Raw genomic sequence first — 144179 nt, 5'->3', positions numbered from 1 at the left:
TACTCTGAGAGAACCTTCTTCATTGTCCACAATACCTCCAATTTTGGTGTCACCTCAAACTTACTAACTATACGGCCTCTGTTCACATCCAAATCATTTAAATGAATGACGAAACAAATCCAGAAGAAAAAAAACATTTCTCTGGGTTTGAATGTGCGCTGTGTAAATCCTGCCCTATAACTCTTTTTACCAGGGAAGGCTGTACATACACCCCTCTGAACTTTGCCCCCTACAAAGATGGCGGCCGCGCACGTGTCCAGTGAATCATTGCCCCGAATAAAGATGGCGGCGCTTACTCGGGCCGATTATTCAACGAGGCATATTCCCGTTTGCTGCAAAAACGGGACTGTAAGTTTCAAATTTGTATTTCCCGATGTGCACCAAATGTTTGTAAAACCTCTCAGACCATATCAACACCATTTACCTCCAGCTTCCTGCTGTTTATTTCTTTCCTTACCAACAGTCCTCCGCACATACATCCCCAACACCCACGCCCACCGCGAGGTTGATCACGTGGTATAGTCTAGTCCCGCCCTCATTCACTGATTGGTCGGAGGACCAACTGCCCCGCCAGGTCCTCCCCTGCCTTTCCATTGGTCCGCCGCTGACATCAATCACTTCTTCGGTCCAACCTGTCTCTGCCATCCAGATATCCTAACCTAATCTATCTAAATTAAATCCTATCTGCCTGTCCTCAGCCCATTGGCCCATCTGATCAATATCCCATTGTATTCTGAGATAACCTTCTTCATTGTCCACAATACCAACTGTTGGCTGGAGCATGCGCACTGCTTCGTGGCTTTTGTTGCTGTTTCTCAGTTACAAGAGTGAAGGACAAAGTTAAATATCACACAACCACCTGATGGAGGACCAGCAAAGTTGTGCTTCAAAATAAACCTGTTGGACTATAACTTGGTGTTCTGTGGATTATAATTTTGGCCATCCTAATCCAACATCAGCACCTCCAAGTCACGAGTGATGGAGGCATGCACAACATAAGAACAAAAGAACTAGGAACAGGAGAAGGCCGTCCTGCCCTTCGAGCCGGCTCTACCAATCAATAAAATCATGGCTGATCATTTTGTGGATGCAGAACCATTTACCCACGTTCTCACTGTATTCCTTAATTATTTCTTTCTTTTTTAAAAAAGTAACTTAGCTTTAAAAATGTTCATTGAACTAGCATCAACTAATTCCCTGGGCAATGCACTCCATCGAGGTCAAGACATTCCTTCTCAATTCACTCCTAAATTTGCTGCCTGTAATCATGTGGTGATGCCCTCTTGTCCTAGATTCACCTGCCAGTGGAAACATCCTCTCTACTTCTATTTTATCCATTCCATTCATTATTTTATATCTTTCCATTCTTCTGAATTCCAATGAATATAATCCCAATCTACTCAGTCTCTTAAACCAAACCCCTCACCTCCGGAATCAACATAGTTCACCTCCTCTGCACCCCCCTCTCGTGCCAGTACATTCTTGAGCAAGTAAGGAGATAAAAACTACATGCAGTACTCCAGGTGTGGCCTCACCAGCACCCACTATAGCTGGAACATAACTTCTGCTTTTAAACACAATCCCTTCAGCAATGAAGGACAAAATTCCATTTGCCTTCTGAATTGATTGTTGTACCTGGTGACCAACCCTCCTGCAGAAGGATGTTCAGGTGCCTTGGCATAGCAAATAATGCAACTTTTTAAAATTCAAGTAATAATATTTTTATTAATGTTACTCCAACCAAAGAGTATGACTTTACATTTATGATCATAATATTCCACTTGCCAAACCATTGCCCACTCACTCAATGTATCTAGGTTCCACTGCAAAGTTTCCCAGTCCTCCACACACTTTGTTCTGCTACTCATCTTAGTGTCATATGCAAACTTTGACACCCTACATGTGGTCCCCAACTCCAAATCATCTGTATCAATTCTAAATAATTGCAGTCCCAACACTGATCCTAGAGGCACACTACTAGTTACTGATTGCCAGCCAGAATAAGGCTTATTTATCCCCACTCTTTGCTTCCTGTTAGTCAACCAATCTTCTATCCATGCTGATACTCTATCCCATGCACCCTTATATAATGCAACAGCCTCTGGCTCAGCACCTTGTTGAAGGCCTTTTGGAAATCCAGGTACACCGCATCCACTGGGTCCCCGTTGTCCACCTTGCTCGAAATGTCTTCATAGAATTCCAAACGATTTGTCAAGCATGATCTACCCTTCATGAATCCATGCTGTCTGCCCAATGGGACAATTTCTATCGAGATTCCCTGCTATTTCTTCCTTGATAATAGACCCAAGCATCTTTCCAACCACAGAGAATAAACTAACTTGTGTAGAATTCCCTATCTTTTGTCCACCGCCTTTTCTTACAGTCCTTCCTTTTCACTGGAATATACCTTTGCTGAGCACTTCCTAAAATGTCTTTGAAAATCTTTCATCAACTGTCCCACCATAAACCTTTGTTTCCAGTATACTTTATCCAGGTTCTCCCTCATTCTATTTTAGTTGCCCGTGTTCAAGCACAGGACCAAGGTATTAGATTTTATCTTCACACTCTCCATATGAATTCTAACTTCAACCAGACAGTGATCATTTCTTCCAAGAGGATCCCTAACTGTGAGGTTATTAATTATTCCTGTGTCATTGCACAGGGGCCAGATCTTGGATAGATTGCTCCTTGTCGGTGCCATTTCATACTGTTCAAAAAAACTATCATGGATACACTTAATGAACTCCTCAAGGCTACCCTGACAGAGCTGGTTTGAAAAATCTACATGTAGATTAAAATCACCCATGATAATAACCGTACCATTTTTTACAGGCATTAGTTATTCATTCGTTTATTGCCCATCCCAATGTGATGTTATTATTTGGCCTATACACTGCGCCTATCAGTGACTATCTTGTTAGAATTTTGAATGCATCATTCCTGTTTCTCCTAATGTACAGCAATAACAACAACTACTTGCATTGTATGGAAACTTTCACAATGGCAAATCTCCTAAGGTGCTTCATGGATGATCAAAACATTGATTAAAGAGAATGATTTTAAAATACATCTAAAAGGAGGATAGAGAAGGTTAGGAACAGTATTCCACAGACTTCTGCCCTTGACAGCTCCAATTGTGGAGTGATGCAGGTGGGGTGGGTTGGAAAGGGAACATGCAAAGGGGAAATGGAGAAGTGTAGGCAGTGCATAAGGTCTTAAGGACAGAGGAGGTTCCAGACTGAGTCTGTCTGTCATAGACAGTATGGCTGCCTCATGGAGTTTGAAGCACCGCAATGGGCCCATGCATGTCATGTTAGTCAAGGATAGTATAACGGTGGCTGAGAGATGAGGACTTGTCTACTGAAGTAGTGTGGGCTGAGGTTAGAAACAGGAGAGGAGAGGTCACACTGCTTGGATTTTTTATAGGCGCCGCAGAGTTCCAGGGAGGGGGAAGAGAGGATTAGCAAAATTACTCTGGGTAGGAGTGAAAGTAACATGGTGGTCATTATGGGGGACTTTAACTTCCCCAACATTGATTCGAAATGCTATAACTCTAGTACATCGGATGGATCAGTTTTTTGTCCAATGTGTACAGGAGGGTTTCCTGACACAGTATGTTGAAGGGCCGACAAGAGGGGAGGCCACACTGGATCTGGTGCTTGGTCATGAATCGGACTAGGTATTTGATTTAGTTGTAGGTGAGCACTTTGGAGAGAGTGATCATAATTCAGTTATGTTTAGTTTAGCGGTGGAAAGGGATAGGTACATGCCACAGGTGAAGACTTATCGATGGGGCAGTGGCAATTACAATGCGATTCGGCAAGAATTAGGGTGCATAGAATGGGGTGTCAAAATGCAGTGGATGCAGACAATGGAAATGTGGAGCTGGTTTAAGAAACAGATATTGCGTGTCCTTGATAGGTATGTCCCTGTCAGGCAGGGAGGAAGTGATAAGGTAAGGGAACCGTGGTTTACCACAGAAATTGCATCTCTTGTTAAGAAGAAGTCAGAGGCTTATGTGTTGATGAGGCAAATGGTACAGATGAGGCGATGGAGACTTACAGATCAGCTAGGAAGGATTAAAAGAGAGTTAAGAAGAGCAAAGAGAGTCTTTAGTGAAAAGAATAAAGGAGAACCCTAAAGCTTTCTATAGGTATGTGAAGAATAAAGGAGAGGGTAGGAATAGGGCCAATCAAAGATAGAAGTGGGAAGTTGAGTGTGGATACTGTGGAAATCGGAGAGGTGCTAAATGAACATTTCTCATTGGTTTTCACTCAGGAAAATGAGAATATTGCAGACAATAATGAGGTAGAAGATGTTAGACTAGAAAGGATCGAGGTTACAAACAGGTGTTATCAATTCTAGAAGGATTGAAAGTAGATAAGTCCCCTGGGCTAGATGGGATTTATCTGTAGATTGTCTGGGAAGCTAGGGAGAAGATAGCAAATACGTCAGCTTTGATATTCAGTCGTCCTTGCCTACAGGTTCAGTACCAGAGGACTGGATGATTGCAAATGTTATGCCCTTGATCAAGAAGGGCAGTAGAGATGACCCAAGTAATTATATACCAGTGAGCCTTACTTCTGTTGTAGGAAAGGTTTTGGAAAGAATTATGAGAGACAATATCTGTAATCGTTTGGCAAACAACAATATGATTTCAGATCATCAATATGGTTTTGTGTCTCAGAAAGCTCATTGCGTTTTTTGAGATGGTGACCAAGCATATAGATGAGGGTAGGGCAGTTGACATATACATGGACTTCAGTAAAGGCTTTGATAAGTTTCCACATGGTAGGCTGTGAGTGAAAATGCAGCAACATGGAATTGAGTGTGATTTAGCAGGTTGGATTAGAAACTGACTTTCTGAAAGAAGGCAGCGAGTGGTGGATGATGGAAAATAATCAGCCTCCAGTGCGGTTATTAGTGGTATGCCACAAGGATCTGTTTTGGGACCACTGCTGTTTGTCATTTCTATAAAAGTCTTAGACGCAGGCATAGGTGGATGGATTAGTAAATTTGCAGATGACACGAAAGTCAGTGGAGTAGTGGACAGTGTGGAAGAGTGTTACAGGTTACAGGGGGACTTGGATAAACTGCACAATTGGGTTGAAGGGTTGCAAATGGAGTTCGATGCAGCTAAATGTGAGGTGATGCACGTTGTGAAGAATAACAGGAAGGCAGATTACTGGGTCAATGGAAGGATTATTGGTAGTGCAGATGTGCAGAGGGATGTTGGAGTCCATGTACATAGATGCCTGAAAGTTGCCACCCTGGTGTACAGTACTGTTAAGGCAGCATACAGTGTGTTAGGTTTCAGTCGTAGATAGATTGAAGTCTGGAGCCACAATATCGTGCTGCAACTATACAAAACACTGGTGCGGCCATATTTGGAATATTGTGTGCAGTTCGGGTGCCCATATTTCGGGAAGGATGTGGAAGCATTGGAAAAGGTGCAGAGGAGATTTACCAGAATGTTGTGTGGTCTGGAGGGAAGGTCTTATGAGGAAATGTTGAGAGACTTGAACGTGTTCTCATTGGCAAGAAGAAGGCTAAGAGAGATTTTGATAGAGACATACAAGATGATCAGAGGCTTAGATAGGGTAGACAGTGAAAGTCTTTTTCCTTGGATGATGACATCAGTGTGTATGAGGGGGCATAACTACAAATTGAGGAGTGATAGATTTAAGACAGATGTGAGAGGCAAGTTCTTTACTCAGAGAGTGTTTAGGGCATGGAGTCCACTATCTACTAATCTAGTTAACTCAGCCACATTAATGAGATTTAAACAATCCTTTAGATAAGCATATGTGTGATTTTGGGATAGTGTAGGGGGACGAGCTGAGAATAGTTCACAGGTCGGTGCAACATCAAGGACCGAAGGGCCTGTTCTGCGCTGTATTGTTCTCTGACTATTGTGCTACAAGAGATTTTTACTGTCTTAAACAAAGTGATGGATCTTGTATTGTGGGCTTACGAAGTGTCACTGATCTCTACCAAACGTGTACGTGGTAGAGAATGCTGCCTGACCTGCTGCGCTTTTCCAGCAACACATTTTTCAGCTCTGATCTCCAGCATCTGCAGTCCTAACTTTCTCCCTGTATGAGGTAGAGTCAGGGCAATAGTAAGATGCTGCAACAGGAGGGGGACAAGTAGCTCCATATAAAACCCGACTCCTTCTCAACTGTTTTCAACACAAAAACCGAGCGCCTTCCAGAAAAGCACCTCTATATCCCACCACAACACTGTGCCCCACAATCGTGGTATCTGGCTGTGCACTTAGAGGAGTGCAACGGTCTGTACTGGGACCCTGAAACGCTTGGTAAGAGTCAAATCATCTGAGCATTGAGAGCCCCACCACATTGCATGCATTTTCTCTTGTTTTCACTCTGTTCCTGACTCCCCTTGGTTTTCCTAATGAACCTGCTAAAAGTTGTTATTACACACACCTGCACAAGCTGTGAATTGAACCCAGGCCTCTCGCTCCAAGTTTAAGGATATTTTCACCGCGTCACAAACATCGACTCGAACTTCCTTTGTTCCTTGCCTGCTAAGTCACGCCTGAATCAACTCTGCAACTGGGAGGAAGAGGCGGAACAGGAGGACCGAGTAGCGGCCAGAGTGCGAGAGGAGAGGGGACAAAGCATTCTCGGGAGTGAACGCTTCAAGATTGGTCAGAGAGCAAACTATTTTGCAGGATTGATCATTCTCACTCCATAGTGGAGCATTAAACCTCTCTCATAAATCAATATGAGATTTTAAGAAATACTGTAGTTGAAATGTAAATCTGATAACGTACATATTTCAAATCGATTTGCACAACTCGAATAAGAAACTTTTTTTAAAACTCCCGGAATGATTGGTAATGTATATACCTGGCCGGTATGGTTGATTTGGATCGGACAATCTATTTGCATACTAGACATCGCTATGTCTGTAACTCGACAGAGCAATTGTTAATGACTAATAGTTTACCCATCAGTCTGTGCAGATATGAATATTCTCTATGAACGAACTGATAACCTCAGACGCACGCGCAGTTTGGTTTCTATGGAGAGCATGCGCAGTGTCACATTGATCACGACGGAGAGAGCGACATGGAGCTGCTTTCTCCGGCAGCGGCTGCGATCGGCTTCAGAGAGCGGCGCTCAGAGCCAGTGTGTGGGAGCCTCGCTGGGAAAAAGGAGCGGAGAGAATTCACAAATCCCGGATAAAGGTTAAAACAAACTCAAAAAAGACCCTCCAGGCCCGTGTAAGGAGGCGGCGGTCCCTGATCAGGGAAGTGGCCCAGGGTCACGGCCGCCATTTGTTTGAGGGAAGAGGGAGAGCGGGCCTGAGGGACGCCATCTTGAGAAGGTCAAGGTGCAGGAGGGCGGGGCTCTCGGGGTCTGTAGAACAATCAGAGGAAAGGGAAGACCCATTGTTACTGATTAATCCCACGGACACAGCGTCACTGGGCGGTCCCGCAGGAATATCCTCTCTCAGTCCTGCTGGGATGTTTCACCCAGTCAGAACCAGCAGCTCTCCTCCTCTCTCAGCTCCCCTTCTGTCCTTCCTGCAGCATCTGTCCCCTGGGACATTGAGCTGCCTGTCCTGTCCCTCCCTCAGCTGTTGTTTCTGTAATACCTGTGATATCCTAGTCCCACTTTAGATTACTTCACTAAAGACAGGAATGCACCCGATGGATTTTTCTTAACATCAGCAATTGTTTAATACTCATTTACATCGTTTTTGAAGCATTTACTTCACATTCAATCATTTGCAATGGTGGGATTTGGACCTGTGTCCAGAGAAGACTTGCTGAGTTTCTGGATAAATTGTCACACAATAATGCCACTAGGCCATCACTTTGCCTGCTCACAGTTTGTATATCCCAGTGCAACATGAATCAAAACTCTTTCTTCCTGCACAATTGTTTGACCCGGCACTCTGGTGATGTGACTCAGTACCTCTCCACTGTGTGGGTCTAATTGCTGCCTCTGTCAGCGACTCTCACTCTTGAAGCTACTCTAGATCATGAGCCAACAGAATTCTCCACTCCAGAGAGATGAGGCAGCACAGGTCAGGAATGTAGAGTGGGATTTTCCAGATCTCTGTGGGCTCAGTGCCATTCTATATGTGTAATCCTCAAAGCATTAGTCTAATTTCCCATTCTGCCTATTTCTGTGTCTTCTACAGGTACTCATGGAGTTCCTGACTCAATAGACTTGCCAGCTGCTGGTTGGGACGATGGTTGGTCAGCCAGAAAGACAAAGTCAGGGAGGTCGGGAGTCTTCAATAAATCCTGTTGCCAGGTAAGGTCATTCCAGTGCACAGAGTAGAAAGTAATAAGGGGGATCCAAACATCAGCTAACAAGACATGACATAGAGAAAGTGCTGGAGGGGGAACACAGTACAAACACACCCAAGGCTCAATCACCACGCCTGCTGCAAGTTTTATTGTAATGAGACAGCATCGGGAGTTCCCAGTTATCAGTTCAGGCCTGTGCTTTCTTAGGGAGCATCAGAACAACTGAGGGGAATGCAGGCCTACCACGAGAGGGTGGTAATGCTGCCTGGGATCTTTCTGTTCCCTATTCCCTCTCCAACACTGTATCAATGGCTTGTATTGAGGACCAGTGTCTTCAATCATTCTAACTCCTATAACAGTTCCTATCTCTGTCATCTCCTCCCCTCTCATCAATTATTTCACATATTTGAAACCTCCAGTCCAGATGACCATCCATATCGCTGTAACTTGCTTCAGTCTCTACAACATGCCTTGTCACGATAGTCTCCTCCTCCAATAACTAGAGACATCGAGTCTGTTTCTGTGCGGCATGATTCTTTGGCCAAGGTTTCCTAAATGGAATGAGTCACGTTTGCCTGTGTTTGGCTCATATCCCTTCAAACCTTCTCCTTTCCATGTACCTGCCCGAGTGACTCATCCATGTTGTAATTGTACTTGTTTTTACCATTTCCTCTGACAGCCCGTTCCGTCTATGCACCATTCTCTGTGGATAATGTTGCCCCTCAGCTCCCTCTTTAAATCCTTGCTCTCTCACCTCACGTTTATGCCTCTAGCTTTGGACTCACCTACCCTTGGCAATTCACCTTACTTAGACCCTAATTGTTTTCATAAACCTTTATAAGGTCACCCTGTGGCCTCTTCTGCCCAGGAGAAATATTGACGACAGTGTTACCAATATCTCCAACTCATGTACTCAATGCTCTGACCAATGAAGACAAGTGTGCCAATTACTGTTTTCAACACCCTGTCGCCCTGCGATGCCAATCCAAGAAACAATGTAACTGCACCCCTTGGTCTCTTTCTGTTCGACAACACTGTCCAGGGCCCAACCATTACCTGTGTTAGTCCTCCCTGGTTTGTCTGAATTAAATCCAACACCTGAATTAACCTCCATCTTTCATTCCTTCGCCCAGTTGATTAACATCCCCTTCGATAACTATATTCCCTGCCCACTCTTCCACTAATCTTGGTATCCATAAATATACTAACAGGGACTCCTATATTTTCACTCAAATTGTTAATGTAAATGGTGCACAACCGTGGTCCCAGCACCAATCCTTACAGCACGCTGCTGATCAGAGGCCTCCAGTCTGAACAAAACCCTCTCCCACCACCCTCTGTCTCCCACTGTCATCCCATTTTGTATCCAGTTGGCTAGCTCTCCCTGATCCCTTGTGATTACTAACCAATGTATCATGCTACATCCTGAACAAGGGTTTGCGGAAGCCAGAAACAACGTCTGTTGCTCTGCCTTCGTCTATCTTTTTGGTCACATCTTGAGCAAACTCCAGTCAAGTTTGTGAGACGTGTTTTCCCATGTACAAAGCCATGCTGGCTGTCCGTAATCAGGCCTTATCTTTCCAAATGCATGTAAGGCCTACCTCTCAGAATGACCTCCAACAACTGACCCACCCTGATGTCTCGCTCATCAGTCTGTAGTTCCCTGGCTTTCTCTTGCAGCCTTTCTTAATTAATGACGCAACATTATAATCATAGTCAAGGGTCATACCACACTGTTTGGTTAACGCAAACCATACTCTAAAACGGATCTCATCCCACCTGCCTGTCCCTGGATCATATCCCTTCAAACCTTTCCTATTCATGTACTAATCCAAATGTCTTTTGAACATTGTAATTGTCCCCATGTTCACCCCTTCCTTGGGAAGTTCATTTCACACACAACCCACCCTCTGTGTAACAATGTGCCTCTCATGTGTTTTATTTTATATGTCTCTCCTCTAACTTAAAAATGTAGTGCCTTGTCTTGAAACTCCCCTGTCCATGGGAAAAGACAACTCCCATTAACTCTATCTATCCTCCTCATGATTTTATAAACTTCTATGAGGTCATCTGTCAACATTCAGGTTTCAGTGAAAAATACCAACCTATTCAGCCTTTCTTTATACTGAAGCCTTTCGTACCCAGCCACATCCCAGTAAATCTCCTCCCAACCCTTTCCAGCTTAATAATAATCTTCCTATAACTGGGCGACCAGAACTGGACACAGTATTCCAGAAGAGGACTCACCAATGGCCTGTATAATCTCAATATGACTTCCCAACTCCTATATCCAAAGGACTGAGCAATGAAAGCAAGTGAGGCAAGCACCTTTTTTTAAACTATCCTGTCTCTCCATGTTGCAAACTTCAAAGAATTATGTAACTGAACCCTGAGGTCCCTCTGTTCTACAACACTACCGAAGGTCTTGCCATTAATTGTATAAGCTCTGCCCGTGTTTGTTTACCAAATGCATTACCTCGTATTTATTCAGATTGAACTCCATCGACAGTTTTTCAGCCATTCACACATTTCATCAGGATCCCTTTGTAATCTCAGAAAACCTTCTTCACTGTCCACAATGCCACCCTCCAGTCTAACAGCCTATCACATGCAGCTCTCTATGGTACAAATATCTCTGCTAGGGGCCCTACAATTTCTTCACCAGCTTCCCACAATGTCTTGAGATACATTTGATCAGGTCCTGGGGATTTATCTACCTTTGTGTTTTAAAACCTCCAGCACCTCCTTTTCTATCTTGTGGACTCATTTCAAGACGTTGAGTCATAGAGATGTACAGCATGGAAACAGGCCCTTCGGACCAACTCCTGCATGGCATTTCTGGTCGCATTTGCCACAATTTTGCCAATATTCCTCTAAACCTTTGCTATTCATACACCCATCCAGATGCCTTTTAAATGTATTTCTATCAGCCTCCACTATTTGCTCTGGCAGCTTATTCCATCCACTCTGCGGGAGCCAGTTGTCCTTTAGACCCCTTTGAAAAGTTTCCCTCGTCTGGGGAAATGACCTTGTCAATTGACCCTGTCGATGACCATCATGATTTTAAACACCTTTTATCGGTTAACTCCTCAGCTTCCCATGTTCAACTGAAAACAGCCCCAGCCTATTCAGGCTTTTTCCTGAAGCGCAAACCCTCCAACCCTGGCAACATCTTTGGTCATTTCCTCTGAACCCTTTCATGTTCCACGACATCCTTCCGATGGCATTGAGACCAGAATTACACACAGTATTCCAATAGTGGTCAGGCCAAACACTGTTTAGTTCCCTGAGCGCCCCAGTCTTTATCCACAGTAAGTTCCAAAGTGAAATATTTGTTTCGGATCCTGTAGTTTCACACATCGTTTGCTTCATTGATCACTAAGGATACCGGGTTTGTCCCGAGCTCTTCTTTTGCTCTTAATACACTTGTAGAACCTCTTTGGATTCTCCTTAACTTTCTCTGCCAAATCTATCTTATGTCCCCTTTTTACATTCCTGATTTCCATCCAAAGTGTATTTCTACTGCCCCGATGCTCCTGAAGGGATTCCCTTGAGTCAGCCAGTTATATCTGACATGTGACCCCTTTTTTTGTTGACCAGAGCCTCGAGACTCAACCAGTGTTTCCCAATTCTGTTAGCATTGAGCTGCACACTAACAGGAGCACGCTGGCGCTGAACGCTCCTTTTATCTCGGTTTTAAAATATTCCTACTTGCTAAACATCCCTTTACCTGCAAATAGCCTCCCCAGATCTACTTTAAAAATTCATGTCTAATACTATCTTGGTCCATTGAATAACTTTAACTTGTGGACCAGGCCTGTCCTTTTCCATCACTACTTTCAAACTAATACAATTGTGGTAACTTTCCAAAGTGTTCCCCCACTAACACCTCAGTGCCGTTCCCTATCTTGTTTCCCAAGGGGAGGTCAGGTTTAGCCCCATTCTCCAGTTGGGCCACTTACATAATGACTGGGAGTTTTCAGAACACACTTAACAAATTCCTTCCATCCAAATGCTTAACTTAGTAGCAATCCCAGTCCAGGTTTGGAAAGGTTAAGATCCCCTATCATTACAACCCTATTATTCTAAGAGATATCTGAAATCTCCTGACATATTTGCTCCTTCATCTCCCATTGCCAATCGCTGTAGTCTGACCGTAGAAAACTAATGGCCAATTTTTATTTCTCAGTTGCACTAATATCGCTTAACTGGGCGATCCTACATGAATCCTCCCTCTGGGTACTGCTGGGATGTTTCCCCCAATCAAAACCACCAGCTCTCCTCCTGTTTAGCCTCCTGTTCTATCCTTCCTGGAGCATCTGTGTCTGGAACATTGAGCTGCTGGTCCTGTTGCTTCCTCAGCTGTGTCTCTGTAATACCTATGGTATCCCAATCCCATGTTCCCATCCACGCTCTGGGTTCATCTGCCTTAGCTGTCTGGCCCTTTGCATTGAAATAACTGCAGTTTAATCCACCAGTTTTCCCTCACTGTCTGCTATGTTCTTGCCTGCCTTGTCTACTTATATTGTTCTCTTGAACATTTGTACCAGCCTCAACTTTCTTTCTGGCCTTACGACTCTTTGGGGTCACACAGCCCTGCCAGACGAGTTTAAACCCTCTCGAGCAGCTCCAGCAACGCTCCCCACCAGGATGTGGGTCCCCCTCCTGCTCCCAGTTCAGGTGTATTCCCCACCCTGTCTATCTGTGCTGACACCTTCAGACATACAGGGACTTGCCCACCAAGGTCCCTTATTCCTCAGTACTCCTGGAGGACCTACCATTCATGATGTATATCGTTCGTTTATTCAACTTCCCACAGTGCATTACCTCACAGTGATCAGAAGTAAACTCCATCTGCCATTACTCTGCTCAGTTTATCATCTGATCGATATCAGACTGCAGCCTGAGTCCATCCCCCTCACTGTGGACAACACCCTCATGTTATCTGCAAACCTACTAATGTTACCTTCTGCTTACACATCCGAGTGATTAATGTCCATAATGAACAGCAATGGTTCCTGCACAGATCCCTGTGGTACACCCGCTGGGCAAAGGCTTTCAATCACAAAACCAACCCTCCACCAATTGTGGAGCCAATTTGCCAACGTACCTTGGATACCATGGGATCTTCCCTTTTGGACCAGCCTTCCGTGTGGGACCTTGTCAAAGACCTTAATGAACTCCATATAAACCACATCATCTGTACGGCCCTCATCAATATCAGAGGACAGTCGTCTAGTAAATCCATACAGACAATCCCTAATGAAATTGCGGGGTATCCGTTTTTGGCGAATACATTGTATAGGTGTTCTTCTTCCTCTTTTTGCAGTTCTGGTGTACTGCAGTGTGTTGTGGCCCTTTTGAACAGTGTCTTGATGCAACTTCTTTTGTGTGTGTTGGGGTGGTTGCTTTCGTAGTTTAAGACTTGGTCTGTGTGTGTAGCTTTCATGTATATCTTTGTGGTGAATTCTCCGTTCGGTGTTCTCTGTACCATCACGGCTAGGAATGGGAGTTGGTTGTCCTTTTCTTCCTCTCTAGTGAATCGGATTCCTGTGAGTGTGGCGTTGATGATTACAAAGGTGTCATCCACATATCTGACCCAGAGTTTGGGTTGAATGTGCGGTAAGACTGTTTGTTCTAATCTTTGCATTACCGCTTCTGCTATGAGTCCAGTGATGGATGAGCCCATGGGTGTGCCGTTGATTTGTTCATATATTTGGTTGTTGAATGTGAAGTGTGTTGTGAGGCACAGGTCCAGTAGTTTGAGTATGCCGTCTTTGTTGATAGATTCACCATCCTGTTGTCTGTTCTGTATGTCCAGCAGGTTGGCTATTGTTTCTCTGGCTAGGGTTTTGTTGATAGAGGTGAACAGTGCCGTGACATCGAATGAGACCATAGTTTCTTCCTTGTCTATGTGTGTATTTCTGATGATGTCTAAGAATTCCTGTGTTGACTGTATAGAGTGTCTGGATCCGCTAATCAGGTGTTTCAGTTTCTGCTGTAGTTCTTTAGCCAGTTTGTGTGGTGGTGTCCCTGGTAGTGATACTGTGGGTCTGAGTGGGATGTCTGGTTTGTGCACTTTAGGTAGTTCGTAGAATCTGAGGGTGCTGTTGCTTTCAGTTTTGATTCTCTGTAGGTCAAACCTGGTTATCTGTCCGTTTTTGTTGTAGGTTTCTCAGTGTGTTATCCTATTGGTGAGCTGTGGGGTGGGGTCAAACTCCACGCAATTTCATCCACAGATGCCTCAGGGAAAGACAACGGAACGAAGACATGACACGACCCAAAGGACTAGCCACACTACCATACATGAAAAACATTTCCGAACTGACAGCCAGACTACTGCGACCACTAGGACTCATAACAGCACACAAACCAACAGCCACTCTCAGACAACAACTCACCAGGACGAAGGACCCGATACCCAGCATGAGCAAAACCAACGTAGTGTACAAAATCCCAGGCAAGGACTGCACAAAACACTATATAGGACAAACAGGAAGACAGCTAACGGTCCGCATCAATGAACACCAACTAGACATGAAAGGACACGACCAGCTATCCTTAGTAGCCACACACGCAGATGACAAGTAACGTGAGTTCGACTGGGACAACACTACTATTATAGGACAAACCAAACAGAGAACAGCCAGGGAATTCCTAGAGGCATGGCACTCATCCACAGTTTCAGTCAATAAGCACATCGACCTGGATCGAATATACCGGCCACTGCAGCGGACAGCTGGAACTGACAACCGGAAGGGGCAGATGCAAATCACTATAAATGCCGGAGGAAACATCACAGAAGCACTTCACAGGAGGCTCCCAAGCACTGAGGATGTCACCTAGACAGGGGACAAAACGTCTGCAACACAAATTCCCAACTCGGCGAACAGAACCACAACAACGAGCACCCGAGCTACAAATCTTCTCCCAAACTTTGAAGCCCTTTAGACTCTACAAAGCTCTGTCATGAACAAGCCACTATTTCCTTTGCCTTCTTCAGTGTCTGCAACTCTCGCTCTAGTAACGTTCTTTAGTCACTGCAGGTCTGCCTAGCTCCCCAGACAACCTGTTTCATCCCCTACAGCTCCCTCAATCACTGTAACAGCCTCTGCTCTGTCTAATCCTCCTCTTTCCCACTGCCTTCCAGGCACAACGGCGATCCTGTAAGAGAGCAGTGCGGAATGGGATGTTATAAATCGCAGCTGAGGCTTGATGCCAACCATTACCTGGGAGTCACAAGGGGAGAGAACCTGAGCGAGTGCAGCACAAAGCGGGAGAATATACATCAGCAGCGAGGGTCAAGGCCGGCTGGGACTTGGATTTGGATAAAAAGCAGAGCAGGAGGCTCGAAATCAGCACCGAGTCACAGAGGGAGTGACCGTGTGAGGGAGCAACTTGGAGCAGGAGCATGAGGCTGACTCAGCTGGGAGAATATAAATCAGCACTGAGGATCGAGGCCTAGTTGTACCTGGGAGTCACAGAGACGGTGACCATGTGAGGGAGCAGACTGGAGTGAGAGCTGGACGATTACACGTCTGAGGAGACACATCACTGTGTGTGCACCTGTCCCTCCATTGTTCTCTGTTTGTGTGTGTTTGTATGCCTGTGTGTCCCCTTCCCTCGCTGTGTGTGTGTAACGCTCCTCACTGTGTGTGTGTCCCTCCCTCACTGTGTGTGTTTGTACCTCCCTCGCTGTGTGTGAGCATGTCCCTCCCTCACTGTGTGTGTGAGCGTGTCCCTCCCTCACTGTGTGTGTGAGCGTGTCCCTCCCTCACTGTGTGTGTGTGCGTGTCCCTCCCTCACTGTGTGTGTGTTTGTGTGCGTATGTCTGCGTGTCACCCTCCCTCACGTGTGTGTGTGTGTGTGTCCCCTCGTTGTGTGTGTGTGTGTCCCCTCTCGCTTTTTGAGCACATGTACCACCCTCGCTGTGTCTGCGTGTCCCACCCTCGCTGTGTGTGCGTGTGTGTTAATATGTGTGCGCCCCTCTTGCTGTGAGTGTGTGTGCACCTCTTGCAGTGTGTGAGGGTGTCCTCCCCTCGCTCTGTATGTGTGTGTATGCATATCACTCACTCACTGTGTGTCTGTGTGTCCCTCCCTTGCTGTGTGTGTGTGTGTGTGTCCCTCCCTTGCTGTGTGTGTGTGTGTCCCTCCCTTGCTGTGTGTGTGTGTGTCCCTCCTTGCTGTGCGTGTGTGTGTCCCTCCTTGCTGTGCGTGTGTGTGTCCCTCCCTTGCTGTGCGTGTGTGTGTCCCTCCCTTGCTGTGCGTGTGTGTGTCCCTCCCTTGCTGTGCGTGTGTGTGTCCCTCCCTTGCTGTGCGTGTGTGTGTCCCTCCCTTGCTGTGCGTGTGTGTGTCCCTCCCTTGCTGTGCGTGTGTGTGTCCCTCCCTTGCTGTGTGTGTGTGTGTGTCCCTCCCTTGCTGTGTGTGTGTGTGTGTCCCTCCCTTGCTGTGTGTGTGTGTGTGTCCCTCCCTCGCTGTGTGTGTGTGTGTTCCTCCCTCGCTGTGTGTGTGTGTCCCTCCCTCGCTGTGTGTGTGTGTGTCCCTCCCTCGCTGTGTGTGTGTGTGTCCCTCCCTCGCTGTGTGTGTGTCCCTCCCTCGCTGTGTGTGTGTGTCCCTCCCTCGCTGTGTGTGTGTGTCCCTCCCTCGCTGTGTGTGTGTGTGTCCCTCCCTCGCTGTGTGTGTTTGTGTGTCCCTCCCTCGCTGTGTGTGTGTGTGTCCCTCCCTCGCTGTGTGTGTGTGTGTCCCTCCCTCGCTGTGTGTGTGTGTGTCCCTCCCTCGCTGTGTGTGTGTGTGTCCCTCCCTCGCTGTGTGTGTGCGTGTCCCTCCCTCGCTGTGTGTGTGCGTGTCCCTCCCTCGCTGTGTGTGTGCGTGTCCCTCCCTCGCTGTGTGTGTGCGTGTCCCTCCCTCGCTGTGTGTGTGCGTGTCCCTCCCTCGCTGTGTGTGTGTGTGTGTGTGTGTCCCTCCCTCGCTGTGTGTGTGTGTGTGTGTGTGTGTGTCCCTCCCTCGCTGTGTGTGTGTGTGTGTGTCCCTCCCTCGCTGTGTGTGTGTGTGTGTGTGTGTCCCTCCCTCGCTGTGTGTGTGTGTGTGTGTGTGTCCCTCCCTCGCTGTGTGTGTGTGTCCCTCCCTCGCTGTGTGTGTGTGTGTGTCCCTCCCTCGCTGTGTGTGTGTGTGTCCCTCCCTCGCTGTGTGTGTGTGTGTGTCCCTCCCTCACTGTGTGTGTGTGCGTGTCCCTCCCTCACTGTGTGTGTGTTTGTGTGCGTATGTCTGCGTGTCACCCTCCCTCACGTGTGTGTGTGTGTGTGTCCCCTCGTTGTGTGTGTGTGTGTCCCCTCTCGCTTTTTGAGCACATGTCCCACCCTCGCTGTGTCTGCGTGTCCCACCCTCGCTGTGTGTGCGTGTGTGTTAATATGTGTGCGCCCCTCTTGCTGTGAGTGTGTGTGCACCTCTTGCAGTGTGTGAGGGTGTCCTCCCCTCGCTCTGTATGTGTGTGTATGCATATCACTCACTCACTGTGTGTCTGTGTGTCCCTCCCTTGCTGTGTGTGTGTGTGTGTGTCCCTCCCTTGCTGTGTGTGTGTGTGTCCCTCCCTTGCTGTGTGTGTGTGTGTCCCTCCTTGCTGTGCGTGTGTGTGTCCCTCCTTGCTGTGCGTGTGTGTGTCCCTCCCTTGCTGTGCGTGTGTGTGTCCCTCCCTTGCTGTGCGTGTGTGTGTCCCTCCCTTGCTGTGCGTGTGTGTGTCCCTCCCTTGCTGTGCGTGTGTGTGTCCCTCCCTTGCTGTGCGTGTGTGTGTCCCTCCCTTGCTGTGCGTGTGTGTGTCCCTCCCTTGCTGTGTGTGTGTGTGTGTCCCTCCCTTGCTGTGTGTGTGTGTGTGTCCCTCCCTTGCTGTGTGTGTGTGTGTGTCCCTCCCTCGCTGTGTGTGTGTGTGTTCCTCCCTCGCTGTGTGTGTGTGTCCCTCCCTCGCTGTGTGTGTGTGTGTCCCTCCCTCGCTGTGTGTGTGTGTGTCCCTCCCTCGCTGTGTGTGTGTCCCTCCCTCGCTGTGTGTGTGTGTCCCTCCCTCGCTGTGTGTGTGTGTCCCTCCCTCGCTGTGTGTGTGTGTGTCCCTCCCTCGCTGTGTGTGTTTGTGTGTCCCTCCCTCGCTGTGTGTGTGTGTGTCCCTCCCTCGCTGTGTGTGTGTGTGTCCCTCCCTCGCTGTGTGTGTGTGTGTCCCTCCCTCGCTGTGTGTGTGTGTGTCCCTCCCTCGCTGTGTGTGTGCGTGTCCCTCCCTCGCTGTGTGTGTGCGTGTCCCTCCCTCGCTGTGTGTGTGCGTGTCCCTCCCTCGCTGTGTGTGTGCGTGTCCCTCCCTCGCTGTGTGTGTGCGTGTCCCTCCCTCGCTGTGTGTGTGTGTGTGTGTGTGTCCCTCCCTCGCTGTGTGTGTGTGTGTGTGTGTGTGTGTCCCTCCCTCGCTGTGTGTGTGTGTGTGTGTCCCTCCCTCGCTGTGTGTGTGTGTGTGTGTGTGTCCCTCCCTCGCTGTGTGTGTGTGTGTGTGTGTGTCCCTCCCTCGCTGTGTGTGTGTGTCCCTCCCTCGCTGTGTGTGTGTGTGTGTCCCTCCCTCGCTGTGTGTGTGTGTGTCCCTCCCTCGCTGTGTGTGTGTGTGTGTCCCTCCCTCGCTGTGTGTGTGTGTGTGTCCCTCCCTCGCTGTGTGTGTGTGTGTGTCCCTCCCTTGCTGTGTGTGTGTGTGTGTCCCTCCCTCGCTGTGTGTGTGTGTCCCTCCCTCGCTGTGTGTGTGTGTGTCCCTCCCTCGCTGTGTGTGTGTGTGTGTCCCTCCCTCGCTGTGTGTGTGTGTGTGTGTGTCCCTCCCTCGCTGTGTGTGTGTGTCCCTCCCTCGCTGTGTGTGTGTGTGTGTCCCTCCCTCGCTGTGTGTGTGTGTGTGTCCCTCCCTCGCTGTGTGTGTGTGTGTGTCCCTCCCTCGCTGTGTGTGTGTGTGTGTGTGCCTCCCTCGCTGTGTGTGTGTGTGTGTGTGTGTGTGTCCCTCCCTCGTGTGTGTGTGTGTGTGTCCCTCCCTCGTGTGTATGCGTGTGTGTGTGTGTGTGTGTGTCCCTCCTTCGCTGTGTGTGTGTGTCTCTCCCTCGCTGTGTGTGTGTGTGTGTGTGTGTGTGTGTGTGTGTCCCTCCCTCGTGTGTGTGTGTCCCTCCCTCGTGTGTGTGCGTGTGTGTCCCTCCTTCGCTGTGTGTGTGTGTCTCTCCCTCGCTGTGTGTGTGTGTCTCTCCCTCGCTGTGTGTGTGTGTCTCTCCCTCGCTGTGTGTGTGTGTCTCTCCCTCGCTGTGTGTGTGTCCCTCCCTCGCTGTGTGTGTGTCCCTCCCTCGCTGTGTGTGTGTGTGTGTCCCTCCCTCGCTGTGTGTGTGTGTCCCTCCCTCGCTGTGTGTGTGTGTGTGTCCCTCCCTCGCTGTGTGTGTGTGTGTGTCCCTCCCTCGCTGTGTGTGTGTGTGTGTCCCTCCCTCCCTCGCTGTGTGTGTGTGTGTGTGTGTGTGTGTGTGTGTCCCTCCCTCGCTGTGTGTGTGTGTGTGTGTCCCTCCCTCGCTGTGTGTGTGTGTCCCTCCCTCGCTGTGTGTGTGTGTGTGTGTGTGTCCCTCCCTCGCTGTGTGTGTGTGTGTGTGTGTCCCTCCCTCGCTGTGTGTGTGTGTGTGTCCCTCCCTCGCTGTGTGTGTGTGTGTGTGTGTCCCTCCCTCGCTGTGTGTGTGTGTGTGTGTCCCTCCCTCGCTGTGTGTGTGTGTGTCCCTCCCTCGCTGTGTGTGTGTGTGTCCCTCCCTCGCTGTGTGTGTGTGTGTCCCTCCCTCGCTGTGTGTGTGTGTGTGTCCCTCCTTCGCTGTGTGTGTGTGTGTGTGTGTCCCTCCCTCGGTGTGTGTGTGTGTGTGTCCCCCTCCCTCGCTGTGTGTGTGTGTGTGTGTCCCTCCCTCGCTGTGTGTGTGTGTGTGTGTGTGTGTCCCTCCCTCGGTGTGTGTGTGTGTGTGTCCCCCTCCCTCGCTGTGTGTGTGTGTGTGTCCCCCTCCCTCGCTGTGTGTGTGTGTGTGTCCCCCTCCCTCGCTGTGTGTGTGTGTCCCCCTCCCTCGCTGTGTGTGTGTGTCCCCCTCCCTCGCTGTGTGTGTGTGTCCCCCTCCCTCGCTGTGTGTGTGTGTCCCCCTCCCTCGCTGTGTGTGTGTGTGTGTGTGTCCCTCCCTCGCTGTGTGTGTGTGTGTGTGTCCCTCCCTCGCTGTGTGTGTGTGTGTCCCCCTCCCTCGTGTGTGTGTGTCCCCCTCCCTCGTGTGTGTGTGTGTCCCCCTACCTCGTGTGTGTCCCCCTCCCTCGTGTGTGTGTCCCTCCCTCGTGTTTGTGTGTGTGTGGACGTGTCCCTCCCTTGCTGTGTGTGGACGTGTCCCTCCCTTGCTGTGTGCGGACGTGTCCCTCCCTCGCTGTGTGCGGGCGTGTGTCTCCCCCTCATTGGGTGTGCGCATGTCCCTCTCTTGCTCTGTCTTTGTGTTTGTGTGTGTCCCTTCCTGGCTGTGTGTTCATGTCCCTCTTTCGCTGTTTATGTCTGTAATTTTGTGCTTGCGCATGCGCGTATCCCTCCCTCGCTGTGTGCGTGTCCCCCTCTTGCTGTGAGTATGTGTGTCCCTGTTGCAGTGTATGTGAGTGTCCTTCCCTGGCTGTGTGTGTATGTGTGTCCCTCCCTTGCTGAGTGTCTGCGTGTATCCCCCTCACTGTCTGTATTTGCGTGTCCCTCCATCGCTGTGTGTGTGTATATGTGTGTGTGTATATTTGTGCATTTCCCTCCCTTGCTTTGCATGTGTGTGCCCCCTCTCAATTTCTGTGCACATGCCCTCCCCCTCGCGGTGTGTGTGCTTGTCCCTCCTCTGTGTGTCCCTCCCTCGCTGTGTGTGTGTCCCTCCCTCGCTTTGCGTTTGTGTGTCCGTCCCTTGTGTGTGCGTGTGTGCATGTGCCTCCCTTGCTCTGTGTTTCTGTGTGTGTATGTACGTGTGCGTGATCCTTCCTCGCTTTGTGTGTCCGTCCCTTGTGTGTGTGAGTGCGTGACCCCCTTGCTGTGTGTGCGTGTCCCACCCTTGCCGTGTCTGTGTGTGTCCTCTCTCGCTGTGTGTGCGTGCCCCCCCTCAATTTCTGTGCACATGCCCTCCCCCTCGACATGTGTGTGTACCTTCCTTCGCTGTATGTGTGTGTATCCCTCCCTTGCTGTGTGTCTGCAGGTAACCCCCTCACTGTGTGTGTTTGTATGTCGCTCGCTCGCTCGCTGTGTGTGCATGTGTCCGTCCCTCGCTTTGTGTGTGTGTGTGTATGTATGTGTGCATGTCCCTCCCTCGCTTTGCATATGTGTTCGTCCTTTGTGTGCGTGTGTGCATGTCTCTCCCTTGCTCTGTGTTTGTGTGTGTATGTATGTGTGCGTGTCATTCCCTCGCTTTGCGTGTATGTGTCCGTCCCGTGTGTGTGTGTGTGTGACCAGCTTGCTGTGTGCGCGTGTCCCACCCTTGCTGTGTCTGTGTGTGTCCTCTCTCGCTGTTTGTGTGCCCCTCTCAATTTCTGTGCACATGCTCTCCCCCTCGACATGTGTGTGCTTGTCCCTCCTTCGTGGTGTGTGCGTGTCCCTCCCTTGCAGTGTATGTGTGTGTCCCTCCCTCGCTGTGTGTCTGCGTGTATTCCCCTCACCATAAGTGTGTGTGTTTGTCCCTTCCTCACTGGGTGTGCGCGTCTCTCCCTTGCTCTGTGTTTATGTGTGTGTGTGTGTGTGTATTTGTGCGTGTCCCTCCCTCGCTTTGCGTGTGGGTACCCCCTCTCAATTTGTATGCACATGCCCTCCCCCTCACGGTGTGTGTGCTTGTCCCTCCTTCGCTGTGTGTTCCTCCCTCGCTATGTGTGTGCCTGTCGCTCCCTTGCTGTGTGTGTGCGTGTCCCTCCCACGCTGGGTTTGTCCATGCTCCCTCCCTCGCTGGGTGTCTCAGCGTGTCCCTCCCTCGCTCTCTGTGTATGTGCGCGTGCATGTCCTTCCCTCACTGTGTCTGTGTGTGTCCCTTCGCTGCATGTTCCTTCCTCGCTGTGTGTGTGTCCCATCCTCGCTGTGTGTGTGTGTGCGTGTCCCTCCCTTGCTGTGTGTGTGTGTCCCCCTCCTCATTGTGTGTGTGGGGGTGTGTCCCTCCCTCGCTGTGTATGTGCATGTCCCTCCCTCGCTGTGTATGTGCGTGTCCCTCCCTCGCTGTGTATGTGTGAGTTTCCCCCCTTGCTCTGTGTGTGTGTGTGTGTCTCTTGGTATGTGTGCTTGACCCTCCCTCGTTGTGTGAGCATGTGTCTCCCCCTCGCAGTGTGTGCGCGTGTCCCTCTCTCACTCTCTGTGTTTGTGTGTGTCCCTCCCTGGCTGTGTGTGTGCGTGTCCCCCTCTCGCTGTATATGTCTGTGTTTGTGTGCTTCCTCATGCGCATGTCGCTCCTCCACTATATGTGCATGTCCTTCCCTCGCTGTCTGTGTGTGTGTGTGTGCGTGTCCCTCCCTCGCTGTGTGTGCATGTCCCTCTCTTCCTGTGTGTGTCTGTGTTTGTGTGCTTCCTCATGCACGTGTCGCTTCCTCGCTGTCTCTGTGTGTGTGTCCATCCCTCGCTCTGTGTGCGTGTGTGTGTCCCTCCCTCGCTCTGTGTGTGTGTGTGTGTGTGTGTGTGTGTGTGTCTTGCTGTGCATGTGTGTCCATGTCCCTCACTGGCTGTGTGTGTGCGTGCCCCTCTCTCGCTGTGTGTCTGTGTTTGTGAGCTTGGGCATGTGCGTGTTCTTCCCTCGCTGTGTGAACGTGTCCCTCTCTTGTGAGTATGTGTCCCTCTTGCAGTGTATTTGAGTGTCCTTCCCTAACGCTGTGTGTATGTGTGTGTGTGTATGCATGTGTGTCCCTCCCTCACTGTTTATGTGTCAGTTTCCTGCCCTGTGTGTTTTACTCTCGCTGTGTGTGTGTGTACGTGGCCCTCCCTCGCTGTGTGTGCGTGTGTCTCTCCCTCGCTGTTTGTGTGCGTGTCCCTCTCTTGCTCTGAGTGTATGTGTGTGTGTGTTTGTGTGTGTCCATGTCCCTCACTGGCTGTGTGTGTGCGTGCACCTCTCTCGCTGTGTGTCTGTGTTTGTGTGCTTGAGCATGCGCGTGTCCATGGTGTGCGTGTCCCCTCTTGCTGTGAGTATGTGTGACCCTTTTACAATGTATGTGAGTGTCCTTCCCTCACTGTGTGTGTGTCCCTCTTGGTATGAGTGCTTGGCCTTCCCTCGTTGTATGCATGTCACTCCCACACTGTGTGTCTGTGTGTATGTGTGCGTGTGCCTCCCTTGCTTTATGCATGTGTGTGTGCGCCTCTTGCTGTGTGTGCGTGTGTTACTCCCTCGCTCTGAGTGTGTGTCAGTCCCTTGTGTGTGTGTTTGTCCCTCCCTCACTGTATGTGCGTGTCCCTCCTCCGCTTTGCGTGTGTGTCCCCATCCCTCGCAGTGTGTCCCTCCCTCGCCATGTGTCTGCGTGTAGCCCCCTCACTGTGTGTATTTGCATGTCCCTCCATCGCTGTGTGTGTGTATATTTGTGCGTGTCCCTCCCTCGCTTTGCATGTGTGTGCCCCCTCTCAATTTGTGTGCACAAGCCCTCCCCCTCGCGGTGTGTGTGCTTGTCCCTCCTTCGCTATGTGTCGCTCCCTTGCTGTGTGTGTCCATGCTCCCTTCCTCGCTGTGTGTCTCAGCGTGTCCCTCCCTCGCTCTGTGTGTGGGTGTGTGTGTGTGTGTGTGTGTGTGTGTCCCCTTGCTGTGTGTGTCCGTGTCCCTCCCTCGCTCTGTGTGTCCCTCTCTCGTTGTGTGTGTGTGTCCCTCCCTCACTGTGTGTGTGTGTGTGTGTGTGTGTCTCGCTGTGCATGTGTGGGTGTGTGGCCCTCCCACGCTGTGTGTGCATGTGTCTCCTCCTCACCGTGTGTACGCGTGTCCCTCTTGCTGTGTGTGTGTGTTTGTGTGTGTCCATGTCCCTCCCTGGCTATGTGTGTGCATGCCCCTCTCTCGCTGTGTGTCTGTGTTTGTGTGCTTGAGCATGAGCGTGTCCATCCCTCGCTGTGTGTGCGTGTCCCCTCTTGCTGTGAGTATGTGTGACCCTTTTACAGTGTATGTGTGTGTCCTTCGCGTGTGTGTGTGTGTGAGTGCATGTGTCCCTCCCTCGTCTTGTCAGCGTGTGCCCCCTCTCACTTTCTGTGCACATTTCCTCTCCTTCGCCGTGTGTGTGCTTGTCCCTCTTTCCCTGTGTGTGTGTGTGTGTGTGTCTGTGTCTGTCTCCCTCGCTGTGTGTTTGTGTATGACCCTCCATCGCTGTGTGTGTGTGTGTCCCTCACTTGCTCTGTGTGTGTGCGCATGTCCTTCCCTCCCTCGCTCTGTGTGTGTGTGTGTGTGTGTGTGTGTGTGTGTGTGTGTGTGTGTATACATTTCACTCCCTCGCTGTTTGTGTGTCCCTCACTGTGTGTGTGTGTGTGTGTCCTACTCTCGCTGTGTGTCTGCGTGTATCCCCTTAACTGTATGTATGTGTGCGTGTCCCTCCCTCACTTTGTGTGTCCATGCCCCCTCCCTCGCTGCGTGTCTCAGCGTGTCCCTCCCTCGCTCTGTGTGTGTGTGTGCATGTCATTCCCTCACTGTGTGTGTTTGTGTGTGTCCCTCCCTCAGTATGTGTGTACGTTTCACTCCCTCGCTGTTTGTGTGTCCCTCACTGGCTCTGTGTGTGTCTGTGTGTCTCTCTCTCACTGTGTGTGCATGTCCCTCAATCTCTGTGTGCGTGTCCATCCCTCGCTGTGTGTTTGTGTATGACCCACCATCGCTGTGTGTGTGCATGTCCTTCCCTCCCTCGCTGTGTGTGTGTGTGTGTGTGTGTGTGTGTGTCTCACCCTCGCTGTGTGTCTGCGTGTATCCCCTTAACTGTGTGTATGTGTGTGTGTCCGTCTTGCTGTGTGTGCGTGTCACTCCCTCGCTGTGTGTGTGTGTGTGTGTGTGTGTGTGTGTGTGTCCCTCCCTTGCTCTTTGTGTATGTCCCCATTGCTGTGTGTGCGTGTGTCCCTCCCTTGCTGTGTCAGTGCGTGCCCCCTCTCACTTTCTGTGCACATTTCCTCCCCTTCACCATGTGTGTGCTTGTCCCTCCTTCCCTGTGTGTGTGTGTGTGTGTCCCTCCCTCGCTGTGTGTGTGTGTGTCCCTCCCTCGCTGTGTGTGTGTGTGTGTCCCTCCCTCGCTGTGTGTGTGTGTGTGTGTGTCCCTCCCTCGCTGTGTGTGTGTGTCCCTCCCTCGCTGTGTGTGTGTGTGTGTCCCTCCCTCGCTGTGTGTGTGTGTGTGTCCCTCCCTCGCTGTGTGTGTGTGTGTGTCCCTCCCTCGCTGTGTGTGTGTGTGTGTGTGCCTCCCTCGCTGTGTGTGTGTGTGTGTGTGTGTGTGTCCCTCCCTCGTGTGTGTGTGTGTGTGTCCCTCCCTCGTGTGTATGCGTGTGTGTGTGTGTGTGTGTGTCCCTCCTTCGCTGTGTGTGTGTGTCTCTCCCTCGCTGTGTGTGTGTGTGTGTGTGTGTGTGTGTGTGTGTCCCTCCCTCGTGTGTGTGTGTCCCTCCCTCGTGTGTGTGCGTGTGTGTCCCTCCTTCGCTGTGTGTGTGTGTCTCTCCCTCGCTGTGTGTGTGTGTCTCTCCCTCGCTGTGTGTGTGTGTCTCTCCCTCGCTGTGTGTGTGTGTCTCTCCCTCGCTGTGTGTGTGTCCCTCCCTCGCTGTGTGTGTGTCCCTCCCTCGCTGTGTGTGTGTGTGTGTCCCTCCCTCGCTGTGTGTGTGTGTCCCTCCCTCGCTGTGTGTGTGTGTGTGTCCCTCCCTCGCTGTGTGTGTGTGTGTGTCCCTCCCTCGCTGTGTGTGTGTGTGTGTCCCTCCCTCCCTCGCTGTGTGTGTGTGTGTGTGTGTGTGTGTGTGTGTCCCTCCCTCGCTGTGTGTGTGTGTGTGTGTCCCTCCCTCGCTGTGTGTGTGTGTCCCTCCCTCGCTGTGTGTGTGTGTGTGTGTGTGTCCCTCCCTCGCTGTGTGTGTGTGTGTGTGTGTCCCTCCCTCGCTGTGTGTGTGTGTGTGTCCCTCCCTCGCTGTGTGTGTGTGTGTGTGTGTCCCTCCCTCGCTGTGTGTGTGTGTGTGTGTCCCTCCCTCGCTGTGTGTGTGTGTGTCCCTCCCTCGCTGTGTGTGTGTGTGTCCCTCCCTCGCTGTGTGTGTGTGTGTCCCTCCCTCGCTGTGTGTGCGTGTGTGTCCCTCCTTCGCTGTGTGTGTGTGTGTGTGTGTCCCTCCCTCGGTGTGTGTGTGTGTGTGTCCCCCTCCCTCGCTGTGTGTGTGTGTGTGTGTCCCTCCCTCGCTGTGTGTGTGTGTGTGTGTGTGTGTCCCTCCCTCGGTGTGTGTGTGTGTGTGTCCCCCTCCCTCGCTGTGTGTGTGTGTGTGTCCCCCTCCCTCGCTGTGTGTGTGTGTGTGTCCCCCTCCCTCGCTGTGTGTGTGTGTCCCCCTCCCTCGCTGTGTGTGTGTGTCCCCCTCCCTCGCTGTGTGTGTGTGTCCCCCTCCCTCGCTGTGTGTGTGTGTCCCCCTCCCTCGCTGTGTGTGTGTGTGTGTGTGTCCCTCCCTCGCTGTGTGTGTGTGTGTGTGTCCCTCCCTCGCTGTGTGTGTGTGTGTCCCCCTCCCTCGTGTGTGTGTGTCCCCCTCCCTCGTGTGTGTGTGTGTCCCCCTACCTCGTGTGTGTCCCCCTCCCTCGTGTGTGTGTCCCTCCCTCGTGTTTGTGTGTGTGTGGACGTGTCCCTCCCTTGCTGTGTGTGGACGTGTCCCTCCCTTGCTGTGTGCGGACGTGTCCCTCCCTCGCTGTGTGCGGGCGTGTGTCTCCCCCTCATTGGGTGTGCGCATGTCCCTCTCTTGCTCTGTCTTTGTGTTTGTGTGTGTCCCTTCCTGGCTGTGTGTTCATGTCCCTCTTTCGCTGTTTATGTCTGTAATTTTGTGCTTGCGCATGCGCGTATCCCTCCCTCGCTGTGTGCGTGTCCCCCTCTTGCTGTGAGTATGTGTGTCCCTGTTGCAGTGTATGTGAGTGTCCTTCCCTGGCTGTGTGTGTATGTGTGTCCCTCCCTTGCTGAGTGTCTGCGTGTATCCCCCTCACTGTCTGTATTTGCGTGTCCCTCCATCGCTGTGTGTGTGTATATGTGTGTGTGTATATTTGTGCATTTCCCTCCCTTGCTTTGCATGTGTGTGCCCCCTCTCAATTTCTGTGCACATGCCCTCCCCCTCGCGGTGTGTGTGCTTGTCCCTCCTCTGTGTGTCCCTCCCTCGCTGTGTGTGTGTCCCTCCCTCGCTTTGCGTTTGTGTGTCCGTCCCTTGTGTGTGCGTGTGTGCATGTGCCTCCCTTGCTCTGTGTTTCTGTGTGTGTATGTACGTGTGCGTGATCCTTCCTCGCTTTGTGTGTCCGTCCCTTGTGTGTGTGAGTGCGTGACCCCCTTGCTGTGTGTGCGTGTCCCACCCTTGCCGTGTCTGTGTGTGTCCTCTCTCGCTGTGTGTGCGTGCCCCCCCTCAATTTCTGTGCACATGCCCTCCCCCTCGACATGTGTGTGTACCTTCCTTCGCTGTATGTGTGTGTATCCCTCCCTTGCTGTGTGTCTGCAGGTAACCCCCTCACTGTGTGTGTTTGTATGTCGCTCGCTCGCTCGCTGTGTGTGCATGTGTCCGTCCCTCGCTTTGTGTGTGTGTGTGTATGTATGTGTGCATGTCCCTCCCTCGCTTTGCATATGTGTTCGTCCTTTGTGTGCGTGTGTGCATGTCTCTCCCTTGCTCTGTGTTTGTGTGTGTATGTATGTGTGCGTGTCATTCCCTCGCTTTGCGTGTATGTGTCCGTCCCGTGTGTGTGTGTGTGTGACCAGCTTGCTGTGTGCGCGTGTCCCACCCTTGCTGTGTCTGTGTGTGTCCTCTCTCGCTGTTTGTGTGCCCCTCTCAATTTCTGTGCACATGCTCTCCCCCTCGACATGTGTGTGCTTGTCCCTCCTTCGTGGTGTGTGCGTGTCCCTCCCTTGCAGTGTATGTGTGTGTCCCTCCCTCGCTGTGTGTCTGCGTGTATTCCCCTCACCATAAGTGTGTGTGTTTGTCCCTTCCTCACTGGGTGTGCGCGTCTCTCCCTTGCTCTGTGTTTATGTGTGTGTGTGTGTGTGTATTTGTGCGTGTCCCTCCCTCGCTTTGCGTGTGGGTACCCCCTCTCAATTTGTATGCACATGCCCTCCCCCTCACGGTGTGTGTGCTTGTCCCTCCTTCGCTGTGTGTTCCTCCCTCGCTATGTGTGTGCCTGTCGCTCCCTTGCTGTGTGTGTGCGTGTCCCTCCCACGCTGGGTTTGTCCATGCTCCCTCCCTCGCTGGGTGTCTCAGCGTGTCCCTCCCTCGCTCTCTGTGTATGTGCGCGTGCATGTCCTTCCCTCACTGTGTCTGTGTGTGTCCCTTCGCTGCATGTTCCTTCCTCGCTGTGTGTGTGTCCCATCCTCGCTGTGTGTGTGTGTGCGTGTCCCTCCCTTGCTGTGTGTGTGTGTCCCCCTCCTCATTGTGTGTGTGGGGGTGTGTCCCTCCCTCGCTGTGTATGTGCATGTCCCTCCCTCGCTGTGTATGTGCGTGTCCCTCCCTCGCTGTGTATGTGTGAGTTTCCCCCCTTGCTCTGTGTGTGTGTGTGTGTCTCTTGGTATGTGTGCTTGACCCTCCCTCGTTGTGTGAGCATGTGTCTCCCCCTCGCAGTGTGTGCGCGTGTCCCTCTCTCACTCTCTGTGTTTGTGTGTGTCCCTCCCTGGCTGTGTGTGTGCGTGTCCCCCTCTCGCTGTATATGTCTGTGTTTGTGTGCTTCCTCATGCGCATGTCGCTCCTCCACTATATGTGCATGTCCTTCCCTCGCTGTCTGTGTGTGTGTGTGTGCGTGTCCCTCCCTCGCTGTGTGTGCATGTCCCTCTCTTCCTGTGTGTGTCTGTGTTTGTGTGCTTCCTCATGCACGTGTCGCTTCCTCGCTGTCTCTGTGTGTGTGTCCATCCCTCGCTCTGTGTGCGTGTGTGTGTCCCTCCCTCGCTCTGTGTGTGTGTGTGTGTGTGTGTGTGTGTGTGTCTTGCTGTGCATGTGTGTCCATGTCCCTCACTGGCTGTGTGTGTGCGTGCCCCTCTCTCGCTGTGTGTCTGTGTTTGTGAGCTTGGGCATGTGCGTGTTCTTCCCTCGCTGTGTGAACGTGTCCCTCTCTTGTGAGTATGTGTCCCTCTTGCAGTGTATTTGAGTGTCCTTCCCTAACGCTGTGTGTATGTGTGTGTGTGTATGCATGTGTGTCCCTCCCTCACTGTTTATGTGTCAGTTTCCTGCCCTGTGTGTTTTACTCTCGCTGTGTGTGTGTGTACGTGGCCCTCCCTCGCTGTGTGTGCGTGTGTCTCTCCCTCGCTGTTTGTGTGCGTGTCCCTCTCTTGCTCTGAGTGTATGTGTGTGTGTGTTTGTGTGTGTCCATGTCCCTCACTGGCTGTGTGTGTGCGTGCACCTCTCTCGCTGTGTGTCTGTGTTTGTGTGCTTGAGCATGCGCGTGTCCATGGTGTGCGTGTCCCCTCTTGCTGTGAGTATGTGTGACCCTTTTACAATGTATGTGAGTGTCCTTCCCTCACTGTGTGTGTGTCCCTCTTGGTATGAGTGCTTGGCCTTCCCTCGTTGTATGCATGTCACTCCCACACTGTGTGTCTGTGTGTATGTGTGCGTGTGCCTCCCTTGCTTTATGCATGTGTGTGTGCGCCTCTTGCTGTGTGTGCGTGTGTTACTCCCTCGCTCTGAGTGTGTGTCAGTCCCTTGTGTGTGTGTTTGTCCCTCCCTCACTGTATGTGCGTGTCCCTCCTCCGCTTTGCGTGTGTGTCCCCATCCCTCGCAGTGTGTCCCTCCCTCGCCATGTGTCTGCGTGTAGCCCCCTCACTGTGTGTATTTGCATGTCCCTCCATCGCTGTGTGTGTGTATATTTGTGCGTGTCCCTCCCTCGCTTTGCATGTGTGTGCCCCCTCTCAATTTGTGTGCACAAGCCCTCCCCCTCGCGGTGTGTGTGCTTGTCCCTCCTTCGCTATGTGTCGCTCCCTTGCTGTGTGTGTCCATGCTCCCTTCCTCGCTGTGTGTCTCAGCGTGTCCCTCCCTCGCTCTGTGTGTGGGTGTGTGTGTGTGTGTGTGTGTGTGTGTCCCCTTGCTGTGTGTGTCCGTGTCCCTCCCTCGCTCTGTGTGTCCCTCTCTCGTTGTGTGTGTGTGTCCCTCCCTCACTGTGTGTGTGTGTGTGTGTGTGTGTCTCGCTGTGCATGTGTGGGTGTGTGGCCCTCCCACGCTGTGTGTGCATGTGTCTCCTCCTCACCGTGTGTACGCGTGTCCCTCTTGCTGTGTGTGTGTGTTTGTGTGTGTCCATGTCCCTCCCTGGCTATGTGTGTGCATGCCCCTCTCTCGCTGTGTGTCTGTGTTTGTGTGCTTGAGCATGAGCGTGTCCATCCCTCGCTGTGTGTGCGTGTCCCCTCTTGCTGTGAGTATGTGTGACCCTTTTACAGTGTATGTGTGTGTCCTTCGCGTGTGTGTGTGTGTGAGTGCATGTGTCCCTCCCTCGTCTTGTCAGCGTGTGCCCCCTCTCACTTTCTGTGCACATTTCCTCTCCTTCGCCGTGTGTGTGCTTGTCCCTCTTTCCCTGTGTGTGTGTGTGTGTGTGTCTGTGTCTGTCTCCCTCGCTGTGTGTTTGTGTATGACCCTCCATCGCTGTGTGTGTGTGTGTCCCTCACTTGCTCTGTGTGTGTGCGCATGTCCTTCCCTCCCTCGCTCTGTGTGTGTGTGTGTGTGTGTGTGTGTGTGTGTGTGTGTGTGTGTGTGTATACATTTCACTCCCTCGCTGTTTGTGTGTCCCTCACTGTGTGTGTGTGTGTGTGTCCTACTCTCGCTGTGTGTCTGCGTGTATCCCCTTAACTGTATGTATGTGTGCGTGTCCCTCCCTCACTTTGTGTGTCCATGCCCCCTCCCTCGCTGCGTGTCTCAGCGTGTCCCTCCCTCGCTCTGTGTGTGTGTGTGCATGTCATTCCCTCACTGTGTGTGTTTGTGTGTGTCCCTCCCTCAGTATGTGTGTACGTTTCACTCCCTCGCTGTTTGTGTGTCCCTCACTGGCTCTGTGTGTGTCTGTGTGTCTCTCTCTCACTGTGTGTGCATGTCCCTCAATCTCTGTGTGCGTGTCCATCCCTCGCTGTGTGTTTGTGTATGACCCACCATCGCTGTGTGTGTGCATGTCCTTCCCTCCCTCGCTGTGTGTGTGTGTGTGTGTGTGTGTGTGTCTCACCCTCGCTGTGTGTCTGCGTGTATCCCCTTAACTGTGTGTATGTGTGTGTGTCCGTCTTGCTGTGTGTGCGTGTCACTCCCTCGCTGTGTGTGTGTGTGTGTGTGTGTGTGTGTGTGTGTCCCTCCCTTGCTCTTTGTGTATGTCCCCATTGCTGTGTGTGCGTGTGTCCCTCCCTTGCTGTGTCAGTGCGTGCCCCCTCTCACTTTCTGTGCACATTTCCTCCCCTTCACCATGTGTGTGCTTGTCCCTCCTTCCCTGTGTGTGTGTGTGTGTGTCCCTCCCTCGCTGTGTGTGTGTGTGTCTCCCTCACTGTGTGTGTGTGCACGTTTCACTCCCTCGCTCGCTGTGTGTGTGTGTGTTCCACCCTCGCTGTGTATGTGTGTGTGTGTGTCCCTCACTCACTGTGTGTGCTTGTCCATCCCTCGCTGTGTGTGTACGTGTGTGTGCGCGCGCGCGTCCTTCACTTGCTGTGTATGTGCATGTCCATCCCTCGCTGTGTGTGTGTGTCCCTCCCTCGCAGTGCCTGTGCATGTCCCCCTTGCTTTTGTGTGTGCGTGCACCCTCTCAGTTTCTGTGCACATGCCCTTCCCCTCGCCGTGTGTCTGCTTATCCCTCCTTCCCTGTGTGTGTGTCCCTTCCTCGCTGTTTGTGTGTACGTGTCACACCGTCACAGTATGTGTTTGTGTGTCCCCCCTTCACTGCGTGTCCCTCACTCGCTGTTTGTGTGTGTGTCACTCCATCGTGATGTGTGTATGTGTCTCTCTCTCTCACTGTGTGTGTGCGCGTGTCCCTCCCTCGCTCTGTGTGTGTGTGTGTGTATATACGTGCGTGTCCCTCCCTCGCTGTGTGTGTGTATATGTATGCGTGTCAATTCCTCACTGTGCTTGTGTGTCCCTCCGATGCTATGTGAGTGTGTGTGCGTGTCCCTCCCTCGCTTTGTATGTGTGTGTGTCCCTCTTGCTGTGTGTGTGTCCCTCACTCACCGTGTCAGTGTGTGTCCCCTCTCACTCTGTGTGCGTGCCCCCTCTCACTTTCTGTGCACATGCCCTCCCCCTCGCTGTGTGTGTTTGTGTATGACCCATCACTGTGTTTGTGCATGTCCTTCCCTTGCTGTGTGTGTGTCCCTCACTTGCTCTGTGTGTGCGCATGTCCTTCCCTCCTTTGCTGGGTGTGTGTGTTCCTCCCTCACTGTGTGTGTGTACGTTTCACTCCCTCGCTGTTTGTGTGTCCCTCGCTGTGTGTGTGTGTCCCACTCTCGCTGTGTGTGTGTGTCCCTCCCTTGCTTTGTGTGTCCATGCCCCCTCCCTCGCTGCGTGTCTCAGCGTGTCATTCCCTCACTGTGTGTGTGTGTGTGTGTCCCTCCCTCACTGTGTGTGTGTACGTTTCACTCCCTCGCTGTTTGTGTCCCTCGCTGGCTGTGTGTGTGTGTGTCCCACCCTCGCTGTGTGTGTGTGTGTGTGTCCCTCTCACTGTGTGTGTGTCCCTCACTCTGTGTGCGTGTCGATCCCTCGCTGTGTGTTTGTGTATGACCCACCATCGCTGTGTGTGTGCATGTCCTTTCCTCCCTCGCTGTGTGTGTGTGTGTGTGTGTGTGTGTGTGTGTGTGAGAGACTCTCTCACTGTGTGTGTGTGTACGTTTCACTCCCTCGCTGTTTGTGTGTCCCTTGCTCACTGTGTGTGTGTGTGTGTGTGCCCCCCTCCCTTGCTCTTTGTGTATATCCCCCTCGCTGTGTGAGTGCATGTCCCCCATTGCTGTGTGTGCGTGTGTCCCCCCCTCGCTGTGTCAGTGCATGTCCCCTCTCACTGTGTGTGCACATTTCCTCCTCCTCGCCGTGTGTGTGCTTGTCCCTCCTTCCCTGTGTGTGTGTGTCCCTCCCTCGCTGTGTGTGTGTCCCTCCCTCGCTGTGTGTGTGTGTCCCTCCCTCACTGTGTCTACATTTCACTCCCTCGCTGTTTGTGTATCCCTCCCTCGCTGTGTGTGTGTACATTTCACTCCCTCGCTGTTTGTGTGTCCCTCGCTCGCTGTATGTGTGTGTGTCCCTCACTCACTGTGTGTGCTTGTCCATCCCTCGCTGTGTGTGTGTGTGTGTGTGTGTGTGTGTGTGTGCGCGCGCACGCGCGCATGTCCTTCACTTGCTGTGTATGTGCATGTCCATCCCTCGCTGTGTGTGCATGTCCCTCCCTGTATGTGTGTGCGTGTGTCTCTCCATTGCTGTCTGTGTGTGTGTGTCCATCCCTTGTATGTGTGTGTCCCTCCCTTGCTCTTTGTGTATATCCCCCTCACTGTATGTGCGCCTCTCCCCTCGGTGTGAGTGCATGTCCCCCCTTGCTGTGTGTGCGTGTGTCCCTCCCTCGCAGTGCCTGTGTGTGTCCGCCTTGCTGTTATGTGTGCGTGCACCCTCTCAGTTTCTGTGCACATGTTCTTCCCCTCGCCGTGTGTCTGCTTGTCCCTCCTTCCCTGTGTGTGCGCGTGTCCCTTCCTCGCTGTTTGTGTGTACGTGTCACACCGTCACAGTATGTGTTTGTGTGTCCCCCCTTCACTGCGTGTCCCTCCCTCACTGTGTGTGTGTGTGTCCGTTCCTCTCTCACTGTGTGCGTGTCCATCCCTCGCTGTGTGTTTGTGTATGACCCACCATTGCTGTGTGTGTGCATGTCCTTCCCTCCCTCGCTGTGTGTGTGTGTGTGTGTGTGTGTGTGTGTGTGTCACTCACTGTGTGTGTGTGTACGTTTCACTCCCTCGCTGTTTGTGTGTCCCACCCTCGCTCTGTGTGTGTGTGTGTCCCACCCTCGCTGTGTATGTGTGTGTGTGTCCCGCCCTCGCTGTGTATCTGCGTGTATCCCCTTAACTGTGTGTATGTGTGTGTGTCCCTCTTGCTGTGTGTGCATGTCACTCCCTCGCTGTGTGTGTGTGTCCCTCACTCACTGTGTGTGCTTGTCCATCCCTCAGTGTGTGTGTGTGTGTGTGTGTGTGTATGCGCGTGTCCCTCCCTCACTGTGTGTCCCCCTCTTGCTGTGAGTGTGTGTATCCCTCTTGCAGTGTATGTGAGTGTCCATCCCTCGCTGTGTGTGTGTATATGTATGCGTGTCAATTCCTCACTGTGCTTGTGTGTCCCTCCCACGCTGTGTGTGTGTGCGTGTCCCTCCCTCGCTTTGTATGTGTGTGTGTCCCTCTTGCTGTGTGTATGTCCCTCCCTCACCGTGTCAGTGTGTGTCCCCTCTCACTCTGTGTGCGTGCCCCCTCTCACTTTCTGTGCACATTTCCTCCCCCTCGCCGTGTGTGTGCTTGTCCCTCCTTCCCTGTGTGTGTGTGTGTCCCTCCCTCGCTGTGTGTGTTTGTGTATGACCCATCACTGTGTGTGCGCATGTCCTTCCCTCCCTTGCTGTGTGTGTGTGTCCCTCCCTCACTGTGTGTTTGTACGTTTCACTTCCTCAATATTTGTGTGTCCCTCCCTCGCTGTGTGCGTGTCCCTCTCTCGATGGGTGTGTTTGTGTATGACCCTCCATCGCTGTGTGTGTGTGTCCCTCACTTGCTCTGTGTGTGTGCATGTCCTTCCCTCCCTCACTGTGTGTGTGTGTGTGTGTGTGTGTGTGTGTGTGTCACTCTCTCACTGTGTGTGTACGTTTCACTCCTTCGCTGTTTGTGTGTCCCTCCCTTGCTGTGTGTATGTGTGTGTCCCTCCCTCACTTTGTATGTGTGTCCCTGTTGCTGTGTGTGCATGTCACTCCCTCGCTGTGTGTGTGTGTGTGTGTCCCTGCCTTGCTCTTTGTGTATATCCCCCTCGCAGTGTGAGGGCATGTCCCCCATTGCTGTGAGTGCATGTGTCCCTCCCTTGCTGTGTGTGTGTGTGACCAGCTTGCTGTGTGCGCGTTCCCACCCTTGCCATGTCTGTGTGTGTCCCCTCTCGCTGTTTGTGTGCCCCTCTCAATTTCTGTGCACATGCCCTCCCCTTCGACATGTGTGTGCTTGTCCCTCCTTCGCGGTGTGTGCGTGTCCCTCCCTTGCAGTGTAAGTGTGTGTCCCTCCCTCGCTGTGTGTCTGCGTGTATTCTCCTCACCATAAGTGTGTGTGTTTGTCCCTTCCTCACTGGGTGTGCGCGTCTCTCCCTTGCTCTGTGTTTGTGTGTGTTTGTCCCTCCTTCGCTTTACGTGTGTGTGTCCCCGTCCCTCGCTGTGTGTATGTGCGCGTCCCTCCCTCGCTTCGTGTGTGTGTGTCCCTCGCTCGCTTCATGTGTGCGTATCCCTCTCTCGCTGCGTGTGTGCGTATCCCTCCCTCGCTTCGTGTGTGCGTGTCCCTCGCTCGCTGCGTGTGTGCGTGTCCCTCGCTCGCTGCGTGTGTGCGTGTCCCTCGCTCGCTGCGTGTGTGCGTGTCCCTCGCTCGCTGCGTGTGTGCGTGTCCCTCGCTCGCTGCGTGTGTGCGTGTCCCTCGCTCGCTGCGTGTGTGCGTGTCCCTCGCTCGCTGCGTGTGTGCGTGTCCCTCGCTCGCTGCGTGTGTGCGTGTCCCTCGCTCGCTGCGTGTGTGCGTGTCCCTCGCTCACTGCGTGTGTGCGCGTGTCCCTCGCTCGCTGCGTGTGTGCGCGTGTCCCTCGCTCGCTGCGTGTGTGCGCGTGTCCCTCGCTCGCTGCGTGTGTGCGCGTGTCCCTCGCTCGCTGCGTGTGTGCGCGTGTCCCTCGCTCGCTGCGTGTGTGCGCGTGTCCCTCGCTCGCTGCGTGTGTGCGCGTGTCCCTCGCTCGCTGCGTGTGTGCGCGTGTCCCTCGCTCGCTGCGTGTGTGCGCGTGTCCCTCGCTCGCTGCGTGTGCGCGCGTGTCCCTCGCTCGCTGCGTGTGCGCGCGTGTCCCTCGCTCGCTGCGTGTGCGCGCGTGTCCCTCGCTCGCTGCGTGTGTGCGCGTGTCCCTCGCTCGCTGCGTGTGTGCGCGTGTCCCTCCCTCGCTGCGTGTGTGCGCGTGTCCCTCCCTCGCTGTGTGTGTCCTTCCCTCGCTGTGTGTCAGCATGTATCCCCCTCACTGTGTGTCTGCGGGTATCCCCCTCACTGTGTGTGTGTGCATGTCCTTCTCTCGCTCTGTGTCTGCGGGTATCCCCCTCACTGTGTGTGTGTGCATGTCCTTCCCTCGCTCTGTGTCTGCGGGTATCCCCCTCACTGTGTGTGTGTGCATGTCCTTCCCTCGCTCTGTGTGTGTGTTTGTGCATGTCCTTCCCTCGCTGTGTGTCTGCGGGTATCCCCCTCACTGTGTGTGTTTGCGTGTCGCTCCCTTGCTGTGTGTGTGTGTCCGTCCAAAATTTGCACCATCAGTGGATTGGCGATCATAAATTGACTGTGGTATTCAGGAATGTGTGGTGTAAGTAAGTTCACCACGAGAAATGCAGGGTTTAATGTACAGGTAGAGGGGTGGGTCTGGGTAGGATGCTCTTCAGAGGAATGGACTGGTTGGGCCGAATGGCCTGGTTGCACACGATGGCGATTCTATTCAGGTTATTGTCCAGCCCTGTCAACCATCCCTGTCTCCTACACCTGGCCTGATCCCCAATATTCTCCTGAACACTGTAATCTCCTCCAGACTCTAAAACCCTCCTTGGCGATGTAACTTTCTCCAGTCCTTACAAAGATCAAAATGTCTGTCACCTCTTCCTGCTTTTCGAACCCTCCCTATAACTATTACCATTTGGTACAGCACTCCCAATCATTGTTCCCTCTTGAAACTCCCATAAACATTTGTATCTCTGAAAACTCATCTGGACTGTCTCAACTTCCCTTTAACAGTTATGTGCTGAGACCTGCTCTATATCAGTGAAGTAATTAAGTCTTGGCAACACTCACTGTTATAATCTCCCTCCAGCTTAACGGCACCGAGGATCTGTAGAAGCTCTTTTCAAACCGGCAGCCATGTCTGTGTCTGTAATCTCCTCCACTCCCCATAATACATTCTCTCTGAGCTCCTCTGTCATCCACTAAACACTCCCTAACACTGTCTGTATCAGTGTAACCTTCACCAAAACACAACCTTCTCTATCTGTGTAAATCCCTACACCAGTCCCTGTCCCTCTCAGCTCCGTCTAACAATACAACCCTCCATGTCTGTGTATTCACCTTCAGTCCCTACTCACCTCCCTATCTGTGTAACCTTCTCCATGCATTTTTGCTTCAGTCTCTTCAACTGTCCCTGTCAGTGTAACCTCTTCCAGACGCGAAAACCCTCCTCTTTTTGACTTACTCAGACCACACAACCTTCACTATCTATAACCTACTCCTGTCTGAGAAACCTACCTCTGCAAATTGCTCCAACTCTTCAACTCTCCATAAGCTCCTGCAGATCTTACATCCCTCCCTATCTACCAAATCTCTTCCATTCCCTAAACAGTCTGTGGAGACCCGACCACCATCCCTATCAGTGTAATCCTCTCAGGTCTCTGCAGTATTCCTGATCTGTCGAACTCATTCCATGCCTGTGCCTCTCCCAATCCAGTCCCTACAAAACCCACTATCTATTTAACACCCTCCTGTCACTATAACCCCCATGTCAATGTAAGCTCCTCCTGTGTCTCCACCATCTACCCATCTTCATAACCTTGTCCAGCTCTTACACCACTATCTGTTTAATCGTCACCCTCCCCTACAACTTCCTCCTGTTTGTGCTATGCTCCCTTATCTGTGAAACTGTCTCTGACCAAAATTGTTATCCCAATCTCTGAAAATTCCAGATTCCACAGCCTCCATAACCCCCAGAACCTAAGCCTTCCTATGTCTATAAACATCTTCAGTCACGACTACCCTGCATATCTCTGTTTGTTCTTCCAGTCGATACAAACCTCTTTATCTCTGTAATCTGCTCAGCTCCCTAAAACACTCTCTGTCTGTGATCCAGCCATGTCCTACAAACATCCTTATCCCTGTAAACTTCTCTATCCCTCCCAACATTCCCATCTCCATGAGCCCGTCAGCCCTACAGCTCTCCACATTTATGTAACCTCCTGTGGGTCTATGGTCCTCCCTCCCTGTGAAACCACCTCCAGTCCCCACATCCCTCCCAATCTGGGTCCTCTGCTCCAGATCAGACCATTGCTGTCTCTGTAACCACCCCCACTCCGGCCAACTCTTCCCATTTGTGTAACCTCGTTCAGACCCCATACTCTCCAGCTTCCTGAATCCTCTTCCTGCATTGCAACCAAAACCACATGTTTATGTAATATCCACCAGTGCTTACACCCTTCCCAACTCAGTAACCTTTTGCAGTCCTAACAAAGCACCTAAACTGTGAAACCTCTCATTTCCCTACAATCCTCCCTCCCTCCTCAAATGCCTTCATCACCATGAAACCTCACAATTACTTAAGCCTCATTTTGGCACGGCAACCCTCATAATGTCTGCAAAATTCTCGTGTCCTGATATGCCTCCCTATCTCCGTAACCCCCACCACCCTCCAGTGCCCTTCTGGGGAACATGGCAGAGGAGGGAAGATTTGTAGAGTCTGGACCATATTACGGAGGTAGAATTCTGGGAATTACAGATTTAGTCTAATGTCTGTGAAGTGCAGATTATTGGCGAGGACTCTAAAGACAGGATTTATGACTACTTGGAAAACCATAGTTAAATTCGAGACAGTCAGCATGGGTTTGTGAGGGGTAGGTCATGCCTCACAAACCTTACTGAATTCTTTGAGGATATGACAGAATACATTGATGTTTCATTCAGAAAAGAAGGATGATTGGGATACAGGGAAATCTGTCTGTCTGGATACAGGATCGGATGGCCCAGAGAAGACAGAGGTTGGCAGCAGATGGACAGTATTGAGCCTGGAGCTCAGTGACCAGTGGTGTTCTGTAACAATCGGCTCTGGGACCCTGTTCTCTGTGATTTTTATAAATGACTTGGATGTGGATGTTGGAGAGTGGGTTAGTAAGTTTGCCAATCACACCAAGGTTGGTGGAGTGGTGGGGAACATGGAGGGCTGTTGTAGGTTGCAATGGGACATTGACAGGATGCAGAGCTGGGCTGGAAGTGGCAGATGGAGTTCAATCTGGAAAAGTGTGAAGTGATTCATTCTGGAAGGTCGAATTTGAATACAGAATACAGGGTGAAAGGCAGAATACTTGGCAGTGTGGAGGAACAGTGAGATTGTGGGGTCCGTGTCCATAGATCCCTCAAGTTGCCACACACGTTGATGGGGTTGTTAAAAAGGCATATGTTGTGTTGGCTTTCCTTAGCAAGGGGATCGATTTTAAGAGCCATGAGGTTTTTTTGCATCTTTATAGCATCCCGGTGAGACTACAATTGGAATATTGTGTTCAGTTCTGGTCCCCTGTTTACAGGAAGGATGTGCAAGATTTAGAGAGCGTACACAGGAGATTTTCCAGGATGCTGCCTGGAATGGAGGGCATTTCTTATGGAGAAAGGTTGAGGGAGCTAAGGCTTTGCTCATTGGAGTGAAGAAGTAGGTGGGGTGACTTGGTAGAGGTGAACAAGATGATGAGAGGCACAGAGTGAGTGAATAGTCAGAGACTTTTCCTCCTATGGCATAAATGGCTGTTACAAGGGGGTATAATTTTAAGGTGATTGGAGGATGGATAAGAGGATAGAAAATGGTAGGTGGTTGAATGGACTGCTAATGGTGGTAGTAAAATAAGACACATTTGGGACATGTAATAGACTCTTAGACAGACACATGGAGAGTAGTAAAACGAAGGGTATGTAAGTTAGTTTGATCTTACAGTCGGATAAAAAGTTGTCATAGCATCATGGCCGAAGGGTCTTGGGCTGAACTGTTCTGTGTTCTACGTTCTGTCTGGTAAACTGGGTAATAAGCTCAGATCAGTGTAAAAGGATATGGCATTCAGGAGGAGCTAGTGAACTGGATACAAAAATTACTTGATGGTAGGAGACAGAGGGTGGTGGGAGACATGTTTTTCTGACTGGAGGCATGGAAACTGCAGTGTAGTGGGTTCACTGTTGTTTGTCATTTGGATAAATGGTTTGGATGGGAGTATTGGTTTCCTGGTAAGTAAGCTTCTTGGGTGTCACTGACATTGTTGGTAAAGTGGTTAGTGGAGAAGATTATCTATGATACAACAGGATGAACAGTCCTGCTGGGATAGTGAGCTGAAGAATAGCAGATGGAGTTTAATTAACAACCAGGGTGGGACTTGTACAGTTAATGCTCGGACCCTGGGTAGTGTTGTCAGTCAGTGACCCAGGGATGCAGGTACACAGCTCTTTGAATGTGGTGTCACAGGTAGACAGGCTGGTGAAGCAGGCGTTTGGGATGGTTACCTTCATTAGGAGAGCATTGAGAGGAGGAGTTCGGATGTCATGGTGTATCTGTAAAAAACATTGGTGAGGCTATCATAAAAACATTGTTGTTCAGTAGGAAGAACTCACCTGGTTCACTTGCCTCAGTTAGGGAAGGACATCTGACATTCTAACCTGGTCTGGACGTCATGTGACTCCAGACCCACAGCAATATGGCTGACTCTGAGCTGCCCTCTGGGTAATTAGCAGTGGGGTCAAAGAATGTTAGTCCAGGCAATGACACTCACATCCCATGAATGAATAAATAAAAATACATATGTCCCTCCCTCCCTCTGCAAACACCTCCACCTGCAGCAATCTGTACTGGCTTTGTAACACCGTTCAGACCCTGACCACTCTCACCACCTCCAGCACCTTCACCTCTCCCTGTTCCTATTGTACCATTAAACCTTGACAATCATTCCCCTTCCCACTGCCATTCTCCTTCTAGCAGACCCTTTGAAATCCATTTAACATTTACACCTAAAGCACTCTCTCACTTCAGGATTTAAGTATTTTGTGGTGATCTTCTCAGCCTCATAATCTAGTATGATCCCTTTTTTCCTGAGTGAGGGACCAGTGGGGATTTCTTGCTGAGGTTTTTACCGTTTCAATGGAATATCCTTTTGTTGAGTGTTTTATACTATTCCATTAAATGTTTTCCACTGTTCATTTACTGACACATGTTTCAGTCTGTTTAGCCTGTTTACCTTGGTCAGTTCTCTCAAATTCATGTAATTGGCTATTTTTGTTTGTAGTTGTAGTTTGTCCTTTCTGTGATTCACTTTAAAACTTTATATTTATTTAAACTGCACTTTATAACAATTTCCCGAAGGATCTCTGCAGGTGACGTTACTCATTCACTAAGTTTCATCACACGGTCGCTCTGTGATATTTGTGCAACTGGCTAGGGACTTAATGTGTTTTTCAAAGAAACACTGAAAAAAAATTAACCGAACTCCTCTTCGAATATCAATGCTGTCCTTGTGATTGACCCCGATTATACGAATATTAAAGTTTCCAAAATTATCATAATGCCTTTGTTAAAATAATTCCAATGAGTTCCTGTTTAATGCAGTGATGAGTCATGCAATACTGTTCGTTGGCTAAAACTATTCTGCTGCTCGTGTCCTTGGCAAGTAGTAGCCAGTATTTACATTCAGACTGACTCTACTTCATGATCTGCGACCAAATGCTTTCTCTGTAATGCCTTTGGAATCCATTATTGTTAGGGTTACTCATTTTGCCTGAGTCTCCGCAAGATTGTGAACCACTGAATATTTTTGTTCACGCTGTATCCATGTCTCCCAGCTGTCTAAATCTCTTTTATCGCTTTGTAATAAGGTAGATGGATTTGTGACAGCGACGTTGTCCATTTGAAAAAAAAACAGAACTTACTCTTTCCCACAATTTTCTGTCACAAATCTATTTGCTGATGTACAATTTTAGTTAAACTCTGTCCCATCCTGTTCCTTTCTGCTTGTCTTCAGCCACATTCCCATGCTGTTCCATTGCTTCACCTTTTCCCTTTGGATTTGGAAAGCTCCTTTCACCTGAACCCTGTCCCTGCATCCTCTCTGTCAGTTTCAAACCCTGTCCATAAACCTACCGACATGATCGGCCAGGACCCTGGTCGCAGCACGGTTCCAGTGGGACCATCCGAATGGATTATTGTTGTAAATCAGGTCTGGGATGTGTGTGTCTCTGGCTGACCAGCCTTTCTTGCCCAGCCCTAGCTGCTCTTGAGCTGAGTAACTTGCTCGGCCATTTCAGAGGGTCATTGAGAGGCAATCACTTTTCTGTGGGGATGTCGTGCAGACCACGTCAGGGTGGGCAGATGTCCTTCTCTAAAGGACAAGTGTTTGGATTTGTTGTACATCAGCACTGGTCTCATACTAATTTGTGGATTGTTAATTATTATTTCTAAAATTATTGATTTCAAATGTCTCCATTTCAGATGGTGAGATTCAAACCTGCCTCCCCTGAACATTAGCTGAGGTTTTGGATACATTCTCTCGCAATAATACCGCTATCCCATTACTTCACCTGCTCACTGGCTGCTCATCCCTGAGCACTGATACCAGAGCATCATGAAGCTAAACCCATTCTTCCAACATGACTGTGTGATCCTGACATCTTCCAGCAATCTGGGACTATTACTTAATATCGCTCCATTTTACAGGTCTCTGTGGGACTCAGTCCCATTCTCCATGTGTAACCCTCACTGCATCTGTTTAATTTTCCATTCTGTCTATTTCTCTGTCTCCTGTAGTTACTCAGGAAGGTCCTGACTCAATAGCCTTCCCAGTTGCGTGGTAGATTGTCCATCACCACATTGAACACAGTTGGTCTGCCAGAGAGAGACAAAGGGAAAGGTGATCTGGAGCCTTCAATAAATCCTGTAGTGAGGTAAGGTCACCCACAGTGCACAGAGCAAAGAGCAATGAGAGGGTTCCAAACATCTGTGAACAAGACATGACATTGATACAGTGCTGGAGGGGGAGCACCGTGCACACACACACCCCAGGGTCAGTCACCACCCCTAATGTAAGTTCTGTTGTACTGAGACTCACTACTCTGCAACACTGTATCTATGGCATGTCTTGTGGTCCAGTGTCTTTAATAATTTTTAATTCCTATAACAATTCCTATTTCTGTAACCTCCTCGCTTCCCGATAGCCCCTTCACATATTTGAAATGTACTGCATTCCAGTCTACCATCCCTATCCCTGTAACTTGCTTCAGTATCTGCAACATGCCTTATCTCGGTAGTCTCCTCCTCCAATAAGTAAAAAACAAGGACTGCAGATGCTGGAAACCAGAGTCTAGATTAGAGTGGTGCTGGAAAAGCACGGCAGGCCAGGCAGCATCCGAGAAGCAGGAAAATCGACGTTTCGGGCAAAAGCCTTTCATCAGGAATAGAGGCCGGGAGCCTGCAGGATGGAGAGATAAATGAGAGGGGGGTGGGGAATGGGGAGAAAATAGCATAGAGTACAGTAGGTGAATGAGGGTGGGGATAAAGGTAATAGGTCAGAGATGAGGGTGGAGTGGATATGTGGAAAGGGAGATAGGCCGGTAGGACAAGGTCATGAGGGCAGTGCTGAGAAGGAAGGCTGGAGGTGGGGTGAGATGGGGGAAGGGGAAATGAGGAAATTGGTGAAATCCACATTGATGCCCTGGGGTTGAAGTGTTCCGAGGTGGAAGATGAGGCGTTCTTTCTCCAGGCACGGGTAGTGAGGATGCGGCGGTGGAGGAAGCCCAGGAACTGCACGTCCTCAGCAGAGTGGGAGGGAGAGTTGAAATGTTGGGACACAGGTCGGTGGGGTTGATTGGTGTGGTTGTCCCAGAGATGTTCCCTAAAGCGCTCTGCTGGGAGGCGTCCAGTCTCCCTAATGGAGAGGAGACCGCATCAGGCGCACTGCTACCAGTACTCAGGGAGGACTAAGCTATTTTATTGGGATAGTCTGGACTCCCTGACCACAGGGAATAAAAACTTTGTCTATTTATGCTATTCATGTCCCTCATAATTTTGTAAACCTCTGTAAGGTCACCCCTCAGCCTCCGACGTTCCAGGGAAAACAACCCCAGCCTGTTCAGCCTCTCCCTGTAGCTCAAATCCTCCAACCCTGGCAACATCTTTGTAAATCTTTTCTGAACACTTTCAAGTTTCACAACATCTTTCCGATAAGGAGACCAGAATTGCACGCAATATTCCAACAGTGGCCTAACCAGCGTCCTGTACAGCTGCAACATGACCTCCCAACTCTTGTACTCAATACTCTGACCAACAAAGGAAAGCATATCAAACACCTTCTTCACTATCCTATCTACCTGTGAATTCACATTCAAGGAGCTATGAACCTGCACTCCAAGGTCTCTTTCTTCAGTAACACTCACTAGGACCTTACCATTAAGTATTATAAGTTCTGCTAAGATTTGCTTTCCCAAAATGCAACACCTCGCATTTATCTGAAATAAACTTCATCTGCCACTTCTCAGCCCATTGGCCCACCTGGTCCAGATCCAGTTTTAACCTGAGGTAGCCCTCTTCACAAGACATGACATTAATACAGTACTGGAGGGGGAGCACAGTACACACAAACACCCCAGGCTCAATCACCACCCCTAACGTAAGTTCTGTTGTACTGAGACTCACTACTCTGCAACACTGTATCTATGGCATGTCTTGTGGTCAATTGTCTTTAATAATTTTTAATTCCTATAACAATTCCTATTTCTGTAACCTCCTCGCTTCCCGATAGCCCCTTCACATATTTGAAATGTACTGCAATTTTGGTGTAATCTGCAAACTTACGAACTGTACCTCTTATGCTCGCATCCAAATCTTTTATGTTAATGACAAAAAGTAGAGGGCCCAGCACCGATCCTTGTGGCACTCCACTGGTCACAGACCTCCAGTCTGAAAAAACAACCCTCCACCACCACCCTCTGTCTTCTACCTTTGAGCCAGTTCTGTATCCAAATGGCTACTTCTCCCTGTATTCCATGAGATCGAACCTTGCTAACCAGTCTCCCATGGGGAACCTTGTCGAACGCCTTACTGAAGTCCATATATATTCACATCTACTGCTCTGCCCTCATCAATCTTCTTTGTTATTTCTTCAAAACACTATATCAAGTTTTTGAGACATGATTTCCCACGCACAAAGCCATGTTGACTATCCCTAATCAGTCCTTGCCTTTCCAAATACACGTACATCCTGTCCCTCAGGATTCCCTCCAACAACTTGCCCACCGCTGAGGTAAGGCTCACCCGTCTATAGTTCCCTGGCTTGTCTTTACCGTCCTTCTTAAACATATGGCACCATGTTTGCCAACCTCCAGTCTTCCGGCACCTCACCTGTGACTATCGATGATACAAATATCTCAGCACGAGGCCCAGCAATCACTTGTCTAGCTTCCCACAGAGTTCTCGGGTACAGCTGATCAGGTCCTAGGGACTTATCTACCTTTAACCATTTCAAGACATCCAGCACTTCCTCCTCTGTAATCTGGACATTTTGCAAGATGTCACCATCTATTTCCCTACAGTCTATATCTTCCAAATCCTTTTCCACAGTAAATACTGATGCAAAATGTTCATTTAGTATCTCCCCCATTTTCTGTGGCTCCACACAAAGGCTGCCTTGCTGATCTTTGAGGGGACCTATTCTCTCCCTAGTTACCCTTTTGTCCTTAATATATTTGTGAAAACCCTCTCAATTGCCCTTAATTCTATTTGCCAAAGCTATCTCATGTCCCCATTTTGCCCTCCTGATTTCCCTCTTAAGTATACTCCTACTTTATTTTTCTCTGCCAAGGATTCACTCGATCTATCCTGTCTATACCTGACGTATGTTTCCTTCTTTTTCTGAACCAATCCCTCAATTTCTTTAGTCACCTAGCATTCTATATACCTACCAGCCTTCCCTTTCACCCTGACAGGAATATACTTTCTCTGGATTCTTGTTATCTCATTTCTGAAGGCTTCACATTTTCCAGCCGTCCCTTTACCTGCGAACATCTGCCTTCAGTCAGCTTTCGAAAGTTTAGATTACTTACAGTTTGGAAACAGGCCCTTCGGCCCAACAAGTCCCCACCGACCCAGACCCATTCCCCTACATTTACCTCTGCACCTAACACTACGGGCAATTTAGCGTGGCCAGTTCACCTAAGCTGTGGGACGAAACTGGAGCACCTGGAGGAAACCCACCCAGACACGGGGAGAATGTGCAAACTCCACACAGCCAGTCGCCTGAGGCGGGAATTGAACCTGGGTCTCTTGCGGTGTGAGGCAGCAGTGCTAACCACTGTGCCACCGTGTTGTTCTTGCCTAATACCATAAAAGTGGCCTTTCTCCAATTTAGCACTTCAACTTTTAGATCTGGTCTATCCTTTTCCATCACTATTTTAAAACAAATAGAATTATGGTCGCTGGCCCCGAAGTGCTCTCCCACTGACAGCTCAGTCACTTGCCCTGCCTTATTTCCCAAGAGTAGGCCAAGTTTTGCATCTTCTCTAGTAGGTACATCCACATACTGAATCAGAAAATTGTCTTGTACACACTTAAGAAATTCCTCTCCGTCTAAACCTTTAACATTATGGCAGTCCCAGTCGATGTTTGGAAAGTTAAAATCCCCTACCATACCTACCCTATTATTCTTACATATAGCTGAGATCTCCTTACAAGTTTGTTTCTCAATTTCCCTCTGACTATTGGGGGGTCGACAATACAATCTCAATAAGGTGATCATCCCTTTCTTATTTCTCAGTTCCACCTAAATAACTTCCCTGGATGTATTTCTGGGAATAGCCTCCCTCAACACAGCTGTAATACTATCCCTTATCAAAAATGCCACTCCCCCTCCTCTGTTGCCTCCCTTTCTATCCTTCCTGTAGCATTTGTATCCTGGAACATGAAGCTACCAGTCCTGCCCATCCCTGAGCCATGTTTCTGTAATTGCTATGATATCCCAGTCCCATGTTCCTAACCATGCCCTGAGTTCATCTGCCTTCCCTGTTAGGTCCCTTGCATTGAAATAAATGCAGTTTAATTTATTAGTCCTACCTTGTCCCTGCCTGCCCTGACTGTTTGACTCACTTCTGTTCTCAGCTGTACCCGTCTCAGATCGAGCTCCCAAAATCCTTCCTGTGATTGTTACCACATCCCATCCCTGCATTCCTTCAAATCCATGTAAAGTCCTCCCATTCATAAAACCTTCCCTGCACCTGTCACCTGTTCCAGCTTCCACAATCCTCCTATTCTCAGTAAGACACACCCCCGTCCCAGTTACTACAGCCCGCTGCATCACTAAATGCCAGTGGTCACTATAATATCAGAGTAAGGTGTGAAAGCAGGAATACTCTACTGGGTTAGATGATCAGTGGTGCTGGAAGAGCACAGCAATTCAGGCAGCATCCGAGGATAGGCAAAATCGACGTTTCGGGCAAAAGCCCTTCATTCCTGATGATGGGCTTTTGCCCGAAACGTCGATTTTGCCTGTCCTCGGATGCTGCCTGAATTGCTGTGCTCTTCCAGCACCACTGATCTAGAATCTGGTTTCCAGCATCTGCAGTCATTGTTTTTACCTGGGTTAGATGATCAGTCGTGATCATATTGAATGGTGGGACCGACTCTGTGGTCAAATGGTCGATACCTGCACTTCGTTCCTGTTCTTCTCTATAAACGTACTATCTCCATAACCTCCCTCATGTCCCCACAGTCCTCCCTACGTGTGTAAGCCCCTTCAGTTCCCACAGCCCTCTCTATCTCCATATACTCCTTCAGTCCTCAAGATTTTCCTGTCCATGAAACCTGAATCATTCCCCACAAACATCCCTAACTCCATAACCTCCAAAAGGCCCTACGACCCTCCTTACCTCCATAGTCTCATCCAGACCCGACGTCCCTCCCGTTCAGAGCAACCTCCTTTAATCCCCATGATCCTCCTGATCTGTGCAACCTACTTCAGTCCCAACAGACCTCCAGACCACTTTGGCCTCTTTCAGGCCCCACAACACTCCCTATCTCCATAATGTTCTTCAGTCACCACTGCATTCTCTATGTCCATAATCTCATACAGTCCCCACAGCACTCCCTATCTCCATAATATCCTTCAGTCCCCACGACCCCCCCTATTTCCAAAGCCTCTATTACCTGTTGAACCTCTAAGCTACCTTTTTCAGATTGATAAACAAGAACTTCCATAACCTCTTCTGCTGCCAGTCTGAAACCAAACAGTGTTCGTTAGCCTGACAGTAGGTCGGGAGCTGGAATGTATTAGAAAGGATATGTCAATAAACAATAACTGGACCCTCAGAAACGCAATTAATAAAAAGACAATGTGTTTTTGAGCCTGTTGGATTGTATTTTTATTCGTGTGAATATAAATGGCAGAATAGATACGGGTGTAGGAGTGGTTGTACCGAGGATACGGTTTATTTTAATTTTCAGAAACCTTTACACAAGTTTCAGTTTGGGTTAAGGAGTAACTTGGTAGAGAACAGGCATCTTAACTATCAGGATGTGGTTGAGATATTAGACAAAACAATCTTGTCAGAATTTACTGTGGAGAAAGACATAGAAGGTCAGGAACTTGGGGAAATAAATAGTGATGTCTTGGAAAGAATCCACAACAGAGAAGAAAAAGTGCTGGAATCTTAAAACAAATAAAGGTAGCTCAATCCTCAGTAGCTCATTAGGTCTATCCTTGAATATTTTGGGAAGCTAGGGAAGAGATTGCAGTGTCCCTAACAGAGATATTTATATTATCAACAGACACAGTGAGGTACCAGAAGACTGGAGGGTGGCTAATGCTATTCCATCACTAAAGGGCTGCAGGGAAACACCAGGAAATTACAGCCCCGTGATCCCAGTGCTGGGGAGGTTGTTGGAGGAGATTCTGAGAGAAAGGAGCGACATATATTTGGAAAGGCAAGGGCTGATTAGAGATAGTCAGCATGGCTTTGTGAGTGGGAAACCGGGCTTCACACACTGGATTGACTCTTTGAGGAGTTGGCCAAGAAATAGATGAAGGCAGAGCAGTCAATGTTGTCTACATGAAATTCAGCAAAGCATTTGACAAGGTTCCAAGCGATGTAGGACATCTAGTCAAGAGGAAGAAGGAAAATAACTTAACGTTGAGGATCCAAGGATCAGAAGCAGGGATCTAGAGAGTTACATGGGCCAGCATGGTGGCTCAGTGGTTAGCACTGCTGCCTCACAGCTCCAGGGATGCGATTTCGATTCCAGCCCCAGGCGACTATCTGTGTGGTGTTTGCACATTCTCTCTGTGTCTGTGTGGGTTTCCGACAGGTGCTCCGGTTTCCATCCACAGCCCAAAGATGTGCTGGTTAGGTGAATCAGGCATGCGTTGTTCAAGAAAGGGAATAGAGATATTCCTGGGAATCACAGACCTGTCAGTCTTCTGTCTGTGATGTGCAGATTATTGGAGAGGACTCGAGGAGCCAGGATTTATGATTCCTTGGAAAACCATAGTTTGATTAGAGAAAGTCAGCTTGGCTTTGTAAGGGACAGGTCATGCCTCACAAATCTTATTGAATCCTTTGAGAATGTGATAAAACATTTGTGGCTCATTTAGAAAGTACAGAGTATGGGATACATGGAAACCTGCCTGTCTGGATACAGAATTCCTGGCCCATAGAAGAGAGAGGGTGATGACAGATGGAAATCATTCAGCCTGGAGCTCGGTGACCAGAGGGTTTTCTGCAGGGAGAGGTCAAAAAGTCTCTGCTCTTTGTGATTTCTGGATGACTTGGATGTGTGAGTGGAAGACTGGGTAAGTAAGTTTGCCAATGACACGAAGGTTGGTGGAGTGGTGAATAGTGTGGATGTCTGTTGGAGGTTGCAATGGGACATTGACAGGATGTAGAGCTGGGCTGAGAAGTGGCAGATGAAGTCAATCTGGAAAAGTGTGAAGTGCTGCATTTTGGAAGGTGAGACTTAAATACAGAATACAGGAGTAAAGACAGAATATTGAATAGTGTGGAGGAACAGATGGATCTTGGATTTCATGAACACGGATACGTCAAATTTACCACCCATGCTGATAGTGTTGTTTAGAAGAAATATGTTGTATTGGCTTTCATTAGCTGGGGGTTTTAAAGCCATGAGGTTATGCTGCAGGTCTATAAAGCCCTGTTTAGACCCCGATTAGAATATTGTGTTCAGTTTTGGTCCCTTTGTTACAGGAAGGATGTGGAAGCTTTAGAGAGGGTAAAGAGGAGATTTACCAGGATACTGCCTGGACTGGAGAGCATGTCTTATGAAGAAAGGTTGAAGGAGCTAAGGCTTTTCTCATTGGAGTGAAGAAGGGTGAGGGGAGACTTGGTAGAGGTTAACAAGATGGTGTGAGGCATAGATAGAGTGAATAGTGAGAGTCCTCTTTATCCCATGGCATGCATGGTACAAGGGGGCATAACTTTAAGGTGATTGGAGGATGGGTAAGGGGAGATTTCAGATGTAGATTCTTTACACAGAGAGTGGTGGGTGGGTGGAGCGGACATTTAATAGACTCTTGGATAGGCACATGGATGATAGTAAAATGAAGGTTATGTAAGGTAGTTTGATCTTACAGTCGGGTAAAAAAATAGCATGGCATCATGGCCGAAGGGTCTTGTGCTGTACTGTTCTGTGTTCTACGTTCTGTATGGTAAACTGGGTAATAAGCTCAGATCAATGTAAAAGGATATGGCATTCAGGAGGAGCTCGTGAACTGGATACAAAATTGGGCTTGATGATAGGAGATAGAGGGTGATGGGAGACATATTGTTTTTCTGACTGGAGGCATGTGACCAGCGGTGGAGTGGGTCCCCTGTTGTTTGTCATTTGGATAAATGGTTTGGATGGGAATATTGGTTTTGTGGTAACTAAGATTTTTGAGTGACACTGAAATTGTTGGTAAAGTGGACAGTGAAGAAAGTTATCTGTGATACAACAGGACGAATAGTACACTGGGATAGTGGGCTGAAGAATAGCAGATGGAGTTTAATTAGATAATGTGAAGTGTTCCATTTTGGTGAAACTAACCAGGGTGGGACTTGTACAGTTAATGTTCGGGCCCTGGGTAGTGTCAGTCAGAGACCCAGGGATGCAGGTACACACTTCTCTGAAAGTGGTATCACAGGTGGACAGGTTGGTGAAGCAGGTGTTTGGGATGGTTACCTTCTTTGGGCAGAGCATTTAGAGTAAGAGTTGGGATGTCATGTTGTATCTGTACAAGACATTGGTGAGGCCACCATAAAAGCATTGTTGACCAGTAGGAAGTACTCATCTGGTTCACTTGCGTCCTTTAGAGAAGAACATCTGACATTCTAACCTGGTCTGGCCTGCACGTGACACCAGACCCACAGCAATATGGCTGACTCTGTGCTATACACTGGGTAATTAGCAATGGGGCAAAGAATGTTGGTCCAATCAGTGACACCCTTATCCCATGAATGAATAAATAAAAATACATGTATCCCTCCCTACCTCTGCAAACCCCTCCAGCTGCAGCAATTCGTACTGGCTTTGTAACACCGTTCAGGCCCTGGTCACTCTCTGTAACACTCTCACCACCTCCAGCACCTTCAGCTCTCCCGGTTCCTTTTGTGACATAAAACCTTGACAATTATTCCCTCTTCCACCTGGCCTCCTCCTGCGAGCAGACCCTTTGAAATCCCTTTAAAACTTACTCCTAAAACATTCCCTCACTTCAGAATTTTAAGTACTTTTTGGTGATCCTCTAAGCCCGTTAATCTAATATGATCCTTTTTACTTGAGGGAGGGACCGATGGGGATTTCCTGCTGAGGATTTGTCTGTTTCAGCGGAATGTCCTTTTGTTGAGTGTTTTATACTGCTCCTTCAGATGTTTTCCACTGTTCATTTACAGACACATGTTTCAGTCGGTTTAGCCTGTTGACCTTGGTCAGTTCTCCTCTCAAACCCATGTAATTGGCTGTTTTTGTTTCTAGTTGTAGCTTGTCCTTTCTGTGATTCACTTTAAAACTTTATATTTCTTTAAACTGCACTTTATCACAATTTCCCAGAGGATCTCTCCAGGTGACATTACTCATTCACTACGTTTCATCACACAACGGTCGCTCTGAGATAGTTACGTCCCTCGCCAGTCGCACAATTTGTTATTCAAAGAAACACTGAAAACTAATTCTCTGAACTCCTCTTCCAATATCACTCTTGCCAGTGTGACTGTCCCAGATTTTGTGAATATTGATGTTTCCCAAAATTATCACAATGTGTTAGTTAAAAAAATTCCAATGCGTTCCTGTGTAATGCAGTGATGAGCAACGGAATGCTGTTTGGTGGCTAAAACTGTTCTACTGCTTGTGTCCTTGGCAAGTCGTAGCCAGAATTTACATTCAGACTGACTCTACTTCATGATCTAAGACCAAATGCTTTCTCTGTCATGCCTTTCTTAGTGTTACCCATTTTGCCTGAGTTTCCGCAAGATTGTGATTCATTGAATATTTATGTCCACCTTTTGTTCACCCTGTAACCATATCTCTCTGGTGTCTAAACCTCTTCTATCTCAGTGTCACACATCCATCTGCCTTATTGTTCAGACTTCGTCCATTCAAAAAAAACATAACTTACTCTCTCCCACAATTTCCTGTCACAAACCTATTCCCTGATGTACAGTTTTAGTTAATCGCTGTCCCATCCTGTTCCTTTCTGATTGCCTTCAGCCACATCCCCATACTGTTCCGATGCTTCACCTTTTCTCTTTGGATTTGGAAAGCTCCTTTCACCTGGACCCTGTCCCTGCATTCTCTCGGTCAGTTTAAAGCCCTGGCAATAAACCTACTGACATGATTGGCCAGGACACTGGTCCCAGTACGGTTGCGGTGGGACCATCCTATTAGATTTTTTTTAAAATCAGGTAGGGGATGTGGGTGTCTCTGGCTGACCAGTCTTTCTTGCCCAGCCCTAGCTGCCCATGAGCTGAGTAGCTTGCTTGGCCATTTCAGAGGGCAATTAAGAGACAAACACTTTGCTGTGTGTATGTCGTGCAGACCACGTGAGGATGATCAATCTTGTTGTCGAAAGGACAAGTGGGCGGCACGGTGGCTCAGTGATTAACACTCCTGTATCACAGCACCAGGGTCCCAGGTTCGATTCCAGCCGCGGGCAACTGTGTGGAGTTTGCACATTCTCCCCGTGTCTGCATGAATTGCCTCCGGATGCTCTGGTTTCCTCCCACAGTCCCAAGATGCCCAGGTCAGGCGAATTGGCCATGCTAAATTGCCCATAGTGTTAGGTGTATTAGGTCGAGGGTGATGGGTCTGAGTGGGTTACTCTTGGGCTGAAAGGCCTGTTTCCACACTGTATGGAATCTAATATAAGGGATTGGGATTTTTGTACATCAACAATGGTTTTATATTTGTTTATGGATTGTTAATTACTATTTTTAAAACTATTGATTTTGAATTCCACCTTATCTTATGATGGGATTCAAACCTGCCTCCCCTGAACGATAGCAGTGATTTTGGACAAATGCCCTAACAATAATGTTACTAGGCCATCACTTCACCTGCTCACTGGTTGCCCATCCCTGAGCACTGACACATGAAGCTCAACCCATTCTTCCAACATGATTGTGTGATCCTGAAGTCTTCCAGCACTCCGGTGCTATCACTCAGTCTCTCTCCATGTGGTATCCCTCACTGTGTGGGTCTAATTGCTGCCTCTGTCAACGTCTCTCTCTCGCAGCTACTCCAGATCCTGAGCCAACAGAATTCTCCACTCCAGAGAGACGCAACAGCACAGGCCAGGGATGGAGTTTGGGATTTTTCAGATATCTGTGGGGCTCATTTCCATTCTCCTTGTGTAACCCTCACTGCATCAGTCTAATTTACCATTCTGTCTACTTCTCTGCCTCCTGAATGTTCTCAGGAAGTTACTGACTCAATAGACTTCCCAATTGCTGTGTGTCTCATCCATCACCTCATTGAAGATGGTTGGTCAACCAGAGAGACAAAGGGCAGGGAGATCTGGAGCCTTCAATAAATCCTGCAGTGAGGTAAGATCACTCACAGTGCACAGAGCAGGGAGCAGTGAGAGGGCTCCAAACATTGGCTAACAAGACATGATATAGATACAGTACTGGATGGGGAGCACAGTATAGACACACGCCATGCTCAATCACCACATCTACTTTAACTTATGTTGCACTGAGACAGCATTGGGAGTTCAGAGTTATCAATCCAGGCCTGCGCTGTCTTAGTGAGCATCAGGACAACAGAGGTTAAAGCAGGCCTCCGACGAGAGGTTGTGAATGCTGCCTGGGATCTTTCTGTTCTGTGTTCTCCCTCGAATACTGTACTAAGACTCATTACTCTGCAACACTGTATCTATGGCGTGGCTTGTGCACCAGTGTCTTCAGTCATTTTTAACTCATATAACAGTAATTGCCCCTGTAACCTGCTCCATTCCCGATAGTCCCTTCACATATTTGAAACATACTGCATTCCAGACTACCATCCCTATCGCTGTGACTTGCTTCAGTGTCTACAACGTGCTTTATTTCGGTACTGTAATCCTCTGTAACTGGATGCAGAGTGATATAGCAGGGAAACAGAACCTGTGGTACAACTCCTCAATGCCGCCCATGTTACCTAAACTGAACGAGTCCTATTTGCCTGCGTTTGGCCCTTATCTCTTCAAACTTTCTCCTCTCAATATACCTCCCCAAATGTCTTTTCCATGCTGTAATTGTTCTTGTTTCTCCCATGTGCCCTTGGCAGTCCGTTCCAAATATGCACCATCCTCTGTGGATAATGTTCCCCCTCAGCTCCCTCTTTAAATCTTTGCTCTCTCACCTCCCGTTTATACCCTCTAGTTTTGGACTCACCTACCCTTGGCTGTTCACCATTCTTAGGGTCACTCCGTGGCCTCCTCTGCCCAAGGGAAATATTTAGGACAATGTTACAAATATCTCCAACGTATGTAACAAAGTGCTGGCCAATGTTGGCAAATGTGCCAAATGTCGATTTCCCTACCCTGTCCACCTGGTATGCCACTTGCAAGAAACAATGTAACTTGCACACCCTGATCTCTCTCTCTCTGTCTCTCTCTCTCTGTTCGACAACCCTGGCCAGAGCCCTTCCATTATCTGTGTTAGTCCTCCATGGTTTGTCTTAACAAAATCCAACACCTGAATTAAACTCCATCTTTCATTCCTTGGTCCACTGGCCCAGTTGGTCACGATCCCCTTTGATAACCGTATTTACTGCCCACGACACCATTCATTTGATCATCAACAAACTTTTGCACAATCACTCCTATATTTTCAACCAACTCGTTTCTGTAGATGATGCAGCCCTGATCCTTTCTTCAACAATAGAATAAAACCATATTCTTGTCATGGAGCCATACAGCATGGAAACTGACCCTTCAGTTGATACCCACCATAATCTAAAACTAAACTCTTCCCAGCTGTCTGAAGATGGCCCATATCACTCCAACCCTTCCCTATTCATCTGTTTATCCAAATATCTTTTAAATGTTGTAATTGCACCCACATCAACCCCTTTCTCAGGAAGTTCATTCCACACTCAAACCACCCTCTGTGTAGCAAATTGCCACATATCTTTTTTTTGAACATCTCTCTCTTCTAACCTTAAAAATGTGGCCCCTCCTCTTGAGACTCCCCCATCCTGAGGAAAAGGCAACTACCATTAAATTGATCTATATACCTCATTTATTTTTATAAACCTTTATAGCATCATGTCTCAACCTCCAGGCTCCAGTGAAAAAAGACTCAGCCGATCCAGCCATTTTTCAGAACTCAAGCCTTCCATATCCAGCAATATCCTGGTAAATCTCTTCTGAATGCCCTGCAGCTTAATAATATCTTCCCTGTTAACTGGGCGACCAGAACTGGACAGAGTATTGCAGAACAGGCATCGCAAATGTCTGTCCAATCTCAACATGACGTCCCAAATCCTACACTCAATGGACTGAGCAATAGTCAGGCATACCAAGCACCATCTTATCCATCCTGTGATGCAAGCTTCAAGAATTATGTACCTGAACCCGGAGGTCCCTCTGCTCTAAAACACTAACCGAAGCCGGAACATTAATTGTATAAGCTCTACCCTTGTTTGTTTTACAAAATGCATTACCTCGTATTTATTAAGATTGAATTCCATCTCTAGTTTTTCAGCCCATTCACTCACTTCATCAAGATCCCTTTGTAATCTCAGAAAACCTCCTTCACTGTCCATGATGCCACCCTCCAGCCTGCCAGCCCATCACACATGGCTGTCAGTAGTACACATACCTTTGCTAGGGCTCTACAATTTCTTCCCTAGCATCCCACAGTGTCCTGCGATACACTTAATCAGGTTCTGGGACTTGCCATAGCTTTTTGTTTTAAAACCTCCAGGACCACCTCTTCAATAACATGCACTCTTTTCAAGTCATAGAGATATACAGCATAGAAACAGACCCTTCGGTCCCCAACTCGTCCAGGCTTCCCAGAAGATCTAAATAAATCCATTCCCTTTTCCAGCATTTGGCCCATATACGTCTACACCCTTACTATTCTGATGCCCATCCAGATACCTTTTAAATGTTGTAATTGTATCAGTCTCCATTACTTTCTCTCTCAGCTCATTCCATACATACATCACCATGTGTGTGAAGAAGCTGTCCCTTCAGTCCCTCTGTAAACCATTCACCTCTAACCTTAAACTTATGCCCTCTAGTTTTGGACTCCCCAACTTCTGGGAAAAGGCCTTGAATGCTTACCGTCTCCATACCGCTCATGTTCATATAAACCTCTATAAGGTCATCCCTCCGTCTCCGATTCTCCAGTGACAGTAACCTCAGCTTATTCAGCAACAACCCGGGGAATATCTTGTTAATCTTTTCTAAGCCCTTTCAAGTTTCACAACATCCTTCCTGTAGCAGAGAGACTGGAATTGCAGAGAACTCCAATTGTGGTCTAACGTATTACTCTTGTTCCCTGAGTTCCCCAGTCTTTCTCCACAGTAAGTTCTGGAGTGAAAAAATTGTTTAGGATCTTAGCAAATATCCTGCAGTTCCACACATCAATGGCCTCATTGATCTTTAATGGACACTATTTGTCCTGAGTTACTGATGCACTCTAAATATACTGATACAATCACTTTTGGATTCCCCTTTCCTTCTCTGCTGAGGCTATTTCATTTAGCCTTTCTCCATTCCTGTTTTCTACTCAAAGTTTATTCCTACAGCCCCTGTATATCCCTGGATTCCCTTGATCCAGCTGGCTCTACCTGACATGTGCCCCCTTTTCCTTGACCAAACCCTCAATAGACCAATAGACAGCCAGTGATTCCAAATGCTGTCAGCATTGACCTGCACACAAACAGGAACATGTTGGGGGCTGGTCGATCAGTTTATCTCACTTTTAAAATATTCTCACTTGCCAAACTTCCCTTTCCCTGTAAATAATTCCCTTCCCCAATCACATTTTGAAAGTTCCTGGCTAATACGATCAAGATTGGTCCGGCCCCATTTTATAACTTGCACTTGTGGATCAGGCCTGTCCTTTTCCAAAGCTATTTTCAAACTACTAGAACTGTGGTCACTTTGGCAAAATGCTTTCCCACTCACATCTCAGTCCCTTTCCCTACCTTGATTCCCAAGGCGCAGTCAGGTTTTGCCCCTTTCTCTTTTCAGGCCATTTACATATTGATTGGGAGTTTTCTGGAACACAATTACCAAATTCCTCCCTTGCAAACACTGAACACTGGCAGTCCCAGTCTAGGTTTGGAAAGTTCAAAAACCCTACCATAACAGCCTTATTATTATGGTTGATATTTAAGATGTCCCGACATATTTGTTCCTCAGTCTGCCACAGATTATTCGGGGTCAGCTGTCCGATCGTATCAAAGTGATGACCCATTCTTATTTCTTAATTCCACTAACGTAGCTTCACTGGGCGATCCCACAGGAATATCCTCTCTAAGTACTGCTGTGATGATTCATGCAATCAAAACCCTCCACCACACATCCTCTCTTGCCCACCCTTCGATGCTTCCTGTAGCATCTATACCTTGAAACAATGAGCTGCCAGCCCTGCCCCTCCCTCAGCTGTGTTTCTGTAATAACTATAATATCCCAGTCTCATGTTACAATCCATGCCTTGAGTTCATCTTCCTTAGCTGTCTGGCCCCTTGCATTGAAATAAATGCAGTTTAATCATCAGTTTTCCCCCATTCCATGCTATGTTCTTGCCTGCCTTGTCTGCTGAAATTGCTGTCTTTAACTCGTGTACCAGCCCCAATCTTCTTTCTGGCCTTACGGCCAACACCCTGCCAGACTAGGTTATATCCTCTCAAGCATCTCTAGCAATTCACCCCATAAGGATGTGGATCCTTCTCCCGCTCCCAGTTGAGGTGCCTTTCCCACCCTGTCTCCCTGTGCTGACACCTTCAGGGATCTATGGACTTGTCCACCAAGGTCCCTGTATTCCTCAGTATTCCGCAAGGACCTACCGTTCATTATGTCTGTCCTTTGCTTCTCGTACCTCCCACAGAGTGTTACCTCACTTTAATCAGAACTAAACTCTGCTTAGATTATCATCCGATCGACATCGGACTGCAGATGGAGACCATCCTCCTCACTGTGAACAACACCCTCACCTTTCATGTCATCTGCAAACCGTCTAATGATACCTTCTGCTTTCACATCCGCGTTATTAATGTTCAATGGTTCCTGCACAGATCCCTGTGGTGAAAGTATTCTATCTACCAATTTTGCATCCAATTTGCCAACTTGCCTTGGAACCCAGTCCTTTTGGACCAGCCTTCCATTTTGCATCTTGTCAAAGGACTTATTCAAGTCCATGTAAACCACATCATCTGCACAGCCTTCATCAATATACTTAAGCACCATTTCGAAAAAACTGAACTGAATTCCTCAGACAGTATCTTCCTCTGCCAAATCCGTGATGACTAAACCGAGTTGATCCTTACCTTTGCAAGTGTTGATTCATCCTCACAATTGTTTCCAATAATTTCCCTCCCCCTGCTATCAGACTATCTGCTCTGTAATTACCTGGCCTATCCCTGCTGCCCTTCTTGAACAAAGGAACCACATTAGCGATCCTCCAGTCATTCAGCACTTCACCTTTGTCCAGCAAAGTATTATATTTATCCACCAGGGCCCAAGAAATCTCTGGGTAATTAGCATGGGGTCAAAGAATGCTGGTCCAGGCAGTGACACCCACATCCCATGAATGAATAAATAAAAATACATATGTCCCTCCCTACCTCTGCAAACCCATCCAGCTGCAGCAATTCGTACTGGCTTTGTAACAGCGTTCAGGCCCTGACCACTCTCTGTTACACTCTCACCACCTCCAGCACCTTCACCTCTCCATGTTCGTATCGTGTCAATAAACCTTGACAACGTTTCCCCTTCCCATTGCCCTCCTCCTGCTAGCAGACCCATTGCAATCCCTTTAAAACTTACTCTAAAATTCTCTCTCACTTCAGGATTTTAAGTACTTTGTGGTGATCTTCTCAGCCTCATAATCTAATATGATCGTTTTTACTTGAGTGAGGGACCGGTGGGGATTTCTTTCTGAGTTTTTGTCTGTTTCAATGGAACGTCCTTTTGTTGAGTGTTTTACACTGTTCCTTCAAATGGTTTCCACTGTTCATTTACAGACACATGTTTCAGTCTGGTTAGCCTGTTTATCTTGGTCAGTTCTCCTCTCAAACTCATGTAATTGGCTATTTTTGTTTCTAGTTGTAGCTTGCCCTTTCTGTGATTCACTTTAAAACTTTATATTTCTTTAAACTGCACTTGATCACAATTTCCCAGAGGATCTCTCCAGGTGACATTACTCATTCACTAAGTTTTATCACACAACAGTCGCTCTGAGACAGTTACATCCCGAGCCAGTTGCACAATGTGTTATTCTAAGAAGCACTGAAAGAAATTCTCTGAACTCCTCTTCCAATATCACTGTTGTCAGTGTGATTGTCCCAGACTTTGCGAATATTGACGTTTCACTAAACGTTCATCTTGCCTTTATTAAAAATTCCAAAGGATTCCTATTTATTGCAGTGACGAGCCATGAAATGCTGTTCGGTGGTCTAAAACTGTTCTGCTGCTTGTGTCCTTGGCAAGTAGTAGCCAGGATTTACATTCAGACTGACCCTACTTCATGATCTGATGCCAAATGCTTTCTCTATAATGCCTTTCTGACCCATTATTGTTAGCGTCGTCCATTTTGCCTGAGTTTGCACAAGGTTGTGAACCATTGAATATTTATGTCCCACCTTTTGTTCGCCCTGTAACCACATCTCTCTGGTGTCTAAATCCCTTTTATCTCTGTGTCACAAATCAATCTACCTTGTTGCAGAGAGTTTGTCCATTAATAAAAAAACATAATTTACTCGTTCCCACAATTTCCTGTCACAAATGGATTTGCTGATCTACAGTTTTAGTTAAACTTTGTCCCATCCTGTTGTCTTCAGTCACATTTCCATGCTGCTCTGATGCTTCACGTTTTCTCTTTGGATTTGGAAAGCTCCTTTTATCTGAAGCCTGTCCCTGCATCCGCTCTGTCAGTTTAAAGCCCTGTTCATAAATCTACCAACGTGATTGGCCAGGACATTGGTTCCAGCACAGTTCCAGTGGAACAATCTGAATGGATTTTTTTTAAAAATCAGGTATGGGATGTGGGTGTCTCTGACTGACTAGCCTTTATTGCCCATCCCTGCTTCCCTTGAGCTAAGCTGCTGGCTCGCCCATTTCACAGGGTAATTGAAAGGCAAACACTTTGCTGTGGGTATGTTGTGCAGACCACATGAGAGTTAACTGTTGTCTTTCTCTGAAGGTCAATTGTTTGGATTTTTATCAATACTTATTTATGGACTGTTAATTCCAATTTTAAAACATATATTCATTTAAAATTCCACATGGTTAGAAGTTAGAGAGAAGAAGGGGGGTGGTCACTTTGTTGGGACTGTATTGTAGACTGTTGTAGACCCAACAGATACCAGAGAGGCAGCTGTGTATAGAGATTGCAGATAACTATAGGAATAATAGAGGAGATTTTAATATTCCCTGTATTGACTGGGCCACCTCTAGTATAAAAAGACTTGGACGGAGGGCAATTTTGCAAATGTGTCCAAGGAAGGTTCCTAAATCAATATGCAGAGGGCCCTACTCTACTCAGGTAGGTGCAACACTGGACCTCCCCTCATTCAGAGAGCACTTTGGGTCCAGTGCCCACAACTGTCTTGGTTTTAACATAGTTATGGAGAAAGATCAGCAGGTCCACAGATTTAAGAGGAAAACTGAAACAGGGCCAGGTTTGGGGCCATTCTGCAGGATTTGGCAGGCGTCAATGCTGTGAATTTAAAATTGCACAACGCCCAGTTATAATCCAACTCGCTTTGAAGCACTGGTGATCACTGTAACAGATGAAAGGCTTAAACTAAATTTGTTTGATATTATATTCCATGACACTGCCATCCTGTTGCTATAAATTCTGTACCTTAGGATTGTGCTCCATAACTACCTGATGAAGAAGCAGTGCTCTGAAAGCTAGTACTTTCAAATAAACCGGTTGGACTGGAACCGAGTGTTGGGTGATTTTTAACTTTGTCCATCCCCAGTCCGACACCGGCACCTCCACATTATGATTCTAATCGATCGGGTGAGTCTGTTTGAAGGAAAAAGAACAACTGGCAAATGGAATGCTTTTCAAAGTGTGATATCAAGAATCCAGGACCCGAATGCCCCATAGGGGTAAAGGGAAAAAACTGGCAGGGTTAGGGATCGTTGGCTGATGTGGGATAATAAGGCTCTGGTCTTGAAATGAAGACTGCATACATTGGGGTTAAGATTTCCGTATCTACATAAACTCTTCTATTCTTAAAGATACGATCAATCTGTGGAGACCCTACAATCCTGTCAGTCCCTGTAACACTCCCAATCTGCAGAACTCATTCCAATGCCTGTGACTCTTTCAATACAGTTCCTACAAGACCCACTATCTATATGGTATCTTTTCATTGCCAGCACCCACCCTGTCAATGTAAGCTACTCCAGTGTCTCCATCCATTAACTCATTCCCATAATCTTCTCCAGCTCTTACATGTGTAAACATCACCCTCCCCTACAATCCTTCCCACTTTGACCAAACTCCAGGAGGTTACTAATGCTCCCTTATCTGTGAAAATGTCTCCAACCAAAATTGCTGTCTTTATCACTTGGAAAATCTGTATGATTCCACACCCCCTTTATCTAAATAACCTGAAGAACCGAAGCCTTCCTGTAAATATAAACATCTTCAGTCACGACTACCCTCCATATGTCTATTTGTTTTTCCAATCTGCACAACCCACTTTATCTCTGTACTCCGATCCATTCACCTGAAACATTCCTGTCTGTGTAAAATACCCCATCCTACCAACATCCTTAGCCCTGTAAACTGCACCATTCCTCCCAACCTCCCATCTCCATGAACTCCTGTAGACCCGATAGCTCTCTACATTTCTGTAACCTCCTGTGGGTCTATGCTCCTCCCTCCCTGTGAAAGCACCTCCAGTCCCCACACCCCTCCCAATGCTCCAGATCAGACCATTGCTGACTCTGTTACCTCATACAACCTTAGGAACGCCTCCTATTGTGTCACTTCATTCAGATCGCATCCTCTCCTGCTTCCCGAAACCCCTTGCTGCCATCATAACCCTTGCTATTTAGAACATGGAATAGCACATTCCAGTACAAGCCCTTCCGCCCTCAATATTGTGCTGACCTTTTATCCTACTCTGAAGACTAAACTAACCTACATACCTTACATTTTACTATCATTGATGTGCCTATCAAAGAGTTGCTTAGATGTCTGTAATGTGTCTGAATCTACTACCATGGCTGGCAGTCCATTCCACGCACCCACCACACTCTGTGTAAATAACGTACCAGTCTCTTCCATGCCGACAGGATTTCCCAACCCAATCTAGTCCTACCTGCCAGCACCTGGCCCATAGCCCTCTGATATCTAAGCTAAACCTTTCGCCAATTACCTTAAACTTATGTCTCCTTGTGATAGCCATTTCGCCATGGGAAGTAGTCTCTGGTTATCCACTCTATCTATGCCTCTCTTTCCCTTGTATACCTCTATCATGTCACCATTCTTCCTCCTTCGCTCTGATCAGAAAAGCCCTAGTTTCCACAATCTACCTTCTATGGGCATGCCATCCAGTCCAGGCAGCATCCTGCTAAATCTCCTCTGCACTGTCTGTAAAGCTCCACATCCTTCCTATAATGAAGGGAACAGAACTGTTCACAATATTCGAAGTGTGGTCTAACTGGGGTTCTGTAGAGCTGCAGCAAAATCTCGCATCTCTTAAATTCAATCCCCCTGCTAATGAAAGCCAACACACCATCCGCCTTCTTAACAGCCTGTCAACTTGGGTGGTAACCTGAGGGACACAGGATCCCTTTGTTCCTGCACGCTGCTAAGAATCCTGCCTTTAACCACGTAAAGGTTTTTTGCAGAATCCTCCAATCTAAAACTTTCCCTATCTTTGTAAGTTCCTCCAGTCCCTATAACACTCATAAACTGTGAAACCTCCTAAAGTCCCAATATTCCTAATGTCTGCAAAGTCCTCCCGTCCTGATGTCCCTCCATATCTCTGTAACCCCCACCATCCTCCAGTGCCCTTCTGGGGAACATTGCAGAGGAAGGAGGAGTTGGAGAGTCTGGGCCATGTAAGAGGTATGAAGGGCTGCAGAAACTGGAGGATGGTACAAATGTCGGAAGGGACGTGGGACTTGCAGAAGGTCAGAGGTTCCGGGATTCATTGCAGGGTGGGACAGGGGATGGCTTGTGGAACCTGGAGGATATTATGATTTGAACCACAGGTAATTTTTGATTGGATCATTCAGCCGATCTAGCATCATAGAGATGTACAGCGTGGAAACAGACCCTTCATTCAAACCCAGCCATGCCGACAGGATATTCCAACCCAATCTAGTCCCACCTGCCAGTACCTGGCCTATCTCCCTCCAAACCCTTTCTATTCATATATCCATCCAAATGCTTCTTAAATGTTGCAATTGTACCATCTGTAAGATTGGCTGAAAGACCCAATCAAACATTACCTGTGGTTCAAATCATAACATCCTCCAGGTTCCACAACCCATTCATGGTCCCATCCTGCAGATCAGATATCCCAACCCAATGTCGGCCCACCTGCTAGCATCCGGCCCTTCTCCCTCTAAACCGTTCCTATTCATATACCCATCCAGATGCCTTTTAACTGTTGCAGTTGTACTAGACTCCACCATTTCCTCTGGCAGCTCATTCCATTTACGTACTATCTGCGTGAAAAAGTTACCCCTTTTTATCTTTTATATCTTTCTACTCTCACCGTAAACCTCGCCCTATAATTCTGGACTCGCGCACCCCAGGAGAAAGACTTTGTCCATTTACCTTATCCATGCCCCTCTTGATTTTATAAACCTCCATGAGGTCACCCTCAGCCTCCGACTCTCCAGCAAAAAACAGCCATCACCTGTTCAAACTCTCCCTATAGCTCATTCCTGGCAACGTTGTTGTAAATCTTTTCTGGACCTTTTCAAGTTTCACAAAATCCTTCCGATCGGAAGTAGAACAGAGTTGCATGCAGCATTCCAAAAGTGGCCTAACCACTGTCTCGTACAGCTGCAACATGACCTCCCAACTCCTGTATTCAATACTCTGACCAATAAAGGAATGCATACCAAGCGCCTTCTTCGCGATCCTAACTACCTGTGACCCTACTGTCAAGGAACTCGGTATTTCATTTGAAAATTTGCATAGACAGGTCGAGTGGTCCGAGGTCTTCTGGGTCATGCCAGTTCAGTCTAAGCTGGTAGGCAGAGCCAGTGAAGTATTTGCAGCGCTGTCTGATGAATGGTTGAGAGATAATCCACGTGTCAAACAGGCTATTTTAAGTGCTTATGGATTGCTTATGAAACGGAAGCCACTACAATTCCCTTTACTGTACCATTGCTCCTTCAGGTCTATATCCTCCAAATTGTTGAAATCTGCTGTCACCATTGCAACTCCCATTATTTCCTAACATTGTTGAGTCTCTAAAAGCTTCCCTATCAGGTTAATCTCCTCCACTGCATACAACACTCCTAGCCTGTGTAATCTCTTCAATTCCTTCAGTTCCTATATACCTATGTATAGGTGTGACTGCTTTGTGGCCATTTTATCCTCATTTATATCTGCAAAAGGCTCTGCTCACTGGAGCACATCCTATGCTCATAAGTGAATCTGGTCTCTCACAAGACTCTCTATCACTCTCTCCTCTAGTCTCTACATGCTTCCCTATCCCTGACGTATCTTGCAGCATGCACACCACTCACTCTCTCTGACATACCTTCCAGTGCATAAATTCATCTCTCCTTCTAACTGTATCCAGTCTACAACTTCCTCCCTGTCCGTGCAGCATCCTCCAGTCCATATACTCCTCTTTATTGCTGCAGCATTTTCCAGCTTATATCATCTTCCATGTGCTTGCAACATTCTCCAGTCCATACTACCCACCCTTTCCCTGTAATATTCTCCAGTCCATACCATCCTCCCTATCAATGTGATATTCTCCAGATCTCACAACTGTTGTTAAATGTACGACATCCTGGAATCCTGTGAATATTTCTACACCCTGATCAACATAGTCCATGTAACGATCCACAACCCTATACACATCTCTATCTCTGGAATCTAATCAAAGACGCTTTATCTTTCTAACTTCCTCCAAACAATAAAATGTTTTCTCCTGCGAACATTCTGTAGCAACTGTAACTATGTTTAACCCTGCAACATTGTCGCGCCCCCAAACATCTCTCCCACTCTGTGACCTCTATCCATCCCTCAAAGGCCCTCTCTCGGTGACACGCGCCATGCATTTGCAACAAGGCAGATGGAATGACAGCAATAACTGAAGGGAACAGATATGATCCAACTGTTATTGTGGAGGGGTGGCTGCAGAATGATCATGACAGCAATGTGATTATTGAGGGATTGTAGGGATTTAGGCAGGATCAGCAAAAAACCGAACAAAGTCCCGTTTTGTTGTGAAGAAAGGACACAGTCAGTGCATTAGTGAGACAGCCAATTTAATCTGGGAATCAAAATATAGAGTCATTTCGAATGGACAGCTTCCAAATAGCAAGGGGGATCTGGAAGATCAAATCACAGTCTGTGCCCGTTGGTAAGTTGGATACAATATTTTCTTGGTGATAGTAGACAGAGGCATGTGGAGTGGTGAATTCTGATTGGACGTCTGTGGCCAATGCTGTATCACAAGGATCAGTGCTGCGGTGTCTGTGTGTAATTTATATCTGTGATTCAGATGGAAAGGTCAGCAGTTTGATTAGTATTTTGCAGACGACATTTGGAAAGGCATGTAATGATTAGGGATAGTTAGGGGAATTGTGGATAGTGAGGAAGAGTGTTCAAGGTTGCAGCAGTATGTAGATCAGCTGGAACGTTGGGCAGAGATGTGGCAAATTGAATTTCATCGGGACAAATGTGAAGTGATGCATTTACGAAATCAAATGGAAGAGAGAAGTGCAGTAATTGACGAGTTGGAAACATTGATAAACAGAGAGACATTGGAAGCAAATCCATAGCTCCCTAAAAATAACAACCTAACAGGATGTGGTGGGAGAGGGGGAGGATGGTATGCTTACCTTTATTGGGCACAGTATTGAGTACAGACTTTTGCATGTCATGTTGTGACTGAATGAAACTTCATTTAGCCATGTTTGGAAGGTTGCGTGTCGTTCTCATCGACACACCACAGGAAGGGTGTGGAAGTTTTGGGGAGGTTGCAACAGAGGGTTGGCAGAATGTTGCCTCGATGAGAATGTGTTTACTGTAAGGAGGTTGGATGCAGTTGGATTGTTTTGCATGAGTATCGGATGACCGGGTACAGGTATATAGCATTAGGAGAGGCGTGAATAGTGTGGATAGTTGGAATCCTCCTTCCAATGTAGAAATATCAAATACTAGGACGCATCGGTTTAAGGTGAGAGTGAGAAGTTTTAAGTGAGATGAATGAGGCCAGTTGTCTTTACCAAGAGGGTAGAATCTGCTCATGAGGTGGGAGAGATGGCAACGAGAGCAAACATTTGAAGGGCATTTAGACAGAAACATGAACAGGCAGAGAATAGAGGGATATCGCCCATGTGCAGGCAGATGGGATTAGTTTAGAATAGCATCATGGTCAGCATAGCCATGGTGGGCCGAAGGGCCTATTACTGTGCTGTACTGTTCTAGTTTCTAACTTCACAGCATCTAACCTGCCAAAGCCCCTCCGAATCCTGGATGTTTCATTCAATTTCTCTCCCATTCTTCAAAACCCCAATAGGTTCACGGTGAATCTACTCCACCTCTTCTCATTGGAAAATCCCGCCATCTCCAGGATCGGCCGAGTGAACCTTCCCTGGCCTGCCTCCAACACAAGAATGTCTTTCCGTAGGGCACGCATACTATTCATTATAATCTAGGTGTGGTCTGACTTGTACCTTGCATCATTTTAGCAAGACCTCCCTATTTTTAGACTCCATTCCCTTTGTAATAAATGGCAGCATTTGATCTGCCTTCTCTATTACCTGCTGATCCTGTAAGCTATCTGTTTCAGATTGATTCACAAGGATTCCCAAAACCCTTTGTGCAGTCAGTCTGAAACCAAACGGTGTTAGTCTGACAGTGAGTCGGGAACATGCTGGAATGTGCTATAAAGAATATGACAAAAAATGATAACTAGATACTTAGTAACAATGGGAGATGTATGATTTTATAAATGGGGAATATATTTAAATCTGTTGGATTCTATATTTTGGTGTGACCTTAAATGGCAGCATAGATAAGGGTGGGGGAGGGTAGTTGTAGTAGAGGGATATTTGAAATTTGAAGCATTTTGACAAGTTTCAACAAGGGCTAAAAATGAATTCAGGAGAGAATAGGGCCCCTGAAAGGTCAATGAGGCTGTCAGTGTGGAATCACTGCTGATGGGTGAGATACTGACCAAATATTTTGTGTTCAGATTTACTGTGGAGAAAGACATGGAAGCTCGGGAACTTAGGAAAATACATAGTGATGTCTTGAAAAGAATTCACATTGGAGAACAGGAGGTGCTGGATGTCTTAAAATGATAAAGGTTAGATAAAACCTTGGGACATGATCAGATGTATCCCAGCGCCTTGTGAGAAGCGAGGGAGAAAATTGCAGGGCCCCTCCCAGAGATATTTGCATCATCGACAGCCACTACAGACCAGTGAGACTGATGCAGGGGTGGTAAGTTGTTGGAAGAGATTCTGAGGGAAACGATCATCATTCCTTTGGAAAGGTAAGGACAGATTAACGATCGTCAGCATGCCTTTGTCCATGGGAAATCATGCCTCAAATGTGAGTGTGGAGGGAGATGAGTGAGAGATCAAAGCAGAGCAGTACACGATGTCCACATGAACTTTATCAAGGCCTTTGACAAGGTTCTGCATAGCAGAGTGGATAGTAAGTTTAGATCACACATAACCAGGGAGCGCTCACTAAATAGATACAAAACAGATTGACGGAAGGTGACAGAGCATGTTCATAGAGGGTTGCCGCTCAAACTGCAGGCCTGTGACCAACGGTGTGCCATGGGGTTCGGTGCTGGGTAACTGTTGTGCATCATTTACAGTTTGGATGATCATACAGGAGCCATGGTTAGCAAGTTTGTGAGTGAGACTGAAATTGGTGATAATGTGGACAGTGAAGAGGGTTATCGAAGAGTATAATGGGATCAACAGTACTGCTGGACCAGTGAGGTGAGGAAGAACAGGTCGAGAAATGCAAGATGTTGTATTGTGGTAAAGCAGACCAGGCTGGACTTGTACAATTAATGTTCGGGCCCTGAGTAGTGTTGTCAATCAGTGACCCAGGGACTTAAGTACATAGTTTTTTGAAAGTAGCAACACGGGTCGACAGGCTGGTGAAGCAGACATTTGGGATGGTTCCCCTTCATTGGGCAGAGCATTGAGAGAAGGAGTTGGGATGTCATGGTGTATCTGTACAGGACGTTAGTGAGGCCACTGTATAAGCATTGTTGATTATCTGGTAAAAATCAACTTGTTCACGCATGTCCTTTAGGGAGGGACATCTGGCATTCTTGCCTGGTCTGGCTCACATGTGACTCCAGTCCCACAGCAATATGGCTGACTCTGAGCTGCCTCGGGGCAATTAGCACTGGGGTAATGTATGCTGGTCCATCCGCTGACATCCTCAGGCCATGAATGAATCAATGAAAATACAGATGCCCATCCCTACCTCTGCAAACAGCTCTAGCTGCAGCAATTCGTACTGGCTTTGTAACATTGTTCAGGCCTTTGTTCCTCTCTGTAACACTCTCCCCACCTCCAGCACCTTCACCTCTCCCTGTTCCGATCATCTGATTAAACACTGAGCATGTTTCCTCTTCCAACTGACCTCCTCATGCTCGGAGACTCCCTAGCGATCTCTTTAACAAATGTGTCCACATTTCTAAATGTTGGCTTCTTCAGAATTGATAGTTTTGTTTTCATCTCTTAATCAAATCTGATAAGTCCTGGACCAAGATCGTCCAAAGTGGGGGAGGAGTATTGGGAAAGTGTCGAGCACCTTGAGACTTTCTGTGGGGAAAATGGGAATCCAGGAGAAATCAGCACAAGGAGCGCATGACCACACCAACGCCCCACCCACCCCATTCCCATGGCCACCTTCTGCAACAGAGTGTAACAGAGTCTGTGGAAAGCCACATCGGTCTGTACAGCCAACTCCAGACCTCCCCCTGCCCACCCCACCCCGAGGGTGGCAGAGAGTCAGCCTCGTCTGTGACTCACCGCCAATGAGATGATGAGATAGGAAGGTTGAATCCCCTCACAATTATCCCAGTGCGTTTGTTATAAATTGAAACAATTCCCTGCTAATGCAGTGTCTAATAATGTGATATCACTCAGTATCTCTCCATGTGGTATCGCTCGCTGTGTAGGTCTATTTGCTGCCTCTGTTAGTATTTCTCCCTCTTAGATCCTGAGTCAACAGAATTGTCCACTCCAGAGAGACGCAGCAGCACAGGCAAGGGATGGAGACTGGGATTTCCGAGATCTCTGCTGGACTCAGTGCCACTCTGCATGGGTTATCCTTATTGCATCAGTCTAATTTCCCATTCTGTCTATTTCTGTCTCGTGCAGGTAATCAGGATGTTCCTAACTCTTGTCTCATCCATCGCCTCATTGAAGCTGGTTAGTCAGCCAGAGAGAGATGGAGAGGGAGATCTGGAACCTTCAGTAAATCCTGCAGCCGGTAAGATCGCTCACAGTAAACAGCACAGGGTGGAGGTAGTAGACTTCTATATTCAGACCTGGAAGACCGGACATAGATGCAGAGCTGGGCAAGGAACAGCAACATTCTAGGCTTCATTCCAACCATCTTGCGAGGGTCCTGCTTTCACCTCTGCTGTACTGGTCCTTGATGCGACAGCACAGGGGATTGCAGGCATCAGTCCTGACCCATGCTGTATTCGTGATCTCTGTAATATCCTCCAGTCCCGATAATCCTTTCTCTGTTTGTAATCTCCTCTCGTCCACACCACACCTCTGTCTTTGTCTTTGTCAGGTTGTCCAGTCCCTAACACACTAATCCCTAAACTTCTCCAGTAGATACTAAATTCCTTCATCCCTATAAACCCTGACAGTCCTATCTATCCCTGTAAGCTCCTCCTACCAATACCACCCTCCGTGTCAATGTATTTGTCTTTAACCTCTCCATCGGTCCCTACCTATGTAATCTTCTCCAGCTCCTACAACCCTTCCTTAACTGTGAAAAATTTGTAATCTCCTTATCCTTCTCCAACTCTTTGATCTTTATCTTGTTAAATTTCACCCTCAGTCCCGCCACAATACCCCTCCCGACCACAGGAACCTCTTTCAGTTTGTGTAACCCTCCCTATCTGTATAACTGTCTCCAACTCGCCAACCTGGCATTCTCCATTGCCTTCCTATCTCTGTAGCCTCCAGAGCCTACAAGCCTTCTTATCTCTGTAAATGTCTTCAGTCACGACAACCTTCCATATCTCTGTTAGTATGCACAATAATCTCCTAGATGAAACAGCCCCGTCTGTGCCTCTCAGTCTGCCGACCTCTTCCTTTCTCCATCCCTATCCCTATCTCCAGAATCTAATCCAGCTCCCACTATCTCTGTAAATTCCTCCAATCCCCAAACTCCTTTGTCCCACTGATATTCTTGACCAGGTGTAACTCTGTTTAACCCTAACATCCTCGAGTCCCTGTAAGCCTCCCTATCTCTGTAATCTCTACGCATTTGTTCAACCCCCCCACTACTGAGGAATGACTCCCTGTATTCGCTATGAGGCAGATGGAATGACAGTGAACAGATATGATGGAACTGTCATTTAGGAGATTTAGCTGCAGAATGACCATCGCTGGGAGGTAAATACTGAAGGTTTGTTGGGATAGAATCATAGAGTCAGAGAGATGTACAGCATGGAAACCGATCCTTCGGTCCAACCCATCCATGCTGAGCAGATATCCCAACCCAATCTAGTCCCAAAAGACAGACTAGGCAAAAAGCCAACAAGTTGTGAAGGAAGGATGAGGTTAATGCATTAATGAGACAGTCATGTGGATCTGAATATCAAAAGTGGAGCTGAGAATAAGCAAGCAGCAGCAACCGTAGGCAGGTATTATTTTGTAGGCACCAGACAGTGATGGGAATGTCAATATGGTTACAGTCAGGACACTGAATGTACTTATGGCAAGGGCAGTACAGTAACTGTGTGTGACAGTGGTCTCCATGCCGACTGTTACAGCAATGAGTATCAGTGCTGTAACGGATAGAATCCTAGATTGTATGTGAGATAGTTTTCTATAACATCATATCATATTTGTAGATCAAATGCTGTGTACTAATAAATATCCAATAATCCCATTATAAAGGAGTTTTGTGAGCAGTGACCCATAATATTATGCAGGATATATTGAGTTTGTGCTCAGACCACGAGATGTAGGAGGCGAATATGGCCATTTGGCCCATTGAGTACACTCTGTCCTTCAATCAGATCATAGCTGACCTGATACTCTCCAACTCTACTTTCCTGCCTTTTCCACACAACCCTTGTTTCCCTGATTCATTAAAATCTGCAGGAGGTTACAAAACAGTAGAAGAGTTAGACAGAAGTGGCAAATTGAGTTTAATCTGGACAAGTGAGATGATGTCAAATTCAAGTAGAAAGTTAGGATACTGAGGGACAGAAGGATCTTGGTGCAAGTCTGAAACTTTATTGCTGGAACAGCACAGCAGGTCAGGCAGCATCCAGGGAACAGGAGATTCGACGTTTCGGGCACAGGCCCTTCTTCAGGAATTCCTGAAGAAGGGCCTGTGCCCGAAACGTCGAATCTCCTGTTCCCTGGATGCTGCCTGACCTCCTGTGCTGTTCCAGCAATAAAGTTTCAACTTTGATCTCCAGCATCTGCAGACCTCACTTTCTCCTCTTGGTGCAAGTCAGTAACTCCCTGAAAATGGCAACAGAAGTGTTTCAGATGGGAAAGAAAGCAAATGGAGCACTGGCCTTCATCAGTCACAATGTTGGGTAAAGTGGGTATACATCTGATGTCGTAATTGTATAAAATGTTTGTTTGGCCACATTTGGAGTACTGTGTGCAGGTCTCATCTCCACACAATAGGAAGGATGTGGAGGCTTTGGAGAGGGTACAAAATGCGTTTATCAGCACGTTACCTGTGTTAGGGTTTTTAAGAGTGTGTTAGGTGTAAGAGGAAATTAAACAAAGTTGGATTGTTTTGTGAGAGTATCATAGGCTGACAGGTGACCAGGTGCAGGAATATAACATTTGGAATAGGGATAGATAATGTAGATAGTCAGAATCTTTTTTCCAATGTGTAAGTTTCAAATACTGGAGTGCATAGGTTTAAGGTGAGAAAGAGGAAGTTTAAATGAGATGTGTGAGACAAGTTTTTTTTACGTAGAGTGGATATTACCGAGGGAGGTCGTAGAAGCAGAACTTTGAGTAAACTTTTGAAGTGGGATTTAGATAGAAACATGAACAGGCAGAGAATAGAGGGATATGGACCATGTACAAGCAGATGGTATGAGTTAGAATAGTATCTTGGACAGCATAGACGTGGTGGGCCGAAGGGCCTGCTGCTGTGCTCTACTGTTCTATTTTCTAACTTCCCAGCATCTGCCTGATCAGAGCCCCTCAGAATCTTGGATGTTTCATTCCATTTCTCTCTCATTTTCTAAACTTCAATGGGTTCAACCTTAACCTACTCCACCTCTTCTCATTAGAAAATCCCTCCATTCCCAGAATGAGCCGAGTAACCCTTCTCTGGACTGCCTCCAATGCGACAATATCTTTCTTTTGGGCACTCACACTGTTCAGAGTATTCGAGGTGTGGTCTGACTTGTACCTTGCATAGTTTTAGCTAGACCTGCCTATTTTTAGACTCCATTCCCTCTGTAATAAATGCCAGCATTTGACGTACCTTCTCTATTACCTGCTGACCCTGTAAGCTACCTTTTTCAGATTGATAAACAAGAACTCCCTGACCCCTTTCTGCTGTCATTCTGAAACCAAATATTGTTAGCCTGACAGTAAGTCGGGAGCATACACGAATTGTTGGAAAGGATATGTCAATATACAATAACTGGCCACTTAGAAACACATGTGATAAAAGAGAATTTGTTTTTGAGCCTGTTGGATTTAATTTGTTAGTGTGAATATAAATGGTAGAATTGTAAGTTTGCAGGAGGGATGTAGTGGTATAGGGGATATGGTGTATTTGAATTATCAGAAGCCTTTACGCAAGTTTCAATAAGGGCTAAAGAGTAACTTGGTAGAGAATAGGGCCTCTTAAAGATCAATAAGGTCACCCATGTGTGGCACCAGAGAAGGTGGGTGAGATATTAGACAAAATAATCTTGTCAGTATTTACTGTGGCGAAAGACACGGAAGCTCGGGAACTTGGGGAAATAAATAGTGATGTCTTGGAAAGAACCCTCACCAGAGAAGAGAATGTGCTGAAATCTTAAAACAAATAAAGGTAGGTCAATCCTCAGCAGCTCATTAGGTCGATCCTAGAATATTGTAGGAAGATAGGGAAGAGATTGCATTGTCGTCAACAGATATATTTATATTATCAACAGACACAGTGAGGTGTTGGAAGACTGGAGGTTGGCTAATGCTGTTCCATCGCTGAAGGACTGCAGGGAAAAGCCAGGAAATTACAGCCCCGTGAGCCCAGTGATGGGGAAGTTGTTGGAGGAGTTTTTGAGATAAAGGAGCTCCTTATATTTACAAAGGCAAGGGCTGATTCAAGATGGTCAGCAGGGCTTTGTGAGTGGAAAACCATGTTGCACAAACCAGATTGACTCTTTGAGAAGGTGGCCAAAGATAGATGAAGGCAGAGCAGTCAACGTTGTCCACATGGACTTTGGCATCTAGTCAAGAGGAAGAATGAGGCTTACTTAAGTTTGAGGAAGCAAGAGTCAGACAGGTTTCGAGAGGGGAACATGGAGCAGCACGATGTCTCAATTGTTAGCACTCTACCTCATAGCACCACGGACTCCATTTTGATTCCAGCCTCGGGCGTCTGTGTGAAGTTTGCACATTCTCCCCGTGTCTGCGTGGGTTTCTTCCAGGTGCTCTGGTTTCCCCCCACAGCCGGTGACTCAGCCATGCTAAATTACCCATAGTGTTCAGGGATGGGTAGGTTTGGCGCATTAGTCAGGGCAAATGGAGAGTAATAGGCTGGAGGAATGGAGCTGTGTTGGGTACTGTTTGGAGGGTTGATATGGAGTTCTTGGGTCAAATTGCCCGTTTTCACATAGTAGGGATTCTCTGAAGGTACCAGGAAGGAACCAAGGAATGGACTTAGGACAACTAGAAGGGGGCATGAGAAAGCTTTGTTGGGAAGGATAAGGAAAATCGTAAGGCATTCTCCACTTATGCGAGGAACAAGAGGATGTTCAGAGTGAGGATAGGGCCAATCTGGGATAGTGGAAGGAACTTGTGCCTGGAGTCACAGGAGGTAGGGGAGGTCCTTAATGAATACTATGCCTCAGTATTCACTGCTGAGAAGGGTCGTGTCGTTTGTGAGGACAGCGTGAAACAGGCTGATGTACGTGAACAGGTGGATGTTAAGAAGGAGGATGTGCTGAGAAATTTGTAAAAGATAAGGATAGATAAGTCACTGAGCCAGACTGGATGCGTCCAAAGTTATCACACGAAGCGAGGGTGTGGATTGCTGTGCACCTGGTGATGACCTTTGCACCCTCACTGTCCACTGGAGTCAGACCACATGATTGGAGGCAGGAAAATATTATTCCCTTGTTCAGTAAAGGGAATAGGGATAATCCTGGGAATTGCACACCTGTCAGTCTTATGTCTGTGGTGTGCAGATTATTGGAGAGGACTCTGGGAGACAGGATTTATTATTCTTTGGGAAACCATAGTTTGATTAGAGATAGTCGGCATGGTTTTGTAAGGGGCAGGTCATGCCTCACAAATCTTATTGAATCTTTTGAGAATGTGTCAAAACATCTTTATGGCTCATTCAGAAAGTACGGAGGCCTGGGATACAGGGAAACCTATCTGTCTGGATACGGAAATACTGGCCCACAGAAGACAGAAGGTGATGATAGATAGAAATAATTCATCCTGGAGCTCAGTGACCAGTGGTTTTCTGCATGGAGTAGTTACATGACCTCTGCTCTTTGTGATTTTATGAATAACTTGGATGTGTGAGTGGAAGAGTTGGTTAGTAAGCTTGCCAATGACACGAAGGTTGGTGGAGTGGTGGATAATGTGGAGGAATGTTGTAGGTCGCGACGGGACATTGACAGGATGCAGATCTGGGCGGAGAAATGGCAGATGGAGTTTAATCTGGAAAAGTGTGAAGTCATTCATGTTGAAGATTGAATTTGAATGCAGAATACGGAGTTCAAGGCAGGATCCTTTGCAGTGTGGAGGAACAGAGGGATCCTGCGTTCCAAGTCCCTAGATCCCTCAAAGTAGCCACGCAAGCTGATACGCTTGTTAAGAAGGAATATATTGTGTGGGATTTCATTAGTTTGGGGATTGAGTTTTAAACCTTTGAGGTTATGCTGCAGCTGTACAGAGCTCTGGTTAGACCCCACTTGGAATATTGTGTTCAGTTCTGGTCCCTTCATTACAGGAAGGATGTGCAAGCTTTAGAGAGGGTAAAGAGGAGATTTACTAGGATGCTGCCTGTAATGGAGAGCATGTCTTATGAAGAAAGGTTGAGGGAGCTAAGACGTTTCTCATTGGAGTGAAGAAGGGTGAGGGGCGACTTGGCAGAAGTGAACAAGGTGACGAAAGTCATAGAGTGAATAGAGAGAGATTTTCTACCCTGACATAAATAGCTATTACAAGGGGGTATAATTTTCGGGTGATTAGCGGATGCTTAAGGGGAGATTTCAGAGGTAGGTTCGTTACATACAGAGTGGTGGCTGAGTGGAATGCACTGCCAGTGGTGGCAGTAAAATTAGATGCATTAGGGACATTTAATATACTCCCGGATAGGCACATGGATGATAATAAAATGAAGGGTATGGAAGTTAGAGTCATAGAGGTGTACAGCACGGAAACAGACCCTTCGGTCCAACCCGTCCATGCTGACCCGATATCCCAACCCAATCTAGTCCCACCTGCCAGCATCCGTCCATATCCCTCCAAACCCTTCCTATTCATATACCCATCCAAATGCCTCTTAAATGTTGTAATTGTACCAGCCTCCAACACTTCCTCTGGCAGCTCATTCCATACACATACCACCCTCTGTGTGAAAACGTTGCCCCTTAGGTCTCATTTATATCTTTCCCCTCTCACCCTAAACCTATGCCCTCTAGTTCTGGACTCCCCAACCCCAGGGAAAATACTTAGTCTATTTACCCTATCCATGCCCCTCATAATTTGTAAACCTTTATAAGGTCACCCCTCAGCCTCCGACGCTCCAAGGAAAACAGCTCCAGCCTGTTCAGCCTCTCCCTCGAGCTCAAGTTCTCCAACCCTGGCAACATCCTTGTAAATCTTTTCTGAACCCTTTCAAGTTTCCCAACATCTTTCCGATAGTAAGGAGACCAGAATTGCACGCAGTATTCCAACAGTAGCCTAACCAATGTGCTGTTCAGTCGCAACATGACCTCCCAACTCCTGTACTCAATACTCTAACCAATAAAGGAAAGCATAACAAATGCCTTCTTCACTATCCTATCTACCTGCGACTCCACTTTCAAGGAGCTATGAACCTGCACTCCAAGGTCTCTGTTCAGCAACACTCCCTAGGACCTTACTATTAAGTGTTTAAGTCCTGCTAAGATTTGCTTTCCCAAAATGCAGCACCTTGCATTTATCTGAATTAATCTCAGTCTGCCACTTTTCTTTTTGATTTTACAGTCGGATAAAAGATTGCCGTATCATCGTGGCCGAAGGGTCTTGTTCTGTACTATTCTGTGTTCTACATGTCGTACGGTAAACTGGGTAATAAGCTCAGATCAGTGTAAAAGGATATGGCATTCAGGAGGAGCTAGTCAACTGGACAGAAAATTAGGCTTGATGGTAGGAGACAGAGGGTGATGGGGACATGTTGTTTTTCTGACTGGAGACATGTGACCAGCGGTGGAGTGGGTCCCCTGTTGTTTGTCATTTGGATAAATGGTTTGGATGGGAATATTGTTAAGTAAGTTAAGTAAGTTTTTTGGGTGACACTGAAATTGGTGGTAAACTGGACAGTGATGAAGTCTGGGATAGTGGGCTGCTGGGATAGTGGGCTGAAGAATAGCAGATGGAGTTTAATTAAATGAATGTGAAGTGTGCCATTTTGGTAAAACAAACCAGGGTGGGACTTGTACAGTTAATGTTCGGGCCCTGGGTGGTGTTGTCAGTCAGTGACCCAGTGATGCAGGTACACAGTTCTTTGAAAGTGGTGTTACAGGGAAACAGGCTGGTGAAGCAGGTATTTGGGATGGTTACCTTCATTGGGGAGAGCATTAAGAGGAGGAGTTGGGATGTCATGTTGTATCTGTACAAGACATTGGTCAGGCCACCATAAAAGCATTGTTGATCAGTGGGAAGAACTCATCTGGTTCACTGACCTCCTCTTGTGTAGAACATCTGACGTTCTAACCTGGTCTGGCTAACATGTGACTCCAGACCCACTGCAGTATGGCTGACCCTGACCTGTCCTCTGGGTAGTTAGCAAGACACCCACATCCCATGAATGAATAAATAAAAATACATATGTCCCTCCCTACCTCTGCAAACCCCTCCAGCTGCAGCAATCCGTACTGGCTTTGTAACACTGTTCAGGTCCTGACCACTCTCTATAACATTCTTACCACCTCCAGCACCTTCACTTCTCCCTGTTCCTTTTGTGACATTAAACCCTGACAATGTTCCCCTTCCCACTGCCCTCCTTCTGCTAGCAGACCCTTTACAATCCCTTTAACACTTACTCCTAAAACACACTCTCACTTCAGGATTTTAAGTACTTTGTGGTGATCTTCTCAGCCTCATAATCTAATATGATACATTTTGTCCTGAGTGAGGGGCCAGTGGGAATTTCTTGCTGAGGTTTTGTCTGTTTCAATGGAATGTCCTTTTATTGAGTGTTTTACACAGTTACTTCAAATGTTTTCCACTGTTCATTTACAGACACATGTTTCAGTTTGTTTCGCCTCTTTACCTTGGTCAGTTCTCATCTCAAACCCATGTAATTGGCTGTTTTTGTTTCTAGTTATAGCTTGTCCTTTCTGTGATTCACTTTAAAACTTTACATTTCTTTAAACCGCACTTTATCACAATTTCCCAGAGGATCTCTCCAGGTGACATTACTCATTTACGAAGTTTCATCACACAACGATCGCTCTGAGATAGTTACGTCTCTAGCCAGTTGCACAATTTGTTATTCAAAGAAACACTGAAAAAATTTCTCTGAACTCCTCTTCCAATATCACTGTTGTCAGTGTGACTGTCCCAGACTTTGTGAATATTGAAGTTTCCCAAAATTATCACCATGTGTTTGTTAAAAAATTCCAATGAGTTCTTGTTTAATGCAGTGATGAGCAATGGAATGCTGTTCGGTGGCTAAAACTGTTCTGCTGCTTGTGTCATTGGCAAGTTGTAGCCAGAATTTACATTCAAACTGACTCTACTTCATGATCTGAGGCCAAATGCTTTCTCTGTAATGCCTTTGTTATCCATTATTGTTAGCATTACCCATTTTGCCTGAGTTTCCGCAAGGTTGTGAACCATTGAATCCCCACCCCCCAGAACCCCGAGGGGAACACTACCCCTGCTCATGACTCTACCCCCATTCCCCCCACCATCACACCCACTCCAGGTACTGGTTCCGACCCCACTCCCAGCTCTACACCCACACCAGCTCCCAGCTCCCAGCCCTGCCGAGTTTTCACCATCCCCCCCAGACCTCCCCCTCACTGAGGACGAACGATCAGTCCTCAGCAAAGGACTCACCTTCGTCCCCGTCCGTCCACGCATCAATGAATTTAATACACGCCGTGACATCGAACAATTCTTCCGTCGCCTCCGCCTCCGAGCTTACTTTCACAGTCAGGACTCCCGCCCACCTTCCGAGGACCCCTTCGCCCACCTTCAACACACTGCATCCACCTGGACACCCTGCGCTGGCCTATTACCTGCCCTCGACCTCTTCTTTTCCAACTGCCGCCGGGACATTAACCGCCTCAACCTGTCGACCCCCCTCCCCCACTCCAACCTCTCACCCTCACAACGCGCAGCCCTCCAATCCCTCTGCTCCAATCCTGACCTCACCATCAAGCCAGCGGACAAAGGGGGCGCAGTGGTAGTCTGGCGCACTGACCTCTACATCGCTGAAGCCAAACGCCAACTCGAGGACACCTCTTCCTACCGCCCCCTTGACCATGACCCCACCCCCCATCACCAAACCATCATCTCCCAGACCATACAGAACCTCATCACCTCAGGAGATCTCCCACCCACAGCTTCCAACCTCATAGTCCGGGAACCCCGCACTGCCCGGTTCTACCTCCTTCCCAAGATCCACAAGCCTGACCACCCTGGCTGACCCATTGTCTCAGCATGCTCCTGCCCCACTGAACTCATCTCTACCTACCTCGACACTGTCCTATCCCCCCTAGTCCAGGAACTCCCCACATACGTTCGAGACACCACCCACGCCCTCCACCTCCTCCAAGACTTCCGTTTCCCCGACCCCCAATACCTCATCTTCACCATGGATATCCAATCCCTCTACACCTCCATCCGCCATGACCAGGGCCTCCAAGCCCTCCGTTTTTTCCTCTCCAGACGTTCCCAACAGTACCCCTCCACCGACACTCTCATTCGTTTGGCCGAACTGGTCCTCACCCTTAACAATTTCTCCTTTGAATCCTCCCACTTCCTCCAGACCAAAGGAGTAGCTATGGGCACACGTATGGGCCCCAGCTATGCCTGTCTCTTCGTTGGCTACGTAGAGCAGTTGATCTTCCGTAATTACACCGGCACCACTCCCCACCTCTTCCTCCGCTACATTGATGACTGCATTGGCGCCACCTCGTGCTCCCGCGAGGAGGTTGAGCAATTCATCAACTTCACCAACACATTCCACCCTGACCTTAAATTTACCTGGACCATCTCTGACACCTCCCTCCCCTTCCTGGACCTCTCCATCTCCATCAGTGACGACCGACTTGACACTGACATCTTCTACAAACCCACCCACTCCCACAGCTACCTGGATTACACCTCTTCCCACCCTACCTCTTGCAAAAATGCCATCCCGTATTCCCAATTCCTCCGCCTCCGCCGTATCTGCTCCCAGGAGGAGCGGTTCCACCATAGAACACACCAGATGGCCTCCTTCTTTAGAGACCGCAATTTCCCTTCCCACGTGGTTAAAGATGCCCTCCAACGCATCTCATCCACATCCCGCACCTCCGCCCTCAGACCCAACCCCTCCAACCGCAACAAGGACAGAACGCCCCTGGTGCTCACCTTCCACCCTACCAACCTTCGCATAAACCAAATCATCCGCCGACATTTCCGCCACCTCCAAACAGACCCCACCACCAGGGATATATTTCCCTCCCCAATCCTCTCCGCCTTCCGCAAAGACCGTTCCCTCCGTGACTACCTGGTCAGGTCCACGCCCCCCTATGACCTACCCTCCCATCCTGGCACTTTTCCCCTGCCACCACAGGAACTGTAAAACCTGCGCCCACACCTCCTCCCTCACCTCTATCCAAGCCCCAAAGGAGCTTTCCACATCCATCAAAGTTTTACCTGCACATCCACTAATATCATCTATTGTATCCGTTGCTCCCGATGCGGTCTCCTCTACATTGGGGAGACTGGGCGCCTCCTAGCAGAGCGCTTTAGGGAACATCTCCGAGACACCCGCACCAATCAACCAAATCGCCCAGTGGCTCAACATTTCAACTCCCCCTCCCACTCTGCCAAGGATATGGAGGTGCTGGGCCTCCTCCACCGCCGCTCCCTCATCAACAGACGCCTGGAGGAAGAACGCCTCATCTTCCGCCTCGGAACACTTCAACCCCAGGGCATCAATGTGGATTTCAACAGTTTCCTCATTTCCCCTTCCCCCACCTCATCCTAGCTTCTAACCTCCAGAAACTCGATCCCCTGACCTGTCCGGACTTGTCCGACCTGCCCAGCTCCTTTTCCACCTATCCACTCCACCCTCTCCTCCCTGACCTATCACCTTCATCTCCTTCCCCACTGACCTATTGTACTCTATGCCACTCTCTCCCCACCCCCACCCTCCTCTAGCTTATCTCTCCACGCTTCAGGCTCTCTGCCTTTATTCCTGATGAAGGGCTTTTGCCCGAAACGTCGATTTTGCCTGTCCTCGGATGCTGCCTGAATTGCTGTGCTCTTCCAGCACCACTGATCCAGACATTGAATATTTATGTCCACTTTTTGTTCACCTGTTACCACGTCACACTGGTGTCTAAATCTTTTATCTCTGTTTCACAAATCAATTGACCTTATTGAAGAGACATTACCCATTCCAAAAAAAATCCCACAATTTCCTGTCACAAGCCGATTTCCTGATGTACAATTTTAATTAAACACTGTCCCATCCTGTTCCTTTCTGCTTGTCTCCAGTCACATTCCCATGCTGCTCCCATACTTCACCTTTCCTCTGTGGATTTGGAAAGCTCCTTTCACCTGAATCCTGTCCCTGCATCCTCTCTGTCAGTTTAAAGCCATGTCCATAAACCTACTGACATGACTGGTCAGGACACTGGTACCAGCAGGGTTCCAGTGGGACCATGCCAATGGGTTATCTTTTAAAATCAGGTATGGCATGTGGGTGTCTCTGGCTGACCAGCCTTTCTTGCCCAACTCTAGCTGCCCTTGAGCTGAGTAACTTGCTTGGCCATTTCAGAGGGTCATTGAGAGGCAAACACTTTGCTGTGGGTGTGTCGTGCAGACCACGTGAGGTTGGGCAGATGTCCTTCTTGAAAGGACAAGTGATTGGGCTTTTCTTTTTTGGTACACCAGCAATGGTTTCATATGTATTTATCGACTGTTAATGACCTTTTCTTTTAGTTATTGATTTCAAATTTCTGCATTTCTGATGGTGGGATTGAAACCTGCCTCCACGGAACATTTGCTGAGGTTTAGCATAATACTACTAGGCCAGCAATTCACCTGCTCACCGGTTGCTTATCCCTGAGCATTGATACATCATGAAGTGTGTCATGAAGCTAAAGCCATTTTTCCTACATATTTGTTTGATCCTGAAATCATCCTGAACTCTGGTGATCTCACTCATTATCTCTCCATGTGGTCTCCCTCACTGTGTGGGTCTAATTACTGCGTCTGTCAGTGTCTCTCACTTGCAGCTACTCCACATCCTGAGCCAACAGAATTCTCCACTCCAGAGTGACACAGCACCACATGCCAAGAATGGAGACTGGTATTTTCCAGATCTCTGTGGGATACAGTATCATTCTCCCTGTGTAACTCTCACTGCATATGTCTAATTTCCCAATCTGTCTATCTCTCAGACTCCTGTAGGTACTCAGGAAGTTCCTGACTCAGTAGCCTTCCCAGCTGCTGGGTGTTTCGTCCATCACTTCATTGTCTCTCTGGCTGACCAACCATTTTCAAAGTGCAGGGAAAACTGCAGCCTTCAACAAATCCTGCAGTGAGGTAAGATCACTCACATGCACAGAGCAGAGAGCAATGAGAGGGCTCTAAACATTGGCTAACAAGACATGACACAGATACAGCGCTGGAGGGGGACCACAGTACAGACACACCCCATACTCAATCACCGCCCCTGCTTTAACTTACTTTGTACTGAGTCAGCATTGGGAGTGTCACAGTTATCGATCCATGTCTGTGCTATCTTAGTGAGCATCAGTATAACAGAGGGGAAAGCAGGCTTCCCATGAGAGACTGGGACTGCTGCCTGGATCTTTCTGTTCTGCGCTCCCTCTCCAAAACTGTATCTATGTTATGTCTCCTTGACTAGTGTCTTCAAAAGTGTGTAATTCCTACATCAGTTCCAGTCCCTGTCACCTCCTCCCTTTTCTTCATTCGTCCCTCCACATATTTGAAATGTGCTGCATTCCAGCCTACCATCCCTGTCTCTGTAACTTGCTTCAGTGTCTCCAACATGCCTTATGTCTGTAGTCTCCTCCTCCAATAAACCTTTAGTCCGACTAGTCCATGCTGACCAGGTTTACCAAACTGAACAAATCGCTTCAGCCTGTGTTTGGCCCATATCCCTTCAAATGTTCCCCTCTCCATATACCTGTCCAAATGTCTTTTCCATGTTGTAATTGTTCTTGTTTCTTCATGTGCCCCTGGCACTTCGTTCCATCAATGCACCACACTCTGTGGATAATGTTGCCCCTCAGCTCCCTCTTTAAATCCTTGCTCTCTCACCTCCTGTTTATACCCTCTAGTTTTGGACACACCTACCCTTGGCTTTTCACCTTACTCAGGGCCCGCAAGATTTTGTAAACATTGATAAGTTCACCCCATAGCCTCCCTGCCCAAGGGAAATATTTAGGATAATGTTACAAGTGCTGGCCAATGAGGGCAAGTGTGCCAAATGCTGCTTTCTCCAAGCTGTCCACCTGTGATTGCCATTTCCAAGGAACAATGTAACTGCACTCCTTGGTCTCTCTCTGTTTGACAACACTGCCCAGGGCCCTGCCATTAACTATGTTAGTCCTCCCTGGTTTGTCCTAACAAAATCCAACACCTGAATTCAACTCCATCTTTCATTCCTTGGTCCACTGTCCCAGTTGGTCGAGATCCCCTTTGATAACTGTATTCACTGCCCACTACACCATTAATTTGACCATCCATAAAATTACAAACAATGACTCCTATATTCTCAACCAAATCTTTTATGTAGATGATTCACATCAGTGGACCCAGCCCTGATCCTTATGGCACACCGCTGGTCACAGGCTTACAGTCTGAACAACAATCCTCTCCCACCTCCCTCTGTCTCCAACTGTCAAGCCAATTTTGTATCCAATTGGCGAGGTCTCCCTGATCCCATGTGATCTAACCTTACTAACCAGTATATCATGCTAATCCATGTCAAAGGCCCTTCTGACGTTGGTGTAGACAATGTATGGTCACAACTTCAACGAAAGCAATCAAGTTAGTGAGCCCTGACTTTGTATGCACAATGCCCTGCTGTCTATCTTTCATTAATCTTTGCTTTTCCAAATGAATGTGACTCCTGTCTGGCAGAATCACTTTCACAACTTACCCACCACTGACGTTGGGCTAATTGGTCTTAAGTTCCCTGGCTTTCCATTGCAGCCTTTCTTAAATAATAGAATAAAACTATATTCTTGTCAAAGAGCCATGCAGCATGGAAACTGACCCTTCAGTTGGTACCAAGCATAACTTAAAACTAAACGCATCCCAGCTGCCTGTTGCTGGCCCATATCCCTCTAACCCTTCCCTATTCCTGTAATTAATCAATTGTGTTTTAAACATTGTATTTGTACCCACATTCCCCCCTTCCTCAGGAAGTTCATTCCACTCCCAAACCACCCTCTGTGCAACAATTAGCCCCCATGTCTTTATTTTTAACATATCCCTCTTCTCACCTTAAAAATGTGGCCCTTCCACTTGAGACTCCCCCATCCTGAGGAAAAGGCAACTGCCATTAACTCTATCTATATCCCTCATCTTTGTCATAAAATTCCATCAGGCCATCTCTCATCCTCCAAGCTCCACTTAAAAAAAGACTGGCTGGATAGGCTTTTTTTCAGAACTCAAGCCTTCCATACCCAGCCACATTCTGGTAAATCTCTTCTGAACTCCCTGCAGCTTAATAATATCCTCCCTATAACTGGGCGACCAGAACTGGACAGTGTTTTGCAGAAGAGGCTTCACCAATGTCTATACAATCTCAACATGACGTCCCAAATCCTACACTCAATGGACTGAGCAATAGTCAGGCATGCCAAGCACTGTCTTATCCATCCTGTGATGCAAACTTCAAGAATTATGTACCTGAACCCGGAGGTCCCTCTGCTCTAAAACACTAAGCGAGGCCCAAACATTAATTGTATAAGCTCTACCCTTGTTTGTTTTACCAAGTGCACTACCTTGTATTTATTCAGATTGAATTCCATCTACGGTTTTTCAGCCCATTCACCCATATTATCAAGATCCATTTTAGCAAACGTCCTTCACAGTCCACTATTCCACCCTCCAGTCTTCCAGCACATCACACATGGCTGTCAATTGTACAAATACCTTTGCTCGGTGCTCCACAATTTCTTGCCTAACATCCCACAATGTCCTATGATACACTTAATGAGGTCCTGGGGCTGTCCATACCTTTGTGTTTTAAAACCTCCAGCACCACCTTTTCTTTAACATGCACTCTTTTCAAGTCATAGAGATGGATAGCATGGAAGCAGAGCCTCCGGTTCAACTCATCTATGCTGACCAGAAGATCTAAATGCATCCATCCCATTTACCAGCATTTGGCCCAAGTACCTCAAAACACTTGTTATTGATATACCCAACCAGATACCTTTTAAATGTTGTCATTGTATTAGTCTATGTTAGTTTCTATCTCAGTTCATTTCATACACGTATCACCATGTGCATGAAAAAGCTGTCCCTTCAGTCCCTTGAAACCTTTCCCCTCTAACCTTAAACCTATGACCTCTAGTTTTGGACTCCTCAACCCTTGGGAAAAGACCTTGAATGTTTACCCAATCCATACACACCATGTTTATATAAACGTCTGTCAGGTCACACCTCAGTCTCTGATGCTCCAGAGAATATAACCCCAACTTATTCAGCAACAACCCTGGCAACATCTTGTAAATCCTTTCTGAGCACTTTCAAATTTCACAACATCATTCCTAGAGCAGGGATACTGGAATTGCAGAGAACTCCAATTGCGATCTAACATATTACTCTTGTTCCCTGAATTCCCCAGTCATTCTCCACAGTAAGTTCTGGAGTGAAAAAGTTGTTTAGGGTCTTAGGAAATATCCTGCAGTTCCACCCATCAATTGTTTCAATGATCTTTAAGGGCCCTTATTTTGTCTCGAGTTACTCTTTTACTCTTAATATATTTATACAATCACTTTTGGATTCTCCTTATGCTTCTCTGCCGAGGCTATTTCATGTACCCTTTCTGCATTCCTGATTTCCACCCAAAGTGTATTCCTAAAGCCCCTGTGATTTTCGTGGATTCTCTTGATCCACCTGGCTATACCTGACATGTGCCCCCTTTTCCTTGACCAGATCCTCAATTGTCAGCCAGTGTTTCAAAATGCATTCAGCATTGACCTGAACACAAATAGGAACATGCTGGCGCTGAACGCTCAATTTATCTCATTTTTAATATATTCTCACTTTCCAGACTTCGCTTTCCCTGTAAATAGACTCTCCAATCACCTTTTGAAAGTTCCTGGCTGATAAGATCAATATTAGTCTGGCTCCATTTTACAACTTGAATAGTAAAATGGCCCTTTTCCGTAGCCATTTTCAAACTAATACAAATGCCTCAGTCCCTTTCCCTACCTTGTTTCCCAAGTGGAGGTCAGGTTTTGCCCATTTCTGTTTTCAGTCTATTTACATATTGATTGGGAGTTTTCTGGAACGCAATTACCAAATTCCTCCCTTGCAAACACTGGCAGTCCCAGTCTCAGTTTGGAAAGTTTAAAAACCTCTGCCATAACATCCGTATTATTGTGATCGATATTTGAGATCTCCTGACATATTTGTTCCTCAGTCTGCAACGGATTATTCGGGGTCAATAGGACAATCGTGTCAGACTGATGACCCATTCTTATTTCTCAGTTCCACTAACATAGCTTCACTGGGCGATACCACAGGAATATCCTCTCTCAGTACTGCTGTGATGATTCTTGCAATCGAAGCCCACCACCACCCGTCCTCTCTTGCCTCCCCTTCCTGTAGCATCTCTACCTTGAAACAATGAGCTGCCAGTCCTGTCCCTCCATCAGCTTTGTTTCTGTAATAACGAAAATCTCTCAGTCCCATGTTCCAATCCATGCCCTGAGTTCATCTTCCTTAGCTGTCAGGCCCCTTGCAATGAAATAAATGCAGTTTAATCATCAGTTTTCCCCTATTCCCTGCTATGTTCTTGCCTGCCTTGTCTGTTGAAATTGCTGTCTTTACCTTGTGCAACAGTCTCAATCTTCTTTCTGACTTTGTGACTGTTTAATGTTCAACATCCTGCCAGATTAGATTATATCCTCTCAAGCAGATCTAACAATTCACCCCACCAGGATGTGGGTCCCCCATGCACTCCCAGTTCAGGTGCCTTCCACTCCCAGTCCACCTGTGCTGACACCTTTAGGGATATTTGGATTGTCCCCTCAGGTCGCTGTGTTCCTCAGTAGTTGGCAAGAACCAACCATTCATTATGTCTGCGCTTCGCTTATCGTACCTCCCACAGGGTATGACCTCACATTGATCAGAACTAAACTCTGCTCAGATTATCATCTGATCGTCATCAGACTGTAGCGAGAGACCAACCACCTCACTGTGAACAACATCTTCATCTTTCATGTCGTCTGCAAACCTACTGTTTTAAAAAATTCTCAAGGTCAGGTTCGTAGGAGAGTAGTCTGACACAGAACAAATGACCAAGAGGCGAGACTGCTAGAATATGGGCATTTTATTCCCCGCAGCGTCGCACAACGGGTCTGGCTTATACTCACTCTACATGTTACAAAAACTGGGAGCCGTCAGTTCTCGTAGAGCGGTTGCCAACAACCCACGCTCGGCGGTTAAACGTAACCCCGGAGCAGACTCACCGAACTGGAGACTTTTCCAGCTGATATACTCTTGTCCAGATATAAACATGCATGTGAACAGCAGAGCAAGGCTAAAAAACACATTCCATTCTGGTTACATACAGATAAGAAGATTCACACGGGACTAAGCAACACCTCCATTCCGGTTAGATTCACACATGTATTGGGACATAATTTTTAACCGTTTCACCACATTCCACTGCTTGGAATTTTACACCACACCTACTAATGATTACTTTTGCTTTCACATCGAAGTTACTATTCGACAGACTGACCGGCGATGGTTCCTGCACAGATCCCTGTGGTACACCCGCTGGTGAATGAATTTCAAACACGAAGATGTTTATCCACGAATTTTGTATCCAATTTACCAACTTGCCTTGAATCCCAGTGGCTCTTCCCTTTTGGACCAGCCTTCCATGTGGGACCTTGTCAAAGGCCTTATTCAGGTCCACGTAAACCACATCATCTGCACTGCCCTCATCAATATTTTGAGAGATCATTTAAAAAGAAAACACAACTGAATTCCTCAGACAGTATATTCCTCTGCCAAATCCGTGATGACCCTGCCTTTTCAAGTGTTTATTCATCCTCAGAATTGTTCCCAGAAATTTCCCTTCACCTGCTGTCAGACTATCTGCTCTGTAATTACCTGGCCTATCCGTGCTGCCCTTCTTGAACAAAGGAACCACAATAGCGATCCTTCAGTCATTCGGCACTTCACCTGTGGCCAGCAAAGTATTAAATATATCCACTAGGGCTCCAGCAATCTCCTCTCTTACCTCCCATAGCAGCCTGGGATACATTTCATTGGGCACTGGGGATTTCTCCACCTTTATGCCTGTGAAGACATTTAATACTTGCTCCTTATTGATCTTAACATGTTGTAGAACCTGAGCATCCCAACTGAAATCCACGGCTACGATGTCTTTCTCCTGTGTGAATACAGATGGGAAGTATTCATTGGAGACCTCACCTACTTCCTCTGGCTCCATGCACAGATTATCCCTTTGGTTTCTAACAGGCGCAACTATTTAACTAGTAATCTTCTTCCTCTAACTGTATTGATAAAACACCTTGTGGCCTTTTCTTAACAGTATATCCCAAGGGTATTTCAAACCCATTCTTTGCTCCTCATTTTTAAGGACCCCTTGCACTCTCTATACTTTTGAAGTGCTTCGCCTGTTTCATTGCACTGTACTTCCTTTATCCAGCTCACGATATCGCTTGACCAGTATTCACTGGAGTTACTGCCGTTGTATTTCACTCTTCTCTTCTGGGAGGACACTAGCCCTAAATTCTCACTGTATCACTTTAAATTTCTTCCTTGATCCGAATATGAACCCAACTGCAAATAGTTCCTCCCAGTCTGTGTTTGCCAGCTCCTGTCTCGTGATAATGATAATGCCCAGTGACAGTAACATTCTAATGATTCGGCGGCTTCTCCAAATTTGGCACCTTCACTTTTGCACTATCCTTATCTCCTTCCAAAATGACTTTGACACTTAGTGTTGTGTCCACTATCCCCAAAACGCCACAAAAATCCTTATGTCTGTCATCCTGTCCAGCACCTCCAACCCACTCTGTCTGTAACATCCAGCCTCTCCAGCACATGATATCACTGCAACCTTCTCCAGTCCCCCAGCACTTCTCAATCCTTTCATACAGCACCTCATTACCTCTCGCTATTCAGAAAGTACGGAGGCATGGGGTACAGGGAAACCTTTCTGTCTGGATACAGAATTCTGGCCTATAGAAGACAGAGGGTGATGATAGATGGAAAACATTCAGCCTGGAGTTCGGTGACCAGTCGTGTTCAGCCGGGATCAGTTCCCGGAACCATGCTCTTTGTGATTTTTATACATGACTTGGATATGGGAGTGGAAGGTTGGGTTCGTAAGTTTGCCAATGACACAAAGATTGTTGGAGTGGTGGATAGTGTGGAGATCTGTTGCTGGTTGCAACGGGGCATTGACATGATGGGGAGCTGGGCTGAGAGGTGGCGGAAAGGGTACAATCTGGATAAGTGTGAAGTGATTCGTTTTGGAAGGTTGAACTTGAATTCAGTATATTGGGTTAAAAATAGGATTCTTGGCAGTGTGGAGTAACAATGGGATGTTGGGTTCCACCTCCATAGATCCCTCAAAGTTGCCACCCAAGCTTATAGGGCTGTTGAGAAGGAATACGTTGTGTTGGCTTTCATTTGCTGGGGGATTGAGTTTCAGAGCTGTGAGGCTATGCTGCAGCTCTATAGCGCTCTGCTCAGACCACACTTAGATATTACATTCAGTCCTGGTTCTCTCATTACAGGAAAGATGTGGAAGCTTTAGAGATGGTAAAAAGAAGATGTACAAGGATGCTGCCTGTACTGGAGAACATGTCTTATGAAGAAAGGTTGAGGGAGGTAAGGCTTTCCTCATTGGAGTGAAGAAGGATGAGGGACGTCTTGGTAGATGTGAACAAGATAATAAGAGGCACAGACACAGTGAACAGTGAAAGACTTTTTTTCCCATGGCAGAAATGGCTGTCACAAGGGAGTATAATAATAAGGTGACTGGAAGAAGGTTTAGGGGAGATTTCAGAGTTTTGTTCTCCAAAGAGTGGTGGGTGCGTCGAATGTACTGCAGTGGTGTTAGTAGAGTTAGATACATTAGGGGCATTTAATAGACTCTTGGAAAGGCACATGGATGGTAGTAAAATGAAATGTATGTAGGTTAGTTTGATCTTGGAGGAGGATAAAAGGTCGGCATAACATTGAGGGCCCAAGGGCCTTATACTGTACTGTTTTATGTTCTCCTTCCGTATGGAAAACTGGGTAATACGTTCCGATCAAGGTAAAAGGATATGGCACCCTGGACGAGCTAGTCAACTGGATATACAATTTACCTCATGGTATAAGACAGAGGGCAGTTGGAGACATTTTGTTTTTCTGACTGGAGGTGTTTGTCATTTGGATAATTGATTTGGCTGAGAATATTAGTTTCCTGGTAAATACGTTTGTGGGTGGCACTAAAATTGGTGATATACTGGACAGTGAAGAAGGTTAACTGTGATAAAACAGGATGGACAGTACTGCTGGGATAGTGGGCTGAAGGATAGCAGATGGAGTTTAATTAGATAAATATGAAGTGTGCCATTTAGGTAAAACAAACCAGGGTGGGACTTGTACAGTTAATGTTTGAGCCCTGGGTAGTGTTGTCAGTCAGTGACCCAGGGATGCAGGTACACAGTTCTTTGAGCGTGGTGTCACAGGTAGACAGGCTGGTGAAGCAGGCGTTTGGGATGGTTACCTTCATTGGTCACAGCATTGAGAGTAGGAGTTGGGATGTCATGTTGTGGTGGACACTGGTGAGGCCACCATAAAAGCATTGTTGATCAGTAGGAAAAAGACATCTGGTTCACTTACATCCTTTAGGGAAGGCGATCTGACATTCTAAACTGGTCTGGCTGTCATGTGACTCCAGACCCACGCAATATGGCTGATTCGGAACTGCCCTCTGGGTAATTAGCAGTGGGGAAAAGAATGCTGGTTCGGGTAGTGACACCCACAGCCCTTGAATGATTAAATTAAAATACATATGTCCCTCCCTACCTCTGTAAACCCCTCCAGCTGCAGCAATTCGTACTGGCTTTGTAACACCGTTCAGGTCCTGATCACTCTCTGTAACACACTCACCACCTCCAGCACCTTCACCTCTCCCTGTTCCTATCATCTCATAAAACCCTGATAATGATTTCCCTTCTCACTGCCCCCCTCCTGCTAGCAGACAGTTCGCAATCTCTCTAACACTTACTGCATAAACACTCTCTCACTTTAGAATTGTTAGTACTTTTTGGTGATCTTCTAAGCCTGATAATCTAATAAGATCCATTTTGTCCTGAGTGAGGGACAGGTAGGAATTCGTTGTTGAGGTTTTGATGGAAATTAAAATGGAATGTCCTTTTGTTGAGTGTTTTACACCATTCTTCAAGTGTTTTTCAACTGTTCATTTACAGACACACATTTCAGTCTGTTCATCCTGTTAATCCTTGGTCAGTTCACTTCTCAAACCCATGTAAATGGGCTAATTTGTTTCCAGTTGTATCTTGTCCATTCTGTGATTCACGTTAAAGCTTTAGATTTAATTAAATTTCAATTTATCCCAGTTTCCCAGAGGATCTCTCTGTGTGACATTACTCATTCACTTAGCTTCATCAGACAACAGTCGCTCTGAGATAGCTGCGTCCATCGCCAGTTGCACAATGTGATATTCAATGTGATATCTGAGGAAAAAAAAAGTTCTCCTCTTTGAATATCACTGTTGTCAGTGTGATTGTCCCAGATTATGCGAATATTGAAGTTTCCCAAAATTATCTCAATGCCTTTGTTAAAAATTCCAATGAATTCCTGTTTAATGCAGTGAGGAGCAATGAAATGCTGTTCGGTGGCAAAAACTGTTCTGCTGCTTGTGTCCTTGGCAAGTAGTAGCCAGAATTTACATTCAGACTGACTCTACTTCATGATCTGAGACCAAATGCTTTCTCTGTAATGCCTTTCTTACCCATTATTGTTAGCGTTGCCCATTTTGCCTGAGTTTCCGCAAGGTTGTGAACCATTGAATATTTATGTTCCACCTTTTGTTCGCCCTGTAACAATGTCTCTCTACTGTCTAAATCCCATTTATCTCTGTGTCACAAATCCATTTACCATGTTGAAAATATTTTGTCCATTCCAAAATAAAACATAATTTACTCTTTCCCAGAATCTCCTGTCACAAACCTATTCACTGATGTACAGTTTTAGTTAAACTTTTTCCACCCTGCTCCTTTCTGCTTGTCTTCAGCCACATCCCCATGCTGTTCTGATGCTTCCCTCTTTCTCTTTGGATTTGGAAAGCTCCTTTCACTTGAATCCTGTCCCTGCATCCTCTCTGTCAGTTTAAAGCTCTGTCCATAAACCGACCAGGGTGTCTCTGGCTGACCAGCCTTTCTTGCCCAGCCCTTACCAGCACTCCATTCTCATCATGGTTCCATTGGGTCCCAGTGCAATGGGATTGTTTTTATTTACTTGTGGAATGTGGGTGTCTCTGGCTGACCAGCCTTTCTTGCCCAGCACTAGCTGCTCTTGTGCTGAGTAGCTTACTCGGCCCTTTCAGAGGGTAATTAAGAGGCAAACACTTTGCTGTGGGTATGTCGTGCAGACCACGTGAGGATAGGCAGATGTCCTTCTCAAAAGAACCAGTGTCTTTTTGATGAACAAAGATTATTTTGGACATCAGCAACGGTTTCATACTTATTCATGAATTGTTAGTTGCATTTTTTGTATTGATTGATTTAAAATTCCCCCCGTTCTGATGGTGGGATTCAAACCTGTCTCCCCTGAACATTAGCTGAGGTTTTTGATACATGCTCTAGCAATAATACTACAAGGCCATCACTTCACTTGCTCACAGGTTGCTCATTCCTGCCCGGTTATACCAGTGCATAATGAAGCAAAACCCGTTCTTCCGACACAATTGTTTAATACTGACATCTTCCAACACTCTGGTGATATCACTCAGTTGCTCTCCATGTGGTATCCCTCACTGTGTGGGTCTAATTGCTGCCTCTGTCAGGGTGTCTCACTCTTGCAGCTACTCCAGATCCTGAGCCGACATAATTCTCCACTCCGGAGAGACGAGGCAGAACAGGCCAAGGATGCAGCCTGGGATTTGCCAGATCTCTGTGTGACTTAGTGCCATTCTCTAAGTGTAACACTCAGTTCATTCGTCTAGCATCCCATTCTGCCCATTTCTCTCTGTTCTGTCTGTATTTAGGAAGTTCCTGACTCAATAGACTTCCCAGCTGCTGGGTGTCTCATCCATCACCACGTTGAAGATGGGGGGTTGGTCAGCCAGAAAGACAAAGGGAAGGGAGATCTTGAGTCTTCAATAAATTCTGCAGCGAGGTAAGATCGCTCACAGTGCACAGAGCAGAGAGCAATGAGAGGGCTCCAAACATCAGCTAACAGGACATGATATAGATACAGTGCTGGAGGGGGAGCACAGTACGACACAACGCAGGCTCAAACCCCACCCCTGCTGTAAGTTCTGTTGTACTAAGACTCACTACTTTTCAACACTGTATCTGTGGCATGTCTTGTGCACCAGTGTCTTCAATAATGTTTAACTCCTATAACAGTTCCTGTCTCTGTAACGTCTTCTCTTTCCGATACCCCATCAACATAGTTGAAATGTATTGCACTCCAGACTACCATCCTTATCGCTGTAACTTGCTTCAGTGTCTATCACATGCTTTATCTCGGTCGTCTCCTCCTCCATTAACTGGAGACAGAGCCATGCAGCACAGAAACAGTTCCTTCGATCCAACAAGTCCATGCTGACCAGATTCCCTGAACAAGTCATGTTTCCCTGCACTTGACCCATATCCCTTCAAACCTTCTCCTCTCCATGTACCTGCCCTAATGTCTTTTACATTTTGTTGTTGTATTTTTCTCTATCACTTCCCCTGTAAACCCATTCCATGCCTGCACCCCCCTCTGTGTGGAAAATGTTCTCCTGCAATCCCATCTAAGTCTTTCCTCTCCCATCTTATATTTATGCCCTCTAGAACACAGAACATGACAGTGCAGTACTGGCCTTTCGGCTCTCGGTGTTGTGCCTACCTGTGGAACTAATCTGAAGCCCAAGTAGCCAACACTGGTCCATTCTGGTCCATATAACTAACCAAAGACCATTTAAATGTCCTTAAAGTTAGTGAGTCTACTACTGTTGCAGGCAATGCATACCATGCCTCGACTATTCTGAGTAAAGAACCTACCTCTGGCATCTGTTCCATATCTATTTATTAATATTAGTATCTACCTCAATTTAAAGCTGTGTCCCCTCGCGTTAGGCATCGCCACCCAAGAGAAAAGGCTCTCGCTGTCCAACCCATCTAACTCTCTGACTATCTTTTATGTCTCAATTAATTGGCCTCAAATGTCTTCTTACGAACAAAAACAGATTCAAGTCCCTCAGCCTTCCTCATAAGACCTTCACTCCAGACTCGGAAAAATCTTAGTAAGTCTCCTCTGAACCCTTTCCAAATCTTTCACATCCTTCCTGTAATGGGGTGATCTGAACCATAGGCAAAACTCCAAATGCGGCCACACCAGAATTTTGTACAGCTGCAGCATTATATCATGGTTCCGAAACTCAATCCCTGTATCAATAAAAGCTCACATGCTGAATGCCTTCTTAACCTGGATGGCGACTTTCAACGGATCCATGTACATAGACACAGTGATGTCTCTGTTCACCTGCATGACCAAGATCTGCTTTAGCCATATCCACCTGTTAGGTCACCTTCTCAAATACGTCAATAAGGTTTGTGAGGCATGACCTACCCTTCACAAAACCGTGCTGACTATCCCTCATCAACTTATTCATCTCAAGGTGATTATAAATGTTAGTTTCTTTTACCAGCCTTTCCAACACTTTACCCAGAATCGGAGTATGGCTCACAGGTCTGTAATTACCCAGGGTTGTCTCTACTTCCCTTCTTGATCAAGGGGTTAACATTTGCTGTCCTCCAGCCTTCTGGCACTATTCCTGTACACAATGATGACATAAAGATCAAAGCCAAAGGCTCGGCAATCTCCTTCCTGGCTTACCAGAGAATCCAAGCATCAATCCTATCCACCGCAGGGGACTTATCTATTTTAACACTTTCCAAAATTGCTAACACCTTCTCCTTCTGCAGTTCAATCCCATCTAGTTATGGACCCCACTACCCTGTGGTAAAGATGTTGGCTAATCAACTTACCTGTAGCCCTCATGGTTTTCTAAACCTTTGTAAAGTCACCCCTCAGCCACCTACACCCAATGGAAATGAGAAAGACAATGATATAACTATCCCTGCTCGTGTCCCTGCTACTACATTGTCACAATGTTCTGGGATACGCTTGTTTAGGACCTAGAGCTTTCTCTACCTTTGTGTTCTAAGACCTCCAGCACCACCTCTTCTGTAATAGGGACTCTTTATAAGCCAACACTGTTTATTTCGTTTGTTTCCTAGTCTTTGTTCACAGTCTGTTCTGACATGAAATGCTCATTTAGGCTCTTGCCCATCTCCTATGGTTCCACACATCGATGGCCTTACTGATCTTTGAGGGGCCCTAGTGTCTGTCCATTTGTTTTTTTGTACGTGTGTGCTGTAGAAAACTCTTTGCATTCTCCTTTACCTTATTTGCCAAAACAATCTTATCTCCTCACCCCCATGTTGCTTTCCAGCTTATCCAGCCTCTCCGTTTATGTCACACCCTCCAGTATCAGTAACATCTTCGTCAATCCTTGCAGCATTTACAGTTTCAGAAAATGCTTCCTAAATCAGGCTGATCAGAATTCTACGCAGTACACTAAAGCTGTGCTGACTATCCCTAATCAATCCTTGTCTTTGGAAATACATATAACTCCTATCCCGAGGACCTGATTCCAACAACGTATGCACCACTGACATCAAGCCAATTGGTGTTGATGTCCCTGGCTTTCCCTCGTAGCCTTTTCTAAGCACTGGCACAGCATTAGCCCCCTCCAGGATCCCTGAAGACACTGATAACCTCTGGCTATCAGTGATAGAGAAATCACTTTATGGGACTCCGCAATTTCTTCCTGAGCTTCCCACAATATCCTGAGATATACTTTATTAGTTCCCAAGGACTTGTCTCCCTTATATGCATTTTAATACCTCCAGTACCTTCTTTTATGTGGAGTCACATTTTTTTCCCCCGACGTCCCCAGTCTTCCTTCACAGTAAGTTCAAACGTGACATTTTCGTTTAGTATTTCAGCCATCTCCTGTGGATGGCCTCATTCATCTTCAAGGAGCCATATTCTGCCCCTAGTTAATCTTGTGTTGTTAACATACATGTAGAATCTCTTTGGATTTTGCTCAGCCTGATCTGCCAAACCTCCCCTTTTGGCCATCCTGATTTCCCTCTTAAATGTATTACTCCACCCGCAATGTTCTTCAATGGATGCCCTTAATCCAGCTGGCCATAAGTGACATGTGCCCCCTTTTTGATGACCAGAGCCTCAATACCCCCACCTTATCTAATGTTCCCTACTTGTGTCAGCATTGTCATCCACACTAACAGGAAGATGCTGGCCCTGACCTCTCAGTTTATCTCACTTTTAAAGTTTCCCACCTGCCTGATGTCCCTTTACCTGTAACTAGCCTCCAAAATCAATTGTTAAGAGCCCTTGAATAATACCTTCTGAATTGAAGCAAGGCCAGTTTTGATCTTTAACTTGTGGACCTTGTCCTTTTCCATCGCTATTTTAAAACTAATAGAATCGTGATCACTTTGCGAAAGTGTTGCCCCACTAATAACTCAGTCCCTTTCCCTTCCTTGTTTCCCAAGGGGAGGTCAGGTTTTACCCCTTTCTGCAGTCCGACCATTTACATTCTAAGTGAGACAGTTTTCTTAAACACGACTAACAAATTCCTCGCATCCAAGCTCTGAACACTCTAGCAGTCCGAGTCTAGGTTTGGAAAGTGAAAATCCCCGACCAGTCCATCCCTATCATTCTTACAGATCTCTGAGATCTTCCGACATATTTACTGCTCAAATTCCTACTGACTGTTGAGGGCCTGTAGTACAGTCATATCAAACTGATGACCCATTCTCATTTCTCAGTTGTACCATTATGGCTTCACTGGGCATTCCCAGGAATATCCTCTATAAATCCTGCTGTAATGTTTTCACTGATCAAACAAATCCACTCCCCCTCCTCTATCACCTCCTGTTCTTTCCTTCTTGTAGAATCTGTACCCTGGAACATTGAACTCCCAGTCATGTCCCTCCCTCAGCTGTGTTTCTGTCATGCTATGGTGCCCCAGTCCCATGTTCCCATCCATGCACTGAGTTCATCTGCCTTAACTGTTAGGCCTTTTATTTTGAAATAAATGTACTTTAATTGATCAGTTTTCCCTCTGTTTAAATTCCTGTCTTGAAATTCTGTCCCAGACTCAACCTTCAGACTGTAGCCTGAGACCAACACCCTCACCTTTCATGTCATCTGCAAACTTACTAATGATACCTTCTGCTTTCACATCCAACTCATAAATGTACATAATACTGCACAAAGTAATGAGAGGAATACATAGGGACAATAGCCAGAGACTTTTCCCCAGGCAGGATTGACTGGTACGAGGAGTCATAGTGTGACGATATTAGGAGGAAGGTATAAAGGAGACATCAGGGGACATGTAAGCAACTACTGGCCATGCACATGGATAGCAGTGAGTTGAGGGGTGCGTAGGTTAAGTTACTATATTTTACATTAGGATTAAGTCTCGGCACAATATTGTGGGCCTAAGGACCTGTTCTGTGCTGTACTTTTCTACGTTCTATAATAAACAGCAATGGTTGCTGCACAGATTCCTGTAGTACACCCGCTGGTGAAAGAATTTCAAGCACAAACCATACCTCCACTGTTGTGGATCCAGGCAGCCAAATTGCCTTGGATCCCATTGGTCTGTTGGAACAGCGTTCCGTGAGGGTCCTTGTCAAGCGCCTGAATGAACTCCATGTAACCCATATCTTCCGCACTGCCCTCATCAAAATCCTCAATCGTAAATTCAAGCAAAAAGCTCAGCTTAATTTGGGAGAGGATCTTACTCTACCAAATCCATGATGAGTATCCCTAATCAGTTTCTGCCTTTACAAATGTTGTTTCATCCTGTCCCTCAGAATTGTGTCCAATAATTTCCCTGACCCTGCTGTCAGACTATCTGCTCTGTAATTATTTGGCCTATCCCTGCTGCCCTTGCTGAACAAAGGAACCACATTAGCGATCCTCCAGTCATTCGGCACTTCATCTGTGTCCAGCAAAATATTAAGCATATCCGCCAATGCCCCAGCAATCTCCTCCCTTACCTCCCATAGCAGCCTGGGAAGCATTTCGTTGCCCACTGTGGATTTCTCCAACTTTATGCATGTGAAAACATTCAATGCTGCCACATTATTGATCTTAACATGTTTGAGAAACTCGCCATCCCAACTGACATCCTCAGCGATAATGTCTTTCTCCTGTGTGAATACACATGGGAAGTATTCGTTGAAGACCTCACCTACTTCCTCTGGCTCCGTGCACAGATTGTCCTTTTAGATTCTAACAGGCTCCACTCTTTCCCCAGTAATTCTCTTATTCTAACTATACTGCTAAAATACTTTGTGGCTTTTCCTTAACACTTTCTACAAGGAAATTTAATGACCATTGTTTGTCCTTCATTTTTCAAGAATCCCCTTGCACTCTCTATACTTTCCTTTGGCTTCACTGGAGTTTATTGCACTGTATTTTCTTTACAAACTCACAATATCACTTGATCAGTATTCGCTGGATATGCTGCCTTTAGTTTTCCCTTATCAGGAGCACACTGGCCCTGAATTCTCACTGTATCACTTTAACATTCTCCCACTTTCCAAATATAGATCCAACTGCACATAGTCCACCCAGTCTCTGTTTGTCAGATCCTCTGTATTGACAGTGATACTGATAGGAGACTCAATAGTGGGGGACAGGCAGGAGACTGTGTGGCTGCAGAAGAGACCCCAGGATGGTGTGCTGCCTGCCGGGTATCAGGGTCAAGGATGTCTCTGAGCAGTTACAGAACATTCTGAAGTGGCAAGATAAATACCCAGAGGTCATTTTCACATCGGTACACATGACATAGTTAGTCACAGGAATGGGGATCCTGTGAAATACGTACAGGGAGTGCGGAAAGAAGTTACAAAGTAATGCCTCAAGGGCTGTGATCTCCAGAATACTCCCAATGCCACAAGCCAATGAGGGTAGAAATAGAAAGATCGGTCAGATGGATACGTGGCTGAGAAGCTGGTGGAGGGAGCAGGGTTTTCAGTTCTTGGATCATTGGGATCTCTTCTGTGGTAGAGGTGACCTGAAAAAGGGGGGCGGGTTGAACTTGAACCAGAGAGGCACCAGTATCCCTGGAGGGAGATTTGTTTGTCTTACCCCGGAGGGTTTAAAGTAGTTTGGCAGGGTTTTGGATTCTGAGTAAGAGAGGGCCCATTGATCAGACAAGGGAAAAATGCATCATCCATCGAAAGCATGTTTTCTATCCAGGATATCCAGGGGCACAGTCAAGGGAGGGAAAAGTCTTCTGGTTTAAAGGACATTTATTTCGACACACAAGGTCTGACAGGTAAGGCAGACGAGGTCAAAGCATGGATTGGCTCTGGGGACTGGGATATTATAACTCTGAGGAACAAAGCCCACACACTTAAATAATTGCAATCCGAAAAAAAATCTGAATCAGTAGTGTCCTTTATTTTACACTTGCAATTGGGTGTGATGCCCAGTGTCTTTAAGGCAGAGGACATACACACCAAATTCAATTCAACTACAATATTTATATAATTTGATTTCTTTTGTTTTACATTGCTCCTCCCCTTCCCTAAGACTGGCCCGATTACTCCTGTTTATCCTGCCTTGTCTGTGACAAAATGCTTTTTTCTGCCCTCACAAGGCCATTTGACCTCATCCCGCTGCAGGTCATTGTTAGGCATATTCTTTCTTCTTCAGTATCTACTCTCTCCATCTGGGCCCCTCCCGAGGTCATGACCTATGACCTCTTTAATTGGGGTTTGTTCCTGTGTCTCCGTAAAAGTGGGAAACAGATGTTTATACCTACTGTTTGTACAGGCGTATCTAGCTTCACTTCATCCCCTCACAACATCTTATCTATTTGCCCATAATATCTACCATTGTTTTGCAATCACGTTTCATGCTGGCATACAGTTTTAGCTAATACAAAAACAATTATATATTTCCTCCACATTGTTTCCATTCTTGTTGACTCAGCTCTTGGCTAAATCAATTACACACAGGTGTGAGTTCATTTACTTTGTATAAGTAAATGGAATTGCAGAACGAACAGTATTTCTCCCACATCCCACAATTTCCCCTTTTTCTTTAATTACCATTTGTTATCTTCTGCAATTTTTCTTTTAAACATCGCCCCCGAAATTCGCAAGCATCATTCCGGAGATTTCATCCATCTTGTTTTCACTCATCTTCTCATTATTTAGTCAATAAAGTTCCTCTGTCTGATTCCCTTTTAGGGGTTCTGTTTCACCAAGGCTGTTTCAATCAGTCTTTGGCTGAGTCCTCGTATACAGGGTATGATACAACAGCCAATGGCCACCAATACCCCGACTACTACTATCAGGGAAGTAAGGATAGAAATCACCACCCCCTTCCATTTTCCAAACCATGATTCAAGCCATCCCGTGAGAGATGTGTCTACTCCTGAATTCTCAGCCAGTTCCTCTCCTAAGGTAGTCATTCCCCTTAAGGCCCGAGTAATTGAACCATCAGGTGCAGTGTTATTAGGAGTAAAGGTACAACAGCTTCCTTCTAACATCACACACACACACCCTTTTTCTGCTAAAATCATATCAAGGGCTATTCTGTTTTCCCATGCCATCCTACTTGTCGCATCCAACTTGTCGCATCAAGCTGTTCTGAAATTCCTTTAACCGCATCTCTTGTATAATTTATAAATCGCTGTTGATTATAGAAGATGTAATTTATCCAATCCACATTTTTATTTATTGTTACCCACCAAAAGAGAGCTGACTCAAAGCCTGCTGCAATCTGGTTACGAGCCTTGAATTCATCAGGTACTCCCTTAGGGACTCCTACCGAATCAAGATAAATCCTGTCATCGAAAGAAGTATCTAACAGTAATCTCTTACCTCTTCCCTTTTTCCCTACTATCTTTTCCTTCTCAAATGCCAGGGTAAATGGAATTTCCAATTGTACAATTGCACATATCCCTCTCCAATCCGGAGGTAGGGTGGGTCTCAATATTTTGCCTCCACATTACCACCACAGATCCGCTCGGGGAACCTTTAGTGCTGAGTAGTTCCCTCCCTTCTCCGTTTCGGTAACATTCTTAATCTCTGTACATAATTTCAGTTCCCCCAAATCTCTCGACCGACTTGTACCTCGTCTACGCACACACGATGTGTGATTTCCAACTGCGGCAGAAAATGTGAGAGGGGGGGTGGATCTTGTACATCTTTCTTCTCCAAGGGAGCGAACATCAGAGATAGGGAGGTACAATTCCTATCAGTCCATGCAGTTTCATCCTGGTACATGGCTATCATACATTTCATGCCCTTCCTGTCTCGCTTCCACCCGAGTGGAAAGGGAACCACCTGGGCCACTGGCCTACCGGAGGCACATGCACAGCAATTGCTTTTGTTCAGATGTTTTACAGTATACTTTACCCATTCAATCCAGGCATTTGCATCCCTGTACCCAGTTTCTATTTCGATGGTCTGTTTCAAGTCCTTTACCTCTATAATTTTTACAACTTTAGGATCATCAGGAGGGGGTGAAAGGTTGTATCTTATTACCCTGTAATTCTACCCGTTTTCCCTGTCCTATGCTAATTCGAAAACAACAGCCCAAGAAATCCTTCCCATTTGCTTTCGTTTCGATCCGAAATGTTTCATTTAATTGTATCTCATAGGTGCCCCCTCCACCCCCAGAATTGCTTCGTGCCATGTGGTTTTCCTTATTGTTAGGTATATTGGGTTACACTTTTTATCGGGACAATCGCGAGCTGGTCGGAAGGGGCCCAGTGTACTGTGACGAGACCATTATACCAAGTACCATCCCCAAAGGACTTAAGATGTATCTGAGCTGCGGTACTGTGTCTGATTATCTACATCCCCACAAGTTACTAAGCTGCATGCATCAGCGTCTATTACTTGTGGATTATCAGACTCCGGAGCTGTTAATACATATGAAAATGATATTTGAAAAAATCCCAACACTAAGAGGGTTAGCATCATAACTCTAAGCATTCCCAGTATTCGAAACATCATGCTGAAGCACAAAAAGACTTAATATACAATCTTACAGAAATAATCCCGCGCTCGCGTCGCCACTATATAATCAGTTACTCAAAGTCTCTTTAGTCTGAGTTTCAGCGGGTCTTGCGTTGATTCAGCTGTCCAGACTTCTTCCTCAACTGGAGGGTCCACTGGCCCTTTGATCCGAGTATAATGAGTCCAGCCTTTCTCCGCCGTCCTTATTGCCGTTTCGGTAGTCAAAAGAGCCTGGTACGGCCCTTCCCAGTCCGACTGGAATTTAGTCTCTATCCATGATTTTACTAAGATCCAATCACCCGGCCGGATGGGGTGAACGGTGAATTCAAGGGGTGGAGTCTGTGCCAATAAACCCTGTTTTCTGAGGAAAGATAAAGAGGAGGTCAAGCCCAGGATATACTTCTTTAAAAACAAATCTTTAGTTTCGGGAATTGGCAATTCTCCATTCGTTCCCAAGTAAGGCAATCCAAATAAGATTTCATAGGGGGATAGTCCCAAATCTTTCCTTGGGGCTGTTCGTACTCGTAAGAGAGCTATAGGTAAACATTTGGTCCAAGGGAGTCTGGTTTCTATTATCAATTTAGAGAGCTGTCGTTTGAGTGTTTGGTTCGTTCTCTCAACCCTTCCCGATGATGGTGGGTGCCTTGGAGCATGAAACTTCCAGAAAATTCTCAACCCTTTCATTACCCCCTGTAACACTTTAGAGGTAAAATGATGTGAGAAACAAAGCTCACACAAGAAACAATTGCAGTCCAAGACAAAAATCTGAATCAGTAGTGTCCTTTATTTTTACACTTGCAAGTTGGTGCAATGTCTAATGCCAAACAAGGCAGAGACAAATACACATCAAATTCAACCAGCTTTCAAAATTTGAGCTTACGTCACTCATTTCCCTAAGACTGATCCCACAACTTCTGTTTATCCGGCCTTGTCCGTTACAAATGCCTATCTCTGGCCCCCATAAGGTTGTTTGACGTCATGCCACTGCAGGTCATCGTTAGGCATATCCTTTCTTTATCAGCATTTATTCCTCTCCGAAGGCCACTCTGACCTTTATGACCTTTGTTCCTGTGTCTCCGTACAAGTGGGAAAACAGATGTTTTTACCTACTGTTATACAAGTGATTGCATTCTCTTAAAACTTCTTATCTATTCGTCCATACATCTACCATTGTTTTGTAATCACGTCTCATGCTGACATACCAGTTTTGGCTGAGATGAAAACAATTATATATTTCCTTTACATAGTCCCCATTCTTGTTGCCTCAGCTCTTGGCTGAAACAATTACACGCTGGTGTGAGTTCATTCACCTTGTATCAGAAATTATAATTGCAGAAGTAACATTAATTTACCTATATGCCACAATGAGTTCCTTGGTCAGAATCTATACGGTTCACTAGCCCATATCGGGGAATTATTTGCTCTAATATTGTTTTAGACACCCCACTCGCAGTGGCAGTAGCTAGGGGGTATTCCTCATCCCAATCAGATAAATGATCTACTATGACCAGCATATATTTTAGTCTGCCGACTCTGGGTAGTTCAGTATAATCTACTTGTATACTCTGGGGAGGTCTCAATCCTGGGTCTCTTCCTCCCGGGGTCTGTTTTCTCAAGACTTTCTTATTTACCTTTCTGCATATTATACATCCCTCACATATTTGTTTAGCAACTGCATATATTCCTTTACATCCATATTCCATAAGAACTAATCACACATTGCTTGTACTCCCTAATAACTGCCTTGGTGTAGGACAGCCATAATCTCTCGCATCATCATTTTGTTTAACATTTCCCTTCGATCAGGTAACTTCCAATGCCCGTCTGCTGTTTTTGCAGCCCCTAAATCTCTCAATTCTTTTTCTTCTCTTTCAGTAAATATAGGAGCTTCCCTAGGACCTGGGACAGTAGGTATTAGGGAATGAATCACCACTTCTTGTGGGTTCAGGGTGGCTTCCCTAGCCACTTCATCGGCTAATCTATTTCCCCTAACTTCTGGTTCATTTCCTTTCTGATGACCATTTACGTGCACTACTGCTATCTCTCGGGGGAGTAATACGGATTCCAAGACCCGTTTAATCAATTCTTCATGAACTAATTCCTTCCCCCGGCTATTGATCAGTCCTCCTCCCTGCCATATATTTCCAAAAGTGTGCACAACACCAAATGCATATTTAGAGTCAGTGTATACTGTTTCCTCTTTATTTTCTAATGCCGTAAGGGCTCTTTCCAATGCATAGCGTTTGCAGATCTGAGCTGACCACCCATTTGGTAACCTTCCTGCCTCCACCACACTACCGTTTGTCCCATCTACGACTGCTTACTCATTATATCTTTTCCCTTCAGTCACCCAGGATGATCCATCTATAAAAAGTCTAGCCCCTGCATGAAGTGGAACATCTCTCAGGTCCATGCGGACATTAGTTTGGTATTCTATATTGTCAAAGATGGAAATGTGTTGCTGGAAAAGCGCAGCAGGTCAGGCAGCATCTGGGGAACAGGAGAATCGACGTTTCGGGCATTAGCCCTTCTTCAGAAATGCCCGAAACGTCGATTCTCCTGTTCCCTAGATGCTGCCTGACCTGCTGCGCTTTTCCAGCAACACATTTCCATCTCTGATCTCCAGTATCTGCATACCTCACTTTCTCCTCATTCTATATTGTCAAGGCAGTCGTGCCCTGGATTCTGAGTAGAGTCTCCTTCCCCTTTCCAAAGAAAGGCAGCTGGATTTAAACAATTGTCCGTGCCTTTTCTGTTAATATTGCCTCATATTTCAGAACCCACCAGTCTGTCAACCATAGTCCAGCTTTTTGGTTTAAGATCGCTCTCACTTGGTGTGGAGTGCTTACTATTAGTCCTCCCCCAATTGTAAGCTTCCTGCTTTCCTCCACCGACAGTGCAGTGGCAGCCACGGCCTGCACATACTGAGGCCACCCCCGGGATACTGGATCCAATAGCTTCGAAAGATATGCTACTGGCTGCTTCATTGCTCCACACCTCTGGGTTAATACTCCCAAATACGCTCCCTTATCTACTGTAGCAAAGAGATGGAAAGGTTTATCTAGAGAAGGTAAGGGTAACACGGGGGCATGGATCAGATCTCTTTTGCATTCCTCAATAGTTCTTTTACCTCATCTTTCCATATCAGACACTTTGGTTCCTCCTCCAATAGTTTGAGATATAATTTATTCGTCTTTTGAGCATAAGAATCAATCCACAATCTGCAATATCCCCTTAAACCCCAAAAAATACATAATTCCCGTTTAAGTCCTGGGTAGCGGCATCCCCACTATTCCCTCTATCTGTTCCAGGCTTATCTTTCACTTTCCCTCTCTAACTAAATGGCCCAAGTATTTCATTTCTCTCTCGACATATTGGAGTCTGTTGTTAGATACTCGCAGTCCCTGCTGACCCAGGAAACGCAATAATTCTTTAGTGGCTTCTGCTACTCTTTCTCTTCTTTTTCCTGTTACTAAGAGGTCATGTACATACTGCAACAGGGTAGTTCCCTTGAGGCTGCTAACTTTATCCAATATTTGTTCTAACATCTGTCCAAATAAATTTGGGGATTTCGTAAACCCCTGGAGGAGCACGATCGATCGGTATTGTTGTTTCTGTCCTGTCTACAGATATTCCCATTCAAATGCAAACACATTCCTACTTTCCTCTGCCAAGGGACAAGCCCAAAAGGCCTCTTTTAAATCTATCACACTAAACCATTTGTGGTCATGAGGGATCTTACTTAATAACGTATAGTGATTTGGCCGCACGGGGTGCCTGATCTTTTCTATTTGATTCAATGTTCGCAAATCCTGCACCAAACGTTAAGTTCCATCGGATTTTCGCACTGGTAGAATTCGGATATTGTAAGGAGACATACATGGCTCCAACAGTACATCTCTAGTCCCTCAGTGACTGGCTGCACTCCTCGTTATCCTTCTATGGAAATGGGATACTGTAGCTCATAAACAACGTCCCATTTCCTTTTCCAACTTATTTCTCGGGGAGGGATCTGTATTTTACCACGATTCCCTTCTCTAGCCCATACAACATTGCCATTTGTACAACTTATTCTTTTTCCTGAATTCAAATCTCCAGTCCTAAGAGGGTAATTAAATCACTCCCTAGTAACTTTCTTCCTATATCAGGGATATACAACAGTTCCTCTGTGACTCCAATCCTTAGGACATTCTATCTTCATAGGTTCAAATACTGGAACAGTAAATCCTTCCCCTTTTACCCCGGAAAAAGGTAATTGACCGTGTCGACATTTCTACTTTCTTTTGTTTAAAATTCAGTGATGACCGTGTTGCCCCCGTATCTACTAGGAAGACTATCTCTTCCCTACAGGTCCCACCTTCAAGTTTATCAAGGGTTCCTGGTGTGTCCCCGCGGGCAGGAACACCTGACACCCCTCTTCTTTATCAAAATTCATAAGCGGAATTGCCCTTTCCTCCCTGTGTAGGGAAGAAAACTCCCGCTAAAAAAAATCCTATCATTCCGCAATAATAGCATCCTGACTGTGGAGACTTCAGTCTCTGGCCCTGTCACCCGAACCCGCTATCAAAAGCCCCCCGTGTCCGCTCCCTCTTCCTCTCTGTCCTACATATTGCCACTCGCCACTCCGGTTGCTCACTATTGATTCCATTCTTTTGTTAGCTACCATCATTTATGTCTTCTTTTTTTGTCTCTCATCCTCTATCTTTACAAATACTTTCTGTGCCTCTCTTAACAATTCATCCAATGGTTCTTCGCTCCACCCTTCTATCTTCTGTATCTTTCTCTTTATGTCTGGTCATGTCTTTGTCACAAAATGTACTTTCAAAAGACCCTGGACCACTGGGTCCTCAAGGTTCATTTCAGAGTATTTTACCATTGAGTCTCTTAATCATTGCAAGAAAGCTGAGGGAGTCTCACCTTTCTCCTCTCTAACTTCAAAGGCTTTAGTCAAATTCTGCGACTTGGAACTGCTTCTCTTATTCCTTTTTGAAACAGGTCTTTCAATTCCCTTCTCTGTGCTCCAGGTTTTGATTTTCCCACTGGAGCTCTCTGAGGGGAAACTTCTTCTCTCTCTGTCCAGCATCCCCATCCCCAATGGGATGTTCCCTGTTCCATCTTTCAATGGCTGCTCCTCGTATAAGTCCCCTTTCTTCCAAAGTAAATAGTATATTCAAAATAGACTTTAACTCAGTCCACGTATACAGACTGGGCCCCAAATAATGATCAGTTTGTGCAGATAACCCTACCGTATCCTCAACCAAGGACCTTGATCTCCTTAAATATTCTGACCTCCCCACTGGCGAGGGGGGCACTTTCTAATCAAATCTGTTTGTTCCCTATTGGTACCTCCCAAAGGGGATAAGTCTAAACGTTCTTACCTTTTTTGTTTTTGTTTCCCCCTTCAGACTTTGGTTTTGATACTCTGGAGGCCTCCTCTACATCTACTTTATCTTCTCTTTATTTTGTTCAGGATTGAGGGTCGGGAAGAACAACATCCCCTTCGTCCTCCTCTTGTGGGTCATCCGTTCCCTTTCTCAGTCTGTCAGTTTGTCTCTCCTCCTCTCCCATTTTCACCTAATCTGATTTTATGGTACAGCGGGGGTTGGGGGTTGGGGGAAGCTGCCAAGAGGATGCCAGGGACAGGGTCGAGCAGAGGGGGAATCCCTTGTCTTTACTACCATCATTCTCAAACTGCCGTTCCAACAGGACTCATAGTCCGCCTCTTCTTGACTAAAAGGTTTTTTCTCATTCATATACAAATCTAAATACTAACATACCCATCCTCGTCTGAACCATACTTTGACCAGAAGACAGCCGGACGAAGGATTGGTTCTTTGGTCCATACTAAACAACAATATTTAATCATTTTCTTTTTATGATTTTCCCTTGTACGAGTGCAACTTGGCCATTCCCGCAACATCCTCCCCAACGGACTTTCAGGAGGAATATTACCAGCGACATTTTCCTCCTTTACTCTGTGACAGTTCTACTTTCTCTGCCTACCCCCGTTTCTCGGGGCCCTCGCCAGTCCCACAGCGATTACATACCCCTTTTCCCAGCCATCAAGGCAATGCTTAAATGTCAGTTTTCTTATCTTGGTCTGTGCACAGAGTTGCCTGACCCCTTTTTGCCGTATTTTCTTCTGACCTTCTTTCACTGTCTGATTAAGTTGTCTCTCTTGTGGGATTCGTACCAGTCTCGCAAGGCAGCAGACCAAACCGGGACACGAGACCGCTCGTCAATCGGGAACGGTACACGTCTTCCCAGTGTCCAGGGCCAGCCACTAACCCCGGCGATGGAAGAATATCCCAGACAGCCTACAAGTGTGAGAAATGAAGCCTCACTCATTTCAATAATTTCATTGCGAGACAAGATCTGAAGCAATCAGTATGTTTATTATCCCTTTGCAAACATAGTGCCTGAAATAGTCACCTAGAGTTTAGCAAGTACATATCTTATATAGGATACACGACTCCAAACCCGGTGCCTATTGCTCTTGTTTATCTCTTGCCTTATCCGGCTTTGTGCATAAGAAATTACAAGTTTTACTTTGCAATTTCACCACATCCTGCTGTGGTCCATTGTGAGGTATATCCTCCTTCACTACTATCTATTTCCACCACTTATGACATCTCCTCCCTTTCCCCAACCATATTGATCCTTATGACCTTTTAATTGTTTTTTTTTTGCAGAAGTGCGAAAGAGATGCTTATAAGTACTGCTTGTACAAAAATATCTGGCTTAATCTACATCCTCACAGCACCTCATCTATTTATCTGTAACATGTAACAGTGTCTACAGGCACGTTTCATTCTTGTATGCACATTTTAGCTAATGCAAAAACAATTATATATTTCCTTCAAATAGTTTTCATTCTTGTTGACTCAGCTCTTGATTGAAACAATTATACACTGGTGTGAGTTCATTTACCTTGCATGAGTAATTATGTTTGCAGAAGTAACACGACTTTGCCTATATCTCACACGGAGAAAATAAAGCAAGGCTGGAGATGTCACAGAGAAAGGAAACCAAAATTGGAGATGTTGCAAAGGTAAGAAAGCAAGGCTGGAAATTTTACAGAAATAGGATAGAAAAGCTGGAAATGTTGTAGTAAAAGGATCGCAAAGCCGGAGATGTTACAGAGACAGTAAAGCAACGCTTGCCATGTTACAGAGACAGGAAAGCAATGCTGGACAGGCTCTAGAGATGGGAATGCAAGGCTGAAAATATCACAGAGGTAGGAAAGAAAGGCTGGAAATGTTGAAGAGATAGGAAGGCAAGGCTGGAGTGTTCACAGATACGGGAAAGTAAGACTGGAGATGTTGCAGAAACAGGAAAACAAGGCTGGGACTGTTAAAAGAGAGATAAAAGCAAGTATGCAGACATTACAGTGACAGGAAAGCAAGGCTGGAGATCTTATAGAGATAGGAAAGCAAGGCTGGAGATGTTACAGAGATATGAATAAAAGGCTGGAGATGTTACATAGAAATGAAAGGAAGGCTGCAGATGTTACAGAGACAGGAAAGCAAGGCTGGAGCGGTTACAGAGACTGGAATGCAAGGCTGGAGATGTTGCAGAGACAGGAAGGCAATCCTGGACATGTTACAGACAAGGAAAGCAAGACTGGGCAGGCTCTGGAGATAGGAAAACACGGCTGGAGATGACACAGAGACCGAAAGGAAGACTGGCGATGTAATAGAAATAAGAAAACAAGTCTGGAGATTTTATAGAGTGAGGAAGGCACGACTGGGTATGTTACAGAGACAGGAAAGCAATTCAAGAGATGTTACAGAAAAAAGAAAACAAGGCTGGAGATGTTACAGAGATGCGAAGGTAAGGGTGTGGATGTTATAGAGACATGAAAGCAAGGCTGGAGATGTTACAGAGTAAGGAAAGCAAGGCTGGAGATGATGCAGAAACAGGAATACAAGGCTGAAGGTGTTCAAAATAGTAGAAAGCAAGTCTGTAATTTTTGCAGACACAGGAAAGCGAGCGTGAATATGTTACAGAAAGTGGAAAGCAAAGCTCGATATGTCAGAAGAGACAGAAATACAAGGCTGGAAATATTACAGGTATAGGAAAGCAATGCTGGATATGTTACAGGGATAGAAAAGCAAGGCTCGAGATAAGAAAGCAAGGTTGGCAATTTCACAGAGATAGTAAAGCAAGGCTGGAAACGTTATACTGATAGAAAATCAATACTGGAGATGTTAAGGAGATAGGGATGCACGGCTGGAGATGTTACAGAAATAAAAGCAAGACTGTAGATGTTACAGAAATAGGAAAGCAAGGATGGAGTGGTGGCAAAGAGTGGAATGCAAGGCTGGAGATGTTGCAGAGATAGGAGAGTAATGCTGTGCAGGCTGGAGGGTAATGAAAGCACGGCAGAAGATGTCACAGAGATCGGAAAGCAAGGCTGGAGCTGTTACAGAGATTAGAAAGAAGGCTGGAAATGTTAAAGAAACAAACAAACGGCTGGAGATGTTACAGAGAGAGGAAAGCACGACTGGGGATGTCACAGGGACAGGAAAGCAATTCAAGAGATGTTACAGAAATAAGAAAACAAGGCTGGAGTTGTCACAGAGATAGGAAAGAAAGGCTTGAAATTTTACAGGGAGAGGAACGCAGGGCTAGAGATGTTACAGAGACTGGAAATCAAAGCTGAAGATGTTGCAGAGATACATAGGCAAGGCTGTGGATGATACAGCGACACGAAAGCAAGGCTTGAGATAATTCAGCGTTAGGAAAGCAAGGCTGGAGATGTTACAGAGATAAGAGAGCAAAGCTTGCAATCTTACAGAGATAGGAAAGCAAGGCTGGACATGTTATAGTGATAGGAATGCAAGCCTATAGAGGTTACAGACATAGGGATGCACGGCTGAAGATGTTACAGACATAGGAAAGCAAGGCTAGAGTGGTTACAGAGAGTAGAATGTAAAGCTGGAGATGTTGCAGTGACAGGAAAGTATTGCTGTACATGCTACAGAGAAAGGAAAGCAAGGCTGGACAGGCTCTTGAGATAGGAAAGCATGGTTGGAGATGTAACTGAGAGGGGAAAGCAAGGCTGGAGATAATACAAAGACAGGAACGCAAGGCTGGAAATGTGACAGGGAGAGGAAAGCAAAGCTGGAGATGTTATCGCAAAGCAGAAGTGGGCACAGAGAATGGAAAGCAAGGCTGTAGATGTTACAGACAGAGGAAAGAAAGGCTGGGGATGTCAAAGAGTTAGGGAAGAAAGGCTGGACATGTTACAGAGATAGGAAAATAAGGCTGAACAGGCTTTAGAGACAGGAAGACAAGGCTGGAGGTGGCACAGAAAGAGGAAAGCAAGTCTGGACATGTTGCAGAGGAAGGGAAGCAAGGCTAGACAGAAACTTGAGATAGGAAAGCACGGCTGGAGACGTAACAGAGAGGGGAAGCAAGGCTGGAGATGTTACAGAGACAGGAATGCAAGACTGGCATTGTGACAGCGAGAGGAAAGCAAAGCTGGAGATAATGCAGGGAACCGAAAGCAAGGCTGGAGTGGGTACAGAGAATGGATAGCAAGGCTGTAGATGTTACAGACATAGGAAAACAAGGCTGCTGATGTTAGAGAGATCGTAAAGCAAGGCTGGAGATGTTAGAGAAATAAGAAAACATTTCTGGAGATGTTACAGAAAGAGGAAAGCTAGGCTGGAGATTTTACAGAAACAGGAAAGGAAGACTGGAGATGTTAAAAGAAAAAGAAAAGCAAGACTGCAGATAATACAGGGATAGGAAAGAAAGGCTGGAGATGTCACAGAGAGAGGAAAGCAAGGCTGAGATGTTAGAGAAACAGGAAAGGAAGACTGGAGATGTTAAAAGAGAAAGAAAAGCAAGATTGCCGATATTACAGGAATATGAAAGCAAGGCTGGCGATTTTACCGAGACTGGAAAGCAAGGCTGGAGATGTTACAGAGATACAAAAGCAAGGCTGGAGATGTTACAGAGATGGGAATGCAAGGCTGGAGATGTTATAGTGGCAGGAATGCACGGCTCGAGATGTGAGAGGTAGAGAAACAAGGCTGGCCAAGTTACATAGATAGGAAAGCAAGGTCAGACAAACTCCGGGACAGAAAAGCATGTCTAGAGATGTCACAGAGATAGGACAGCAAGGTTGGAGATGATACACAGATTGGAAAGTAAGTCTGGAGATGTTACAGAGAGAGGACAGAAACGCTGGTGATGTTTCAGAGGTAGGACATTAGGTTTGAAGATGTTACAGAGAGAGATAAGCATGGCTGGGGATGATACCGTGAACAGAACGCAAGGCTGGAGATGTTACATTGAAAGGAAAGTGAATTTGGAGATGTTGCAAAGTTAAGAAAGCAAGGCTGGAAATTTTACTGAAACTGGAAAGAAAGGCTGGAAATATTGTATTGATAGGAATGCAATGCTGGATATGTTACAGAGATAGGGAGGCAAGGCTGGCCATGTTACAGAGACAAGAAGCCTAGGCTGGAAAGTCTCTAGAGCTAGGAAATCAAAGCTGTAAATTGTATAGAGATAGGAAAGCAAAGATGGAAACGTTACAGTGATAGGAACGTAAAGATGGCAATGTCACAGAATGGGGAAAGCAAGCCTGGAGATGTTACAGAGAAAGAAGAGCAAGGCTGGAGATGTTAGAGAGATAGAAAAGCCTGTCTGGTGATGCTACAATAAAAGGAAAGCAAGTTAGGAGATGTTACAGTGAGAGGATAGATAGGCCGGAGATGCTACAGCGAGAGGAAAGCACGTCTGGAGATGTTACAGAGAAAGGAAAGCAAGACTGGAGATGTAACAGAACGGGCAAAGCAAGTCTGGAGATGTTACAGAAAGAGCAAAGCAAGGCTGGAAATATTTTAGTGACAGGAACGCAATGCAGGATATAAGAACAAAGAACAAAGATAGTTTAGAGCTCCGGAACAGGCCCTTCGGCCCTCCAAGCCTGAGCCGATCCAAATGTACTGTCTAAACCTGTCGGTCAATTCCTAAGCATCTGTGTCCCCCTGCTCGCCACCTACTCATTGATCTGTCCAGACGCATCTTAAATGAATCTACCGTGCCTGCCTCCACCACTTCTGCTGGCAACGCATTCCAAATGCCCACCACCCTCTGTGTGAAGTACTTGCCACCTGTATCCCCCTTCAACTTTCCACCTCTCACCTTGAAAGCATGACCTCTCGCTACTGAATCCTTCAAACTGGGAAAAAGCTTGTCTCTATCCACCTTGCCTATACCCTGCATGAGTTTGCAAACCTCAGTCAGTTCCACCTCAATCTACTTTTTTCTAATGAAAATAAACCGAACCAACTCAATCTCTCTTCATAGCTCGTACCTTCCAAACCAGGCAACATCCTCGTAAACCTTGTCTGCACTCTCTTCAAAGCGTTCACATCCTTTTCGTAATGTGGCGCCCAGAACTGTTCACAATATTCTAAATGCGACCGAACCAATATCATGTACAATTTTAACATGACTTGCCATCTCTTATACTCAATATCCAGTCCGATGAAGGCAAGCATAATATTAAACTTCTTGACCACACTATCCACTTGTACAGCAACCTTCAGGGTACAATGTACCTGAACTCCCAGATTTCTCTGCCCATCAACTTTTCGCAAGGCTCTTCCAATCATTCTATAATTCTCTTTAGAATTAGACTTGCCTAAATGAATCACCTCACATTTGCCTAGATTGAAAGCTATCTGCCATTTTTCCGACCAAATCTCCTGTCTATGTATATCGTCCTATATTCTCTGAGAGTCCCTTATGCTTTCTGCCACTCCACCAAACTTCGTGACATTTGCAATCTTGGTGATCACACCAACAGTGCACTTTGTAGATCATTTATGTATATTACAAACAACAGTGGCCCAAATACTGATTCTTGTGGAACACCACTGGTCACCTTTCCCCATTTCGAGAAGCTCCGTTCAGCTACCACTCTCGGCCTCTTGTCGCTCAATCAATTCTTTATCCATATACTCCAGAGAAAGGGAAGCAAGTTCGGAATTGTTACAGAGATAGACAAACAAGTCTTGCGATGTTTCAGAGATGACAAATCAAGGTTTAAAATTTTACAGAGATAGGAAAACAAGGCTGGGGATGTTATAGTGATAGGAATGCAATGCTTGAGATGTTACAGAGATGGGGAAGCAAGTCCGCAGATATTAAAGAGATTGGAAGCAAAGCTGGAGTGGTTACAGACAGAGGAAAGCAAGTCTGGAGATTTTACAGAAACAGGAAAGCAAGGGTAGAGATGTTAAAAGGGAGAGAAAAGCAAGGCTTCAGATATTACAGTGGTAGGAAAGCAAGGCTGGAGATGTCACAGAGATTGGAAAACAAGGCTGGAGATAGAGTCATAAAGTCATAGAGATGTACAGCATGGAAACAGACCCTTCGATCCAACCCATCCATGCCGACCAGATATCCCAACCAAATCTGCCAGCACCCGGTCCATATCCCTCCAAAATCTTCCTGTTCATGTACCCATCCAAATGCCTCTGAAATGTTGCAATACTTCTTGCAGCCTTCACCACATCATCTGGCAGCTCATTCCATGCACCTACCACCATCTGCGTGAAAACGTTGCCCCTTAGGTCTCTTCCTTATCTTGCCCCTCTCACCCTAAACCTATGCCTCTACTTCTGGACTCCCCGAAAATACTTTGTCTATTTATCCTATCCATGCACATCATAATTTTTTAAACCTCGATAAGGTCACCACTCAGCCTCCGACGCTCCGAGAAAAACAGCCCCAGCATGTTCAGCCTCTCCCTGTAGCTCAGATCCTCCAACCCTGGCAACATTCTTGTTAAACCTTTCTGAACCCTTTCAAGTTTCACAACATCTTTCGAATAGGAAGGAGACCAGAAGTGCACGCAATATTCCAACAGTGGCCTAACCAATGTCATGGCCGCAACATGGCCTCCCAACTCCTGTCGGAGAAATTGAGGACTGCAGATGCTGGCGATCAGAGCTGAAAATGTGTTGCTGGAAAGGTGCAGCAGGTCAGGCAGCATCCAGGGAACATTTCGGGCATGAGCACGAAGAAGGGCTCATTCCTGAAGAAGGGCTCATGCCCGAAACATTGATTCTCTTGCTCCGTGGATGGTGCCTAACCTGCTGCGCTTTTCCAGCAACACATTTTCAGCTCCCAACTCCTGTACTCAATACTCTGACTAACAAGAGAAAGCATAATAAACGTCTTCTTCACTATCCCATACAGCTGCGACTCCACGTTCAAGGAGCTATGAACCTGCACTCCAAGGTCTCTTTGTTCAGCAACACACCCTAGGACCTTACCATGACGTGGAGAAGTCCTATTAAGATTTGCTTTCCCAAATTGCAGCACCACGCATTTATCTGAATTAAACTACATCTGCCACTTCTCAACGCATTGGCCCATCTGGTCCAGATCCTATTGTAATCTGAGGTAACTCTCTTCTCTGTCCATCATAATTCCAATTTTTGTGTCATCTGCAAACTTACTAACTGTACCTCTTAAGTTTGAGAAATAAGAAAACAAGGCTGGAGAAGTCACAGAGATAGGAAAGAAAGGTTTGAAATTTTACAGAGATAGGAAAGCAAAGCAGGAGATGTTACAGAGGTAGGAAAGCACGGCTGGATTTGTTACAGAGAAAGGAAAGTAAGACTGGAAATTTTTCAGGGATAAGAAAGCAAGGCTGGAAATTTTTCAGAGACGGGAAAGCAAGACTGGAGATGTAACAGAAGGGGAAAGGGAGGCTTTAAATGTTATAAATTAGAGTGGTGCTGGAATAGCACAGCTAGTCAGCATGAGAGGAGCAGGAAAATTGACGTTTCGGGAAAAAGCCCTTCATCTGGAATCCTGCTCCTCCTTTCTTTTCCAGCATCCCTCTCGTCTTGACTAGAAGCTCACAGTGTCAGTTCAAGCACTGACACGGAAACTTCCTGCTGACTCATCTCCCTCAACCTCACGGTGTCAGATCAAACACTGACATGGAAACGTCCTGCTGTCCCCACTCTCACAGCCTGCCTGGGTGAGATCAAACACTGGCACAGAAATTTCCTGAATCCCCTCCTTCAGCTTATGTATCAGTGGCCCTCCACATTGAACAACACTTGGAGGAAGCAGTGAGAGAGTGACAAAGCTGGAGAATATATAATGGGTGGGTCATTTCAAAACCAACAATGAGAGGGGCTCAGCAGCAGGATTGCTGATCGAAACGGTTGGTTCCAAAAGGACATGGCTGCTGGACTGGGTTTGCAGTGGGTGGAGAGGGAATGACTGAGAGAGGAAACATGCTTGACCTCAACCTCACCAATCGACAGGCTGCAGACACATTGATTGATGATCATTTTAATAACAGTGAATACTGCATAAAGTATGTCTGGTCACAAAGGCTCACCTTTACGTTGCGATTTCACTCTGTGTGTGTCACACTGTCACCCTGCTAAACGAAAGAGATTTTGAATCGATCTGGTAACTAATCACTGAGTTGTGTGAGGTGATTCAGGTCATTACCAATAGCAGCAGAATTGTACCCCAGCACAAGTTTCACTGTCACTGCCTGGCGTATCCTCCACGTTACATTGACCATCAGGCCAGGGGATGAACCCTTGTGCAGTGAGGAACACAGGAGACGCCTGCCAAGGTATACCTGAAAATGAGGTAACATTAACAAACAGGATCACTTACACACCAAAGAGTGTAAGCTTCAAGTGATAGACAGATTGAACGAACAAATCCGACCTAACCTCTGCAATTCTGTCGAATGCAGTCTGGGTGAATGTTGGTGGACAAACAAACAACTTACTGGTGGAGGATCCAAAAATGTCGCCTTCTCAATAATGAAAGAGCCCAGCACAACGAGAGATGATAAGGTTGAACCATTCCCAACAATGTACAGAAAGAAGAGTCGGTGGGATGACTTACTTTAGTTTCCGCTAGATGTCAGTCTTCAGCTAATTTGGTTCATTTTGTGTAGTATTAACAAATGGCCGGTGGTTTTGGATAATGCGAAGTGTGTGTGCCCTGATTACATTCCATTAAAGCTGTTCCTGCTGGGCTACAGCACTGGCATCTACCTGACAATGTGGGAAACTATCCGTGTATTTCCTGTATACACACAGACAAAACATCAAACGATCAATGACTGCCACATTGCTCTGTTCCTCTGAATACCCACTTGGAGTATATGGGCTTGACGAGATTACAAAGAGAGATCAGAGTGAAGTATGGAGGAGGCAACATAGATCAGAAGGTATTAGTATTTGGAGGAGGTTGCAGAGAATAAAGAGACATTTACATGCTGTGGTAGGTATCAAAGATCGGAAGAGGTATAAGTGCTGATGAAGCATACACAGACAGGGAGGGAGGTGTTGGATAAGGTAACAGGACTAAGAAGGGGGCACGTTCTGGTGAACGTTACAGGTTTAGTGCATAGTTGCAGGTGCTGGATTAGGTTACAGGGAATGGGGGAGGTGTAGGTGCTGGACAATGTTACAGGGATAGGGACGGCGTAGGTCCTGAAGAATGTTACAGGCATAGGGAGAATGTGTAGGTGCTGGAGAATGTTACAGGGAATGGGAGGGGTATAGTTGCTGGATTAGGTTACAGGGATAGGGAGGAGTGTTGGCGCTGCAGAATGGTACACAGATAGGGAGGGGTTGCAGGTGCTGTAGAATGTTAAAGAGATATGGAGGGTGTAGGTGCTGGAGAATGTTTCAGGGATAGAGAGGGGTGTAGGTGCTGGGAATGTTACAGTGATAAGGAGGGATGTCAGGTTGAAGAAGCTTGCGAAGGTTACCTAGATGGGGAGGGCTGAAGAGGCTGGAGTGGGTGACAGATATATGAAAAGTTGAAGCGTCTTAAGAAGTACACAGAGATATGGAAGCTTGAAGGGAATGGAGAAGCTTACAGGGATATGGAGGGTTGAAGAGGACTTTGAAGGTTACAGAGATACGGAGAGTTGAAGCGGCTGGAGAAGGTTACAGAGATGTGGACGGTTGAATAATCTTGAGAAGTTTAGAGAGATAGGAAGGGTTGAAAGGGGTGGAGTATGTGACACAGATACGGAGGGTTGAACGGGCTGGAGAAGGTGACAGAGATGTGGACGGTTGAACTGGCTGGATAAGGTGACAGCACTGGGGAGCTTGAAGGCGACTAGAGAAGGTGACAGACATGGGTAGGTTGAAGGTTGAACGCGTTTCAAAGTTGGGTTGAAGTATCAAGTGAAGATCGATTACTTTTTTAACAAGGAAAGAATTAAGGGACATGGTGAGAGGGTGGGCAAATGGAGCTGAGTCCATGAAAACATTAGCCATGATCTGATTGAATACCAGAGCAGACTCTCAGGGCCAGGTAGCCTACTCCTGCTCCTACGTTCTTTGGTTCTTACATCCGTATGTATGTGAGGGGCCTGAATGGAGTGAACATGGGGGAGATGTTCCCACGAGTAACAGAGACTAGGGACACAGTTACAGAGCGAAGGAATGATCCTTTAGAATGCAGATATGGAGGAATTTATTCAGCTAGAGGATGATCAATCTGTGGAACTCACTGCCTCATGGGGCTGTGGAGCTAAGTAATTCTGTGTATTTAACTCAGAGATAGATTAGTTCGTGATGACTAAGGGGATCAAGGCTTTCAGGGAGTAGAAGAGAGAATGGGGTTGGGAAACAATTCAGCTATAATCGAATGGTGGATCAGACTCAAAGGTCCGAATGGTCTCATTCTACCCCTCTATCTTATGGTCTTATGGACTGTCCTTATTCCATTGGGTTTGAAATGTGCAGTTATCATTTCGGGCATAATGTTCATCATGAATTCCGACACGTTCCTTCTTATTACTGTCTCCTTTTGGTTTCAGATCGATTGGAGAAAGCTCCACCACAGAAAAAAACTTGGGAATCATTGTGTATAAATCTCAGAAACGTGGCATACAGGATCAGCAGGTCATAGAGAAGGCAAATGTAATGCTGGCATTGATTCCAAAGGGAATGGAAAATAATAATAGAGAAGGCATGCAACAACGACAGAAGGCAGAAATCAGCTCACACCAGACAACACTTGGTCCCCTATCTCCAGGGAAAATGATCTTGCACTGGAGGCAGTTCAGACAAGATTCACCAGACTGATCCTCAAAAAGGAGGGATATTGATGAGAAGAGGTGGAGAAAATTGAACTTTTAACTGGTTAGAATTTATTGAGAAAACAAGGCAAATGCATTGATACACCAAAGATTCTTGTCTTCTCACAGGGTGGATAATGAGATGTTGTTCTCCTGAGCAAAGGTCTATAACCAGAGATAAAGGGGAATGCAGGCACAAGAGAAGCTAACACTGAAAAGCAGGACTGTACAGACTGGAGGATGCTACAGAGTTCAGATATTGTGAGATCACTGATGTTGTTTATGGGTCAGATAGGTTGTCGGGACAGGTACAGGCTTATCAGTCCTGAAGGAGTCACAGAGATCTGGGTAATTATAGAGAACGGGGATTACAATGATAGGGTTGGTATTTGGAGCTGTACGAGTTTACAGAGATAGGGAGGGTGTACTGACTGGGCACGACACAGTTGTCATGTTAGTTGTAGGGTCAAGAGTTTACTGAGGTAGGAAGGTTTGAAGGGGCTTGATCAGTTCACAGAGCAGGGAAAATTGGAGGAATTGGAGGACCAGAGATGCTGAGGATAGTAGGGCGGCAGGATTTCAGACAGTTAGTGAGGGCTGTGAAGGCAGGTTTGCAGCATTCCCATCAGTTACACAGAGATGTGGACTGCTGTTCTGGAGGAGGATACGGAAATCGAGAAAGTGGCAGATGCTGGAGGATACTACAAAGACAGGGCGTGGTAGTATTTGAGGAGATTACAGGGAGACGATGCATTGAAGAGTTGGAAAGGAGAAGAGGTTAACGAGATAGGAACAGTTTTAGGAGTTAGAACGATTTAAGGCACTGGAACAGATGTGTTGGTTTGTTTCCTTGCTGTATGACTCTATGACATGAAATTGATAGAGTCTTGGAGAGGGAATACAGAACAGCAAAAGCCCAGGCAGCATTACCAGTCTCTCATGAGAGTACTGCCTTCAGCTCTGTTGCACTGATCCTCATTAAGACAGCACAGGCCTCGTTGATAAGTGGGAACTCCCTATGCTGTCTCCGGAAGACTCAGTACAGCAGATCTGATCGTCGTCCTCTCACAAGTGGGTGGAGATTGAGCCTGGGTTCTTACTGCTCTGTTCTTATCCTTCAGCACTGTGTCTCCGTCATGTCTTGTGGGTAGATGTGTCCAGCACTTTAAATGCGCTCTGCTCTGTTGAATGTTGGTGATCTTACCTCGCTGCAGGATTTATTGCAGTCTCCATACCTCCTTGCCTTCTGGCTGACAAATTGCGTTCGATGAGGTGATGAACAATACAGGAATTAGAAATTGAGTGTCAGGAACTTCCTAAGTAACGACAGTAGACAGATAAATAGAGAGAATGGGAAATTAAACTAAGGCAGTGAGGGTTACAAATGGAAAACAGCACTGAGTCCCACTGCGCTCTGGAAAATCACAGTCTCCATCCCTGGCCTGTGATACCTCGTCTCTTCAAGGTGAAGAATTCTGTTGGTTCAGGATCTGGAGGAGCTGCAAAAAGCTGCAGTTAGAGATAGCAATTAGACCCTCACAATAAAGGGATGGAGAGATACTGATTGATGTATCCATTTGCAGGAAGGTAATAGGATCAAACCACAGGCAGGAAGGAGGAGTTTGATTCATGGTGCACTGTGATCAGTACTCAGATATGAGGCAGCTATCAGTGGGATAGGCGATGTCCTCGTCTTACTCTCATTAGACTGTTCATCCAGAATTTAATGCCAATATCAGGGATATCCATCTGAAAGCTCAATATCCTTTAAAGATGGAAATCTGTTATAGTCAGTTGGTCTGGCCTACATATGACTCCAGGTACTGATCAAGGGGTTGAATCTCAACTGCACTCTCAAATAATCGAGCAAGCTGCTCAGCTCAAGGACAGCTTTGGGTTGGCATGAAATGCTGGCCAGCCAGAAATGCCCACATTCCACGTATGAATTAAAACATAAATCTGCTGGGAGCAGTGTCCTGGCCAATCATATCGGTAGGTTTATAGACAGGGCTGGGGACAGGGACAGGGTTCAGGTGAAAGGAGCTTTCCAAATACAAACACAACATGTCAAGCATCGGAACAGCATGAGGATGTGAATGAAGACAAGCAGAAAGTAATAGGAAGGAACAGAGTTTACCTCTCACTGTACATCAGCGAATAGGTTTGTGACAGGAAAGATTTGGAAAATGTAAATTATAATGATTTTTGGAATGGAAAAATTCTCTGCAATAAGGTAGATGGACTTGTGGTACAGATATGATAGAGGTTTAGACACCAGAGAGATACGGTTACAGGGTGAAGAAAAAAATGAACATTTCAATTCAATGATACGCAACCTAGCGGGAACTCAGGCAAAATCGGAAAGCAGGAAGGGTAACCTAATAGTAGTGGGTAAGAAAGGCATGACAGAGATAATATTTGGCATCAGATGTTGCAATAGAATCAATGTAAATTCTGGCTACTACGTGTCAAAAACACAAGCAGGAGAACAGTTTTTTTTAATGGTACCGTGCAGGATTTAATTTCTCATCACTCCATTAAACAGGAATCGGTTGGAATTTTAAATAAAGGCAGTATGATAATTTGGGGAGTCCATCACGAAGGACTCAAAGCACTCCGCTTCTTCCTTTCCCGCCGTACCACCCAGTACCCTTCCACCGACACCCTCCTTCGACTGACCAAACTGGTCCTCACCCTGAACAACTTTTCTTTCCAATCCTCCCACTTTCTCCAAACAAAAGGAGTAGCCATGGGCACCCGCATGGGCCCCAGCTATGCCTGCCTCTTCGTAGGGTATGTGGAACAATCCATCTTCCGCAACTACACTGGCCCCACCCCCCATCTTTTCCTTCGCTACATTGATGACTGTATCGGCGCTACCTCATGCTCCCACGAGGAGGTTGAACAGTTCATCCACTACACTAACACCTTCCACCCCGACCTCAAATTCACCTGGACAGTCTCGGACTCCTCCCTCCCCTTCCTAGACCTTTCTGTTTCTATCTCAGGCGACCGAATCAACACGGACATCTACTACAAACCAACCGACTCCCACAGCTACCTGGACTACACCTCCTCCCATCCTGCCCCCTGTAAAAACGCCATCCCATTCTCCCAATTCCTTCGTCTCCGCCGCATCTGCTCCCAGGAGGACCAGTCCAAAATACGTACAACACAGATGGCCTCCTTCTTCAAGGACCGCAATTTCCCCCCCGACGTGGTCGACGGTGCCCTCCACCGCATCTCCTCCACTTCCCGCTCCTCCGCCCTTGAGCCCCGCCCCTCCAACCGCCACCAGGACAGAACCCCGCTGGTCCTCACCTACCACCCCACCAATCTCCATGTACAGCGCATCATCCGCCGTCACTTCCGCCACCTCCAAACAGACCCCAGCACCAAGGATATATTTCCCTCCCCTCCCCTATCAGCTTTCCGTAGAGACCACTCCCTCCGCGACTCCCTTGTCAGATCCACACCCCCCACCGACCCAACCTCCACTCCCGGCACCTCCCCTTGCAACCGCAGGAGGTGCAACACTTGCGCCCACACCTCCCCCCTCACTTCTCTCCCAGGCCCCAAAGGAAACTTCCATATCCGCCACAGATTCACCTGCACCTCCACCCACATCATCTACTGCATCCGCTGCAGCCGGTGTGGCCTCCTCTATATTGGGGAGACAGGCCGCCTACTTGCGGAGCGATTCAGAGAGCACCTCTGGGCCACCAGGACGAACCAACCCAACCAACCTGTAGCACAGCATTTCAACTCCCCCTCCCACTCCACCGAGGATATGCAGGTCATTGGACTCATCCACCGCCAAACCACAACAACCCGACGGTCAGAGGAGGAGCATCTTATCTTCCGACTGGGAACCCTCCAACCGCAGGGGATGAACTTGGACTTCACCAGTTTCTTCATCCCCCCTCCCCCCACCTTGTCTCAGCCGAATCCCTCCAGCCCGGCACCGCCTTCCTGACCTGCAGTCTTCTTCTTGACCTCTCCGCCTCCATCCTACTCCGACCTATCACCCTCACCTTGACCTCTTTCCACCTATCAAATTTCCAACGCCCCTCCTCCAAGTCCCTCCTCCCTACCTTTTATCTTCTCCTGCTGAACACTCTCTGCTCATTCCTGAAGAAGGGCCTGTGCCCGAAACGTCGAATCTCCTGTTCCCTGGATGCTGCCTGACCTGCTGTGCTGTTGCAGCAATAAAGTTTCAACTTTGATCTCCAGCATCTGCAGACTCACTTTCTCCTAATTTGGGGAGACATCAAACTTTGTGTAATCTAGGACAATCACACTGGCAAGAGCGATCCTCGGGGAGGGGTTCACAGAATATTTTTATCAGGGTTTCTGCAACTAGCTAAGAGCATAACTATTCCAGATCGACCGTTGGGTGATGAAGCTGAGTGAAGGAGTGATGTCACACTGAGCGAACCGCTCAGGGAAATTGCACTACAGTAGAATTCAAAGAGATTATGAATTTTTAAGTGACCGCAGAGCACACCCGACGATCAGAAACAACTCCAATCCCCTGAAGTTTGAGAGGAAAACTGACCAAGCTAAACAGGGAAAAGTCATCAAAGACAGTGAATCCCTCACATTTGAACTGAATTGGCTTCAATGTTACGTAAACTTTAATGAGTGCAGTGGAAGCATTGCAGTGTCTTCACTTATGGCGCCAACTTAGGTACAATAAATCTAGGTGCAGATGTTTAAATATTTGGTCCAAAATTGAAAGAGTGCAAAAAGAAAACTCAGAAGAAGAGTAAAATGGAAAAAAAATGAACCAACACGAATTACAGTCCCTGACACACCAGTTTGTGCCAGCAAAGTGCCTCCAGACTGCACCGGGCCCAGTCTCCACAATGGGCAATGCCCCATTTCCTGACTGCACTGGGGCCAGTATCCACAGTGCACCGTGCCCAGTCTCCGGACTGTATCAGACCTAGTCTTCTGTCCATATGGGGCCCAGTCTCCAGAGTTCCACAGGCCTAGTCGCCAGACAACACTGGGCCCAGTCTCCTGTCGGCTCTGGTCCAGTCTCCACACCATACCAGGCCCAGTATCCAGTTCTCACTGGGCTCAGTGTCCAGACACTACCGAGTCCTGTCTCCAGGTTGCACCGGGTTCAGTAGCCAGACAGTGCTGGGCCCAGTCTCCAGACCACATCGGGGCAAGTCTGCAGACTGCACAACTCACAGTCTCCTGGCCACACTGTGCTCAGCCTCCCGACCGCAATGGGCTCAGTCCCCAGGCTGCAACGGTCCCAGTCTCCAGACTGTACCAGACATAGTCAACTGACAACACCAACCTAGCCTCCACAGTTCCCCACGCCCAATCTCCACAGTTCCCCATGCCCAGTCTCCAGACCACACCAGCCCCAGTCTCCTGACCGCATCTGGCCCATTCTCCAGGCCACACCAAGTCCAGTATCCAGATTGTAGTCAGCCCAGTCTCTTGGCCCCACTGTGTTTTCTCTAGGTCTCCCATCCCCGCGACAGCCCCCTGTCTGGGACTCACTTCCTCGTTTCCCATCGGAGGAAATTTAAACTTTTAAAAGTTTGCAAAGAAGAAGTCTCTCCAGAAATCAGAATTATAAAGGTAGATACAGAGAAGCTCCAGATGGAGAATTCTGACTCTGCCACCATCTTTAGGATGCATAAATATATCTGGTGTGTACTGAGATCAACTGGGCCACTGAGAACATCAGGGAGCAGACCTTCAAGGAGATAGAGCAACACTTCCCATTTGTGAACGACAGTGTGAATCCTCCATACACACTTACCACGAAGTCCTGTCATCTCTCCACGTTTATTACTATATACCTTGTTATTCTTCCTGCTAAAATAACAGGTTGACAGTTAGCCACGTTATATTCCAGGTGCCAAATTGTCATCCACTGCTTATCCAATTAGAGATACTGTACTGCCTCCTTACAACTTAAGTTCCTGCCTATCTTAGTTAGAATATATTTGTTAAATCTTTCGAAAACTTTAATATTAGTGACAAATAACTGAGGCCCCAGCACAGGTCACTGCGTCACCGCAGTAGTTAATTTCTGTCAAACTGATTGAGACTGATTTATCCCTACTTTAGCCCAGCTCCCAGCTCAGTAACTAGTCCTTCCAGTATTCCTGTATAGCAGCTTTGAAAGGCTGAATATTCCCTTCCATTTCTCACGTAACAGACATAAGGGATTAAAAGATCTGGTTCAATTGCTGAGCAAAAGACTCGAACGGCTGAATGGCCTCATTCTGTTCCTCTTAAAATTTTATGATGGTCTGAATAGCTTGTTTTAGTATGGGTGTAGTTGTGAATGGTGCTGAACATTTTGGAACCATTAATGAACAGCTCACTTCTGAATTTATGATGGAGGGAATGTCATTAATGCTGCAGCTACTGCTAGCCCACAGTGCCTCATGGAGGTGCAATTTCCATTTGTTCGGTCTTTTAGAAGTATGTCCTACTGCAAAGGAGGGAGTGCCACATAACACAGTGGGCGGTATCTTCAATTTGTGGCTGAGATTTTCCCTCCACCAGAACCGTGTGCTGGCTGGCCCTACAGATTCTGTCGGGGCAGATCCATCTGTAACAATTGATTTGGTGAAAATGTTTTCCCCTTGTTGATTCCCACATCACTTCCCCCAGTCTGGCTGTTGTGTACTTGAGGCCTCTCCCTGCTCAGTCAGTGGTGGGCCTATGGTGACACTCTTGGTGATAGACTTTGAAGTACCACACGCAGACTAGGTTTTATGTCCTTGGCACCCTCAGTGCATCCTCCAATTTGTTTTCAACATCGAGGGGATCTGTGTTATCACTGAGAAATACTGTGGAGAGCAGTAGGTGTCTATCATCAGGAGCTTTCCTTGACCATCTCTGACCTGTTACCATGCGATTTCCCGGGTTCTGGAATCGATGTTGGGGAATTCCAGGGTAACGTCTTTCCCAACTGCATCCCAACGTGTCGCCACCACTGGTGTGTCTGTCATGCCGAATGGACAGATATACCTAGTGTTGGTGATGGGGCTTCATGAAACATTACCCATCAAGCCTGATTCTGCAAGTATGTCGGTGCCACACTGTTTCCTGACGGCATCAGTATGAGAAATAAAGGCGGAAGTAAAGAAAGGAATAATGATTTTAAAAAGTGGATGAAACTTACTCTATTGCAAAATGTTTTATGTTCTCAAAAGAGGTTGAGAAATGGATATTATTTAATGCCATTAGAGAAACATGGTGATTGGACGACCAACACTGAGAACTGAACATCCACCCGATTTTAGATTAAGGGATGTTATACAAAACTAAAGATGAGGTAGGGTAGATCTCCTAACAAAGAATGACATCTGTATGACTGAAAAGGAGGATCTTAAATCCATTGATCAGGGTATTGCGTAGATGATTTCGTGTGTGACAAAGTTTGCAGGTGACAGGAAATAAGTGGGCGGGCGAAGTATGTAGAAGACACTGAACATCTGCAGAGGGGTATAGATAGTATAGTGAGTGTGGAAGGGTCTCACAGATTGAGTACATGTTGGTAAGTGTGAGTTCATCCATTTTGGCGGAATAATATTACGCTGGACAACTTTTTATGTGGCAAAAAATTGCAGCATGCTGCAATGCAGAGGGTCCTAGTTTTCCTTGTGCAGGATTCACAAAACATTGATTTGCAGATAATTAGAAGGCAAATGGAATATTATCCTTCATTGCTGAAGGGATGCAGTTTAAAAACAGAAAGATTATGCTGGAGCTGTAAATGGTGCTGATGACGCCACACCTCGTGTGCCGTGACAAGGTTTGGACTCCTTACTCGAGAAAGAATGTACCAGCACTCGGTGGATGTGGAAGAGTTTCACTATGCTGATTCTAGAATTGAGAGCTTTGAATAATGAAGTGAGATTAAGTAGAGTGGGACTATACTCATGGTGACTGAGAAGAATACTTGGGGATCTTATGCTTACATAAAATTGTGAAGGGAGTCGATACAATAATTGTAGGGGGGGTTGTTCTCAATGTTGAGTGAAACTAGAACCTGGGGGATCCTCAAAATGAATGGGAGCAGATTTTGTACAGTGTTGGGGAGGAACATCTTCACGTGAATCTGTAGAGCATCTTCACGTGAATCTTTAGAATAGAGTGAAGTACTTGAGGCTAGTTTTCTGAATGCTTTTAAAGCAAAGCTAGATTTTGGAAGAGTAAAGAAATGAAGGGTAATGGTGAGAGGGCGGGTCAGTGGAGCTGAGACAATGAAAAAATCCGCCCTGATGTTATTGCAGTCCAGGCTTGAGGGCTAGATGGCCGACTGCTGCTCCAATTCCTTATGTTCTTATGGATTCATCTTAATAATTAAAGTTTTTTATGCAAAGTGTCAGTTGATTTGGGTTTGGGGAGAGATTTATAACATGAGACTGAGTGGATCTCACCAAACTCCCCACATTAATTGGTGTTTGAGTCCTCATCATGAGAATCACATAGGTCTTCCCCCACTTCTTATTGCACAGCATACCCACCACAGGAGTGCCTGGAATTACCCAGCATCCCAACGAGCCTGTGTCATCTTTGAAAACCCATAGTGCACTGGGACAAGCACAGTCGTGTGGTGATAACCTGCACAATCTCTAATATTGAACCTGTACGTGGCAGGCAGGTGACTTTTTTGCCCTCCCCAAACCTTTGGGCAAGTGCATGAGCTCCTCTCGGGTGAGAAGGGTCAGAGGCAGGACATCTCCTTCCCCCAGGACCAGGAGTGAAGGCCATGACAGAAGACCATGCCTGCCTGCTCTGAATTTGCTCCCAAGATTAGAGCAGGTATCGGGAGCAACGTACATAATTGTAGGGAGATCACTGAGCTTCGCCACTCATCCAGCGCAGGGGAAGCCCCGGGACGAATCTCACCATTCCCCTTGAGAACGACAAACACGATGCAGCGAACTTATCTTAACATCAAGGAAGGCCTCAGGGAACATCTCGCTGAATCTATAATTAATCTCACCACAACCCACGGCGCTCAGAATATTCAGAAATAATTTGCCTGGAGCTTAGAAATAGCAAGAAGAAACAAATACTGGTGGAAGTTATCTTTCAATGTCAAACCTGCAAATTTTGTGCATGTTATAAGCAGGGCATTAGATATGCAAGAAATTGCTTGCAAAACTCAGCAGGACTCGTAACATCTGTGGAAAAAAAGCAGAGTGAATATTTCAAATCTGAGGATGCTGCATTAGAAGAACGTTTGATTCAGATCTCCAGCATATGCACTCTATGTTTTATTTTTCAATAGTCAATTATTGCGTATGCCATAGTAGTAATGGTTGACTTGATCCCGGAAGTGGGAGGGAGTTAGGGCAGAAATGGAAGACATGGGTCAGTTGCAGCTGAAGGCCCTGTGCAGTAGAGTTTGGGAGGAGTTGTGTAAATCCTCGTGTGAGAGAAAAGGTGGGCAGATGTGAAGCTTCCAGAGAAAGTAGGAGAATGCAGTCAATCTGCGCTGGTCACGGAGGTAGAATGTGGCTCAGTGGTTAGCACTGCTGGCTCACGGCAATAAGGGCCCAGCTTTGATTCCAACCTTGGGTGACTGCATGTGTGGTGTTTACACATTCTCGCTGGGTCTGTGCGGGTTTCAACACTGTTTTAAGCTTTCGTCCCACAGTCCAAACTGTTCAGTGACCTTGCTAAACTGCCGCGCAGTATCCTGGGTTGTAGTGGATTGGCTGTGGCAAATGTCAAGTTAACGGGATAATACATGGCTGTATTAGACGGGATGCTGTTTGGCAGGTCAGTGTGGACTCAATGTGCCGAATGGCCTGTTTACACACTACAGAGCTTCTCTGATGAATATTTCGGTGTCTGTGGCTGGCAACATATCCCAAGATCCTACCTATAACTTCTGACCCCAGTTGACTCATCAAACCGTTACACCTCAAGTTTGTCGAATATAAATTCCATTATCAAGTCCTGGAACGTTTGGCCCATCTGATGAGGGTCCCGTTGTATTCTGAGTTAACCATCTTCACTAAATCACCAATGTTGTTGTAACCAGCAAACCCACGAAATATTCCTAACTATTTACATCCAAATCATTTATATTCATTACAAAATCCATGATATCCTTATGGTACTCAGCTGGACACAGGCCCCCAGTGCAAAACTCTCCAAAACCATTTCCTTCATCTTTTACCTTCGGTTGAATTACCTCCAACTCTCCCTGTATTTCATGTGATCTAACAAGTGCTATCCAGTATACCATGAGGAACCTTTTTCAACACCTTACCTAAGACCATATGGACAACTCATACTTCCGCCGCTTCATCCATCTACTTCGGCACATCTTCAAAAAATAAATCAAATTACTGAACTCTGATATCTCACACAAAAAAGGAATATTGCCTATCTTGCTCAGTCCTTGCCTTTCCAAAAACAAGTCTCTCAGAATCCCCTGGAGCAAGTTACCCACCAATGATATCTGGTTGTACAGTTCCTGGCTTTTGCTTCCCAGTTGTTCTTTAAAAATGGCACAATATCGGCCATCCTGCCGTCTTCTGGGAGCTTACCTGTGACTGTCCATGATACAAGTATCTCAGCGAGAGGCTGAACAATTAATTTCCGAGCTTCCCAATGGGTTCTGTGAAACAGCCGACACGTCAGAGAACATTGAACAGGACAGGCCATTTAGCCCTCGATATCGTGCAGGTCTTTCATGCTTCTCTAATACCAAACTAACCTGCATGCCTTTGATTGTACTAAGTTCTGCGTGCCTATCCAGGAGTGGCTTTAAAGACAGGGAGTTCCAACTCTATGTTGATTTAATCCCTGCACTCCCCTTCACCGTTTGATGACGCAGCATTGCCCTTTGGTGCCCATTGGTCACTGGCAACTTGGGTGTTTCTTTTCCTCCTCGTCGTGAAATAGAATAAAGATTTGAACACCTTGTGTCTTTCACTGTCTCACACTTGCACACCCACAAAAAATAAAAGGAGTGTCAAAAATAAGCAATGGTGCCAGTGGTTCGGTCACCCTGAGAACTGCCTCTGAGGGAGCTGGTTCAGTGTCAAGTACTCTCTCTGATGATGGGATGCCGGCCTCTGTGGAATTATTTCAGTAATATCAAGAATAAAGCACATTCACGAAACTTGACTCTGTTACGCCATGGGGGAAAACCCCTGCAAAAACAGGAGAAAAAAAAAATGACAGGGTATCATTCACCTCAATGCATTTTAAGATGGACAGCTCCTCATCTTCTGTCATAGGCACACTTGCCAAGATATCATTGTTCATTTCCTCAAGTTACCTGCATCATGTATCTCCTTCTCCACAATACATACGAAGGAGAAATATGTATTTAGTGTCTCCCCAAATCCTGTGGTTCGACATGTTGGTCACCTTGCTGTACTTTAAGAGGGCATATTCTCTCCCAGTTAATCGTTTGACCTTAATATGTTTGCAGAGACTCTTTGGATCATTCCTTTACCTATTTTCCAAAATTATATTATGTCGCCATGTTTCCCTCCTGATTTCCCTCTTCAGTATTATCCTACTGCCCTTGTTCTCCTCAATGGATTCAGTGATCGTTGCGACCTACACCGATTATATGCTTCTTTCTTTTTGTTGACCAGAACCTCCATCCTTTTAGTCATTCAGCATTCTCTACAGATACCAGCCTTATCCTCCTCATAAACAGAAATATACTGTCGCTAGACTCTTTAATCTCATTTGTGAAGGCCTCCCACTTCCATGCCAATAGCTTCTCTCAAGCAGCTTTCCAAAGCGCCAACCTAAAACGTACAAAGTTGTCCTTACTCAACCTTTAACGTTTATGTCAGGACTAATTTCTCCATAAGTATTTTAAAGCTAATATTTACTGCATAACAGACTAAAGAGGTAGAATGGCTTCCTCCTGTTCCTCTGTGACAGGGTCAAGGGGCTGAATGGCCTCCTTCTGTCCCTCTGTAACAGACTCGAGAGGCTGAATTACCCTGGTATAACAGGCAAGAGAGGCTGATGGCATTCTCCTATCCTTCTGCAAACGACACATGGGGGCAGAATTGCTTCCTCCACTTCCTAAGCAGCAGTTTAAATGCTTTGGATGATTCCTCGAGGTTTTGGAAGGATTTGTAAAATAGCACTTAAGTTGAAACTTTATTGCTGGAACAGCACAGCAGGTCAGGCAGCATCTAGGGAACAGAAGATTCGACGTTTCGGGCACATGCCCTTCTTCAGGAATGAGCAGAGAGTGTTCAGCAGGAGAAGATAAAAGGTAGGGAGGAGGGACTTGGAGGAGGGGCGTTGGAAATGTGATAGGTGGAAAGAGGTCAAGGTGAGGGTGATAGGTCGGAGTAGGGTGGAGGCGGAGAGGTCAAGAAGAAGACTGCAGGTCAGGAAGGCGGTGCCGGGCTGGAGGGATTCGGCTGAGACAAGGTGGGGGGAGGGGGGATGAAGAAACTGGTGAAGTCCAAGTTCATCCCCTGCGGTTGGAGGGTTCCCAGTCGGAAGATAAGACGCTCCTCCTCCGACCGTCGCGTTGTTGTGGTTTGGCGGTGGATGAGTCCAATGACCTGCATATCCTCGGTGGAGTGGGAGGGGGAGTTGAAATGCTGTGCTACAGGGTGATTGGGTTGGTTCGTCCGGGTGGCCCAGAGGTGCTCTCTGAATCGCTCCGCAAGTAGGCGGCCTGTCTCCCCAATATAGAGGAGGCCACACCGGCTGCAGCGGATGCAGTAGATAATGTGGGTGGAGGTGCAGGTGAATCTGTGGCGGATATGGAAGTTTCCTTTGGGGCCTTGGAGAGAAGTGAGGGGGGAGGTGTGGGCGCAAGTGTTGCACCTCCTGCGGTTGCAAGGGAAGGTGCCGGGAGTGGAGGTTGGGTTGGTGGGGGGTATGGATCTGACAAGGGAGTCGCGGAGGGAGTGGTCTCTACGGAAAGCTGATAGAGTAGAGGAGGGAAATATATCCTTGGTGGTGGGGTCCGTTTGGAGGTGGCGGAAGTGACGGCGGATGATGCGCTGTACATGGAGATTGGTGGGGTGGTAGGTGAGGACCAGTGGGGTTCTGTCCTGGTGGCGGTTGGAGGGGCGGGGCTCAAGGGCGGAGGAGCGGGAAGTGGAGGAGATGCGGTGGAGGGCATCGTCGATCACGTCGGGGGGGAAATTGCGGTCCTTGAAGAAGGAGGCCGTTTGTGTTGTGCGTATTTTGAACTGGTCCTCCTGGGAGCAGATGCGACGGAGACGAAGGAATTGGGAGAATGGGATGGCGTTTTTACAGGGGGCGGGGTGGGAGGAGGTGTAGTCCAGGTAGCTGTGGGAGTCGGTCGGTTTGTAGTAGATGTCCGTGTTGATTCGGTCGTCTGAGATAGAATAGCACTTAACAATAGGAATGAAATTACAAAAGGCAATCGGCAATAAATCTTGTTACCCTATTTTATGGTCTCGAGACAATGCCCATCAGACATTTTGTGCAGGAGATCTGTTATTTTATCTCTGTCATATACAATCCTGCAGTGTTCTGACACTGCTCCTACATACAGAGAGGAAAGGTTTAAAATATCGAAAATTTATGATCTGCCAACCTCATCCATTTCTTCAAGATCGAGTAAATGTTCCTTTTATTGTGATACGTAAAGTGATGTAAGGAAGGGGTTAGTTTCACTTATTCCTTTGTTGTCTGTGATTAATGTCAAACTCCAAATAAGCTCAGCATTCCAGTGGAGGGTTTCCATCTTTTAATCATAAGTCGGCTCCATTCAATGTGTTAACCCATCGGATGAGTGGAAGCATCACTAACAGGGATCAGCAGCTCCACAGAGAGGGAGTGGAGAGATCAGAATCTGAGAACGTTAGACTAGGATGTTCCAACAATTGATCAGAATCTGAGAACATTAGACTGAATGTTCCAACAATGGACAGAAGTTTATACTGGTATATTTGGCTTCATTCTACATATCATGATCGAAGGTCATTATCATGTTGGATCGAATATGCACTTTACATTATTCAATATTTTGATTATGCAGTCCGAGCTTTCTTTGGTGTTTCTTGTAAGTCTCACAGTTCAGTCATTGATTCTATGAATCATGTTTGACTGTAACATTGTTCTTTTCATTGATACTACTATCCTTGCCGCTCTTATTGCTCCTGTTGATACTCTGAATCCAGACATTCGCTTTACAAACCACTACTAACAGCATCCGTGAACTTGATAATTCACTATCTCTTTTGTTGCTTCGGGCAGTACTATTTATGGGTCTCTATGTTGACCTACTCAATTTCAGCTGTGAATCATGATTCATTGTATCACTGTCCTTGATATTTAAATATTGGGAGCATATACACTGTTTTCTATTCTGATTACAAACTCAGTTTCTTTCCTTTGACTCCATTCCATCCCTGACCAATACCTGATGCTGAAACAGACAAATGACAACAGTAGTGATCCCTTTGGCCCTGATTTGACTCCTGACACCATAACCTGCCCAATCCTAATTATAATTACTGACACCTGTAGGATATACTTCACAGGCTCATCCCATCTGCTATTTGGACTTTGAGCTATGATAGACAGTCTTAATGAAGCCAATAATCTGCTGCTAACACTCCCAGCTTCAAACCTGCAGAAGCAAATCTGCGTCGATTCCACACGGCTCTTATCTGAACTCTCAAAAACTCCTCATCGTTCTGTCATTCCTTTGCACACTAATCTACATTGTTATTGGGTTCGGCAATGAGTTTACTTTAATACTCTCAAGCATATCCTCACATCTGTCCATGAACTGTTTCTCAGTACCTCATCCCAACCTCTGCCAGTTGTTCATATTTAAGCTGATATTCTCCATATGCGTTCTCTCTCAGACAATGATTTTCGCGTATATCATCGCCTCAGTCATGCACACACGAATGCACACATAAAAACCCTTGCATCGAACTGCTGCATGGAGATACAGAAACATAAATGTTTGGGAGCACCATTTACCGTCATTTACAGTATGGACTACAAATCTTCCCATGCATAACAGATATCTATTGCACATATACCAGCAATATACTGTCCAAGGTATTCAATATTCCCCATGCTGGGCAGATAGCCTAGCTTACTGAGAAATACACGAGCATAGTCTGCACTGCTCTCCATGCTGAGCTGTCAACCTATCTCACTTAAGACCGTCTTTGTTTGTTCTGTGAGGCAGATATAGAATATAACGTAACAAATTTTTTCAGCTGATCTTGCATTGCCTTTATTCAATGTTCGCTTTCTTGTGATTGGATCTATCAATGTATCACTCCTCCAATTAGAGGTATTCCCCTGTGTTTTTCTCCCATATTTCAACATGTTCTCTTTCTATCTTAATTGTCTCTGTTTATCTTTAATGCAAATCTTTCTGTCCCTCTATATCGTTCCCTGACCTTGGGTGTTTGGCTTCCAAATGTATCGAGTATTGGCATCGCGAGGCTCAGAAAGAATGACATGATGTGTGTCAGGCTGTTGTTCACTTCCCGGTGTTGGTCGTGTGGTGCTCCATGTTGGACGGGGTGTTCAGCAGCTTCACTCACGTCTTTGATGGTTGGTCAGTACCTGTCCACTGTAGGCCTGTGTTTGTCCTCTCAGCTGACTATGTGGTCAGTAACATGAGGAAGCCCCTGGAGTAGTATTTTAAAGAACCTTGTAACTGATGGGCTTCAGCCTGTTTCTTGTTATTGAAAAGTTAGTAGATGTTTTGGGGATGGTTTACTGGAGGTTGTGCTGTAAGCTGTCTCAGACATTCAGGGAGACCTGAGGACTTGGTGATCCAATTCTGGATTAAGCATGAAGACTGTAATTACAGCATCTGGATGTGTAACTTGAACAACAAAGGGAGCAGAGGCTGCAGAGAATGGAAGCTCTGAAATTACAGAGTGAGTATGGGGAAAGGTATCTGCTATATCTGTCTGTGTTTTAATGTAGACATACACAATCTCACTCTCCCCCTTACGCACACTCACACTCACAGTTTCTCTCTCTCTCTCTCTCTCTCACATACACACACACTCACACCTCCAACCCCTCCCACAGACACACTCCACCCCCGTCACACGCACACGCACATACATGTAAATCTGCAGTGTTGATTCGGATTTGCAGGTTTGCTTTTGCAGCTACATTCTATTGTGTTCAAAAAGCACGCAATTTGTCAACAGTCAATGCTGTACTTTATAAACTCCTATGTAGGAAATAAAGCCAATCTGACGCCGGGTTAAGACACAGACAGACTCCAAACAAGACCTCACGCTTGAAATACAGTGTCTGACCGGAAAGGTGTCACGCACTTTGCATCGATAATACTTGAAGTTATTTCCAGAGATTGACTTGAGGAAAATTGTTGGAATCGCATCATCAATGAAAAATCTGCCCCTTCATTCTAAATAATTAAAGGTTTAAGAGCTATATTAGATGTGTTCAAGTCATGTGCATGACTTGCATGAGCTCTTGGTGTTTTCCTTATAAATGTTGTGTTAAGGCCTTCCTCTCTTACTAACACCTGATGAAGGAGCAAGGTTCTGAAAGCTAGCACTTTAAAATAAACCCATTCAACAATATACTGGTGTCGTGTGATGTTTGACCTTGTCCAATCCAGTCCTATATCAGCACCTCCATATCATGTTTTTTTTTAATTGGTTAGCCAATCCTCTGTCCAAGAAATTAAATTTTCTTAACCCTCTGTGCTCGTACCTTGCATTTGAATCTTTTATGATGCACGTCATGCAATGCCTTCTGGAAGTGCAGATATAATACATCTATTGGATCCCTTTTATCCATCTTGCTTTTCACATTAAAAGAAACTCAGCTAAATAACTCAGGAACAATTTATCCGTCATAAAATCATGTTGGCTCCGATGGATTGAGGGCTGACTTTGATAATCACCTTACTAACAGAATCTAACAATTTGACTTCAACTCCAATAATTTGCTCACTAATTTTCATTCCCTTCTGAAATTGGTCATTCGAAGTTCTTCCCTTTCTATAATCTCCACATTCCCTTTTAATTCCTGTGTAACAGGCAGAAGGCGGCAAAAAGTTCAGCTCCAATTGCGGTGAAAGTGGCATGAGTAGTTGATTGGACTCATTCTGTTCCTACTTTACACACTCGAGTGCTGAATGTCCTTCTTGGTGTTCCTATATTATAGTTTCGATACGCTGAATGTCGTCCTGGTGTTCCTATATTATGGTCTCAAAGGGCTGAATTTCCTGCTCCTGTTCCTGATCAAGCCCCTCAAGATCTGAATGCCTTCTGCTGTTTCTTCATGAGAGGATGAAGGACAGATGGAAACTTGCTGCAGCAGTGCACCATCTCAAGTGGCTGAAGTGTCTCCTCATGTTTGTTCATAACAGGCTGGAGAAACTGAACAGTCTCCTCCTATATCACTGAAATCGGACCGAGGGTGTGATTGGTCTTCTCCTGTTCCCAAAGAACATAAATGTGGATGAATTACCCCTCCTGTTCACATAAAAAAATCTCAAACGGTTTCATGTCCGTCTGCTATTCTTGTGCAATTGACTCAATCGGCTGAATAGACTTAATCTAGTGTGAAAAGTTCCAGTAACTTTGTGGCCTCTTCCAGTTCTGGTGTTGCAGCATTTAGAAGACTGAATGGCCTCACCCTGTTGTTGTGTAACTCTATTTAGGTGCTGCATAGTCTATTATGGGTCCTGTGTTGGAGTGTGGAGGTGCTGATTGGCCTCTTCCTGAAACTCTATATCAGGATCCAGACATGAAACATCCTCCTCTTACATCTGCTGTAACAGTTTCGAATAATCTACTTCTGCTGTTCCTGTGCTCCAGGTTCGAGAAGTGAAACGGATTCCTGAATTTTATGTGCAATTGCTTCCATTGCTGAGTCCTAAAACAAGATCATTGTCATTCTTGCAAACTTTAAGAGGTATTGGATCAACCTGCTCATCCCTCCCTCCGAGGTTAACGTGACGCTGTGGCTTAGTTTATTGAAGTTCCTTTTTAATAAACAGGTAGATCTGGGGTTAAGAACCTCGCAGCGTCTGCAACTCACATGTGCTATTCCTTGTTCAACCTCTCTCAAATGCCATGTTGCTGTTTCATCAGGTTGTTGATTTAAATTCGTCGTGCAGAAGGAGACGGTTACTTGTTGAACGTGTTTCGTGGAAATTAAATCGACATTACTCATATGCTAGCAAGAGGAAAGCAAAAGCTTTATTGCAACTTCTGCAGACGGCCCAATACACTTTGCAAGATGCAGCATGTAAGGGGCTGAACAACTTGTGCATGTTCTTTCTATACTACATTTCACTTGTCCTTATCACATGGTCAAGGACATGAACTGGGAACAATTAGAAAGCCTTTGATAAAGTCCCACATAGGAGGTTAGTGAGCAAAATTAGGGCGCATGGTATTGGGAGCAAAGTACTGACTTGTATTGAAAATTGGCTGGCTGGCAGGAAACTAAGAATAGTGATAAACGGCTCCCTTTTGGAATGGCAGGCTGTGACCAGTGGGGTACCGCAGGGATGTTAGGAAATTACAGAGTGACCTGGACAGGTTAGGTGAGTGGACAGATGCATGGAAGATGCAGTTGAATGTGAATAAATGTATGGTTATCCACTTTGGTGGCAAGGACAGGAAGGCAGATTACTACCTAAATGGAGTCAAGTTCGGGAAAGGGGCAGTACAAAGAGATCTGGGTGTTCTTGTACACCAGTCAATGAAGGCAAGCATGCAAGTACAGCAGGTAGTGAAGAAAGCTAACAGCATGCTGGCCTTCATAACAAGAGGGATTGAGTATAGAAGACAAGAGGTTCTTCTGCAGGTGTACAGGCCCCTGGTGAGACCGCACCTGGAATAGTGTGTGCAGTTGTGGTTTCCAAATTAGAGGGAAGACATTCTGGCTATTGAGGGAGTGCAGCATAGGTTCACGAGGTCAATTCCTGGAATGGCGGGACTATCTTGTGTTGAACGATTGGAGCGACTGGGCTTGTATACACTTGAGTTTAAAAGACTGAGAGGGGATGTGACTGAGACGTACAAGATTATTAAAGCATTGGACACTGGAGGCAGGAAACATGTTTCTGCTGATGGGTGAGTCCTGAACAAGAGGACACAGCTTAAAAATAAGGTGTAGGCCATTTAGGACAGAGATATGGGGGACTTCATCACCCAGGGAGTGGTGGGTGTGTGGAATGCTCTGCCCCAGAAGGCAGTGGAGGCCCAGTCTCTGGATTCGTTTAAGAAAGAGTTGGATAGAGCTCTCAAGGATAGTGGAATAAAGGGTTATGGAGATATGACAGGAACAGGATAGTGATTGAGGATGATAAGCCATGATCATAATGAATGGTGGTGCAGGCTCGAAGGGCAGACTGGCCTACCTCTGCACTATTGTCTATTGTCTATTCATATTAATCAGTACGGTGACCATAGTGATTAGCACTGCAGCCTCACAGCGCCAGAAACCCGAGTTCGTTTCCCGCCTCAGGCGACTGACTGTGTGGAGTTTGCACATTCTCCCCTTGACTGCTTGGGTTTCCTCCGGGTGCTCCAGTTTCCTCCCACAGTCCAAAAATGTGCAGTTTAGGTGAATTAGCCTTGCTAAATTACCCGTAGTGTTAGGTGAAGGGGTAAATATAGGGGAATGGGTTTGGTTGGGTTGTGCATCAGTGGGTTGGTATGGACTTTTGGGCCTAAGGGCCTGTTTCCACACTGCATGTAATCTGCACCTATTGTCTATTGTCATTCGGCTGTTGGCATGATTGTGTAGTTTTTCTGACTCCTGTTGAATCTGACTGTTTTGCAAGACTTGCAAGGCCAAGCTGTCTGCTTGCAGAATCCACCAAATTCAGGCTATCTACTTACAATCTTAGTAAAGTGTTAGTTTTATGGAAGTGTTAGATTTAGCAAAGTATACTCTTTCAGATTTCCCAGCAAATGATAATTTTGTTAATTTTCCATTACATCTCCCCGATGTTGGCATTTTATGACAGCAATGACAAAAACAACAACAAAAAAACTATACAAAGCTAGATAGCTATACATCAAATTTGCTTAAGTAGCACCAAACGTTTCCTCAGACACCACCTACCTGTAACACAGCTATGTGGTGGTGACATCACTTGCCCTTGTGTGCCCTGTGCACAGCCCATTTCGACACGTCATACTCTCAATGTCACGGTATTGTGTGGTCCTAACAATCGGATCCTCCTGTTGCGGGGCCACTGATTGTTTTACCGTTTGGAATCCCACTGCACTCATAAGCAAACGGCGTAGCCAGGTACACACGCAGTGTCCTATACAAAGCATTATGAGCATTACCAGTCCTACAACTAGTGGAACATGTAGGATCCAATACTCCCATCCTCCCCAAAGGGAGGTGAGCCATTTGTGCAAATGCACGTTTCTCCCTTGCCTTTCACCATATGGAAGTCTGTGGTTGGAATCGTGTCAGCCTTGGGACTGCAGTTAGCCTTGAGTTCGGGGGGTGGCATGAGGTTTGCCCTAATTGCTGCCCTAATCAGAAGCAGGGGAGTCTCTGCCCACGGAAGCAGACAGCTAACATTTCTCGCCAGGCTCTCTGTAATTCATTCAGCAGTGCACCGTTGGGCTTTGTAGCCTGCAATGGCTGGTGTGTATCCACGTAGCCAACGTTGTTATATTAGGGCCAAAGCACATGCTCTGCATGCTCTGTTCCCTTCACATCTAGCAATGGTCATTCGCATCTCCCAACCTACTGGCGTCGCATTTATCTCCTGCAAGGCTAATTCCACTACCAAGTTAGCGGATGACTCCCTCTGGGTTCCGGCCTAACATTAATGTCATCTGCCCCGCTTGGGGTTGGGTCCATGATTTGGTTTGGTTGGTTGCCATGCCCCGGTGCTACTATCTTCTGGAGGACAGTCTGCACTGCACCTGGGGGGGGGGGGGGGGGGAGGGTAGGGGTGTGACTAAGCCACTATATTCACCTGGCTGTTGATGTCAGAGAAGGGACTATCTATTTCACCAGACTCCCTCATCGCTCTTCTGAGTCTTGGACATTATCACCCTGGCACATCCTATCTTGATAATAGAAAACCTAGTTCCCAGGCCCGGTGTTCCTGTAGCCGTGGTAGCTACTTCTAATTGCCAGTCACTGGCGCCACTAGAATCCCTGCATAAATATTTATTTTACAATTTATACTCGTCCTTGTTTGTAAACAGCCATGGGTCGCATGTGAAGGGTCTTCTGGCACCGTCAGGAAAGATTACCATCTGCGGCTGTATCCCATACGCCAGTCTGACCAGGGCGCTTACGGACAGTGCGAGCTGGGGCATTCCCATATTCGGAATCCCTAATGTAGGTTTAGATTGGAGTGCCTTTTTCAATTCAACAAATGCACTCTCGGTTTCAGGGGTTCATTGCAACGGACTCAGGCTCCGAAAGCTTTTCTCATCGGCTATGTCACATAGGGGCGCCTCACAGCGTGCGGAATGTGGAATAAACATTCTACAGTAGGAGCAGATGCCCAAAAAGGATATCACTTGCTTCTTCTTGTAAGACTTTGGAATTTGCTGGATTGCTTGAACTCTGTCTTGATCAATGGCCTTCCCTTGTTCAGATATTAAGTGACCGAAGAACTTCACCTGTTTTGCACAAATTGTAGCTTTGCGAGATTAGCATTCTGTCCTTCCCTCGAAGGATGGCAGAGCAATGCAAGTGTATCCTTCTCACATTGTTCCTCTGTCAGTGCTGCTATTATACTGCAGAAGTGCTGATCCCGGGGTAAAAACTAGAGTCTCCAGACTCCTGCGTAAAACCTCATTGTATATGGTGGGGGACTCACAGTCACCTTGACAAAGTCGCATTAAGGTATATGATTTCCCTTTGAATGAAAAAGTGAATCAGAATTGACTATCTGGGTGTACCGGTACACGAAAGAAGCCATTGCTAAAGACACAACAGAGGACCATTTACTGTCCGGTGTAACTTGAGCTACTATAGGGGAGGGGTTGAGAACATTTGGGGCGTGCGGGACAACAACGTTATTGACAGCCTGCAGGTCTTGAACGAACCTCCATTCCTCCGGTTCACCGGGAATGTTTGCCAATTTGACCGGAAAAATGGGGGTTCTCAACGTTTTCACAGGGGATTATCACTCCAGCCTTTAGGAGGGATTCAAAGACTGGAGTAATTCTTTCTATGGCCTCGGGTTTTAACGGTTATTGTGCTCTGCAAGTACGTTACTCGGACTTCGGGGTTATTCTTACGGGTTTACAGCCTCGTATGAGCCCCACACTATGTTTGCCTTTTGCCCATAACTCAATAGAAGCTGTTTTCAATCTTGGGTCCGAGACTTATATCTTAGGGAAACGCCAGTCTACCCTTCTACGCTCTTCAGGACTAGTGGTGGTTATCTGGACTGTCCGAGCTGCCCGAGTAAGCCAATTTAGTTTATTCCTATATGTCCGCATATCTGCATTGAACCAGAGACCCACATCATCCCTGAAGACCCAATCTTTCTGCCTTTAGCACCCGTGATCCCAATTCCTGCCACGTGTCGCTGGACGCCTTCGCCAGTGACACATGAGGAAAAAGAGCCTTGCACATCAAAAAGGAAGTGTCTGCTTGCCGTTACAGATACTTAGATACGTTCACACTGACTGCACACACTGACTGTGATCATTCCAATAAAATTGGCACAATAACAAATTATCTGGTTTAACGAATCTCCTGAACCATTCCTTTCCATATGATTTGTCAGGGCCCTCGAGGTGTATATGTGCTGTGCAGTGCAGCACGTCCACAGCAAGAAAATCGGCGTTAAAAGGATTAACATTGTCACTTATTTCCAGGGCGAGTGAATCACTCACTGAACTTATCTCTCTTTGGGTTAATCGCTACTCATAGATATATATCAGGGGTCGTGGGTCGTATTTTACAGCCTGCACGGGTAGGTATTCCCTTCGAATTTCGTGCAAACACTTGGGGTCCTGAGGAAATCCAAGCCAGACTCACTATGAGATCCCGAGCCATCAAATGTAAAAGGACAGAATTCAGATAACAAAAATGAGCGTTGGAATGCTTCCCCAGTACTCGGTTCACAAATTTGGGGAGACAAAAATTTCTCTCATATCACGTTTTCTGATGCACCCATTGTGTTCAGCGGCCTTCCACTAATCTTTATTTCCGTCGTTTCTCTGAACTGGCTTAATTTAAGGACTGAATATGTTGCCCCTGTATCTACCAAAAAGGTAACTGGTGTGCCTTCCACATATAACACGGAGGTAGGCATCGACTTATACGCATCATCATTATAGTGAACATATAGTCCGCACTTCGCAGTCTCAGTGCTCAATATGGCCTTCGGATTTGTTTCAGTGCCTGTACGTTTAGCAGTAGAGATTAGCATAAGGGAGCCT

The 144179-nt window shown here is 46.7% G+C and overlaps 1 long non-coding RNA gene across 3 annotated transcripts; it reads left to right on the top strand.

The window, feature by feature from the left end:
• The first annotated feature begins 43156 nt into the window (after positions 1 to 43156).
• LOC148149515 (uncharacterized) lies at positions 43157 to 118747 on the top strand. Of its 3 annotated transcripts, none has more exons than XR_015757787.1 (3): positions 43157 to 43279; positions 70615 to 70726; positions 117553 to 118747. It is a non-coding gene; the product is annotated as an uncharacterized LOC148149515 (long non-coding RNA). The 3 variants fall into 3 exon arrangements; XR_015757786.1 differs by lacking the exon at positions 43157 to 43279 and adding an exon at positions 54283 to 54412; XR_015757788.1 differs by lacking the exons at positions 43157 to 43279; positions 117553 to 118747 and adding exons at positions 54283 to 54412; positions 83520 to 83628.
• Positions 118748 to 144179: the final 25432 nt, after the last annotated feature.

Source organism: Chiloscyllium plagiosum, unplaced genomic scaffold (genome assembly GCF_037043375.1).
Source record: "Chiloscyllium plagiosum isolate Xiang-an unplaced genomic scaffold, Cpla_swu_hap1 HiC_scaffold_8, whole genome shotgun sequence".
In the NCBI taxonomy this organism is placed as follows: Eukaryota; Metazoa; Chordata; class Chondrichthyes; order Orectolobiformes; family Hemiscylliidae; genus Chiloscyllium; species Chiloscyllium plagiosum.
The sequence above is the reverse complement of the archived record's forward strand: the minus strand, read 5'-3'. Positions and strand labels throughout refer to the sequence as shown.